General features: G+C 54.6%; 8 protein-coding genes and 1 long non-coding RNA gene across 12 annotated transcripts; 5 read left to right on the forward strand and 4 right to left on the reverse strand.

Annotated features, from left to right (window-relative positions):
* Positions 1 to 9,839: 9,839 nt before the first annotated feature.
* Positions 9,840 to 29,762, reverse strand: FKBP6 (FKBP prolyl isomerase family member 6 (inactive)). Its single transcript, XM_039562883.1, is given in 9 exon segments — positions 9,840 to 10,264; positions 21,324 to 21,409; positions 24,646 to 24,755; positions 25,044 to 25,238; positions 26,071 to 26,190; positions 27,345 to 27,547; positions 28,082 to 28,171; positions 29,489 to 29,531; positions 29,533 to 29,762. Coding segments are annotated over 8 exon segments (1,032 nt in total). The 5' UTR covers positions 29,752 to 29,762; the 3' UTR covers positions 9,840 to 10,264; positions 21,324 to 21,357.
* A 6,416-nt stretch (positions 29,763 to 36,178) lies between these two features.
* On the forward strand, positions 36,179 to 39,539 carry NSUN5 (NOP2/Sun RNA methyltransferase 5). The gene is made up of 10 exons (XM_039562882.1): positions 36,179 to 36,306; positions 36,425 to 36,547; positions 36,658 to 36,832; positions 36,911 to 37,019; positions 37,287 to 37,425; positions 37,800 to 37,915; positions 38,250 to 38,428; positions 38,509 to 38,713; positions 38,786 to 38,938; positions 39,089 to 39,539. Exons 1-10 carry the CDS (start codon positions 36,214 to 36,216, stop codon positions 39,192 to 39,194), a joined length of 1,398 nt encoding a protein of 465 aa, XP_039418816.1. The 5' UTR covers positions 36,179 to 36,213; the 3' UTR covers positions 39,195 to 39,539.
* A 220-nt stretch (positions 39,540 to 39,759) lies between these two features.
* POM121 (POM121 transmembrane nucleoporin) lies at positions 39,760 to 52,406 on the reverse strand. The gene is made up of 12 exons (XM_039562876.1): positions 52,135 to 52,406; positions 51,706 to 51,870; positions 49,493 to 49,573; positions 49,021 to 49,192; positions 47,984 to 48,075; positions 47,146 to 47,216; positions 46,312 to 46,436; positions 45,809 to 45,911; positions 45,366 to 45,536; positions 43,290 to 45,050; positions 42,329 to 42,457; positions 39,760 to 42,116 (listed from the first exon to the last, which is right to left on the reverse strand). Exons 1-12 carry the CDS (start codon positions 52,404 to 52,406, stop codon positions 42,022 to 42,024), a joined length of 3,237 nt encoding a protein of 1,078 aa, XP_039418810.1. The 3' UTR covers positions 39,760 to 42,021.
* A 1,935-nt stretch (positions 52,407 to 54,341) lies between these two features.
* Positions 54,342 to 98,467, reverse strand: HIP1 (huntingtin interacting protein 1). 4 transcript variants are annotated; one of them, XM_039562878.1, is made up of 31 exons: positions 98,323 to 98,467; positions 69,700 to 69,763; positions 68,990 to 69,132; positions 68,354 to 68,410; positions 67,828 to 67,908; positions 67,073 to 67,149; positions 66,759 to 66,820; positions 65,386 to 65,526; positions 64,944 to 65,001; positions 64,068 to 64,143; positions 63,477 to 63,608; positions 62,750 to 62,847; positions 62,530 to 62,602; positions 61,991 to 62,174; positions 61,808 to 61,896; positions 61,601 to 61,717; positions 61,412 to 61,513; positions 60,512 to 60,706; positions 60,243 to 60,390; positions 60,065 to 60,151; positions 59,851 to 59,958; positions 59,250 to 59,386; positions 59,033 to 59,143; positions 58,856 to 58,914; positions 58,653 to 58,746; positions 58,192 to 58,292; positions 57,974 to 58,079; positions 57,722 to 57,845; positions 57,175 to 57,236; positions 56,555 to 56,666; positions 54,342 to 56,255 (listed from the first exon to the last, which is right to left on the reverse strand). In XM_039562878.1, exons 1-31 carry the CDS (start codon positions 98,437 to 98,439, stop codon positions 56,245 to 56,247), a joined length of 3,126 nt encoding a protein of 1,041 aa, XP_039418812.1. In that variant the 5' UTR covers positions 98,440 to 98,467; the 3' UTR covers positions 54,342 to 56,244. The 4 variants fall into 4 exon arrangements, with proteins under 4 accessions (XP_039418812.1, XP_039418813.1, XP_039418811.1 ...); XM_039562879.1 differs by lacking the exon at positions 98,323 to 98,467 and adding an exon at positions 89,064 to 89,750 and having other exon boundaries at positions 60,243 to 60,330; XM_039562877.1 differs by lacking the exon at positions 98,323 to 98,467 and adding an exon at positions 89,064 to 89,747.
* Positions 75,661 to 82,172, forward strand: LOC109146010. Its single transcript, XR_002047764.2, has 2 exons — positions 75,661 to 76,349; positions 80,966 to 82,172. It is a non-coding gene; the product is annotated as an uncharacterized LOC109146010 (long non-coding RNA).
* Positions 98,468 to 107,634: 9,167 nt separating the features above from the next.
* On the forward strand, positions 107,635 to 110,043 carry LOC104695786 (C-C motif chemokine 5-like). The gene is made up of 3 exons (XM_010409796.4): positions 107,635 to 108,836; positions 109,107 to 109,221; positions 109,696 to 110,043. The coding sequence occupies exons 1-3, from the start codon at positions 108,764 to 108,766 to the stop codon at positions 109,793 to 109,795; spliced, it is 288 nt and encodes a 95-aa protein (XP_010408098.3). The 5' UTR covers positions 107,635 to 108,763; the 3' UTR covers positions 109,796 to 110,043.
* Positions 110,044 to 110,522: 479 nt separating this feature from the next.
* Positions 110,523 to 116,185, forward strand: LOC104695808 (E3 ubiquitin-protein ligase TRIM39). The gene is made up of 6 exons (XM_039562881.1): positions 110,523 to 111,195; positions 111,822 to 111,917; positions 113,727 to 113,957; positions 114,061 to 114,083; positions 114,621 to 114,733; positions 115,234 to 116,185. Exons 1-6 carry the CDS (start codon positions 110,758 to 110,760, stop codon positions 115,803 to 115,805), a joined length of 1,473 nt encoding a protein of 490 aa, XP_039418815.1. The 5' UTR covers positions 110,523 to 110,757; the 3' UTR covers positions 115,806 to 116,185.
* Positions 116,186 to 122,037: 5,852 nt separating this feature from the next.
* On the reverse strand, positions 122,038 to 123,813 carry LOC104695785 (C-C motif chemokine 4 homolog). The gene is made up of 3 exons (XM_010409795.4): positions 123,503 to 123,813; positions 122,893 to 123,007; positions 122,038 to 122,447 (listed from the first exon to the last, which is right to left on the reverse strand). The coding sequence occupies exons 1-3, from the start codon at positions 123,570 to 123,572 to the stop codon at positions 122,360 to 122,362; spliced, it is 273 nt and encodes a 90-aa protein (XP_010408097.1). The 5' UTR covers positions 123,573 to 123,813; the 3' UTR covers positions 122,038 to 122,359.
* An 8,355-nt stretch (positions 123,814 to 132,168) lies between these two features.
* On the forward strand, positions 132,169 to 133,839 carry LOC104695784 (C-C motif chemokine 4 homolog). The gene is made up of 3 exons (XM_010409794.3): positions 132,169 to 132,476; positions 132,934 to 133,045; positions 133,356 to 133,839. Exons 1-3 carry the CDS (start codon positions 132,404 to 132,406, stop codon positions 133,441 to 133,443), a joined length of 273 nt encoding a protein of 90 aa, XP_010408096.1. The 5' UTR covers positions 132,169 to 132,403; the 3' UTR covers positions 133,444 to 133,839.
* Positions 133,840 to 136,496: the final 2,657 nt, after the last annotated feature.

Below are 136,496 nucleotides of genomic sequence, written 5' to 3' on the forward strand. Positions count from 1 at the left end.
CTTGTTGGGAGAATGAGGAATGAGAAAGGACAATGTCCCCACCTCATCCCCAGTATTTCAGCTGGTGAGTGTGGTGGTAGCACAAGGGGCTGCTTTCAGCCTCTGGTGGCACTGAGACACTTGACACCAGCAGTGGGGACCTCTCCCATCAAAGGGGATCCGGGACTGAGCCACATCCCACCCTCAGCCACCTCGCTCACCCCTGCAGACCCCTTCTGGGGGACAAGAGCCAGGTGAGCCCTGGCAACAGCCATTCACTCTGAACCCTACTAATGGCAGCAGCTGCAGATTGGAGCAGCTGCCTGAGAGAGGCAGGTGAAGGGCTGGAGTTCCCTCCCAGCTGGCTCAGCCCTGGGAAGAGCTGCTCATACAGCCCCATGCCAGGTCATGGGGCCACTGTGTTCCCCCCCAGCTGATCTTCAGTGCCCACCTCTGTTTCCTGGCAGCCCAAGGATGGGCCGAGGAGGTTCTGTGTGCTGGAAGCAGGCTCCGAGGTGCTCCCAGACAACATCCCAAGCCAGCACAGGAGCCCTTTCACCCCCAGCCCCACTTGACCCCTGAAGTGAGGTTTCTTCCCCAGGATGCCCCATCCTGGGGTGGGTGCCGGCACCAGGTCCCGGTGCTCACACACACACTCAGCCCTTTCTTCAGCCTCAGCCACAGGCTTGGTGCTGGCAGGAGGCTCCATGCTGCACAATGCGCCTCCTTGTTCGCCCGGCCCAGGGCTGGCTTGTGGGGAATGGCAGGGAATCGCCTCCGTTTCCTGCTGGAGTTTTATTACATTCACCGTATAAATAAATAAATACGATCCAGAGGAGAAGGGAGAAGCACGGGGCAGGCTGGAGCCAGAAAGGACGTGGGCTGGGGCTCAGCCCCACAGCACCAGGACTGGGGGCACCCTAGGAGGGGGCAGGGGATGCCCCATAGCAGCTGTCTCCTGGGATGTCCATGCTCCCTGGTCCCTCATGCCTTTCCAAGGAGCAGCAAAATCCAGGAGGCAACCACCCGGTCAGGGACTGTGGCCACCAGCCCCGCTACTTGACTGGAGGAAAAACCTTCTCCCAAGCAATTTGGGAAGAGTGGGAGCCCCCTCAAGCCCTGCTGCCCCCTGATGAATTGCTGTGGCACACTGAATGGTGCCATAGGCCAAGAACCTCTGCAAAGGTTCAGGCTTTTGTGGGCTCACAGGCTGGACACAGTCAAAGCATCCCCTGGGAAGAAGGAACTTCCTTACAGAGCTGAGCCACAGCCCAGTGTACGCTGCAGGAGCAGGGAGGGCTCTTGGAACCTGCTGGAAATGGCTTTATCACACCATTGACTTGACCAAGCTTCCCACATGGTTGCCAAGACCAACCACATGGCTACAGTGCAACCCCAAGGCTCTGTCACCTGCCACCTCCCCTGGGTGTCCCACAGCCATGGAGGGCTTTCTCCAGACCTTGCCTGCTGGCAGTGCCACTGGTGCTGTAGTTCTCCAGCTGCATGGACCAGGAGGAAGAATCCTGGCTTTTCCAGGGCTCTTGGGTTGGGTTGGTGTCAGCTCCCCCACCACAGCTCAGCCCAAGTGCAGGGAGAAGGTGGGAGCAGCCCCAGCTCATGCTCTCCTGTCTTTGATACCTCCAGGTGAGTATTTCTCTTCTTGCCAGTTACTGGACAGAGTTATCAGTGATGGGAAGCCCCATATTGCATTTCTCCCTTTCTTTCCAGGCCCCAAACACCTTCTAGTGGGTGGCATCCCAGTCTATGGCAGGAAGTTGGAACAAGAGGATCTTTAAGGTCCCTTCCAATCCAAACTATTCTCTGATTCCATGGAAGCAGCCCATGTTCAAGCATCATCCTAATGGTTCCTACCCAAGGCTGGGCCACTCCTTGCTCTGGTGCCAGATGGACAAACCATCTGGCACCAGCATCCTCCTCCCTAAGCTGGTTCCTTCTTGCGTTACTACCTCTTCTCCTCCTCTCCATGTGGAGAACACTAGGAGATCCTCACCTCTCACCTGGCCAGAGGAGAAAGGAGGAAGTTCCTCAGACATGTCAAAGCTGTTCACCAGAGAGCTGCCACAGTGCAACAATTCCATCCCCACTTTCCCTGGGCCCTCTCTGGAGAGGAACTGCTGTGAATGAGCTGCGGCTCAAGGACCTGAATTTCCCAGAGCCTCATTTCTCAAAGAACAGAGCCTGATGTCCTGGCAGCGCCAGCTCAAGGGACACAGAATTTTGACAAGTTTAGGGCAAAGAATTTTCTGCTCTGCTGGAGATGGGCCCAAGAGCCCTTCTCTCCCTCTGCCTTCCATCACCCACATGGTTTGGGTTCATGTCCAAATGGGAGGTTCCTGATGGGTCACTTTGCTCTTCATTGTCACCAGCTGGTCAGATGGGCTCTGACACCCCTCAGGGATCAGAAAACCCCTCACCTGCCTGGCCCCCCCAAACACTCCACTGGGGAGTTCAGACCTGATCCCAGTCTCCCTGGGGGAGATGGGATTTAGGCACAGGGAATCCAAACCAGCAAAGAATTACACCCCAGATGACCCAAGTGCAACCCCAAGTGTGTTCCAGACAAGCAAGGTGACCTCTTGCCATTGCCCACTCAGACCAGTCAGGAGCATGTCAACTCTCCCACCTCCCCAGGGCACCCATCCCTTGGGGCAGCACTGGTGGATGCAGGCAGGGAGCTGGAGGGGTGCATCCCACCAGGGAAGGACTTTTTACTTGAGCGGCACCAGCGTGACCTACTTCTATCTCAAAAACATCCTTATACACCAAGATCTCTGAAAATATTCAAAAACCCAAAGTTTAACAAAGAAAGCAAGCAGCACCATGGTGGGTGAGTCAGCTGCTCCTTTTCTTTTCCAAAAAACAGCTTCACAAGATGGGGCAGTGCCTTGTCAGGTCCATCATCATCATCACGGCACCAGGAGCTCAAAACAGCAACTTGGAGTGGAAACCCTCAGGTATGTCAAACAAAAACACGATTCCCCGTTTGCTGGCTAATCCTGTTCTCCTCGAGGGGGAAAAAAACACAAAGCTCCCAGATTTATTCAGCCAAACTCAGCACTTTTGGGTTTTGCTGATGGTGTCTAAATATAGTTTGTGAGAAACAAATAATCTTTCAGGGATTTTTGCTACCTCCATCTCTCCAACCATCTTGTTTAAAGGTCAGCGGCTGCAGTGAGGGCTCTCTGGCATCATTGGGCAGGAGCCTGGAGGAAATGAGCTTTTTGATGTGTCACCAAGGCTGTGAGCTTGGTCACCCATCCCTGGTCTCCTCCAGCAGTGCTGGGGTGGGCTCTGGGGTGACTCCTCTCTGTCCCCATTCCCAAGTCCAGCCTGTCCCTCTCCGGGCCCTGCAAACAGCACCAATTTCCCCAGAATGTGCTGGTCACTGGAGGAGATGGGCAGGGAAAAAGCTATTATTGGGGAGGCCGACAGCTGGAGGTGACATCCCTGGAAATGTTCAAGGTCAGGTTGGATGGGGCTTGGAGCAACCTGATCTAGTGGAAGGTGTCCCTGCCAATGGCAGGAGGTTGGAACTGGATGGGCTTTAAAGTCCCTTCCAACTCAAACCATTCTGTGATTCCATGATCTCATCCCAGAGCAGATCCCAGCTCCCTGGGTGCCCTGCTGAGCATCTTCCTCTGATGTTCCTGCAAGTTCCTGGTTTTGCCCTGCCCCAGGGTACTCTGAGTTATCTTTCCCCTCTCACCATCCCTAATCCTGCCCTGTTCCATGGGAAAAGAGCCATGGGCAGGGAGTTGTTGCTGGCTGGAGAGCTGAAGGTCCCACCAGCTCTCCATACTCCCAGAATCCAGGGCTGGAAAACAAACATGCCTCCAGGTCTGCAGCAGAGCCTGGCCTGAGGAACACCACATCCCATGGCCTGAGGAAATGTCACATCCTATCATCCCGCTGTGGCTGCCTGAGGGTTGTGTTGGCAGCACTCTGGGCAGAATCCAGCTGCCCTCTTAGGTGAGTCCAAGTGTCTCTGCAGCCAGCTCATGGCTCCCAGTAATACAGGTTTGCTGCAAACACCCCAGGAGCAGCAGTGAGGTGTCTGAGTGGGATTTGGGATACCTGTGTGCCATGAGGGATGGCCTTGGGTGGGAGGGAGCTGCAGCACTGCAGCAAACCTATGTCCAGCTCTGTGCTCCATGTTCTGGTGGGTCCCCTGGCACCTCTGTAGCATTCCCATCACACGTCAGCCCCAGGGGTGCCAGCCCATCCCATGAGAGCTGAAGGCCAGCCTGTGATGTTGCTCTGCTTCCCACCAAACTCCTGTCCCCAGCCACCCTGAGTGGGGACACTTCTCAGATCCATCGGGTTTTGGTGTGTGCCCATGTCCACGTCCCTGCCATGGGCTCTGCCCGGGCAGGCAGGGCACATCCCAAAGCCCCCAGCGGCCCCACTCCCCTCCCCTCCCACCACATTTTCCACTCTCACAGCAAACCTCCAGTGCAGGAAAATGTGAGGCCATGGAAAACTAAGCCCGTCCCTGTCAGCCAGGCCACATTCTTCCTTCTCCTCCTCCTCCTCAGCCCCTTGACTCTCAAACCACAGGTTGTCCAGTTCTGGGATCTCCAGTGTCCCACCCCAGCTGGTTGCCCACTCCCCCTGTGCCGGACTCAGAGCACCCCGAGCTGAAGTGAGCCTGTTTTGGGGCTCACTGAGGGTTTTGTGGAGCAGCCAGAGCTCCAAGGGTGAAAGTGCTGCTGGTGAAGCCCCACTGGTTACCCCATCCACCTTTCCCTGTGTTGCTCCAAGCCCAGGCCCTGCATCAGTTCCAGCCTTCCTGACCCCACACTTGGGACTGGTCCCTATGGCATCTGGCACATGAGGCCAGGGAGACACCAGTCTCCCTTGCCTCTGGCCTCACCAAGGGGAGTAGAGCTGGGAATCAACGTGTCCCTGACTCTTCCACACTAGAATGACCACAATCTTTCCCTTCTCATTCCTGACCCAGGTCAATATTCCACCCTCAGCTTTCAGACCTATGTGCAAAATCTGAAGTCTCCCTTTGCCCACATAACTCCAGAACCTTCTCTACTACCTTCTCCAGGATCACCCCCCAGAGCCTGTCAGGCACAGTTCCTGACTGACTTTACACAAGAGGATGCTCCGTACTGTGGGAGGCAGGGGAGGCACGAGGATACACTGAACACAAGATGTGCATGGGAAGGGGTGGACGAACCAGCAAAACCCTGGAGAAAACAGCTCAAATCTGATTTATTTTTTCCCAAAACCTGGAAAAAGAAGTGCAGGAACATCAGAGAGCTCCCACTTCCCTGCCAATGTCAGGACCAGGTGAGAGGTTGAGGATGCATAAGCTGGACCCCTCCCAAAGAGCATCCTTACCTGGGAGCTGCATCATCCCCAGGGAGCTCCCTTGGGCCCTGCTTGGATGGGAATGCTTCTGTCAGCTCTGGAGCCACAGCTGTATCCTGAAACAAATGCTACTTGTTCCCAGTTAAGGACAGACCTTGGATACTCATCAGCACATGGTACCAGCCCTAATGAGTTTCGCAGGATGGCTGGGAATGGGGGCAGTGGAGCTGGGGAAGGCTCCTGCTGCTGGCGTCTGCCCCGAGAGGGGAGATTTGTGTCTATGCTGCTTTCAGGGAAAGGGAAAACGAGCTTTGGGCTCCCCTGGGCTTTCATAGCAGCTCCTTGAGGGATGGAGCAGGGATGTGGGGGTCCCCTGGGATCCCAGTGCCCCATAGCAGTAGTGCAACGGCCAGCCCAGGGGACCCTTTTGCCCTGGCCAGTGTCACCCCCACCTCCCCCTGCTGTGATTGGCTGTCTTAGAGCATCCCAAAAGTTCCTGGGGCCAGGGCTGGGATGGCACAACCCCACAGGCAGCCCCAGCCTGGGATATTCCCAGCTCGACTGGGCTAAGGACATTAAGTGATGGCATCAGGGGCTGCATGACCCTGCAAAACCACCCAAATATGGCAAACAACTGAACCTTGGCTGGGTTGTGGGTGCCCTTCAAGGAACTCAGGCAAGAGGGAAGCAGAGCTGTTTCCCCTGGATCCCAAAGGCTGAGCCAGGCTGGATGCTGTGCGTGTGATACCACCCTCACTGCTTCTGCAGCTTACAGGGATTTTCCCAAAGCTGGAGGAAAAAACTTTACAGAAGCTGCAAAGCCATGAAGAGCAGCAACACAAGATGGCAATATGGGGGTCCAGCTGCACCCGATGCCCTCAAACCCACCCAAGAGAGAACAAGCTTCCAAAACCTGGCAGATGCTGGAAACACTTTCAGCACTGAATGGGGACACATGGGAATCCCTGTGGCTGGGTCCCAACTTTGCTGGAGGGGTTTGCACCTGGAAACACCAGCCCAGGGCACTGGGAGCCCCTGGGAGCATCTGCTCTTCTTGGTGGGGATTCCCCTTGGTGACCACAGTGTGGGGGGGTGAGGTACCCCCAATCACCCTGTAAGCAACAGCCGCCTCCTCCATTACCCAGCCAGCACTGCCGGCACGCTGGGGAAGAAAGGAATTTCTGTGTAAATCCCATTTACTGTTGGGTTTCTCACTTCCCGTCCAGTAGACAATCCCAGCCCTCAGCGCAGCACTGCATGAAGGGGTGGTTTAATGTATTTTTGGAAGGAGAGGAAAAAAAGGCCCTCTCTGAAAAGAGCCTCTTTCAGCTAATAATGAAGTGAATATTATATTAAGAGTGAAAACATATTCAGGGGAACTTAGAGAGGGAGACAGAAAACCTTTTCATAACACTCTGGCCACAAACACAACTGCCAATTAAACTGGCTTCGCTCTCCGGCTGGTGCCAACACAAACGAGGGGCCAGGAGCAGAGCACGGAGCTGGCGTGTTCCGTGCCCGGTTGGGCTTGGCCATGGCTGGCAGCACAGAGGGGTTTCTGCTTCCATGACTTTCAGAGCCAGCCACTGGAATAAAAAGGTGTGAATCCCTTGTTCTGACCTGGGGAACAGACGCCCAGTGAGGTGAGGGACTCCAGTGCCATGGGAGCTCCTGGGTCCTGCCCCAGCCCAGAAGAACAGTGTGCCTAGTGACTCAAGGGGCTCCAGAACCCTAGGGAGTCCTCTGCCCCTATACCAATCCAGGGGATCCAGTGCCATGGGGACCCTTGGTCCCTGCCCACAGCCTCCCCACTGCCCTGTCAGCAGCACAGGGGTGGTGGCAGCTGCTTGAGCCCCCAAGCCCCTGGGATCAGCAGGATTGCTCCTGGCCATGGGGAGGGTGCTGAGTAGCCACCCAGGCTGAGCTGATGGGACCTGCATGCATGCCAGGAAGGTTTGGAGAGGTGCTGCATCTCCCACTGCAGCACCCTGTGTCTCGGAGGAACCCTGTGACCAGCCTGCATTGTAACAGAAGTGCCACAACCTGGAGCACCTTCCAGCATCCCTATTTCACATGCTCTGGATGTCTCAGCCCAGGTTTAGCACAGCCATCTCATGTTTTGGTTGCCTGCCAGTGGTCTCAGCCCACCCTTGTCCTTGGCAGAGCACAGCCCACAGCGTGGGGGGCACAAGGACACCCACCCACACGATCCAGGATTTCTGCACCAACTGCCAGTGGAGGGAACAGGCAGGGAGTGGGATCTCACTGCCCTTAGGTGTTCTTGGGGGGCAGTGGTACACAGGGGAGGAGAACATGATGGGAGACGCTCAGATGACATACAGGGGTTGTGATTCACACTTCACAGAGGCTTTACCTTTGCAGCCCACGGAGCTGCTGGATTGATGGGTTCAGGGTACATGACATTTCAGGTTTGGATAAACAACCATGCCAGGAAAACTTCACCTGAGATCAGATAATCTTGGAATTGAGCAAACCCAGCACAGCTGCAGCGTTGCAGGTTGATATTTGATAAACCCAAACTGGAAATACAAGACCACTGCAGAGCTGGGACCAACCCTCAGAACAGCTGCTTCGGGGAACACACTGAAGATGTTTGTCAAAACCTATTTTATGGAAGGGGGAAAGGGAGGCATTTTGGCCAAAATTAAAAATTCCAGTAGGAAACTTTTCTCCAAGTCGGTATTTTTTGACTACCAACCCAGAAGTGTGGTTCTCTGTAGAGATTTTTGTCTTTTGCTCAAGGACTAATATTTCTGCTTTAATGCCAAGTCAGGATCCAAACACACCTCTGATTTTGCCCAGAGGCTAAAAGATTGTATTTCATTCTTTAATAACACACACACACACACACACACACACACACACACACACACACAAAAAAAAAAAAGCAGCTCAGGAAAGTAGTTTTTGGCCCTAACTTGGTAAATAAAAATGGAAAAATGCACTTCAGCAAGGTCTACTTCACCATGGGAAGCCTCCAACAGCAACAAACTGCCTGTCAACCTGCAGAGGGACTCTGGGTAAAGTACAAGTAACTGGCGTGGCCTGGGTGACAGGGAAGGGTGTTCCTGCAGCGTGCACCACCAGCAGCAGGACTGGAGTGGACCTTCCAGAGGCTTGGAAAGCTCCTCACTGCACCACAGCAGCCACACCACTCCTACACTTCAGATTTAGCAGATGAAATGCCTTCCTCAATGGGCTTTGTCCCCACAGTTTGGGGTCCAGGAGAACCTGCCTTTCCATGGTCATTGGTGAACAGGGACGTGCCAAGTTTCTACTCATGGATCCACGGTTGCTTGACCCAAGGGCTGGCAGGAAAGTGCCAGCACAGCCCAGTTCAGAGAACTCCAGGGAGGCACAGCTGTCCCCTTCTGGAAAACTTGCCTTATGTCTTCAGAACTATCTTATCGCAGGAAGCACAAAATTCTCTGCTTCTTGTAGGGAAGAGGCATCAATTCCCAGAGTTACTACAAAATTTGTGTAGAAAAAGACCAATATCCAGATTTAAAGGCCATCAGAAAGGAGTCCCGAACAGCGCTGGGAAGGAGGCATTGCCATCTAGTGTCGGGCTAGGAAAGGGCTCAGAACACACTCGCCTCCAGCAGGAGCTGGACTGGATAATCCTAGTGGGTCCCTTCAGCTCAAGATATTCCATTCTTCTACAATTCTCCTCTTAGTGCCAGCCCAACCAGTACTGACTGGGGAGACAGTTTTAGGCCCTTCTGAGAAAGAGCAAGGCCAAGAAGATGGACAAACAAGGCCACCTGTGATGCATGGATGGCTGGGAAGCCCTGGCTGGTATGGCTGTGGAAGTCACAGAATCATGGAATGCTTTGGGTTGGGAGGGACCGTAAAGCTCATCTTATTCCACCCCCTGCCATGGGCAAGGACAGCTTCCACTATCCCAGGCTGCTCCAAGCCCTGTCCAACCTGGCCTTGAACACTTCCAGGGATGGGGCAGCCACAGCTGCTCTGGGCACCCTGTGCCAGGGCCTCACCACCCTCACAGCCAAGAATTTCTTCCCAATGTCCCATCTAACCCTGCCCTCTGGCACTGGGAAGCCATTCCCCCTTGTCCTGTCACTCCAGTCCCTTGTCCCCAGTCCCTCCCCAGCTCTCTTGGAGCCCCTTTAGGCACTGGAAGGGGCTCTAAGGTCTTCTTGGAGCCTTCTCCAGGTGAACACCCCCAGCTCTCCCAGTCTGTCTCCAGAGCAGAGGAGCTCCAGTCCTCAGAGCATCTTTGACTCTGCATTTATTCAGTCCCAGCCACAGCCACATGTTCTGAGCACACAGAGTTCTGGAGTTTGCTCCAAAGCTGGTATTATTCAGTAATTTTAAATCTAGCATCAACATTCACAGGAACACTCAGACAAAACAAAGAGCACAACAACCTGTTGCCCACGAAGGGAGCCAGCTCAACAGACCCCATTCTAAATTCCAGCTCCTTTAAGGCATTAATCACTCTTGCACAATGAATTGGCACAAGTCCTGCCAGCTTTAGCGCTCAGGTTGGTTTATTTTCTCAGAACAAAATCATCAAACATAATTTTTTAAAGAACAACCTGTATAAATAGAAAACTTCATGGCATCCTCCTCCCAACTTGCAAATTCTCTGAAAGCAGCCCGGAATCTATCTGCAAGAGGCAGGATGCCAGGAAAGAGTTTTCTTCAAACTGTGTGCATGGGAGAAGAGAAGGAATTTACACAGACCCTTTTCCTCTCTCCAACAGCAGGACTTAATTATTCTGAAAACTGCCTCAAAACATGGCAAACAAACCCAACTTCAGGAAAATCAGGTTGTGTATAAACCCAGAACCTTCACTTCAGTCTCTCAAAGTAAGACAGTGCTCCTGCCCCTTTTCCCAAAACTTGTATGATGCTGAGATCTCTATGTGCCAAGAGCTGGACAGCTGGAACAGTCCTAGGATGACAAAGTGTCACAGTCAGTGTCTCCCCAGCATCACCTGTACAGTTTATTTAATTTCAGCACTAAATGATCCATGGTTACCAGCACACACCTCCAGCGGTCCTGAAAGAAACACCTAGAATTGCATGGATTAGCACAAGTGGAACAAACACAGTGAAATCCCCTTAAAAGCCATTCAACTTCCTCATGAAAGACTTGCAGAAACCTGAGTATTAAGTGACAAGAGCTAAAAATGAGCCAGGGCCCCCCAGGGAAATCCCCAGAGCACTCCTTGGGCCGCCTCCCTTCCTACACAAGGTCATCCATGCTTCCCCATCACTTATGCTTTTCCACCCTGGTTCTGGGAAACTGAAGCCTGGATACTTACTCTTTGCGTTTGGGAGAAAGGTGAATCTTGTATGAGACACAGGAATTTCTCATCAATCCAGATTTCTATTGTTTCTCCCCGTATTTTCCTGCTCCCAGCTCCTTCCTGTTGCAGGACAGGAGCACTGGAAGGACTGCCCACCCAGCTGCACCCCAGCAATGGATCACAGAGCACTCCCAACACTCTGGGTGTTGTTACCTCACCCCACTTGCAGTTGGGTCCTTGACAGTCTTGGAGCCCATATACAGCAAAACCTCCTTCTTTCATCTTGGCCTCCGCCCATCCCTCCCCTTCTTTAGAGTAACCAGAAGGAAACCAGTACCTTGGTGCAGCATCAGCTTGGTCTGGATAAGAATCAGGACTGTTTTTAAGTGGTGATTCCTCCCTCCTCAGCTCTAAATTTCAAAGGGGAACCTCTTGGGTCACCTCTCAGGACTTGGCTCACCTACCTCACCTTCTAATGGCTTCACTGACCTTGTTGCTAAAAGTTCACCTGCTCCTTCAGTGCCTCTCCCAGGTGGGCTTTCCCTCTGCTCCTGCAGAAGCAGCACCTTCCCCTCTCTGGTCCTCAGACAGACTTAGCACCTTCCCCTGTGCCTGGTGCCACAGGTCACATCCTGCTGCTCTTGATGTTGCTGCAAGCGGCTCCTCTCAAATACCAACACAGAAAAACTGATACTGGAAGTATTTCCCCAATTTGTCAGCACAAAATGCACCAAAACACTGTTGGAACATAAGCCTTGTCCCCTCTGTCATCCATAGGATGACCAGCAGAAGGAAAAATAGAATAAATGAAAAACCAAGAAAATCCTTGGAAACCTTTCCCCAAAACAACCCAGTATCTGTCTCCTACAGGAACTCTGAGGATCAAAGGATCCCATCCAAAAGGTGCCTGACCTGCTCTCAGCTCAGGAATACCAGGAGCCCATATTTTTATACCCTTCCAGCATCTGCAGGCCACCACAGCTGGCCCAGCCAGCTCAGCTACAGTGGCCATTCCAGCACACATAAATCAAATTAGTGGTAGCAAAATAGAGAAGCCTGTTCCTTAGAGGATATCAAGTTACAGGCTGCTAAGCAGGAGGCAAAAAAAAAAAAAAAAAATTGCAGGAATTGTGAGGGAAATAGCCTCTTTACGGACTAAAAGAGGAGAAGATGAAGCATCACATGATGCTCAAAATCCACACCTCATTCATTAAACATCCTTGAAAGGCACCACATGATCACGGGATAATTGGGGCTTCGAGGAACATCAGGACTCTCCAGCCCACCCCCAAAGACTCATCCTTCTGCTGACCCCGAAGCAGTGTGAGCTCAGAGCCACACAGAACCCGTGATCAAGGGCCACCCTGCCAGAAAACCGGGTCTGATTCAACACCATGTGCCTCTTACAAGGTCTATCCCCAATTTAAAGTTCGGGATAATAAAAGCATAAAAGAATTGAGGAACTTTCGAGACTGCCAGAAACACAGGAGCGAGACTTCCAGCCTACCACAAACTGGGATTTAGCGCAGTCACTGTCCTGGTTCATCCACACTCACCAAATCCCATGTTACAGCCTGATTTAATAGGCCCCCTTGTACTGCCAAACCTTCCAAAACTGGGGGTACACGAGGTTTCTGACACACAAGATATCCATAGTCAGTCCAGGCTGGCAGCACTTTCCAGGAGAAGGGGGAAAGGAAGTCCATAAAGAAGGAAAATTATGGGAGGACACTTCAGCTGACCTCCTCTTTGAAAATGAATCAGAGAGAGAAACACTTAAATCATTTCTCCAGTTCACAGAAGAAAGTTCTATCAACCAGGAGAAGGAAAAAAGGGCTTCAAATGGGAAAAAGAAATCCTTATCCTTGATGTGCTACAGTGTTCTGTGCATTGTTAGACGAAAGCATCCTTGCTTCTCCTAAAATACAACTGACTTCCACTCTGCTCCTTGTCAGTCTAATGCCATCCCCACGCAGCACTTCCTTCACATGTTCCCAAACAGGAATACTTCAAAGCTGATCACTGGATGTTCCCACCAGCTGTTAGCTGTGGTTTGGGGTGTCTTAACTGGGAACAAGCCTACAGCTGAGGCTTCTTGTGCACCAAGAAAATAAAGGATCAGACCAAGAGGTTTCTGGTTTTGTGGCTGCTATTTGAAGCAATAAAATCTTTACGTGGAGCTAATTAAAAAAATATTCAAACTGAAATCCTAAAGCCATCTCAGGGAGTGTTTGATCAGTTTACTTCTTTCATTTCCACCTACCGGCTACACAATCAGAAGAGGAGGGGAACCACAGGGCCCTGCAGACACAAGAGCTGGATGGGATTCAACACCAGTGGTGCTCCTGCACGGAGGAGAACGACACACTCCAAGCAGAACCCTGCTCCAAGATTTGTTTCCTTCACTACAGCAGGTTGGCAGCAACTCAGCCACGAAGCCCAGCAAGGCACACTCGGGCTTTGAAGGTCACACACAAGCCTGTTGTGTCCCAGCTATTTTAACTCATCCTTTGGAACTACAAAGCTGATCATCAATTCACAGGAAGCAACAGGCCCAGTCATGGGTTATTTATAGTCCCAGTCACCTTTACTCTGCATTAAAGCCACAATTAACAGTTAATGCTTAACTAAAGCTTTACAATTTGTCTAAGCTGCTTTTTTGCATAAAAACTGCAGGTGCATCTTCTCCCTTTTCTGCCTCCATCTCTAGAAGGGCTTGAAGAGAAGCACCAAACACGGAAGGTAAAGTTTCTGTCAAAACACGAGGGAACTGGAAAACTCAGAATTGTGCACTTAAACATTGCTCCTGCCAGTTCAGCCCTCACTACCCCCGTGACTTGAGGCAGCAGCTCCCAGCAGTCCTGCACTGGGATAACCCTCAGTGAGAAGAGTGCTCCTCAAGGCAAGTATCCAAGAAATCAGGTTGGTGGTGGCAGCCTGGAAAGCTTTTACATCTCAGAAGAGTGACCTCAAGGGATATTCAGAGAAATGCAGCCTCCTCTGTTAGGGAAAAGAGAGCACCTTCTCTTCAATGTTTCTGTTCAGATCTAAATGGGATTCACACTGAGTATGGAGAAGAAAGGAAGGGAAGTTGTGACTCAGTAGCCAGAAGGATAAAGCACATCCTACACCACAGCTCCACACAAGCCTGGCTGGGAAAGCAGATGTTATGTGCACACATCAGCAAAGAGCCAAAACCTTGAACAGCAATTGCCTGAGAAGCACTCTTCACTCAAAGCCTGACCAGCCCCACAGGCACTGCCTCTCTGGAATGACACTCTGGAGAAAAACCACCACGACCAGGAAGGAACAATCTCGTGGACCTCACGAGAGGTTCCTGACAGGCTGCAGTGCTCTGGAGTGCCGAGAAGAAATTCCAGCAGCACCAGGGTGCTCTCAGCAGCTGATAACACGACATGCTGGGCAATCCACCCTGACACCAGGAGAGGAAGAGCCATTTACAATGCCAGCCTGTCCTGATTTATTTGGGCATCCCAGGGAGCCTTCTCTGAGCATGTGACATGCCTTAGGGAGAAAATTCCCTAATTAGGGACCATTTATATGCTCTCTGTGGAAGTGACTCTGCAGTCAGCCATGCCCTCTTCTTTTCTCTGTAAGTGCTGTTCAGGGATGTCCCAGCTGTGAGGGCTTCAAGCGGCCACTCCAATGGTTGAGGTGGCTGTGGATATATTTTCAGAGCATGGCAGCACACAAGCACACAGACACTCACCCTTCCGACATCCAAAGTCGGAGCCTGCCCCATCACAGATGCCCAAATCCACAGAGGAAGGTGGAAGGAACAGATATGTTGAGGTGGAAGGAACAGATATGTTGCTCCTCTTTTCTAGAGCCAAGCTACATGAACTTCAACTGCTATCCGAAGATCTGCACTTACACATTGTTTTCCTCAGGACTGTTTCTTCCAAGTCAATTTGTCAAGATCCTCAGCTCTGCAAAGGATCCACAGTGAGTTCCAAGAGCTGCCTGTATGCCAGACAGACAGCTCTGTGGCAGGAGGAATGCTCCAGAGATCTGTAACAAGTCTTGACTCCAAAGGCCCTGAATGCTGATAACATGTACTAACCATCCTGAACCTGAAGTGATGGAAGCAAGAGCTGTCAAGTTTGCTTAGGTCTGGGGTAAGACAAGGATACATAAAGCAAAAATGAAGAACAGAAAGCAGAGTTCTTTCCCAAGCACACCTTTAAAAAAAACCCCAAACCCTTAAAACAGCGCCCAGCCAAAACAGCAAAACTTGTTCAGAGAGCAAGAGGTCTCACAAGAGGAATGATTATGGGAAGGTGAAAGAAGGGATGAACCCTTCAACACACACTTCTGACTCAGGAAGGACTTTACCCAGCAAGCTGAGGCTGAAACTGATCCTTGGAGCAGCTCCCAGTCCTTCAAGAGCTCAGATAACTTCTATGACAGTAATGTTCAGCATTCTATGGAACCAACAGCCCCTGATAAAGCAGGGTGGGCTGCGCAAGAGGCACATTAAGTTCATGTCTATCCTTACTGGAAGTAACTCTTGAGCTCTGAAAACCAACTCCCAGCAGTACCAAGACACTCCCTGCATCTGAAGCAAAAAGCCCTTCCAAAAGCTCATTCCCTAAATATGGAGTCCTTGTTGGGATCTCCTGGTGCCGACAGCCAAAAATATCATCTGTTTGCCAAGTGCTGCTGACACTGTCAGACACAGCCACCAGTGCCCAGGTGCTGTTCCAGCAGGGATGCAGCCCCCAATTCCATCAGGTGCTTTGTGCTGCTGACAATGGAAAAGACACTCCAATATGGAGCAGCTGAGGGAGCTGGAGGGGCTCAACTTGGAGAAAAGGAGGCTCAGGAGGGACCTTCTGTCTCTCCACAGCTCCCTGACAGGAGGGTGCAGCCAGGTGGGGGTTGGGCTCTGCCCCCAAGGAATGAGGGACAGGACAAGAGGGAACAGCCTCAAGCTGTGCCAGGGGAGGTTTAGTTGGGATATTCTGAAATTTTTTTCACTGGGTGGTTAGTCAGGCACTGACACAGATGGCCCAGGGCAGTCAGAGTCCCCATCCCTGGAGGGGTTTAAGAGGTGTGTGGATGTGGCACTTGTGGACATGGGTTAGTGGTGGCCTTAGCAGTGCTGGGGGAATAGTTGGACTCTGTGATCTTAGAGGGCTTTTCCAACCTTAATGATTCAGTGATTCAGTGATTCTATGCACAAGTGAACAAAGGTGAACAAGGGTTGGGAGCTCACAAACAGAGGAGTGTTTCCCAAAACCACAGTGAACACTTTTGAGGGCCCTCAGCACTTATTTCATTAACCTCAGCTGTCTCTGTGTCATCACAGCTACTGCAATGCCCAATTAGAGCATTTAAAACTCTGCCCAAGTTTGTCAGTGTTTCAGTGCTCACTGGACCAGAGAGCTGGCAGGTCTCAGGACTCTGACCAGCACCCTCTCATAATCAGGAGAGCACTTCCCCTGCAAGGTATCAGGACAGTAATAAGCATCCATGATCATTTAAAATCCCTGGATTAAAGACTAAGAAAAACAGATAGGACAAAGACATCTCTTCTGTTGGTTCAAAGGGAAAGTCAGGAGCCTCCAAAGCAGCAGGACTGATGGTCAGACAGAGCACAACCCGAGGCGTAGAGAAAGGAGGCCTTAAAAATTATAACTCAGAGAAAAACTTAGGATAATCATGTGCCTCCTTGCTGCTGGAAGTGAGGGCTAGCGACTCTGAGTGCTCTGCAAAGCTAAAACTTCATAAAAAATTCCCATCTTACACATAGCCAATTCTCTTTAAACTCCACCTGCATGATAAACCAGGTGTTATCATGGGAATGAAAAGAGCCCAGCACCTTCTTCATGTTCTACTGATTTGTAACACGAGAATATTTTATATTAGAGCTGCTGGCAAAGGCTCTGAGAAGTAAAGCCTTACACAGGGATATCCCTTGGGGTCTCAGCCTAGCCTTCACCAGTCACCAGTGCCAGGTGACCTTTAGCAGGCAGGAGCTGGAAGAGAACAGAATCACAGAAGGTTGGAAAAACCCTCTAGGATCAAGTCCAACCATCAATCCAGCACCACCACGTTCACCACTAAACCACGTCCTGAAGTCCCACATCCACACTTTTTTTGAACACTTACAGGGAGGGTGACTCCACTACTGCTCTGGGCAGTCTATTCCAATGCTTTACAATGAAAATCCTTTCCATGAAAAGAATTTCCCCAAGATCCAATCTAAACCTCCCCTGGTACAACTTGAGGCTGTTTCCCCTTGTCACCTGAGAGCAGAGCCCAACCCCACCTGGCTCCAACCTCCTCTCAGCAAAGTTTCCTTTCAGCACTGCAGGCAGGTATCTGCTCCTACCTCACCTGGGAGCACAAAGGGGAATCACGGGCTTTAGGCACTTCCTAAATCAGAGAGAAAAGCCCAGGGCCCATCCTTGGTTGAGGCTGGAGAATCAATACTTCACCAAAGCCTTGAAGGACAGGCACAGAGGGACACTGGGCTATTGCACAAGTCTCTGTCCTTTCCATTTCACATCATCTTGTGGCTCCTAAGCCCTGGCCGGGCCTCCCAGTCTGGGCAAAGCCAGCCCTAGTGCATCCAGACCCATGTCCAGTACGCCCACTGGGAAAGCATATCAGGGATCCCTAAAACCAGGTGTTGCGGTCATTTCCTCAGTTTCCAGAAGTGATCAGAGCCCAGGATCCTTCCAGAGAGGTATTACAGGTACTACTGCAGGCCAGAACTGCAGAAATTCTCGGAAAAAAGCACGAGATGCTAGAAGAGGAGAGAGCTGGAGGGAAAACAAAACCCCCAACCCAACAACCTCATTAAAGCTTCTCTCCTTCCTCTGCTTAACAAGAAGAATGCTTAATTAAGTCCTCCTTCAAGCCTTCCCCCTCACCCAGCAAGGCTCAGCAGAAAGCAGAGATTTAACAATTTCCTCTGCAGCACAGGACACTTCAGTGGGACAGGAATTTGCTTATTCTAAAGGCGCAGTGAATTGCTGGTTCTCTGTTGTTCAGCCGCAGTGGGGAGGGACAAGATCAGCAGGAGGTACACTTCAGATCTGCTCAGGAATATGAGAGAGCAGGAGGGGAAGGAAGCAAGTTGCTGTTTATTCCAAGTCTGGAGCTTTCCCAAGGCAGAAGTTTCACTGTGTTATGCAGAGACTTCTCAGTTTATTTGCAAGTCTCTTGCAGCTTACTAAATCAGTTCAACTGGCAACTGCTGCTGCTGATTTTAAGCCAAATTATACTCACTCCTACCTGGTGACACAGCCTCAGTTCTGCAGCCAGTTCTCACCCATTAATGCCTCCGGAACTGGTAGAACTTGCTATTTAAGGCAATCACCAGTTTGACCTCAAAGTTACTGTTTCCTGTCATAATTTCAGCCTTGTTTGTTTTCACTGGAACACCTCCCTGTGTGTTCCCACCTCCTGGGACCACTTCTCCTGTGTACTGAGCTGAGATACATTATTAGAGACAAGCTTTCAACTCTGGCTCACTTAAAATCAAATATAAGAGCTCAGAGACTCATCCTCCTGGGACAGAACTATCACCAAGGAGCCTCTACTAGAATCCAGACATTCCTAGGGAATTTGTCCCCACTCCTCATGATTTAGTTCTCTTATGAAGGACCACAGCAACACAACAATGGGAAATTTCTTTTTTTTCTGATGGGTCTTTCAATCAAAACAGAACACAAAGCTCCAAAAAGCCAGAGGCCTTGGCCCACCATTTGGCAGTTTAGGGGACACCAAGGAGGACTTCCAGTTTTGGACATCCCAGGAAACTAGGCTCGATATACCTGCACCACACAAAGTGAACAGAGGCAGGTAAATAAACCAAACCCTGAGAGCGGCCAGCGTGAGACTCAAGGGGTTTACAAGGACCTGCAGCAGGATGGATTCAAAAAGGAGTTTGTGCTTCTATTTCTCCCTCTGAGTACTTCTGAATTCCCCTCAGAAAGCAACACAAGCAACCTTGCATTTCACCAAAGGGAAAATCTGTTCTGACCTGAAATTCCATTGAAAAGGTAGGAAGTGTGTTCTGAGCAAGATGTTTGTGGCAATTAGAAAAACTGGGCTCTACAGTTGGCAGGGGATACAGAAATCATGAGATGATTTGGGTTGTAAAGGACCTTAAAACCCACCCAGTTCCACACCCTGCCACAGATAGGGACACCTTCCACTAGACCACTGTGCTCAGAGCCACATCCAGCCTGGTTTTGAACACTTCCAGGGATGAGGCAGCCACAGCTTCTCTGGGCACTGTGTGCCAAGGCTTCACCACCCTCACAGGGAAGAATTTCTTCCCTATATCCAATCTGAATCTCCCCTCTTTCAGCTTAAAGCCATTCCCCCTCGTCCTACCACTGCAAAATCCTTTGCAAAAATACCAGGCAGAAGGAAGATGCTCAGGTGTACCCAGGTCTGAATGTAATTATACAAAACAGCCCTGGATTATTCAGGGCAGAGAAATGAACTCTGTCCCTGGAACACAGCAAGGCTCACCAAAGGCACAGCAGTCCCACCTGGGAAAGAGCTCTGAAGCAAGGGATGGATGCAGCAATGTTCAGGAGGGAAGAGATGCCACAACTACAGCTCTGAGTCATTCAGGAGCTGGACCACAGATCAGCTCAGTGCTCAACAGCAGCTGCTATTTGGGGAGGTTTTCTGTAACTTTTGTGATTCCACTGGACCATTAACCATGGACTGCAGGCAGCATTCCCAGCCCACCTCCTCACTCAGTGTCTAACTCAGAATGGATGAAGCAGGCCTGCCAAACTGCCCCAGTACAGCCTGTGCCCTAAACTTAACTGGTACAAAGCTGTTAGGAAACACTAAAGAATGTTCTGCCTCAATTCTGACCAATTCCCAGTGCCTTTGACAGGGAGCAGGAGCTCCTGCTGGAACTGCTTTGCTCCTCTCTGAATGTGTAATGAAGTTTTAAAGCAGCAGCCCAACCTCCAGCTCCCACAGGGCCCTGCAGGAACCTCCTCCAGCAAAAGACTCCTTTTGCCATAAATGAACAGTAGATTTTTATTTGGGTCTCAGTGATTTATGTTCATCTGGAAGACTTAGCTTCCTTTTAATACTGCAACAAAACTCAACTTCAAGGAAGCCTGGAAATATTTTTGACTGACAGCTGTCTATCATCTGTGTAAGGTGGGAGAACTCCACACATAGGAGTCAGTGGATAAATTGGCTGATAAGCAGTTCAGCCCAGCCCTTAAGCTGGCCTCCCTTTCCCTTTGTACTTCTCAGTCTCCTCTAACCAAAATCACTGGTTTACTTACACCAGATGTGTGAAAATCAGCATCTTCACAAGATGCTTTTTGGGAAACAAGAAGCCCCACAACCTTCCCAGGGGAGGACCCGTCTGGTGCCCCAGCAGATCACCACAATCACCCCAACTCGCACCACAAACCAGGCTCAGCTGATCCCAGAGCCCCACAAGAAGCTTCCTAGGTCAGGCACCACCAGGAACGAGACCCGAGGTCCTACAGGCTTCCAAATGGCAACTTCCTGAAACACAGCAAGTGGAAAACCAGAGCCTCTTGCCAAGTCCAGAGCCACAGACTTCCTGCACAAGACCTTATCAGACCTTACATCCCCTTTCAGAGCTCCTTTCCTGGGGGCAGGCACCTGCTAGCACATCTAGTAAGTCCCATCCCAAACCCAGGGCAGCATGACTTGTGCTCTGAGGCCACATGTCCAGCTCAGACCAGAACATGGGGGCAGCAGGAAGGGTAAAGGCTCCACAAGGAGGCACGTCCAGCCAAAAGAAGGTTGTGCTCCTTTAGGAAGCAGCGTTCAATCCAACCTCTTCCTCAAACACTGCCTTAGCTTCCTCACAAGCACAAAGAGACAACCTTAAAACACCAGAGCTGATGGAAAGGCTGCCAATACTCATTTTCTACTAGCGAAGAGACAACAGTAGCAAACTGATGGCCCTGTGCTGGGGATGGTTCATGACAGGATGCTGTCATTTTCCAGAACTCTTTCCCTAGGGTTTCCCCCAAAGCAAGAGACCGGCAAAGATTTCCACTCCTGCCTGCGCTCCCCTGAAGATTTTGAGAAGAAAAAAAGAATGATCAAAGAGCCTTTGTGCATTTATAAACCCATCAATTTTGCTAGAAGATTTAAGGCTTTAAAGAGTCCAAAACATCTATTTGAAATTTTCTATCCAAACAGACTTTTTAAATACTTTAAAAAACCCCAGAAATAAAGTATTTAGATTTTTCTGAAGTGAGGCATTCCAACAGCTCCAGACAGAAGCGCTGGAGGGGAGGAGGAAATCCAATTCTTAAGTTTGACAGGAACTTACTTTTTTTTTTTTTTTTTTCTCCTTCCTTTTAGTTGGCAGGGAAACAAGACTACAGAGCTATTTCACCCCCGGCTCTCATCAGGAATAGCTGCATTAAGCAGCACAGGAAACAACAAACCAAACATACTCAACTGCTGGCAGATCCAGGTCCCTGTCCCGCACAAGCTTTGCCTCACAGGAAAGATTGTCCTAGCTGATGATGCAGCAGTACTCCACCCCACCTTCCACGCCGTTCCTCTCCACACGCTCCCACCACTTCCCATTTTGCCTCCAAAACCCTCCCATGCAGAAAAGAAGCAGGTTCCCCACGTGAGAACAGTACAGGCATGACAGGTTTTGGGAGAGCTCAGGTTTTTTCAAAACCTGGTTACCTTGATTTCTTCTCAGGCATAAGAATTGAGAGGGTCAAATACTTGGCAGCACTTCTTTCTCCATTTCCATGTACTCCCTGTAGTATCTGCAAAGTAGAGCACAGGATGGCATCAGGGGCTGGAGACTGTCTGTGCCACCCTCAGTGTCACAACCTGAAAATGATGTTATTTTTCAGATATAAATAAATTAACATAATGGAAGAGTGTGCTGGCAGCAGAGACACAGCTCCTCCAAGCCCTTCTTTCTGCAGTGTCAGGGAAGGAGAGCAGGAAATGTCACATCTCATCCCCAGACCTTGGGTCTCTGCTCTGGTGGGGACTAATTCGACCATTTGCCTTCTGTGAGACAGGTGCTTTCTCCACTAGTTTTGGAAGCATGGGACAGTGCAGAGGAACCCCATCCATGTGCTGTGGGATACTTTTGTGTCTCCTTATGCAAGTTCTTTTAGCACCCAGGAGACACGCAGGCGTCCAAGGGCCATACACCAGGATATCCACCACGGATATAGGATCTGGGCACAGGGTGGGCAGGAGACAGCAGGGATTTGTGTCTGGACTAAGTGGATGACAAGGCAGATGTTTCCTCCTTTGCTCTCTCTTCCTTGCCAGTGTCACAGGATGGCAAAAGCTTCCCAGTCTGCTCCATTTGAACTTCTCCAAGCACAGCATCCTCTGCTCCCTGTGCTCTCACCTCACTGGTAAGAAATCCCTGAGCTGGAGGGTGACTCAGTTTGGGAACACCATCCCAGGGATCAGTGGCTGCCCACAAGTTCGGCTCTCCTGCATCTGCTGCCATATAAGGCCAAAAGCAAAGAGTTTTGTGCAACACACCAGAACTAGCCCCAGTGAGAGGCTGGCTCAGGCTCTCTCAGCCCCAGCCCTCAGCACCCTTGAGGCCCAGAACCTCAGAGGGTGTGAAATCCCGGCACAGCAAATCTCTCCTGGTAAGTCTCAGACAGATGCTGCTGATCAAGGATGCCCACCTGAGGGTGGCACATTTCCACAGCTATGCCAGCAGGAAATCCAAGAGCCCCTTGTTTGGAGGAACAGATTCATGCCAGATATCGGAAGAACCCCATTTCATTCTATTTCTTATGCAAGCCTTCCAATAGAATTCCCAGATCCAGCAGCAGACTTTGCACCAAAAACCACCACAGCTCATACCAGACACAGTCTACGTACCCCTCACCCTGGATTCTGCCTGTTGTTCTCCAGGGAATTTTGCCAAGAACCTGTTTCAGCTGGTAAAGAGATGCATTCCAAAGCTTTGTTTTAGACAGCAAAAGAGAGCTTGCTGATTACCACACAACATTGCTTTTAACGAAGTATAAATGTACTCAGTAAGGAAGTGAAAAGCCACTAAGAACAAGATTTTGATTCATATTCCATTTCTGAAGCATTTGTCAGATCACCCCACAAGTTCTCAGGCAAAGGCAGGCTGGCAACATTACATATCTAGCCTGAGGTAAAGCCTCATTAACAACACCCAGTAACATTTGCTTCATCCGTTTCACACTAATTCCACTCTTTGTCATAGGCAAAAGACCCCACCTGCAGTGCTGCCTCCAGCTCTGTGATCCAACATCAGAAAGACATGGAGCTGCTGGAGCCCATCTGCTCTGGAGCCAGGCTGGCAGAGCTGGGGCGTTCACCTGGAGAAGGCTCCAGATAGACCTCAGAGCCTCTTCCAGAGCCTAAAGGAGCTCCAGGAGAGCTGGAGATGGGCTTTGGACAAGGGATGGAGTGACAGAACAAGAGGGAATGTCTTCCCACTGCCAGAGGGCAGGGATAGATGGGCTATTGGGAAGAAATTCTTCCCTGTGAGGGTGGGGAGGCCCTGGCACAGGTTGCCCCATCCCTGGAAGTGTTTCAAGGCCAGGTTGGACAGGGCTTAGAGCACCCTGGTCTAGTGGAAAGAGTCTTTGCCCATGGCAGTGGGATGAGCTTTAATGTCCCTTCCAACCCAAACCATTCCATGGTTAAAAGCAAAAAATACACCAGTTTTAAGAGGCAGCAGAGCAGGAACTCCAGGACAAGTGGTTTAACGTGCACTCAATTCTGACACACGCACACTCACTTAACATGCTGCTCTCTCCAGAGCTGGAGCTGACAAAGACAGAAATGCCTTGTTGCTTCCTGGCCACACCACCTCAACACCATTAGCAACTTACCTACCAACGTATTTCAAAAAAATCTAAGTGAATACATGAGGCTTCTAGAATCAGGCCTTCTAGCACTGTACATGTACTAGCCTCCAAGAGCAGCCAGACAGATCTAGTCTAGAACTCCCCACCCTCACTGGACAATTTGGTAGCTCCAAACCCAGTGGGAGATCAGGATGAATACAAGAGATTCATTTCAAATTTCCAGACCAGCAGCTAATACTGCCTTCAAGCTCTTTGTACTTCAGAAGTAACAGAACAAATCTGAAGACTTGATGTTATGACAGACTATTAAAGACAACATGGATACAACACAGGACAGAACAGCCCTCCACCAACATATCTCCTGGTGGAAGGCTGGCTTTTCCAGCAGCACCAATCACTCTTTTTAGATGTTACTGGTGCCCTTCTGCAAGTGCCGGGCAGTGACATAGAGAAGAGGGTTCGTATTCAAAGGCTGCTTTGTGAGCTCCAGAGATGAGGACAGCATTGCTCCTGCCTCAGTGAACACTGCCAGGAGGACAGCACACACTTTTGGGAAAAAGCTAATGCTTCTGGTAGTTTCAAAGGAAGAGCATCATGAGGGCACAGACAAGCATTAGTCATGTTTTGCTGGGGCTGGGGCATGACTAAAGTTGGCAGCATAGTCCTATACTCAGCCTGCGGGCAAAGGGAGAGTTTGTCTTCAGGGCTGTTCACTTATTATCTCCAAGATGGCAAGAAATTCACTTTTAATGAACATTAGTATTGTGCATTGAAGCACGTGCAGTGCAGAAAAGCTGCTGAAATTAACCAACACATCTTAAAGGGAATGAAAATCATACTTATTGAGAACATTAACAGCTGGAGCACCAGCCACTGTGTATCACTGTGTTTGAGGCACTTTAGTAGCCCCCACATCCCTGTCCTAACAAGTCAGGTGACATACATTGCACCAAAGAAATATATGGAAAGGGTGGGCATTCCCAGCTCCTCACTTGCAGCTTTCTGTGCCTGAAAAATGTCTCAAGCTGTTTTCTCCACATGCGTTTTCCCAAGCGCTTATTAACCCAGTAGTTTGGGGTTCTGGGTTTTTTTGAACATTTTAAATATTTTGGAATGGGTATTACAGCCTGTCCAAACACTCTCTCTTCCCCAGGGATGGAAACAAGGGCTCTCACCTTGCCAACTTCTTCAGCTCATTGTTGATATCACGGTTGAAGGGCTGGATGCACTGAGCTCTGGTCAGGAAATCATGGGATTTTCTGTATTCCCTCAGGTAGAGACAAGCCTGTCATGGAAAGAAGATAGATGCATCACAAAATAAATACAGACCCACTGCCCTTCTTCAGGACTCATGCAACAACAAACATTCCTGAGAGAGAGCCAGCTAATTCAGGAATATCCCAGGAAAAGCTCCATGTGATGCATTTCCAGAGAGCCAGACTTTCCAAAAGGGCAGATGCAGACAAACCACCTTGACTGTTGCAACAGCCCAGAATTCAGGGACTCTCCTCAGTTCATTCTGGGCTCCCTCTACAGCCAGGCTGGGATGTTCCATGATGATTTATTTGCCCACCTGGCCACACCTGAACAGCGCTTTGGCATTTCCTTGGTCCATCTCCAAGGCTAACTCCCCATATTTCAAAGCTCGGTCAGCACGTTCCATTTTCAGGTAAGTGAGTGAGAGATTCAGGAACAGCAGCAGTTTTGAAGCGTTGATCTGACTCTGCTCTGCCTTACTGGAAGAGCTGCGACCCAGGATGGAGAGGGCCTGAGAAGAGAGGGAAAAAACAGCCAGTGCACAACAAATCCATCATGGAAAGTGAGAAATCCATCTCATCCAACAGCTACACCCATGCTTCTGTTCACCTAGGTCACTTACAAGTAATAACATTCAAAACTCTAAATACAGGGCATGGCATTCTCAGCATGACTAGTCACCTCAGCCATATGACTACAGGCTTAGGAACTTACCAAGGAAAGCAGAAGAATTTTAAAAAAACAAACTACACCCAGGACTCAGATTTTAAGGACAAATATGGAAATCTTACAGGGAAGAAGACAAGTCAAATTACTTTTGTTTCAAAAATACCAAGGAAAAGCAACTTTGAATCACCTCCACCTCTGAAAAAGTAGCAGATGCATTCCAGTTTGAGAATAACTGAGCATTTATCCTGCCTGGAGAGGGAGCTGAAGAGGCTCAGCCTGGGGAAAAGGAGGCTCAGGGAGTACCTTCTTGCTCTCTACAATTCCCTGACAGGAGGGTGCAGCCAGATGGGGGTCATTCTCTGCTCCCAGGTAGCCCTCTGGATGTGGCACTTGTGGGCATGGGTCAGTGGTGGCCTTGGCACTTCTGGGGAACACCTGGACTCTGTGGTCTCAGAGAGCTTTTGCAACCAAAATGATTCTGTGACTATTCCTTCATTTACCACTGCCGCTCACACAAAACCAGGTGTGGAAGCCCTGTTCTTAAGTAACAAACTATGCCTGGAAAATACCACAAAGTTACTTGATCTCTAACCTGTACCTGTTGTGGTGAGCTAAAATAATCCCTTCTTTCACAGCTTTCCCAAAGCACACCCCACATTTTCCTGGTGCCATACCCTCTTATATCTGCTCTTGGCAATCTTGAAGCGCTGCTTATAGAAGAAGTAGTTGCCAAACTCTCTCTCTGTGGCTGCCACTTTCAACACCTTTTCTAGAGGATGTCTATCCTGCTGCTCCTGGGTGAAGAAATATCTGAATTTCAGTTCAAACACAAGAAAACAGGCAGAGAACTCAGACAGGACAGTCCTGCACAGCCCCCCCATTCACAGAGCAGCAGCCAGGTCCTTGCCAAGGCCAGGCCATCACCATGTGGTATCTCTCCAGCCAGGCTGAAATGTGACAGTGTTCTTCTGCTGGTTATTCCTAGTAAAGAGGTCAGGAAGCTCCCCAGGCCCAAAGAGGGACTGAAAAAAGCAGGAATGCGTCCTTAAAACTTGCCCAAGTCTTTCAGCACACAGCTGAGTTAACACAAATGCAGCCACTAGCACAAAGCTGCTTGAAAGGTTCCGTTGCTCTAATTGCTCTCAGGCCAGCTCTGGGACAGCCTGACACTCCCAAAGACACCAACCAGCAAAACAAAAAACCCCAACAATAATTTTAAAAAAAGATGAAAATGGAGAGACAGGATTTCTTCTGGATCTCTCTCTCAGAGAGAGATCAGTCAGCCAAAAAGGGTGGGCAAGGAGGGAGTGCAACAAGTGTGGCTTGCTCACAGGGCTCTGGGGGAAAATTTGCCTGTGCAGAGGCTGGAGGGACTCCCCCATTAGCTTCTGCCTCCCCTCACTGACCCACAACCATAGCCCAAAGCCCCCGACATGAAAAGGTGAATTAACACTAGTACAGTAACTCACCAGGGAGAAAAAGAACAGGAAAAGAACACTTGGGAGAGGAGCCAAGAGGCAGAGACAAAGGGTGGGGGCTGGTGGGGCGCTGGAACACTGCAGACTGAAGAGGATTGTTACATACAGCTCCTTATTGTTCCTTAAAGAAATTCTTGGAAGTTGGTGCCCTCTAGTGCAACCATGAGGGGTTTCTGATAAAACTAAAAATAAATGAGAACCATTCCACTGCCTCCATCCAGTACACAGGAGCAAACAAAGGCAGCACCCGCCTTCTCCCTCTGCATGGGAGGGCAAACAGAGCGAGGCATGGAGAGACACAAAGGGCAGGTAGGTATGTGGATCAGAGCAGAGCTGGGAGCCCAGGGACTGGATACTTGCACCTGCATTCACCTGAACACATGCAACACACAAGCCACAGCAGCTGGGAGACAGGACAACAATGGTTCACCCTCCAGATTTCGGTCTCAAGTGATATTAAGGGAACTCACATAAGTCAACTCAAAGAACGCGTCGCATTCCTCTGAGTCTATGAAGTCCAGCAACTCCACCTTGAAGAGGACCGTGGTGTTTGGGGGGATGGAGGGGGGACAGCCCCGCTGGCCGTAGGCGTATTCTGGTCTGAGGACGAACAGCGCAGTCTCTCCCTTGGTCATAGACAGCAGCCCGATCTCCAGCCCCCACAGTGTGATGTCTGTCACAACAAGGGGTGGCACAGGTGAGGTTCACAAACACCAACCGCCCTCACACACCAAACACTGATTCCTCCTTAAGCAGAAAAGGAGAAGGAAAAAAATCCTTGGGAGCTCCTGTCTCAGTAACTGCAACAGCCAGCTGCTCCAGTAGGGATTATTGGGGCAGCCTGCTGTGGGACTGAGCACATGGTATCACAAATCCAGAGTGGGATGAGTTGGAAGGGGCTTTAGACATCATCCAGTCCAAGCCCTGCCAAGGGCAGGGACACCTTCCACTAGACAAGCATGCTCCAAGACCTGTCCAGCCTGGAAAACACCTCCCTACCACCCTCAGGCAGAGGGTGAGCAGGTCCAGATTCCATCTCCTGTGTGAATCAGGAGGATTTTGGGCTCCATGAACAAGCGTTAAAGGTTTCAAACGACCTAAAGACACCAAACAGCATTTAAACTGAAATGACTTAATAGAACCCCAGGTCCCAAAATGTCTTAATACAATCCTAAGCCCCAGGACAAAGTTTGTGGCTCAAACCTACCTTTTCCAAGTTTCATCAGCCTTGGATACTTGCTGCTTTCATTTGAACAGAAGAGGTTATTCCAGTTTCCCAGGTACCCGGAGTACTTCACTGTGCAGCCCAAAGCAAGGAGTGGGGAGAAGGGAAAAAGCAAGAGTTTGATTTCATATCCCATAATGGCAACATCAGGAGCACACCAGGAGTTGTAACCACCCAGTTATCCTGTTTCTCTTTTTCTGTTCTGCTATAGAACAGCAGAGGCAGCACAAACCCTTGTGTTTTACACCAAAAACCTGGTCACATCCAAGCAGCCAAGTGCTGTGTGTTTTAGCATCACTCCCAGACAAAGCAGCTGCTCCACGGTCCTGAGCTAATTAAGAGATGTGATTTTGCGCTTTTAAGAATTGGAAACTTCAGCTGAGCAAATTAAAATTCCCCAGTTATATGCAGAAACACTTCAAAAGTATTCCCTAACCAAAGCTGGAGCTCTGGAAAGACGAACAAGGGGGAAAATGTACCACCAGCCCAAGCTCTGCATCTGTAACTCCAGTTCTGCCTCAGAAAATACTGTAATGGGCCTCTCTTGACACAGCACCAGGGCCCTGCACTTCAGGAACCACTTCCAGCTTCAAACTTCTGTGAGCACAGGTGGGCCCTAGAAATCCTTCTTTCCTCAAGGTCAAAATGCCTTTTCATTTAATGTGTCAGCCACAAGAAGTTAAACAGGGTATCAAACTGTTAAAATACTGGTAAGGAGAAGAGACAGTCTCTGAAACAGACACACACCACGGTATAATACCAGCACTTCTAAGTCCTTGTTGTGGTCTTTGTCAGCCACCGGCACCTCAGCATTAGAGGCTTGGGGGATCTTTCCCAACAGGCTCTGCCCTGTTTCCCTCAGCACCTGCTTCAGGTCCAGCCACACAGAACAAACCTCACACAGGCGACAACAGACGAGCACCAGACCCTCACTCCAGCCCACACTTCCAAGGATTTTCGCTGTTGTAGTCCTGCTGAACACAGATTAAACTAGATAATTGCTATTTAAAAGCTGCTTAGGAGATGGTTATCGGTGCCTGAACCACCTGTGCATTCAGGAACAGCATTACTGCCCCCCGGGGCAGCCAGGCGAAGCTCAGGCAGCCTCGCTCCAGGACACCAGCCCTGGTGAGACTGAGAGAATTGTTTGGGTTGGAAGGGACCTGGAAGATCATCCAGTCTAACCCCCTGCCCATGGGCAGGGACACCTTCCACTGGAGCAGGTTGCTCCAATCTGGTCTTGAACGTTTCCAGGAATGGGGTAACCACAGCCTTCCCTGGGCAACCTGTGCCAGAGAACTGGGACATCCTTAACAGGGGTGCCCGGCCACGGCCAGGGGACCTCCCACAGCCCACAGGAGGCTCTGTAGCCCCCAGACTCGGCTGTACCTGCCACAGAGGCGGATGGGGGCACGGGCTGCCCGGTGCCTGGGGCGCAGCTGCTCCTTGCGCACCCCTCCATCGCTGGTCAGGTCCTGCAGGGGCTGGAGAGACGCCGAGGCCACAGACAAAGAGGGTGTCGAGGCCGGGGTCAGGGCCCATATCGGTGCTGGGGCGGGGATCAGTGCTAGAGCCCACGTCGGAGTCAAGCCGGGTCCAGGTCCGGGTCCGGGGTCCCACCACCCGGCCACGATGTCCTCCACACCCCCCATTACGGCCACGCCGGCGTCTCCTCGCACCTCACCGTTTGCCAGGCAGCGCGCACGCACGGCCGCCCAATCAGCGCCCGCCAATCAGCGCCCGCCCAATCAGCGCACCGCAACCACCCGTCCGCCAACCACCGCCCGCCATCAGCGCCCGCCAATCACCGCCCGCCAGCCACCGCCCGCCAATCAGCGCCCGCAGCCACCGCCCGCAGCCCACCGCCCGCCAACCACCGCCCGCCAACAGTGGGCCTTCAGCCAATTCACGCTCCCGACAGCAACCCCGTCCCAACGCGCGGCTTTAGAGCCACGCGGGAATGGACACGCCCCTGAGCGGCACTGGACCAATAGGAGGTGGAACGTCACGGAGCGCAGCAGTGCATGCTGGGGGATGTAGTCCACGGCGTGCACTGCCTTCCGTACGAACCAAAAAACCCAAACCAACCCAACACTCAAAAACCAAAAACAAAACCTCACAAAAGCAACGTCAAAAAACCCAACCAAACTACAAAACACCCCCCACAATACTACAAAAAAAAGCCCCCCAAACCAAAACCCAATCAAACAAAACCCCAAACCAAACAAAAGCAAAAGCAAAACCACCCCCACCACCAGCCAAACAAACAGAAAACCCCAAAGCAAGCAACCAAACCAACAAAAAATCACCACAGGCAAAAAAATCCAAACTGATTTGGAACAAGTTTGAAAGTTCAGCTTTCTTCAGGCAACTGAAATGATATAAATGCAAAACAAATAAGAATGCAAAATAAAAGCAGGAAGAAACCCACATTCTTGAGATTTTTTGAGATCACCACAAAAGAACATATACCCAAGTTTAGGAAGGAAGGAAGGAATTCGGAAGGAATTCGGAAGGAAGGAATTCGGAAGGAAGGAAGGAATTCGGAAGGAATTCGGAAGGAATTCGGAAGGAAGGAATTCGGAATTCGGAAGGAAGGAATTCAGAAGGAAGGAAGGAATTCGGAAGGAAGGAAGGCAGGCATTCGGAAGGAAGGAATTCGGAAGGAAGGAAGGAAGGAATTTGGAAGGAAGGAAGGAAGGATTCGGAAGGAAGGAAGGAAGGAAGGAAAGGAAAGGAAGGAAGGAAGGAAGGAAGGAAGGCAGGCAATTGGAAGGAAGGAATTCGGAAGGAATTCGGAAGGAATTCGGAAGGAAGGAATTCGGAATTCGGAAGGAAGGAATTCGGAAGGAATTCAGAAGGAATTCGGAAGGAAGGAATTCGGAAGGAAGGAAGGAAGGAATTCGGAAGGAAGGAATTCGGAAGGAAGGAATTCGGAAGGAAGGAAGGAAGGAAGGAAGGAAGGAAGGCAGGCATTTGGAAGGAAGGAATTCGGAAGGAATTCAGAAGGAATTCGGAAGGAAGGAATTCGGAAGGAAGGAAGGAATTCGGAAGGAATTCGGAAGGAATTCGGAAGGAAGGAATTCGGAAGGAAGGAAGGAATTCGGAAGGAAGGAAGGAAGGAATTCGGAAGGAAGGAATTCGGAAGGAAGGAAGGAAGGAAGGAAGGAATTCGGAAGGAAGGAATTCGGAAGGAAGGAATTCGGAAGGAAGGAATGAATTCGGAAGGAAGGAAGGAAGGAAGGAAGGAAGGAAGGAAGGAAGGAAGGAAGGAAGGAAGGAAGGAAGGAATTTGGAAGGAAGGAATTCAGAAGGAAGGAAGGAAGGAAGGAAGGGAATTCGGAAGGAAGGAAGGAAGGAAGGAAGGAAGGAAGGAAGGAAGGAAGGAAGGAAGGAAGGAAGGAAGGAAGGAAGGAAGGAAGGAAGGCATTCGGAAGGAAGGAATTTGGAAGGAAGGAAGGAAGGAATTCGGAAGGAAGGAAGGAATTCAGAAGGAATTCGGAAGGAATTAGGAAGGAAGGAAGGAAGGAAGGAAGGAAGGAAGGAAGGAAGGAAGGAAGGAAGGAAGGAAGGAAGGAAGGAAGGAAGGAAGGAAGGAAGGAAGGAAGGAAGGAAGGAAGGAAGGATCCCCACAGCCTGTCCCCAGCCCCCCTTTGGAGAGAAGGTGCTGCATTCTCTGCTTTGCTGTGTCTCAGAGACCTTCATTGTGAGGCTGGGTGTGAGCCCCAGGCTAATCCTCCTCTCACTGCATTCCCTAAATTGGACACTCCTCAGGGATAAGCCAGGACCATCCCCAGCTCCCCGGGAGATGCTGAGAGGGAAGCCAGAGGATGGGCTCATGATGGGATTCATATGAGGGATGCTCATAAGCCAAACACATCCATGAACCAGGAGTTATTATATGAGAAACTATATTTTTTCACAATCAGACAAAATAATTCCTTGTGCCTTGCCCCACACAGTAAGAGCAATGCTTGGTTTCCTTCTGGTTTTTTTCCAAAAGCATAAAAGGTTTTCACCAGACAACAGAAAAACACTGGTTTGACAAAAAAAAAATTACATAGTTAATAGCAAAGTTAGCTTAGTTGATAACAATGTCTTAAGGTCAAGTTATCTTAAACTTAGCTGATAACAAAGTGCTTTGGTGAGAACATTCCCTCTGTTGCAGTGGGGATAAGGGAAGTCCCACGGGGATTTGGGGACTCTGGCTGCTGCGGGAGGCAAACACGGCCGGCTCTTCTCTCGGTCCTGCCCAGTCATGTGCTGTGTGTGCCCACACGTGGGTCCACGCAGCCCTTCCTGGCCATGCAGGGACAGGAGAGGGGGACAAGAGCCTGCCTGGGTCTCCCTGGGAGTGGGAACATCCTGGCAGGGCTGAGGCTGCAGGAGGAGAGCTGCTGGGGTCCCCATCCTGAGGATGAGCTACCTTGTCTGACCGGGTCACATCAGCTGGCCAGGAGAAGCCGAGGAAAGCCCGTCGGATCCATGCACTGGGAGAAGCAGAGCCAGAGAAATCCGTGCAGGCCACCTGAGTGGTCGGGTATTATTTGGGTGTCTGGGAGGTGTTTCCTGTGAGCACAGGGAGCCCCTGAGGCTGGTCCCTCTCCTTGGGGTCCTGGGATATCTGGTGGACACTTGAGCTTCCCTTGGTTCACCCCACAGCAATGCGCCACACCAGCCCAGCTCTGGTCACAGCCTCCCCTTTCCCTGGGGAAATAACCAAGTCCCTGGCTTCAGGTTTGTTTTCTTCAACTCCAGGCCATGTGTGTGACTTGCCCAGGAATCTGGCAGTTCTGTCCCACTGCGAACAGCAGGGAAGGCAGTGCTGCCTGAGCCTTACAGCTTGGAACACGCTGCCCTGTGCTCCCTGGGGCTGATGGGAGAGGCTGGGATTTCAGCTCACATCTTTGGAGGGTGCTGGCCCAAAGCATGGAATATGGAAACAAGTTTCAAGGGGGTGAGCTGTGCCTCAGCTTCCCAAATCCAGCATCGCCCTCCACCTCCAAGATAAATGTGCTTTTTGTGTTTTCCTTCTGCTTTTTGCTTAGATGCATCACTTGGGTGATGCCAGTCCTTCTGAGGATGTCCATGGGCTGAGATAACCCCAAAGAGATCGGTGGGAATTCATACAGGGTCAAGACTGGGATTTTTCAGCAGAAAATCCCTCCTGGCTGCGTCTGAGCCCTGGCACACAGGCAAGACTCCACTGCAGTCTGACATCCCTGCCTGGGCCCAGGTGGGAACAGCTTGGGGGTGACTGCTGACACCTTGGGCAGATCCAGGACACATGACCAGGTGTGGGCCAGGTGTAGCCACAAACCCATTATGGGTTAAAATCATCATCTCAGACTTTGTTTGGAGTTTTAACGATGGGTTTGCAGCTGTCTGCGCTGCCAATCTTGATCTTGGAACAGGACTGATCTCCCACCAGTGTTTCCCAGCCCAGATCCATGTGGGAAGGTGGCAGGATGGCTCAGAAGACAAACATCAACAAGCTGGAGGAGCAGCTGGTCTGTCCCGTCTGCCTGGACGTGTTCAAGAAGCAACTGATGCTGCAGTGTGGGCACTCGTCCTGCCAGCACTGCAGGCTGTCCCTCCCCAGGGTGCTGGAGGGGCAGATCCTGTGCTCTGTGTGCTGCCAAGCCAGGGCCTGCAGCCCCCTGGCACCCAGCATTGTGCTGGCCTGTGTCATTGAGGTGCTGTGGAGCCAGGGCAAGGGCAGAGCTCACCTCAGAGTCCTGCCCAATGCATCCCACAGATGCACAGGCATAGAATCATGGAATGGTTTGGCTTGGAAGGGACCTTAAAGATCATTTCATTCCAACCCCCTGCCATTGGCAGGGACACCTTCCACTAGACCAGGTTGCTTCAAGCTCCATCCAACCTGGCCTTGGAAACTTCTAGGGATGGCAGCCACAGCTTCTCTGGGCAACCTGTGACAAGGCCTTTTCACCCTCACAGGGAAAAATCTCTTCCATATATCTAACTAAAATTTTCCCTTTTTCAGTTTGAACCCATTTCCCCTTGATCTATCCAGTTCCTGATGAAAAGTCCTTCTCCAGCTTCCTTGTAGCCCCTTTCAGATACTGGAACTTTCTCTTCTCCAGACTGAACAGCCTCAGTTCTCTCAGCTTGTCTCAGTTAAGGTTGTGGCAGAGTTGTCCTCCCATGGAAGCTGTGGTGCTGCACAACAAGCTCCATCAGTACAGGAGAGTCCTTTCCCTCTCCTCTAAGAGCATAAAATGTCAGCCTTGACCTCAGCATCCCCATCCCCAGTCTGAAACACAGCTTACCTGCCTGGATGTCCCCCTGGAAAGGTCTGTATGCCTGAACAGAGTGAGCCATGAGTGTTCAGGCTCTTTGTGGCACATCCTTCCAAACAGAGCTTGAGGTGGATGGGCTGGTTGCTGGCTGAGACAGGGACCCTCTCTGAGACTACGAGCACAGCCGGAGCTGAGTGGGCAACCATGGTGCTCTGCAGGATGAGGGGCTGCTGAAGGGGGAAATGGGAGCACAAAAAGCAGCTGAAGAGCTGTGTGCAGGCAGCAGGTCAGTCCTGGTCTTTCCAGCTGCCCAGGGCTGTGAGCCAGCATGGGGGACTGTGTGCCCAGCCTGCTAGGGGGGGACACTGCCCAGGGCCATGGGCTGAGGGGAGCAGGGCACCTGAGGGGCTCAGCCACTCTGCACACAGCCCAGCAGTGCCTCTCCAGTGGCTCCTGCAAACTGCAAAGGGTCACCAGGGACCTGCTCCTTGGTCCTGTCACCAAAATGCACAACCAGCCTGTGCCGACCAGAGGCCAGGGCATAAAATACGGCACCACCAAGGTAAATGTTTGTTCCTGCATCCCCGCCAAGCTGGGGCTCCTGATCATGCCTTTCCATGGATTCAAGTATTGTAGAATCAATGTAATATCCTGAGCTGGAAGGGACCTACACGGATCATCGAGTCCAACTCCTGGCCCTGCACAGACACCCCAACAATCCCACCTTGTGCCTGAGAGTGTTGTACAAACACTCTTGGAGCTCTGGCAGCCTTGGGGCTGTGACCATTCCCTGGGGAGCCTGGGCAGTGCCCCACCACCCTCTGTGGGAAGAACCTTTTACTGATACCAACCTAAACCTTCTCTGACAGTGACAGAGCTCCAGCCATTCCCTCAGATCCTGTCACTAGGATGAGATTCTTACACCCTTTGATTGTTCAGGTACAAGATGACTGATCCTCAGCACCCACTGCTAACCCTTCAGACACTGCAAAGCAGCTCTTGTCTGTCCCTGGATCCAGGTGTCCCTGGAGCTGGTCGTGCTGGAGTGACTGATCCTTCACACCAGACAGTGCTGGGACAGTTTCAAAGCCATGTCCAGGTGGCTGGGATACTGCCTTAGGGTGGCTGTCCTGGGGTATCCTTTGCCCTCCATGGACAGCTCTGAGCTTCCCAGAGCAGATCCCTCTTTCCCAGAGCAGATCCCTTTCCTGGAGCAGACCCCTCTTTCCAGGGCTGGGCATCCTTTGCTTTGTTTGAGTTCAGCATAAACACCACCAAAGTCCACAGTAAATCCCCACCAACCCATCACCCACAGGGTATCACAAGGTCTAGCAACCAGTAGTAACGTCAGCGTGCTTCCACATGCAGGGACCGGATGGGGTGTCCAGGGTGGTGACCGGAGTCGGTGACCAGGGTCACTGGGGTGATGGAGGTGGCTGGGATGGCCAGGGTGACTGGCTGGTCAGGGTGGCTGGGATCACCAGGATGAACAGGGTGATGGGGGTAGCTGGTGTCACTGGGCTGGACAAGGTCACTGATCATGGGGGTGCCCAGGATGATGGGGGTGACCGGGGTCACTGGCTGGCCGGGGTGACCAGAGTGGGCGAGGTCATTGTGATGATGGGGTGGCCAGAGTGACCAAGGTGGCTGGGATCACCGGGGTGACCGGGGTGACTGGGTTGGCCGGGGTCACTGCGATGATGGTGTAGCCAGGGTGACGCGGGTCCTTCCGCCGGCGCTGCCCGCCCCGCTTCGTGCCCTCGGCCCGCTCCCCGGGCAGCGACCCCGGAGCGGGGCCGCGCTCGCCCCCTGTGGCCCCGGAGGCCCCGGCGGAAGCGGCGCGGGGCGCACATGGCGCTGTACAGCGCGGCGGCCGCGGTGCTGGCGGGGCTGGAGCGCGGCGAGGGCGGCCTCAAGAGCCTCGTGTACAACAGCGGCTTCCCGGTGCGCCCGGAGGGGACGGGGGTGCGGGGCGGCCGGGGGGAATCCCATTCGGGAGGGTGCGGGGGAGCCCTGGAGCCCGGCGCAGGCCCGGAGGCGCTCACCGCTGCCTGCTCCGCAGCACGTCCGGCAGCTGTACGCGCTGGTGTCCGAGACCCTCCGCTACGCCTCGGTGCTGGAGAAGCTGCTGGATGGAGCCGCGCTGCTGCAGGCCGAGAAGAAGCTGCCGCCGCAGCTGGCGAAGGTACGGGGAGTCGCGTAATCCCTGGGCCGCGGTGTCCGGGATTCGCGGTACCCTGAAGCCGCGGTGTCCTGGAGCGGCGGGGCCGGGCTCACGTCGTCCCCTCCCCTCAGGTCCTGGTGTATGACCTGCTCTTCGGCAAGGGGCTCAAGTGCGGGGGCCGGTGGAAGGCGCTGGCCCGGCGGCACCGGGCGCGGCTGGAGGCCGAGCTGGCCCGCATGAAGGTGCGGCACAAGGTGAGCCGCAACGAGGACCTGCTGGCCCCGGAGCAGGCGGTAAGCCCCGCAGGTGAGTGGGCTCGGGCTGGGTGGGCACCCTGTGCTGGGAGCAGTGGAGGGCCGCGTCTGACCTGTCCAGCCCCTGTAGCCTCCCAGGTCCCACGCTACGTCCGGGTCAACACCCTGAAGACTTGTGTGGACGATGTGATCGACTTCTTCAAGCGCCAGGGATACACCTACCTGGGCAAGGCAGCCAGGTGAGTATTTCTTTCTGCTATGCTGCCTTTCCTGGGATGTCAGCAAGTGGCATGGGATGAGGTCTGGTGGGTTGAAGGATTGCTGAACTTGGTGCTCAGGGTGGTTGGGCTGGGGTCTCAGTCACCCCCCATTCTTAGATGCTGCCTCTCTGGGTGCTGCCTGGAGCTGGAGAGGAGCTGTGGGATGAAGGGGGTTCTCAGCCTGGGCTCTGCTGTAGGCACTGGGATTAAGACTTTGTATTCATGCTCCCTATGTCTCATGGGCAGTGTGGAAGAGCTGAAGGCCCTCTCCGGAAAAAAATTCTTGTTGGATCTTCATCTCCCGGAGCTGTTGGTTTTCCCTGCGCAGACAGACCTCCATGACAACTTGCTGTATACTTCAGGACACATAATTCTGCAGGACAAGGTGAGGGAACTGGGGAGCAGGAAGTTGCAAGGGCAGGAAAACTACCGACAGGTGGAAGGGTGAGCTCCTTCCACGATGGCTCAACTTGCTGCAGCATTTAAGTCTAAGCAGAAACTGTGGGACTCCCCTGAGGCTTTGCTTCCATAGTTTGAAGGTTCAGGATGAAATCCTGGGGTATAAAACACCCTGTGGGAGCTGGGGACCAGCAGCTGGGAGGAGCAGGGGACTGTGGGTTGGGCAAGGCTGTTGGTGGAGGGTGGTGGTGGCCTTGGCCCTGTGTCATGGTGGTCCCTGTGACCCCACAGCATCAGCCATGTCCGAGGAGGGGCCAGGTGTTTCTGCCCACCCCTTTGATGGTCTTTGCTCTCTTGCAGGCCAGCTGCCTCCCTGCCTTCCTCCTTGGCCCTGCTGCCGGTTCCCACGTCATCGATGCCTGTGCTGCCCCTGGAAACAAGACAAGCCACCTGGCTGCCATCCTGAAGAACAAGGGGTGAGGGCAGGGCTGTGTGCAGGGGTGGAGGGAAGGGGGGAGGTGGCCCTGGTCCCCCCGAGCCCACAGAGAGCACAAGAAGGTGGCAGGAAGAGCTGCAGCCTGTCACCAACTCAGGTGAGCTGGTGGCTCTGACAGTGCTGGGCCACTGGAAGGACCTGAGGGGACATGAAGTCATGTAGGGGTTCACTCCCAGCCTCCCGGCCCTGGCCCTATTCCATACCCCTGCCAGAGGGGAGGCAGCTCTCAAGGTCTGCCTGCCCAGTATTTGAGTGTTCCTGGGGGCCAGGTGGTCTGTTCACAGTCTCTCTTGGGCACTGGGCTCTGCCTTCAGACAGATCTTTGCCTTTGATGTGGACCCCAAGCGCGTGGCCACCATGAACACGCTGCTGACACGGGCAGGGGTCACTGGCTGCCAGCTGGCCCAGCAGGACTTCCTGACTGTGGACCCCAGAGACCCCAAATACAGCAGGGTGACCCACATCCTTCTCGACCCATCCTGCAGTGGCTCAGGTAATGTGTTAGGCTCCAGCTGCTCACCTGAAGCTGGGCTGTGGGTGTGCAGACCCCAGGTGACAGCTCCTGTCCTGCAGGGATGGTGACCCGGGGGCTGGGGCAGGAAGCGGCCCCGAGTGCTGAACGCTTGCAGGCACTGGCTGGCTTCCAGCGCCGGGCCCTGAACCATGCCCTGAGCTTTCCAGCTCTCCAGCGCCTGGTCTACTCCACCTGCTCCCTACACCAGGAGGAGAACGAGGATGTGGTGCAGGCTGTGCTGCAGGAGTGGGGCTCGGCCTTCAGGTGGGTCTGGCTCAGGGAACTTGGGGGGCTGTAGGGGCAGGGTTTGGTGCTGACCCCTTTTCCATGCTGCAGGCTGGTGACTGCCTTCCCATCCTGGCCCTGCCGAGGACTTGCTGCCTTCTCTGGAGCAGAGAGCTGCCTCCGTGCTTCCCCTGCAGAGACCTTCACCCATGGCTTCTTCGTGGCTGTGCTGGAGCGGTGCAGGGAAGGGGCTGCTGCTCCCAGGTGAGAGGGGGCTGTGGGGGACTCCAGCTACTTCTGGGGGGCCCCATTGCCAAGGTCAGGGCTCCAGGCACCCAGGGGAGGGTGTGAGGGGACGTGGCTGTGGGAACAGAGGGCACTGGTGAGTGTGGCTCTGTTTGCTCTTGTCCACAGCTCCCTGCCTGCAGTAGCCAAGGAGAACCCACAGCCAGGAGAGGGAATGGAGCCAGGAGCAGCTCCCAAGAAGAGGAAAAAGAAAAAGCAGCGGGTGAAAGAGTGAAACATTTTCTGGACAGACCCCTTCACAGCTGGGGCTGTGGGGAACACACACTGGCCTGAACACAAGTCAAGCTATGTGCCAGCTGTAGTCATAGAATTCTGTAACACCGGGGACTGAGTGCCAAGACTGGGACCAGCCTGGAAGGGGCAACTGCTCAGCCATGGCTGCCCCTTGCAGCCAGCCCCTGCTCCACACCCTGCAGGGCTGGGGTCCTCCAGCTGGATTAAGGGTGGAGTATCATGTTTCCCCCCCAAAAAATTCCATCCCCGAGCCTGATGTGGAGCTTTGAAAAAACATTTCACTGTAGGGATGAAGCAGATTAAAAGTTTATTTCTCTTCACTGTCTTTTCCAGGGTGTTTGTGCAGTCCTGCCCTGAAATTGCTACTGCTCATAGTAGAGGCAAAGTGGGGGCAAAAAAGTGAAATACTACTACTACTAATCCTGTCCGTGCATCTGTCTTTGAATTGGGGGAGCAAGGACACACGAGCCAGAGGGTGCTGGACCTGAACCCCACTAGCACCCTGGGAATCCCAGCCCCAGGAATCGCACACGGGCACAGCCATGTGAACACAGTAATTTTATTTTAAACCAGGGACATAAGAAGCAAGGAAACAAAAATTGCACATTCACACTAAAATCCTCATCAGCCACACCAGGAATGATCCAAGTCTTCAAGTCAGTTAAAACGCAGCCTCCCCCCAAGCACAAGGGGCTCTCCCAGCAGGGCCTGTGTGGCAGGGAAGGGACAGCCTGGCTCCTCACGGGTATGGAGGACTACCTGGGGCAGCATCCAGAGCCAGGGTGCCCTCAGCCTTGTCCCAGCTCATCCCCATCTCATCAGAGCTGACCTGGCCAAACCCTGGCACCTCAAGGATGGGGAGTGGGTGCTCTCCTGGCCCAGGGTCAGTTTGGCAGGCACTAGCCCCTTCCCATCTGCTTCTTCCAACACCAAAGACACATTTTCCCAGCCTGGCTGCTCTCGGCCCACTGCACCCTCAGCCATGCTGGTGGGTGATGGAACATCCTCACCAGCACCTGCAGGTCCTTAATGTCCCCCTACTATGGGGCTGTGTCCCCTCTGTGCCACACAGAGCCCATCCTGCTGGGAGAGATGCCTTGATCCTGGCACTCAGCACCGTAATGTGAGAGCTCCTGCTCCTCACCCTCAGAGAAATAATTAAAAAATAAAAACAAACAAAAAAGGTTTAGTCACATCCACATACGTCACATTTAAGAGGAAGGGGATGATGTACAGCAGGGGGGAGCATGGCAGAGCCTGCAGGATGCAGCTGCGTTTCCCAGCACAGTGCATTCCCGCAGGCACAGCCAGGGTGGGAACAGCTAAACACTAACAGCTGCGGGACTGGCAACTTCACTGAACCAAGCTTGAAGGAATTTGAAGGCAATTTAGCTTAAATATAAAAATAAATTTTTATTTCATTAAAAAATGTTTAAATATTTGTGATTTTTTTTGGTTTTTTTTTTTCTTGCTTTTTTTTTTTTTTAATTTAGACCTCAGCAGACACACACACTCACACGGCTCGGAGAGTAAAAACCCGGCAGCAAAGCACTCCTGGGAACGGAGTGCCCATCCCTCACCTGGGGCAGGGCAGGGGGTGGCTCTTTGGTGACCCCCAGCTCTGGCAGTCTCTTTCCACAGAAGTTCCAAGGCAGGGAAGGGTGAGATTCCCACTCCTGGCTGGATGGGGACGGGGGAGGCAGCACCACAGTTCCTAGGAGCTAGTAAAACCCACAGGGATAGAGATGAGCTAAGAAATGAAAAACAACTTGGATTTGGGATAGGGGGGAGAATGCATCTGCTCTGGACTCCTTGTGTGAGCAATTCCAGATCCCCCTGAAGTGGGGAAGAGGTCCTAGGAGAGAGGGAAAGGGAGTGGAGAGACTGCCAAGGTTGGAACCCCCTGTCCTAGCTGCCTTCCAGTAACGACACGGAAGGGACAACTCCCCAGCACGAGCAGCCACGCAGTGATGCTACTGTCAACACCCAATTAGCCGGGGCACATCTCCCCCCAAGGACTGGTGCCCCCCAAAAAAGAAACTCCAAACAGCAAATCCGGCATAACCAACATGCCGCCACACACACGGTTCAGCTCTTCCTCCAAACTCGATTCAGTGAGTGCAGGAACAGGAGCACAGATAAAGCAGAACGGGGGAGCAGGGTGGGGGCAGCCCACAGCCCCATGGAGCAGCGGGAATGGGACAGGGGTGGGGGGACCCCCATCCTCACCCCGTGCCTCCAGCCCAGGTCCCGGGCTATGGCATGTCCTCAGCTGGAGGTAACAGGACATTAGGCCCCAGCGAGGAGTGTCACCTATAGCTGCACCCATGTCAGTCACCTGTGGCACCGAAACAGCGCCAGGCTGGAACCAGCCCTGGTTGTGGGGATGGAACTGTGTTCACCAGGCCATGGGATGAACAATGGGAAAGATTTTGGGACCTGGTGAAGATGGTGTCTGACAGCAGCTCAGAACCCCAGCACGTCACCAGTCAGGCTCTGAGTGGGACACAGCCATGGGGCTGGCTGAGGGCTGGGGAGGGGCACGGGAACAGCTAGAAGAAGCAAATGGGGAGAAATTTACACATTATTAAACATGGCAAAATAAATTGAGGAAAAGAACATTGCGGATATGTACAGAGATTTGTCCAGCCTTGGCTCTGGAACTGTTCAAGTAACAAGAGTTTGGTTTATCCCGTCCCAGCACGGTCTCCGGTGGGTGTCAGGGGATGAGGCCTGGTCCCACCACGGGGGCAGCTCCAGCCCAGAACCCCCCACACGTGGGCCAGCGGAGCCCAGCAGCACCAGGGTTACTTTTTGCGGGTGTGCTGCCTCCGTGCCTGAAGCCGTTGGCGAGTGCCCATCTTGGATCCTGCCCCAATGGAGAAGGTGGGGGTGGATGAACCTGGAAGCAGAAAGGTTGCTCAGGTCTCTGTAGCTTTGGGATCAGCGTGATCCTCACCCTGGGAGGAACGGAAGGCTTGGCATCCCCCAGAGTCCAGCAGGTACCACCTGAGCCGTCTCCCAGAGCACACCTGGCCCTACCTCTGTCCCCAGCCCGCGGGGACACCAGGACCCATGAGCTCCCCAAGGCTGGAGCACCAACTCCCTCCTTACCAAAGGAAGTGCCGACTCCTCCGAAGCTCGAGGCAGGAGTGCTGGGTGTCCTGAAGGAAATGGTGCTGCTTCCACTGCCCACGGCTCCTGGGACAGGTGTGCTCTGCCCAAAGGTGGGCACAGGAGCTCCTGGAAAGCAACAGGTCACTGTGAGCCAGGGTTGGCAAAGGAGAAAGAGCCTTTGGGAGTCAGTGGCACCCAGAAGAGGCACAGCATGCCATCTGGGGGCTGAAGCCATCCCCCAGGACCAGCCTCTGCTCCTGAAAAGCCCTTTTAATGCATAAGTTACACTTTGGATAATCCCTGGGCTCTCCCAACAGCAGGGCTGCACAGAAGGATTTGCCATGGAGGAACAAAGACCTTGGCCTTTCTAGATCAAGGAGTTGCTCACTGTGTGGGTTTCAGTTCTGTGGGAGCTGGGAATATCCAGTGAGGATCTGAAGTGTTAGGGAAACCCTGAGAGCAAGCACGAAGTGATGGCAGCCATTGGCTGGCAGCATTCCAGCTCACCAAGGCATTCCAGGCGGCTGTTAAGGACTGGAATGATTTTGGCTCCTGCAGGACACTTGGATGGGCAGAGCTGGGATGCTGGTGCCTTTGCAGGGGCCAATGAACAGAGTTTAGGGATTCCCCTCCCCAGACAGCCAGGATCCTGACAGGCAGTGATGGGAGTGTCTTCCCTTTGTATGGCAAGGCTCAGCTCTGCATAACAGGGGCACTGGCCTCACCAGGACTGTGGACCCCAGGAGCTTGGCAAGGTCCATCAGGACTACTACTGCCCAACTCGAGACGCCTAAGATGGCTTGTTTGCCCCCACCCCCATCCTGGAAATGTTCAAGGCCAGGCTGGACAGGGCCCTGAGCAACCTGGCATAGTGAAAGGTGTCTGTGCCCATGGCAGGGGGATGGAACAACATGATCTTTAAGGTCCCTTCCAACATGACCCATCCATGACGACTCACCTCCAAATGCAGGCTTGCTGTTGGGAGTGCTGGTCATGGTGAAGGCGAAGGGCGTGCTCTGGCCCTGCGCTCCCAGCGCGCTCTGCGGCAGAGATGAGCCGAACGGCGCTGCTGCTGGGGCTGCCCCGCTCTGCCCAGCCCCAAAGCTGAAGGCCACGGCCGGGGACCCACTGCTGAGGCCCGGCGTACCCATCCCAAAGGCGCTGGTGGAGGGGCCCGACTGGGTGGTGGCCCCAAAGGTGAATGGAGATGGGGTGGTGCCAAAGACGGCGGCACCAGTGCTGCTGCTTGTGGTCTGGGTGGTGGAACCAAAGCTGGATGTGGTGGAGGTGGCTGTTCCAAAAGAGAACACCGAGGTGGTGGTCCCAAACGCTGCCTGGGTGCTGCTGGTGCCGAAGGAGCCCTGGGCACTGGTGGTGCCGAAGGCTGGCTGGGCACCACTGCCAAATGCTGGCTGAGCCACTGACTGTGCCGGGGGGGCTCCAAAACTGAACTGGGGGGTGAAGCTGATGGGGCCAGCAGCAGGCTTGCTGGCGGGCACCTGGCTGTCAGCAGCCCCAGTACTGAAGGTGAGCTGGCCCCCAGTGCTGGGGTACGGTGGCGGTGGCTTTGCACTGGCACTGAAAGAGCTGCCAAAAGCTGAAACGGAGGAGCCGAATGTCAGTGGCGCTTGAGCTGTGGTGGCTGGGGCCGAGGAGGTCAGTGTAGTGCTCCCAAATATGCTAAAGCCCACAGTGGTGGCAGCAACTGTTGAGTTTGAAGGTACCTGGCCAAAGGCAGGGCCTCCTGGGACACTGGTGGTGGCAGTGACTGTGGCTGGAGGCGCCTTCCCGAACTGGAACACAGGCCCTGGGGTGGCAAAGCTGGTTTCCGTGCTGGGAGCAGAGCTGGCCAGGCCCCCGAACAGGAAAGGCTGTGTTGTGCTGGTGGAGGTGGCAGTGGTGAGAGTCACACTGGCAGCAGGGCCAGTGGAGGCAGGCGGGTTCAGTCCGAAGCTGAAGACAGGTTTAATGGTGGCATCCGTGGAGGAACTCTGGGTGGTGGCTGTTGTAGCTGCAGTGGTGAAGATGACGTTGGGAAGACCCGTGAATCCTGCCAGAGTAGCTGTGGAGGCAGTTGGTGGCTCTGAGGCTGGCTGTGCCACGGGTTTGAAGGCGAAAGGAGAAACTTTCGCTGGAGATGAAGCGGCAGTGATGCTACCAAAGATCGGCTTGAATATGGAGGATGTGGAGGACGTCGAGGCAGGGCCCGAGCTTGCAGACACGGTGGCTGTAGTGGAGGTGACAGCCGTGCAGGCTGCTGTGCTCTCACTCTTCGGCACAGCACCAAAGATGGGTTTGAAGATGGGGGTTGTGGTGGGCATGGCAGTGGGGGGGGTGGGCACAGCAGTGGCTGCGGTGGGCACAGCAGTGGATGCAGTGAGTGTGGCAGTGGCTGTGGTGGGCGTGGCAGCGGCCACGGTCACTGCTGGCTGGCTGGCTGGAGGGGTGTTCAGCATCCCAAACAGGATGCTTGGCTTTGGGAAGGAGGGAGGCTTGCTGGGGGTCTGGCCCAGGTCGGTGAACACAGGAGGGGCCAGGCTGCTGGGGGGTTGCACCGCCAGGGCAGGGGGGGCACTGGGGGCAGGTGTGCTCAACACAGGCATGGGCTTGGTGTCAGCAGAGATGGCAGGCAGAGAGCTCGACTCCAATGACACAGCAGGAGCAGGTGGCTGTGCAGCTGATGGAGGTGGTTGGGATGCTGCCACAGCTCCAGTGGAGTCTGGAAAGGGGAGAGAGCTTATTTACGGACAAGGGGGCACCTTCAGCAGCTCACCCTTCTGCCAGGTACCCACCCACTGCTGCAAAGGCTCCCGGAGCAGCACCCACCACACCCAAACCTCCATGCTTACCATAAGCCTCCAGCAGGACCAGGGGCTCAGCATTCCCAAAGGTGTCCCCTCAAGCCCTGCCTGCCAGCTCTGCTGCCAGCAGAGGGTTTTGTCAGCTGCCTCAAGCAGAGGTAACGAGGAGTTCCCACTGCACCTGCCCAACTCTGCTGGCGTTACACTGTGCCAATTCTCCCCCTCCTCCTCACCTGATGCTGTGGATACAGCCTGGCTGCTCTGCATCTTCTTCAGGCTGTCCAGGAGTGAGGAGCTGGCTGGGGCAGGAGCTGTGGAGGCAGGCATGGGCCCAGGGGAGGTCACAGCAAACGCCAGCGGCTTGGACACAGGCACTGTCTCTGCAGTGGTGCTGGGAACTGCATCTACAGGGAAACAGCAAGATATAAGGACTCACGAGTGGCTGTGATGAACAAACCCTTAGCAGAGCTTCCCAGCAGGCAGGGAAACTGCACCTACACCCTACAGCCCTGGGGAACCTCACCCAGCACCACATGGCATGAGATCTCCTCAGCTGGAAGGCATCAAGAGCACCCCCAGACCCGAGGCACCACTGGCCCAGGAGCTTCCTTGGCCCATGCTGGCCTGCCAGACCTGGGCTTGTTCCTACCCCTCCACAATCCCAGCCCATCCTTACCAGCCTTATCCTCCAAGAGACTGTTGAACCACTGCAGCACTGCCTTCTTCTCTGCATCCAGGTCCTCTGAGGTGATGGAGTAGCCCAGCTGAGGCGGCGGGGGCTGCCAAGAGAGAGCAGCAGCAGCTTAGCTCCTTCCCAGGGAAGCAGGCAGAGCCTCTCTGAAGGTGTGCTGGCGACTGGCCGTGGCGAGCCCTGTGAAGCAGGTGGTCCTGCCGCAGCTACCGCGGAGCTCCGGTCCCCAACTCTGGTGGGCCCCCGGCGTGGCACTGAGGGCATGGCAAGCCTTCCCCAGGCCATTACCTGGTCCGGCAGCAGGCAGCACAACCACGCACAGCCCACCAGACACTGGGGCTGGGGAGAGCGTCACTTCCCACTCGGCCAAGGACGGGGCCTCCTTCCTGAGGGCAGGCAGGTCAGTGTGCCCCCAGCCCTGCAGAAATTGCAGTGAGCACATTCTATTGCCAGAGCGGGGCCAGAGGGGCTGTGAGACAGCGACGTACCAGCACCAGCTGGTCCCCACGGAGAGACGATAGCAATGGGATCTTCCGCTTGCGCTTCCCACTGCTCCCCGATGCGGATGGTGGGCTCAGGGAATTCTGCTTCTTCCACACTGGTGACTCCACCACTATAGAAGGAGACAAGTTAGGCCAAGCTCTGGGCAGAGAGGTGTTTGGTTGTAGTGACAGGGTTGTCCCTTCTGGCCCCGCTCTGGGTGGCCCCGCTCAGAGGGCAGAGCCAGGGGCACAGCTTGAAGCTGAGGACAAGGTTGTGATGCCCTGAAGAGCAGTTCCACATCCAGGAGGTCTGTGACAAGAGGCTGGCGGGGCTCTGTGGGGCAGTGGCCCCCTCCCAGCTCCATGGATGGTGCCAACACACTGCCTACCCAAATCACATGCCACAGCTGGCACCCTATCATGGGGGCCCACCTGCCACGGGCACAGAGGATTTCCTCTCCATTTTAGCTGAGGAAGCATTGGAATAAGCTCAGACTGGAATTTGGTCAGGGTGCTATTCATGCCACAGCAGGTTGTGGACTAAGGCTGACACCTGACCCGTGCTGGGCTGGGAGCTGGAGTTCCCCCTTGCAAGCCACCTCCCAAGCATCTGCTAGCACCCCAACACTGTCAGCATCCCCTTATCACTTGGAAATCCCACTAGAGCAGTCACTGAGGCCAGCAGAAGTGCCACTGCCTTGGGAGCAGCACATGCCAAGTTTCCAGGTGATCTCTCAAACCATTCCCACTGCAGACCTCAGCTACCTCCTGTCCTGCTCTCTTGCTTGCACTGGTAACCCATCCAACCTGGGTGCAGTGTCGGGGCACACCTACACTTACCTTTCTCTGTCTGCAGCTCCTTGTCTGACTTCACTGGGGTGGAAGCATTGGAACGAAGTGACTCTTCTTCCCTGTGTAAGCAGGAGAGACAGTTAGGGCCAACCCTGGGCTCAGCCCTGTCCCCAGGGAGCAGGATGAGACTGAACACGCTGAAGACTCGCACGAGGATCCCTGGTGTGTTTATTTGCCTCCTGTGAACAGATCTCAGGACAAAAGCTTTGCCCAGCTCCAGGAAGAGGAGTTGCTTCCTGCTCCAGACTCAGCTTGGCTGAGCCTGTGCACCCTCCGCAAGACGAGTCAGCCTCAGGAGAGTTAGCTGGGGTCCTCAGGTGGGAGTCACTGCCCCTCACAGGTTGGGCCCACCAAGGTGGTTGTGTCAGTTTTAGTTCTGACATAAGCTCAGGCCTCTCTGACTTGGCAAAGAGGAGAACACAGGCTGTGCTCCAAGGCAGGCATTAAAATACAAATACTGTGATTTGACTTTGAGATGGCAAAAATCAGGGCCTGTCTCTTCCCAATGATCCAGCAACCAGCAACTCAGGCCATGCCAATGCCACGAGGCACCATCGCCACTGCTGCAACCTGTGCCCGTAAGTCTCTGACCCGGCTTGGGAGCGGGCCAGGGGTGGCACAGCTTGGACGTGCCACAGCATGACAAGGTGGCCGGGAGACCAATCGACACAAGTGGGTCTCCTGATCGTTATGTCTGGGAGAGGGGCCTGGACTGTCCCAGCTCCAGTGGAAAGTGGGACTTGCATGCTAGGATGGCTGGGAAGGACTGCTCTCTTGCCGGCTGGCCATCAGTGAGCAGGCACTCACCAGGTGACTGGCTGGTTACCTGGCTTTCTTGAGAGGCCACTCCGGTGTCTGGGGGCGGGAGGACGCTGGGCTGGACAGTGGGGAGACGCTCACACCACTTCTCTTCCACAGCTGGAACGCAGAGAGATACCAGCAGTAACTTGGCGTGGGGCTGGCAGAGAGCACAGCCCCTCTCCTCCCTGCTCACTCACACTAAGCCCCATTGCCTAGGGCCATAGCTATTGAGCCCAATGAGCTGAGAGCCTCTCCTGCTTCACCACCACTTATCTCCCCTCCACATTTTAGGGAGCACAAAGTCTGGCCACCCCACGCTGAATCCACATGGGGAACAAGCAGCCTCCAGGGCCTTTACAGCCCTGGCTGAGCACAGGGAGGGAGGACACTGCTGGGCCAGCCTTCATGTGACACAGGCAGAGGCCACCCAGCTGCTTTGGACACCCTTGTGTGTAGGGCTGCTCTGGCGGGAGCCAGCACCTCCTTGCCAGGAATTCAAAGCACGTGGATCCCAATGCAAGGGTCAGACTCTCTGCAGCCCCAGCAAACCCCTCCCTCTCACCGCCTGGAGCAAACCTTTCCCCACACAGACAGAGCTCCACTGGCCATGTCTATGTGTCCCTTGCATGTCTGCAAGCCCAGCCAGGCCACAAGCAGTGCCCCATCATAGCCAGCAGCTGGCATCTGGGTCAGAGTGGGAACACACGGCTCCCACACTGCTGACTCCAGCTGAAAGGATGTCAGCACAGCAAAACCATTTTTTTTTTCCTTTACCTGGATCTATCCAGTCTAGCAGACTGGGCAAGGAGGAGGAGGGAGGGGAAACAGTCGTGTTCTTGGTTTGGTGTAAAAGCAGCAGTACAGCTCAGCCTGAGATTCCGCCAAAAACCACATAATTGCTGCTTGGCCCATGGCCCACAGCCCACCTGATCCCCAGGGTGGTGAGACTGCCAGCCTGAGCCACACTGGGTCTAGGCCTCCAGCCACACCAGTCTCCTCACGAGCCCAGAGCTGGGATTACATGGGTGATCCCAAAAGAATGTCAAGCTACTGTGTCCCTACCTGTGCGAGGCCCCGGCTGGAGCTGTAGGAGCTGGCAATGGCGTTGCGGATGGAGCTGGGGATCCCACCAGCATAGGTGTTGTTGAGGGAACTCATGGAGGAGGTGCGAGACCTCTTGTTGGAGCAGTCATCGGGGCAGTGCGAGATGAGGCCCCTCTTCAGAGAGCCCGGCCTGGAGGGGGATGAAGGTCTGATTTGCCCCTCACCGCTCCTGCCCACCAGTCCCTTCCATGCAGGGCAGGTGGAGGAAGGCAATCTTGCTCCTTCTTACAGCACAGGGCTTAGAAACAACCCTCAGCAGCAGCACAGCCCTGCTGTCACAGGGTGACAAACTGAAGGGCACAACCACAGCCTCTCTTGCTCTGCCCCAAAGCCAGGCTCTGCAAGCAAAATCCAAACCCCCTTTTCCAGATCCCACAGACATTTTCTCCCTCCCGTCCCAGGAGCTGCTTTTGGCCCATTGGGCACTTACTTGGGTATGAGAGAGGCAGGGGCACCATTGGCTACCAGTGGCTCAAACGCTGACTGCCCACTTCCACTGCTGTCGTGGCGCCTGTGGAAAGAGAGGGTGAAAGCCTATGACAGCGTGGAAGGCTCTTCCAGCCTGGGGAAAGGCAGGCTGAGCACCCAGAGAGAGATCAAATCTTGGTTTTTTTCCTAGCACAAAATGCCTAGGACAGAGCTTTCCCCCATCTACACCCTGCTGCAGATTTTCTCTGTGGGCCTGTCCTTACTGACTCTCACCCCAAACACCAGGAACTCCCCCAGCTGCCTCCTGGGCACAGTAGTTCGGTGTAAGAAAAAAAATACAAATCTTTGCTTAAATCCATTACTATAGGCCAAAATACTTCCAGAAATGAGCTGCTGAGTCCTTCTGAACAGACCTGAGCTCTGAAACTCCCACCTCCGAGCTCTTCCTAACCAGCATCCTGGACGGTTCAAGTCAAAAACTGAACTCCCCTTCCCACTATGATTTCATGAGGATCTGAAGTGTCAAAATCACAGAAGACATGTTGTGTTCCCTGCTGTGAAATGGAGCTGGAGGTGTAGGACAGCCCTGTCACCTGGCCAGGAGCTCCCCTCAAGCCCAGAGCATGCTGACCCCAAGGCACAGGCGATTCCACACTCTCCAGCTGACACAGCTCCTTTCTGTCCACCAAGTACACGGAATTTTCTACCTACAAGCATTCCTCGCACTTGCCAGACATCAATGACTTCAAAACTGGCTTTTGTGGCAGAGCTGTGTATTGCCACATTAAAAAAAGTTTAAAGAATAATACCCTGAGCTGATCCTGTCTGTGTACCCATTCTGTTGTCACCCTGATTGGCTCTTGTGGGGCTCAGATCCAGTGAGCCCAAGTGTTCAGAGACAGGAACTCAGTGCTGGAGGAGGATGGTGTGCTCTGCTTTACCCTGCTCTGCTCCCTGGGTCACCTCCAGCAGCAGCCCTGGTGCAGGACAATGCCCCAGGCACTGCCCAAGCATTGTCTCAGCTCCCCAGCCCAGCCCAGATGGAACAGCCTCCATGGCCACAACTAGGAAGGATGAAGCAACTGCTGGAGCAAGTCCAGAAGAGAGCTACAAATTTGGTAAGGGGACTGGAGCACCTTCCCTATGGAAACAGGCTGAGACATCAGGGGCTGTTCAGCCTGAAGAAGGTTGTGTGGAGATCTCAGCAGCCTTTCAGGATCTGGAGGAGCCTGCAAGAAAGCTGGAGAGGCACTGCATCAAGAAGTGCAGTGATAGGACAAGGGGGAAAGGCTGCAAAGTGAAAGCACGGTAATTTAGATTGGATATACAGAATAAATTCTTCCCTCAGAGTGGTGAGGACCTGGCACAGGTTGCCCAGAAAACCTGTGGCTACCTCATCCCTGGAAGTGTTCAAGGCCAGGCTGGACAGGGCTTGGTGCAACCTGGTGTAGTGAAGAGTGTCCCTTTCCACGATAAGGGGTAGCTCATTGGATGAGCTTTAAGGTCCCTTCCAACCCAAATCATCCTATGATTCTATGAAAAACAGGAGGATGGGATGGCAAGGCATTGCTGTGCCTGGGTAGTTGGAAAGGCTTTGGCAGACCATGGCTCTCAGGATTTACTCCTTGTCCTTCCTAGAACACTGGTGAAAACACAGCACTCTCCCTCCTCTGAAAGCAGGGATGGAAGTTGCTGGCCTTGAGTAACAAAAGCAGCAGTGCCTCGTTTACTCTCTTGTTTCACCTCCTTCTGCTAGATCAGCTCCCAAGGGAAGCGCACGGAGCTCTCCAAATGCAATGCTTCCACCCGGTAATCCCGTCTCTCCTGGGAGCCCAGGGCTGACGGAAGGATGGAGCCCACGGCAGATACCAACACTTCCCACCATGCTTTCCCAGTCTACAAGCCTCAGTGAGAAGCCACTTCCCACAACACATCCCAGCCAGGCAGGGGAACACACTGGACCCACACCTAAACCACATTCCTTTGACCTCAAAACCTTGGAGGACTTTTGGATGCAGCACCAAGGGCCGGGTGATGGATGGGGTGTGCTTCCTCTCCGCAGTTCACTTCTCACAGTACTTTTCCAGCCCTGACTCCAAGTCTCATGGGGCCTGGCACGCTCTGGGACACATCCCATTCATCACCTTTGAAGCAAGAATCCCATTTGTGACCTTCCCAACGCACTGGCTGCAACTTAAGTTGCTGCCTTTTTACCTTCTCTTGCTCTCCTGATCATTCCCAAAAGTCTGGTCCTCTTCCTCCTCTTCCTCCACAGCCCTTTTCCTGCTCTCCCTGATGGCATTCAGCACAGTCTCCTTCGCACACGGGTCAGGGCTGCTGGTGGCCGGGAAAGCCGGAGGCGAGACCAGCTGCTCCAGACTGCGGAACAGAGCAGAGTGAGGTGTGAAGCAGGCTGGGCTCCCCGGTCTGATCCCCCCACAGAAGCGCGGACACGGCTCTCCCACGCGGCCCTTCCCGGAGGTTTGGACAGCACCATCCTCCCAGCCACATGGTAGCACTCGGGATGGGATGTTGATCCCGGACACAGCACACCGGCTGAGGGCTACCGCCGGTGTGTCCTGGTCCCCACCGTGGCTGATAACCGGGCTCCCCCAGGTGTGTCCCGGTCTCCGCCATACTCACGCCGGGGAGCGGGCGATGCCGACGGCCGGCGGGGCGATTCTCACGGTGACGGGGCTGCGGAGCGGGCAGGCGCGGCGGGCCCAAGGCGCGCTGCGGGGCGAGCCGCCCTCCCACCGGGCGGCGGACAAGCACAGCGGCACGGCCGGCCGGGTCTGAGGCAGCGGGTACCGGCGGCGCGGGGCCTGCGGCCGGCAGCGCGGAGCCCTGCGGGGACAGAGCGCGGTCAACACCTCCGACGCGATCTGGAGCTTCCCCGCGCGCCCTACCCCCATCTTCCCCTCGCTTACCCGGGCTGGGGCCGACGCGGCGCGGCCCTCGCGGCCGGGCCCCCGTTGGCGGCGGCTTTGCCGGGCAGGCGCGGCGCGGGCGGGCCGGGCCGCATGGCGCACCAGGCGCCCGCCGCGCCCAGCGCCGCCGCGCCCAGCAGCGTGCCCCGCAGCAGCAGCCAGGCCAGGGCGAGCGCCAGCGCGGCGGCCACGGCCAGCGCGGCCCTCACAGCCCCATCGCGCCGCCCGCCCGGCCCCGCGCCCGCCATCGCCGCGCGCCCGCCGCTCCCGGCGTGCTCTGCGGGGCGGGGCGGGGGCAGGGGCGGGGCTTAACAACCGGGCAGGAGCTGCGCGGGGGGCGGGGCTTGGGGGAACGGGGCCGGCCCGCTCGGTACGCACTGCGGGGGCGGGGCTCGGGACACGCCGGGCAGGCGGGGCTTCCCGCCTCAGCGCCGCCGGTCCTGCCGCCGTGCACCGAGGGGGCGGGGCCCCGCGGGTAGGCGGGGCTTAGTGCGCGCGAGAGGAACCGGCTCGCTCGGCGTCAACGCGGGGGGGCGCGGCTTCCTGGGGCGGAGCTTCCGGTGCCTCCCGCGTGGATGGGCGGGGCTCCCCGGGATGGGCGGGGCTCCCCGGTGAGCACGGCCGGTTCTGCCCCCGCGGGCTCCCGGCATGCTCTGCGCGGGGCGGGCGCGGCTCCTCCCGGCCCCGCCCCGTGTCCCCATCCCGCCCCCGTGACCGCTCCTGACGCCCCTGTCCTCCCTTCTCGTCCCCCGGCCAGGGTCTCGCTCGTCATCCATCACCCCTGCCCCAGGCCATGTGCCCCTGTCCCCACCCGGACCCTCGGGCCTGCTCCACCCCCACCCCTTCCCCACCACGTCTTCCTCACCCAGATTCCAATTTCTCCATCTACTACTCCAATGCACCGTCCTGTTTACCACCCCAATCCCCATGTCCTCCTTCTCCCGGTTCCTGTGTTCCCATCTTGTCTCTTACACCCCCCCCTGCATCATTCCAGCCTCTGTGTCCCCCTCTCTGCCCCTCCCTATGTCCCCCTCCCCATCCTGTCCCCTACAGCCCCCCCTGCGCCATTCCAGCCTCTGTGTCCCCCTATCCCCGTCCCTGCATGTCCTCGCATGTCCCCAGTCCCAACCCCGTATCTGACCATGCGGCCCACGTGCAGAACACGTAGGCACAGTCCTGCCTGTCGCCAGTCACCACCGTGTCCAACCTGTCCCCTTGTCCCAACTGAAGGGTGCCACTGCCACCACCCTGCTCTGAGGACAGAGCAGTGGGAAATTCACTCTGGCTGGCTGTGCCCTTAGGGTCCTCAGGAGACATGGCTATCCCTGGGGATATCCCCGCTGCTGCAAGCCAGCTCTGTCCTGCAGAGCAGGGACCATGGCAGGCAGCGACAACAGCAAGGAAAATGACAGGAGCCTTGGCAGGGATGGTGGCTGTCACGGGGCTTTCCGCACCTCAAGGGTCTGGGTGGCCCTGGCAGGGCTGGAGGACACTAGGTGCTACCCAGGATGGGTTAACCATGCTTAGGAGGTGACATTCCCCTTAGATCCCTGTCTGGACTCCATGGGCCACCCAGCAGCAGGACCGCCTTGCCATGACTCTGCCAGGGTGAGCCTACAGCCCGGGATGATCTGCATGGCCTCCCCACTGCAGCATCACCCCCCCAGGAAGGGACTGGAGGTCAGGAGGCCAAAGCCACCCGTGCTCCTTGGGGCTGGGCAGGGACCAGGTCCTGGTGCCCTCTCAGCGAAAAGATGTGACATGCAGAGTGGCCATGGGGACACACAGGTGTGGGACAGGGGGGGCAAAGGCTGGAGGTCATCACCAGGACAACACCTGGGTCACCTCGACACCAAGTGATTTTGGGGGCCACTGAGCACACTGAAGGGGTCAGAGCCCAGGACCCTCTTGTGACACAGGTCCCCTGCATCCCCCCCCAAGCTGCGGGGCTGGGCTGAAGGCTTTATTGAAAAATCCAAAACAAACAACATGGTCGTTATTATCATACAATGAAAACTCAAATCAACCTGCCCTGCAGTGGGGGGGCACCCCCACCATCCCTGTCACCAGCTGCCAGCACCAGGGACACCGCAGGGACCCTCCTCCCACACCTGGCTGAGATACAAAAGGGACAAGTGGATTTGGGCGAGAACAGTGCCACTGTCCCCCAAGCCCCCGCTGCCACTGTCACCCCCATGCTGCTCCCCGGCCCCAAGGCCTGAGGTAGTTGGTCGTGCAGGCGAGACTCCCCTCCAAAAAAGTGGGGAGGGTTTTGGGGCTCCCTGTGTCCTGCAGGAACGGGATGGTTGGTATTGCATCCTAGGGGAGCCAGCACGGGTTGAGGGTGAGGAGGCAGCAGGACCCCCGGGGGCAGGTCCAGGTCCCTCTGGCGGGCTGGCGCACAGAGCGGGTGGGCTGGCAGCAGGGCTGGTGGAGGACATGGGAACAGCGGGTCCCTGCACGCTGGATGGCTGTGTGGAGGGGTGGCAGCTCCGAGGCCACGGTGGTGGCAGGTCCCACTGCTCCAGGTGCCAGCTGGGTGCTGATGGGTGGGCGCCGTTGGAAAGCACGTAGTGACAGCCCAGCCCCTTCCCAAAGGGAGAAAGGCCAAATCCTGTGCTCAGCACCCCGAGTGGAGGGACACTGGCCCCAGCAGGGGCACCAGCAGGACCATGGGGGATGGGGACATCGCTGCCTGGTCTGACGTCACTGTCTCCACTGCAGCGAGATGAGCTGGGGGGCCTGGAGGTGGCTGATTCCCCCCTGCCCTCTGAGCCCCCTGCTCAAGGCACAAAGGTTCCCTTGCTGGTGCCAGCCCCATGGCCACCCCTGCCCACAGCCACACTGGCCCTGGTCCCCCTGCACCCAGGAGGGTGGCGGTGGCACCAGGGTGGCACCAAAGTCAGCAGGGTCAGGGAGTTGTTTGCTCTGGCTTTGGGATGCTCTGGTTTTGGGGCACCCTGGCTGCCCCCCAAACCCTCTGTGCTGCTGCCCTAGAGTCACCCCCCATCCCCAGGAGCTGGTGGCTTGTGCAGTGGCACTGCGGTGGCCCAAACCCACACCCAGCACCTTGCGGAGGGCTTATTGCTGGCATGAACACAGTGATCTGTCAGGGCAGAGCAGCCCAGCTCAGGTGGGGCTTGGAAGGTGTTTTGGGGACCTGGAATGAGGCGCAGGAGCTCATGGCAGCACCGCTCCTGCTGCCACCCCTTTCCCAGCTGTTCCTGGCACCCCGTGTCACTGGCCAGGGTATCCCATGGGAACACCACCTCCCAGCCTGCAGTGGCCAAAGGCACTTGGTGCCCCTGCCGAGTGGGAGCACACTTAGCACCAAGCCCAGCAGCACCCCGAAAGCTGTCCCCCACCCAGTGGTACCCCTGTGGCCTTCAGCATGCTCATTCCTGGGGCGGGGGGACGTTCATGTCGAGCCAGGGGCTGGATTAAGGCTGGAAAAGCAACGAGAGGCAAGAGAAGCCCGACCGCTCTCGCTCAACCAGAGACGGCTCTAAGAGTTCCCATAATCTGTGCAAAAACAAAACTAAAGGGTTAAAGACCCCCGCGCAGACACCTCCCCCCACCCCCAGCAGCTCTAATAAATACAGGCGCGGTTTGCGCGAGCCCTCGCCCCGGGCCCGGGCTCTCGCTGGCGGCTCGGCTCTGGTGCTGGAGGCAGCTCCTGGGGGGACACAGGGGATGTGTGCTTCAGGGGGGCTTCTGCACCACTTCCTTGGGGATCTTCTCAAAAGACTGCACCAAGTGGGGTCCCAGGGGTGTCCCCCGCAGGGTCCCAGCTGTCCCCCGTGGGCTGCTTCTACCACTGGTGCTAATCTGCAGCTATAGGCGGGAAGACAGGGTCAGGGGGTGCAGTGTCCACCGGCATCCCTCTGCCCCAAACCGCTGGGACCACAGGGCTGCTCTAGCAGCACCTGGTGGCCTTGCCTGGAGGTGATGCAGATCCCACAAGCTCGGGTTTCTCCACATAGGATTTTGCCCATGTGTGCCAACTATCCCCAGGCTTGTGCCAGCTGCAGCAAAACCTGCTCACTGCCATGGATGGCAGGCAGGGCCTCTCCATCCTGCCCCACCTTTTCTGGGAGCAGCTGCCCAGCTGGAGCAGGGCTGGCACCACTCACCGTCCTCCTCCCAGCCTTCCGCCACTCCAGCCAGCTCGTAGTGCTTCTTGCGCAGCTCCCCCAGCTTCTGCCGCTCCTTCTGCAGCTGGTTCTCCAGCTCCAGCACCCGCACCTGGGGACATGGCCCAGGACATGCCCAGCCAGCACCCTGGTACGGCGCTGGGCCAAGCACTCCCCTTTCACACCCATTATGCCCCCAATGTCAAGCCCAAAGACCACAGAGGTGCATCCCACGAGTGCACCAATGACAAGCAGACCTGGGGAGGGGATGGAGCTCAGGTAGGCACTGCTTGTGCAGGCAGGTGAAGGCGCAATGATCTGTGTGGGCACTCCAGGCAGGGGAATTCCCCAGAGCTGCCCCATACCAGGTAGAGGTGGGTGCTGTGGGTAGCACACAGGGGACCAGGGTGGCCATGGGCTGCTATGCCATGATGGGAGCAGCACAGGGGAGGGATCAAGGACCAAGTGCATATGACTCCTGGGCAAACACCTTGGGCCTCCCCTGTGCTTGTGCTACCTGGGGGCAGCTGGGCATGGTGACCCCAAATTTGATGCCCCACCCCGGGCAGCCCAAGAGAGACATGACCAGGTGTTTCCCAAACCATGTGGGAATTTCCTACCTGTGAGTCCATCTCCTGACGCTTGATCTGGGTGAGTGTCATGCCGGAGAAGTCCATGCTATCTGTGGAGAAAGACACCACCAGCCCGCCTCAAGCTCTGCTCCCCACTCGGACCCCCTGGCAGCTCCCATACCACTGGCAGGATCTGGCATCATGGGATATGCAGGGAGGGAGTGAGGGGCAGCCATGGGCAGAGACCAGAGGGGCACAACCAACCAAGGGTGGTGAGTGCCAAGAGCACTCAAGGTTTTGGGGTCAGGTGTGTGCTCCAAGCATTAGGACCAGAGGAAATGACCTCAAGTTGTGCCAGAGGAGGTTTAGGTTGGATAAAAGGAACAATTTCTTCACAGAAAGGGTTATTCAGCACTGGCAGAGGCTGCCCAGGGCATGGTGGAGTCACAGCTCCTGGAGGGATTTAAAAGCCATGTAGATGTGGCACTTGGGGACATGGTTAGTAGTGGGGGAACAATTAAACTCAATTGTCTTAGAGAGCTTCTCCAACTTAAGTGATTACATGATTCTAAGATCCCTGCAGCCCAGCACTTACCTTTCTCCTCCACCTGAGACTTCCCAGCCTTGGTGGAGGCCACCACACTGGCTGTGGCCTGGTTGACGCCCCGGGACGCTTGTTGGAGCTTGCAGAGGTTGGCGCTATCTTTGTCTGCCTTCACCTGCCGGGACAGTGAGGAGGGGTCACACCCCGCCTGGCAAGCAGAAGACCAGCCCCACGATTTGGGGTGACCACATGGTGCCCCAGCATCACCCTGAACCATGGGCAGGGGAGCAGCCTTGCTCCTACCTTGGAGGCTGCCACCAGCTGAGCGGTGCTGGCCGCGATCTCCCGGGAACAGACCATCAGCTCCTCGAATGTCCCCTTGCCTTGCACCACCAGGTCGGCAGCGTCACTGCAGGAGAGCAGAGAGGGGCTGGAGCATCGTCCCACCATCCATGTCCCCTCCCTGTGGTGACGGCAGGACTCTGCCATCCTCTCCCCGCTCTGGTGACAGTGGCACTTACACCATGACAGTGGCACCCCAGCCCACTGCCTTGGAGGCGGAGATGAGACCCTCGGTCCAGCGTGAATTCTTGGCATAGAACTCCTTGGGGGATGCTGCACCCTGCCGTTGGTAAAGGCACAATTAGTTACTGGGCACCCCCCGACCCCTGCTCTGGGGGGAAAGGAGGAGGTCAAGGTGTCATTCAGGATGTGTGTGGGAGCTGGAGACACACTGAACTTGGGGGTTGTGGGGTCCCCTGTGTGGGAAGGGAGATCAGGGATCACCATGACACCCCAGGAACCATAACCAGGGTGAGACTCTAGGGTTGGAGAAGAGCTCCTGGCAGCTGGGGGGGGAAGTCCCAGTGGGCCAAGGGTTGGAGCAGCACATCCCAGCAAGTGCGCAATGAACCCCAGCTGGACAAGCACCCCTGTCTTCATCCCTGCCTGCCCCCTTGCCTGCATCCCTGTCCCAGCTCACCCGTCCACTCTCCACGATCTCTCTCTGGAGGTCCTTGGAGGCCAGGACCAGGACATGGATGGCCTGCATGAGGCCTGTGCAGGAGCCCAGGATCCTGCAAGACAAACACCACTGAGCCCCACCTGTGGAGCAGCTGCCCTGCCTGCAGCACCTGTCCCCATCCTGCCTGCCTGGCTCTGTCCAGTGCCCCGACCACCACTCACCTCTCGTTCACTTCCAGTTTGACCCCAGTGTCACCAGCCCGTGCCTTGCTCAGCATCTCCTGGTTGAGGGGAGAGAGGCTGTGCTCAGCCCAATGCGCCTCTCTGGCCTCTCCAGCGGTCCCAGCAGGCCCCCAGCACGGTGCCTGTGGGCACCTCTCTGCTCATGGTGACCCTCACCTCAATACGGGCAGATGCCGTTTCGATGGCTGCGGCTGTTGCTGCCATCTCCTTGTCCACCAGGTCACCCAGCTCCTCCTGCCTGACGTCCAGACCTCTGGGACGCAGCTCCTGGGGATAGGATGGGATGAAAGGGACTGTCCAGGAGCAGTACAGTCCCTGTGGTGGTGCCTGCCATGGCCTGATCCCATCCCACTAGCCCTCCTGGGGCACCCACCTCCCCAATGGCGCTGATCTGGCCCAGGCAGGCTGTCACCAGGCTGCAGTCAGCACTTGCCACCGTCCCTGGGTCTTGCAGGGCGCTGAGGTAGCTCACAGCCGCACTGCCACACTGCTTGCACAGCTCCAGCAGACCTGCATGGGCAGCATGGGGGGCTGAGGGGGCCACATGTGGGGAGGAGATGTCTGGTTCCTACCCACCACAGCATCCTACCTGCGCTGGCCTCTGCCTGCCCTGGTTTCTGCCCACTTCAGCACCCTACTTGCCCCAGCATCCCGCCCACCTTATCCCAGCATGCTGCCATGACCCCTGCCCACCCTAGCCTCTGCTCACTCCAGCATCCTCCTTGCCCTGGCCTGTCCTGGCACCTGCCCACCCTGACATCTGCCCACCCCAGCCCCTGCCCACCCTGACATCTGCTCTCCCCAGCCCCTGCGCACCCTGATCCCCTGCCCACTTTGGCCCCTGCCCACTGAATTCCCTGCCTACCCCAGCCCCTGCCCACCCTGACCCCTACCCACTCCCACCCATGCTCACCCTGATCCCGGGCCCATTCTGACCCCTGCCCACCCAGCCCCTGGCCTGGGGCAGCACTCACGGTCAGCAGGCTCCACAGGGGCCACATGGGAGGTTGCACTGCCCTGCAGGAGCGTGTCACTGACCAGGTGGGCAAAGAGGGCCAGGCAGGGCAGCAGGGAACCCACAGCTGTGGCAGGACAGCGAGCACAAGCCTCAGTGCCCACCGTGCTGCTCACCCGCCCCGCATGCCAGGGCTGCCCCTGTGCCCCCTGCCCGGGGCTGCCACCTCTCACCTGCGCCATCCAAAAGGTACTTGCTGTGGGCGTCCCGCAGCCGCTCTGCGCACTCGGAGGCTGCCAACGTCCGGGACAGGAGGCAATCTGCAGGCAGACAGCAGGCAGGGCTCAGCCGGGAGCACAGGGAGCAGGCAGGCTGGGGTAACACCAGCTTTGGGAGCAGCAGGGGCGTCACCTGCTGAGCCGGTGCAGCTGATGTGAGCAGGATCCTCCATGCGAGTCAGGGCGTCCTGCACCATACGCTCGGCCTCGCGCGCGGTGCCCTGCAGCAGGGACAGCTGCTCCTGGGCCAGGCGCTGCTGCAGCGCCCGCTCTGTGCTCTCCTGCTGGGCCAGAGCTGGGCTCAGGGCCCCTGCTGGGCCACTGGGCATTCCCTGCACTTGGCCCCACTGAACCCCTCTGGTCTGGCCAGAATGGGGATGGCCATGAGGACCCTCACGGTACCTTGTCTCTCAGCTGGGTCTGCAGCGTCTCCAGCTCTGTCCTGCTGTTCTCCTGCTCGCTGCTGAGCGTGTCCTGAAGCTGCTGCAGCTCAGCCTGCAGAGCTGCCATCTCGTCCCTGTGCTGCTCTGCTGCTCGGCTCAGCCTGTCCCTCTCCTGCTCAAGGCTGGCAATCCGAGTGTTCTGCTCTGCTCCTGCCTGGGGGGGCATGAAACAGCAGTCGGGGCTGTGCCGAGGGTGAACTTTCCAGTCTGGGGACTCATTCCAGGCTCGGGTCACCCTGACTGTCCCTGCTGGGTGCACCATGGCCTGTGCAGGCACAGCTCCCCGCTCCCCCAGCAGCACTGATGACCTTACCTGGTGACAACTGAGGCTTCTGGGGAGCCCTTTCACTTTTGTCAGTGAAAATGCATTTTTATCAAGACTGTCACCATCCTGATGGAGGACTGGATGCAGGGTGGTGCCTCTGCCCCATCCCCATCCTGCTGCTGAGTCTGCCCACTTCATAGATGGGTGACTGCATTTTCCTGCCAGCTTCTACCCCCTGCAACGAGTCCAGGCACCCCTGCTGTCTTCCACAGCTCTGCAGGCATGGGATACCCTCTGGCACATCTTGCAGTGTGATGCCACACTGCTACCTGGGCTTAGAGCAGGCAAAGCTGCTGACTGACCCTCTTCTTCCAGGCATTTTATTCCATGATCCCTGCTGCTGGAGCCCATTGGTCCACATACCACCACACCCAGGAGTGTGAAACCCCCTTGTGTGACATCAAACCCACTCAGATGTGGGAAAGAAGATGACAGGGAGCTGGTTTTGAGGTCAGTGGCGGGTATCACCTCTCGAATGGGTATGGCCTGGCTACCCAGCCCAGAGGGGTGCTGGGGGCCCCCATGTGCTCTCACCTGTGTGCTGGACTCCAGTGTGCCCTGGACCACTTGCAGCTCCTGTTTGCTGGCTGCCAGCTCCCGCTTCAGTGTCTCCAGCACCTCTGCCTGCTCCTGAGACTGCAGCAAGGGGAGAGGTTGGCAGAACTGGTGCCCCATGGGAAGCCCGTGCTTATCCCTGGTGTGTCCCCCCCCATCCCTACTCACCTTCCTCTGTGCCTGCTCACTCAGCCGCTGGAAGGAGTCCTCCAGCTCCTTTTTCTCCCGCTCCACATCCCCCTGGGCCTGCCTGGCCACTGTAATCTGCTTGGTCACCTCTGCGTTCTGGCGATGGCAGAGAATGAGATGAGCAGCCCATGGTGTCAGGGGTCATGGCTGGCAGAGGACATGCTGGGGGGGGTTTGGGGAGCCCACCTTGCGCAGCAGGTCGGCGTGGTTCTGCACCAGCTCGCTGTACTTCTCCTTCAGTTTGCTGTAGCGCTGCTCATTGGCCTGTGCCCGTCCTGCCACACGCACAGTGACACAGAGCTGAGCACTTGGGACCCCCCAACTGGGGCTCACCCCGACCCCACGCCAGTGCTGGCACTTCCTGCTCACTCTCGATTTCCGTCAGGCTCCGCTGAGCCTTCTCCGTGTCCTCCCGCTGCTTCTTCAGCTCCTCCAGCTCTGTGCGCAGGAACTCGCTCTCATCCTGTGCCTGCTGCTTCAGGTGCTGCTGCTCGGCCAGCTCAGCCTCCAGCTCACTGGCACGGCCACGCAGCTGCACTGCACCCCGTGTGCTCTGTGGGGACGGGTGGGGGCTGACGGTGCTGTTCAGTGCCCACCAGGACCATCCAATGCCCACTGGTACCATCCAATGCCCACCAGTACTGTCCAGCAGCCCCCCCATGGGTACCACCCTGCAGGCCCCCAAGTGCATCTTGACAAAGCACAAGGATGCTGGGCAGTGGGGCTGAGCCCACCCCCCGGCAGGGATGCAGCTCCCTGGCATACCTGCGGATCCCCTGTATGAGGGAGGCCACCGGGAACAGGGCAGGACAGAGATGGGGTCACTGTCTTGCCCACCCAGGGACACAGCCACCAGCCTACCCCACACTCCCAGTGGGTGTCATCCTGCCCACCTGGCTGTCACCCACCTCAGCCTTGAAGTTCTCCAGCTCCTCTTTCAGGCCTGCGATCTCCCCGTAAAGCTGCTCAATTAGCCGGTCTCTGGGAAGGAGAGACATGGGGTACACCCTCAGTGCCATAGGGACACAGCCTGGGAGGGGAGGTGTCCCCTGTGCCACCATGGCTGCTCCAGGCAGGGAGCTCCCGGTACAATCCTGGCCACTTCGCAGCATCGCCAGCATTGCTTACTTGTCATCCTTGCTCATCCCATTCTGGCTGTTGAAGTTGAAGGGGTCGCAGCTGAAGGAGCTGCCAAAGATGTCATCAAACTTGTTGTCAAACAGGCTCTGGGGGAAGAGCAGGACAGACCTGGAGTGACCCCACTACCACTTGGGAGCCCTTGTCCCTCCATGTCCCCAGTGTCACTGCCAAGCCAGCCTATGAGCTGCCTGGACACTGGGGCCCCACTGCTCCCAGGGCACTGAATGCTATGAACTTGATGAACATGGAGCATCTGTAGTCCATCCCCACCTAACTCCTGGAGGGAGAAGATCCCCAAAGCCACATCACTGCATGCTCCCTCCCCTCCGCACTCAATGCCTGGGGACAACCCTTGGTAGACAGGAGGGTAAAGACCTAAAGGTCTCCATGGCAATGCTCGAAACCAAACCTCTCCTTGCCCATCACTGGAGGGCACCACACCATTGAGCAGCCACCATGAGAATTCAGGCTGGCTCAGCCCTAGGAGCATCCAGATGGGACACCCAGCATGCAGATGGGATATGCAGCACCCAGATAGGACATCCAGCACCCAGACGGTCACCCAGCACCAGATGGGGCACTCAGCACCGATCCATCTCTTTGCAGTGACACTCCCCAGTTCCCAAGGCCATCCCCACTGTCTCAGCCCTCACCACAGTGTGGGTTTGGAGAAATAACCCCAGGCTCAGCGCCAGAGAGCCCCCACCATCCTTACCTGCGAGGCTGTGTCCATTTCCACCAGGTCTGTGATGGGCTCACTGTCGGGTGAGGAGGCCTCAGCAGGGATCACCACCACGGGGCTGATGTGCTCTGACAGCGCAGAGGCACGCAGGAAATTGGGAGGGTTCTGGGGAGGGAGGGGAGCAGGGCTGAGAGGGAAACACTGGCACTGCTGCTGGGCTGAAGGCACAGTTGTTTGAAATCCTGCCCTGGAGCTCAGCTGGCCCATGCCTTGACCCATGAGAACAGAACCAGGACCCACAGAGATGGAGTCAGGATGCAGAGGAATAGAGTCAGAACCCACAAGGATGGAACCAGGACCCGCAGGGGTGGATCTCAGCAAGGGCTATGGATCAGTGAGAGAGGGGATCCCAGCTGCCAGTCAGAGGGCAGCTCCATCCAGCCGGATGCCACCCAGCGAGGGATACAAGAATGATTCTCAAGGTCCAGGAACCCCATGTTGCCACCAGACCTAAGAAGGTGGGCAAGGCAGCAAGAGGCTTTTTTTGGCCATCTGCCAGTGCCAGTGGCCCCACTGCTGCCCCTGGGCACAGGGACAGGAAACACGGGGACTGCAGGGTCTCACCTCTGGCAGCTGCGGGATCTGAATCAGCCGCTTGAAGTACTGCAGGTTGCTGGAGCGGTAGAAAAGGTCCTTGAGCCTGCAAGGGGCAGGGAATGGTTAAGGATGGCTCTTGTCCAACCTGGACAACCCCTTGCCTGGCTCCAGGAGGTGTCACCTGGCCACTGTATTGCCTTGGAGGGGAAGGCGTTTTGTGCTGCCACCAAACTCAGGGCAGGTGTTGGGAGCCAGCCTCCCACCGCTGGAGGGTTTATCCCATAAATCCCCAGCCTGATAGGCAGGGAGAAGGACCTGGAACTTGAGCAACCTGGTCTAGTGGAAGGTGTCCCTGTCCACAGCAGGGGGTTGTACCTCATGACCTTCAAAGGTCTCTTCCAACCTAAACCACTTCCTGCCTACCCAAAGTTTCCAGAAGCAGGGGGCTTCCTGCCCGGAGCCAACATCTCCACCCTCACCTTCAGTTTCTACAGGAGCATCTTCCCCAGAAGCAGGGTACCTCCCTCCAGGACTCCCAGTTTTGGGGAGGAGGGACAGTGCCCAGCTGCACCACTCGTAGCTCTCACCTCTCCCAGTCACCTGAGCAACCTAGTCAGGATCTTGGCGCTCTTGACCCCTGTCCCAAGGTTAGTCCCTGGGTGGTCAGAGCACAGCCAGCCCTGCTATCTGCTCTTTGCAGTTTGTGACCTTGAATCAAGCTGTTGCTCAGTACCATGATATCCTCCCCTGGCACCATGACATCCCCTCCCTGCTCTCGGTTGCCAGCTGTTGTTTTGGTTACTCATGTACCAGAGACCACAGCATGTCCCTGCTCACTCATTTTAAATCTCAGTGCCTTGGGAGCACTCCCAGGGCACCGATGCTCTGGGTGTGGGCACTTACTTTCGGAACTGCTCCAGGAAGCGATCCCGGTGGCCCTGCAGCGTATCCGCCGGCAGACCTGGAAGAAGCAGCAAGTAGAAATGCCAGCGGGTGTCTTCATGGATCAGGGAACAACCCATCAGCACAGCCACATGGAGATGGCTCTTTCCCAGAGATGGCCACCCTCCTCTGGGGGTCCAAATAATCCAGGCAGTGTCCTGCTGCAGGAGGGGATCACACCCCATACCCCCCAGGGCAGAGAAAAGCGTGGGCTGGCAGCTGCCACAATTCCAGATCCTGAAGGATATGGGTTTTGCACCTCCTTGCCATGGTGACTCCCTTCACCCCCCAAAAGAGGCTGGGGAAGAGGTGGTGGTGAACAGCCCAGGCTGAGCAGGGTGGTGGCCCCAGTGCCTCCCTCTGTGTCCCCCCTGTCAAAGGCAGTGGTGCTGGGGGCACTCACAGGAGTGAAGCTTGAAGAGCAGCTTGACGGTGTAGTCGTAGAGGTGGCTGCAGTCCAGGATCACCTGGATGAGCGGGGCCAGACGGCACTGCCCCGCTGCCGTCACCGACACCGAGCGCGACATGTCCAGGGAGCTGAACACTGCAGGGAAGGAGTGCAGGATCAGATCCAGCAGCACCAGCAGCACCAGGAGGTGCCACACTGTGTCTGCCAAATCCACAGATGTCATCCTGAGCAAGAGCCGTTCGCCTGGAGCAAGATACCCACTGGCCCTTGGGGACACAGCCTGCTGTCCTGCAGCTGTTTGTGAGCTGAGTGGGAAGGGAAATTCCCACCCAGGTCTCCCACACAGGCCTGGGAACACTCCAGCCTGGCACCATGGGCCTCCAACTGGGACTGAGCCCCAGCCATGTACCTGGGCAGAGCTGACACGTGACTGCTGTGCTCTGCCTGTCACTGTTGTCCCACTGGCACTCGAGTGTGCTAGGTGTGCCAGAGGGAAGATGCTCCAAAACCAGCTGGGAGCAGCTGAAGCCCATCTCATTCCAACACCTTCCACTAGGACCAGAGTGCTCCAAGCTCTATCCAACCTGGCCTCGAAACACTTCCAGGGATGGGGCAGCCACAGCTGCTCTGGGCACCCTGTGCCAGGGCCTCACCACCCTCACAGCCAAGAATTTCTTCCCAATATCCCATCTAACCCTGCCGTCTGGCAGTGGGAAGCCATTCTCCCTTGTCCTGTCGCTCCATCCCTCGTCCCCAGTCCCTCTGGTCCTCTTGGAGCCCCTTTAAGCAGAGGAAGGGGCTCTGAGGTCTTCCTGTAGCCTTCTCCAGGTGAACACCCCCAGCTCTGCCAGCCTGGCTCCAGAGCAGAGGAGCTCCAGCCCTCGGAGCACCTCTGTGTCCTCCTCTGGACTTGCTCCAGCAGCCCCACATCCTTCCTGGGCTGACGACCCAGCGTGGGCAGCAGGTGAGGGGGGGATTCTGCCCCTCTGCCCTGCTTAGGGCAGAGCTGCCTCCAGCCCTGGTGTCATCAGCCCAGGGCATAGGGGGTTTTGGAGCACACACGGCTGGGGCACGTTGAACTTCTCATCCTCCAGCACCCCTAAGTCCTTCCTGGCAGGGCTGCTCTCCATCCCTTCATCCTCCAGCCTGGACTGATACCAGGGGTTGCACTGACCCAGGTGCAGCACCTTCCACTTTGCCTTGTTGAACCTTAATTCAGGTGAAGTGCCCATAGAAGAGCTGAGCTGTGGTGCCCTCAGCCAACATCCCCTGTCAGAGCCTCCTCCAACTCGGATCAGCCCCACGAAGGGGCTGGACTCCTGCAGATCTCTCACTCCACCCTGTCTCAGAGTAATGCAGGGCTTTACCTGTCTGGAAGAGGTTCAGCTCACACTCCAGGTAGTCAAACATCTCCACCGTCAGCTGAAAACTAGGAAACAGGGTTGAGGATGGTTGAGGACTGTCCCCAAGGCCACCCACGAGCCTCAATCTTTGATGAGGGTGCTCTAGTGTGGATGCACCAGCCTTGCCTGAGGCTCTGCCCGTTCTCAGGACCTGCCACAGGGCAGGGGGCAGGAGGAAGGTCCTGTCCCTGCTTGGTTATGCTGCCGGTGGGGTTGGGGAGATCGTGTCCCCCACCTGCACCCACTCCCTCCCTGACCTTCCCCTGCCCCACACTCACAAATTATTGACATCATTCTCCCCAGCCTCATCAAGCTGCCGGTCAGACATCTGGAGATTTCCAGGGAATCTGGGATTCTGTGGGAGAAACAGGAGGTGGGAAAGGGTTCCAGAGGCTCTCCTGGTCTGGCCACAGCTCTGGGAGCACCAGAGCTGTGATCCTGCAGCCTCAAAGTCAGCTCCTGGATGAGCCAGGGGAGTGATGTGGGGGAAAAGGGAGGTAACACAGGGTCTCTGAATCCTGGGTGACCACAGCATCCCTAATCCACAGCATCTGTGCTCTTCCCAGGAAGAAAAGCTGATTCTCCCTAGGTTGAGAAATCTGTCAAGCAGGGAGGAGATGAGGCTGCCAGCAGAGAGCTGGACGGGATGGAATGATATCTGCCCCAGGGGGTGGTACCCGCTCTGGCATTTTGGGGAAGGTCATATCACACTTCCAAAGCAGGGTGATGGGCACAGAAAACACCTCTTTCCAGCACTTTTCCCCCTTTTCCCATCTAGGATAGCTGGGGGGGGAAAGGGAGTGTGTGTCTCCTACTGCTGCAGCCCACCAACTCCCAGCCCAGACCGAGGAGCCCTGGGCCACGAGGAATCCTGCCACCCCCAAAGCATTGGTCCTTGGGCCATTTTTGACGGCCACTGGCAGCTTCGGGAATATTTCATGGATGCAGCAGGATGGCCATACCGGTCCACTGCTGTCACCCCAGTGCCCACCCCTTGCTACAGCCCTGGGGACAGGGATGGGGTGGGGCTTACCTTGGTGTGAAATTCCATCTTGGTTCTCAGCAGTTTGAGGTAGATGCTGCAGAGCTGCCCATAGCCCTCGCTCAGGTGGCCCTGTGGGGACCCCAAAAAGCTGTTGAGATCCAGGACAGGCTGTCGAAAAGCCTTTTTCTGCTGCAGAATGACTGGCCCCTCCCTTATCTCCCCAAAACCACAGCCAAACCCTCCTTGCTGGCACCTGGATGCAGGCTGGCTGTACTGAAGGGATTTGGTTAGACCTTCTCATCACCTTCTCTGCATGTTTCTATGCTTCATTTGACTGTCAGAGCCGAGTTTTTAGTGGGTTTTTGCCACGAAACAGGAAGGAGGCATTTGATTTTGGTGGAAGGGAACACCGAATGCAATTGAAACCCAGCCCAGGTAGGTGATGACAGCCACAAGTCAGCCATGGCTGCGCTCCACTTCCTGAGAGAGGGAACCCCCCAAGCCTACACCCCCCCAGCCTGGCCAAGGGACCCCTGGGATCTCCCCATCATGGCTGGCAGGGTTGGTCACTTACCCACATCCTGCTCATGTCGCTCAGCTCATTCTTGTATCGCACGGAGTCTTTCAGGACCTGGAGGAATGATGGTGACAATCAGTAGGCAGAGCACCAGGACACGATGCTCCATACTTGAAACCAGGAACTGGGTGAGAAATGGGAGGTCTTGATGCATTCCCAACCCTTTATCGCCACTGCCAGTCCTGGGTGCCTCAGCTTCCCCAAGGAGGAGCCTTGCTGACGGCTCCTGCACCAATGCCATTGCCAGGCGCTGAGCCATTTCCTCTGGCACTGGCACTGCCGTTGGCACTGGGGTTTGAGGCACACAGGATTTTGGGCAGGGCAGCACCAGGAGGGCTCTGGCACCCAGGACTGACCTGCAGGAAGGCACTGACCCTTTGGAAGAGCTCTAGCACTGGTGTCCACATAGGACTGACCCCCGGGAGGGCACCAACCCTCCAGGAGGGCTCGAGATCCAGTCCCTTCTCAGGACTGACCCCTAGGAGGCCAGTGACCCTCTGGGAGGGCTCCAGCTCCAGTCCCCACCCCGGGACTGACCCCCCAGAAGGATACTGACCCTTCAGCATCTCCCATCACCCAGTGCAGCCCTGCAGGGGAAAGGATTTGGCCCCAAGCTGAGCTTTGGGCACTCACATTGGAATGTCCATCCCGGAGGAGCTTGTGGAACACATGGCAGAACTTCCAGCAGAGCACAGCATTGCCAGACAGCGGCAGCCGGTTCACCACTGACCAGAAGGTCTGTGCTCCCTTCTCATGGTGTGTGCCCAGGATGCACGGTGCTGGTGGTCAAGGAAACACTCCTCTGCCCTTTGGTGATGGAGAATGGCCACCCAAAGATGGCTGCACCCGCAGAGCCCAGGGGGGCCAGGCCACCACAGGGAGCTAATACTGCCCACCCCAAGCATGTGCTGTCCCCAAAGTGGCACAAGCTACCCTCTCTCCCACAGACTTGCTCTAGGAGCACCATGGCACATGCAAGGCTGGGGCTGTGCCTCCGCTGAGCCTTCCCAGGTGCCTGGCTGGGATGCTGGTGATCCACTTTTGGTGGCAGTGTCCTAACCTGCTGTGGGCACCTTCCCCTCTTGCCCTCTCATGGGATGGCAGTGCTGGGAGCACCAGCCAGGGCACCTACCAACATTCAGTGGCTGTGACAGCAGGAGCAGGGACCCTGTGCCATGCTGGAAAAATATCCAATGTCGTTAACAGCACTCCAAGGTCCCATCCAGCCTCCCCAGCACCCTGGGCACCTCTCCTCACACACCCTCTTGATGCTGCCCCTTTTCTGGGCAGCCCCAGCCCCGCTCCCACACTCCTTGTCCCACGGCCAGCTTTGAGAAGGATATTCCTGGCGTGTTTCTCCTTGACAGCCACTTCCTGTGCATTAATGGCCTTATTGATGCTGACGGTCTGCAAGAGAGAAGTGATGGAGGGGGGTGAGATGGGGAGGGTTGAAGCTCCCTTATGGACCCCCCCTTGCTCACTGAGACCCTTCGGCTCTGACAGCACCTGCCAGTGGCTGGGTCCCATCCAGGTCCCCAGTCCCTGCTTGTGCCAGCTGGATGCTGACCCTTCCCGGATGCCTTTCTGGGATGCAGTTGGCATCCGCCAGGTTCAGCTGCTGCCAGGACTCATTTACTCAGGATAATAGTGATGCAATTAAAGCAGCGCCCACAAAGAACCCTCTGCTGCCCTCACAGTGGTGGGACAGGCAGAGGGAAGGCAAGTTCCTCTCCTGCCCTTGGATTGTGGGCAGCAGCTGGTGGCTCCTACCCCACTTTTGGCAGGGCTGAATGGGGAGGACAATTTGGGGGGGCATCAAGAATCAGGTAGTGGGATGGCAAGACCACTGTCAGGGCTGCCTGGCAAGGTCCTGGCTGCTCCATGGATTAGAGGGGCAGGAGGGGAATCCCCAGGCAGAACTGGCCATGTGGGTGTTGAGGACCCTGGGGAGTCCACGCTGAGGAGCCTGGGCACAGCCAGCCACCATTTATCCTATGGAAGGCAGTGGCAGCTACTGGAAAGGTTTTCCAGGCAGGATTTTTAAGTCTACCCCATTTCTGATCCTACACAGGGACACAATGATGCCAGCTCAGGGTCACCCTCTCCCCAAGCTCCCACATCACCAAGTGCTTCCCTGGCACCTGCTCCGTGAACATCCCGCTGCCAAGGGAAGGAACCGTCTGGCTCAGCACTGCCAGAAGTAGCTCATTACTGATATAAACCAATTAAAGCTGTGAGATTAATTCCAATGCCTTCCTCACTGCAATCCTTGCTGCAACTCTGCTTCCTGGCCCTCTCTGAGGTGGCCCCATATGGCTTCATCTCTATGGACCCTGGTGACTCTGTGCTGAGCGGGACTGGAGGAGCCCACAGGAGCCCCAAATGTGGGAGGGGGTACAGCCCAAACCCCCAGGAAGTCCCTCTGCCACCAAAACATGTGCCAGCTGGAGTGGGAATGATGACGGCCTGAGACAGATGAGACCCCACTTACAACTGCACCCCCAGCCCAGAGCCAAGCACCCTCTTAGCTGAAACCGTGTCTGGATGTCCCAGTATGAACCAGTTCTGCTGCAGGGATGGTGCTGCTCTGTGGTGTTTGCAGCCCCATCCCTATTGGCTCTGGGTGGAGAGCATGGAGGTGACCAGTAAGGACCATGGATGTGACATGGGAGGTCATCAGCAAGATGAAGAAGGCTCATTTTGAGGTGTCAGGGGACCCAGATTGCCAGTTGCAAGACACCCCTCCCAGGCACCCAGAGCAGAACCTGGATCTCAGCTTGGTTTTTTAAGGAGAGCTGAAAGGAACATCAGCAGTGGAGAGACCCATCCATCCCTTCCTGAGGAGCTGGATGGAGGCAACAGGTTCCCAGCACATGAGGACAAGAGTGGGAGTCACCTCTGCAGCTCTGTCTGTCCCAGCAGCCACAGCCCCTTGTCAGGAAAACCACAAAATTAAAGTCAGCATTAAAAAATGCTTGGGAAGGTGCCTCTGCCAGTCTGGAGAGGGATGCCCATGTCCCAGAGGCTTGGAGCAGGATGCCTGCATCCCAACAGCCATCTGTGACACGTGCCTCAGATCCAGCTCCAGGGGCAGCTTGTCCTCATCCAAAATCCCAGTCCGCAGCCCCAAAGACGCAGTCAGGACAGCTGTGATTAACCAGCCAGCACAGCGAGGAGTGCCAGGATTGGCATTTAAACGCACATTACACCTCAGAACGGAATCCTGGACCACAAGGAACAAGCCAAATGCAAAGCCAGAGCTGGGGAGTGGAAGCTCATGGCCAGAGGTGGGATGTAGACACCTCTCTCCTGAAGCCAGCACGTGTCCGCTCCTGCCGCCCTTGAACGACGGGATCAGGGGTGGTCTCTGGAGGGAAGCAGTGCTGCATCCCTGGGAAAGCTAGAAATGGAGCTCCCAGTTTAACTGCTCTTTCGTGCCAGCTTTTCCTAGCAAAGCAAGGACACTTTTTTCCAACCAAGGAAGCCCCAGTGACCTCCCAGCGTGAGGAGACACAGTGGGAGGGTGACAGGGGCCGGCAGCTCCTGGATCCGGGCAGGGACCTCCCGGAGCTTCCATCCCCAAGTTCCTCAACTCCATTTGAAGCACATACAGACTTCCTTTCTGGAAGGCAGAAAGGTTTTCTGAGGAAAAGCTGGATCTCACTTTCCTGTCCTTGTGGACACCCCACTTTCCCACTGCATCCCCAGGAGTGCAGGGCAGGGGTCTCATCCTGGGAGCCAACTGGGACATGCCCAAATCTCCATACCAGTGTCTCTGGCAGCGCCCACATCAGCAAACTGGGAGAGCACGGAGCAGCAGCAGGAAACCAAAGCTGGGATTGTCAGCTCCAGGGGACAAGTGGGGTCAGGGAGGGTGATTTGGCTGCAAAATCGGGTCAGAATGGAGGGAAATTTGGGGCTGCCTGGACAGCAAGCCCAGACCCCTTCCCCACAGAGGGTCTTTCACCCTGACTCAGAGATCCCACTTCCCACCGCCATCCCACACCTGTAGTTGACAGAATTCTAATTTAATTATGAGCTTCCAACCTATGAGGGCAACTTCTGACCCACCAGGACACATCTGGGCAGCACTGCTGGCCCAGCTCCAGTTTTCTGAACAGGGCAGGGGACATGGGGGACATGGGGCAGCCCCACGCCCCACCCTACTGCTGGGACAGGAAACCCTGGAGTTTCCTCTTGTGCAACAGGCCAGGCGGGAAGCGGGACGAGAGTCCAGAGGGGCCCATTGCACAAGGAGAGGTGTGAGGGTGACACTGCCATCCGGCCACCCTGGCAGAGCCACAGGGCCAGGATGTGGGACTGAGCTCAGTGGGGCAGGACCTGGGGCAGGCCTGGGCATGGGGCTCTGCCAGGCTGGACAGTGATCCATGGATCAGGTCTCATGTCACCTCTCTGGGCGTGTCTCTGCAGGTTCCAGACAGGGACAGAGGAGCCCAAAACTGCATGGAGGGAGAGGGTCAGGATGACAGAGGCTTTCTGAGCCCTAACACACACTTCCCTCTGTCACACACACCCTCACTCCCCACCAGTTCACCCCAGATTACGCTCTCACTCCCTGAATCCAAAATTTCCCATTTGGAGGCACAGAGCCAAGCTTGGCTCAGGAGCAGCACAACGCCTTCCCGCTTCTTTCATTTCCAAAAGGAAATGAGTGTTGATTAAAGAATCCAGAGCTACTGCAAATTATTTGGAGAAACTGAGTAAGTCGCAGTGCAAATCCTCTCAGTAATGCTCCCTCATTTCTCCTTAATTCCTTTCTATAAATGGAGAGACGGGATGGAGCATACCTCCGGAAAACCGCTCACAAGCCCTGCAGACGCAGGAGCTTTGGAGAAGGGAGTGAGCAGGGAGACTTGACTACAACAAGCCTGGAAAAAAATCCATGGGCTTAATTAAAATGCAAACCCCAGTAAAGCAAAGCTCAGGTCAGGCCCTGGAGGTGTGCAGGACATGGGACGCAGGCAAGCTCTTCCAAGGGCACATCTCTCTTTAAACATCACCCACCACCGGCAGCTAGTGGCAAATCCCAGCCTCGATGGGGCTCAGGGAATGGTTTTGTCCAGCAAAATCCTGGAGCAAAGCCAGCTGGGTAATACCTGGGGTGTACAGTGCTCTGCTGAGGACTGGTGAGAGCTCCTGGGGACAACTGGGGTGGCTGCAGTCCCCCCATGCTGGGCACCTGTGGCCTGACAGCAGCAGCAGGAGCAGGGAACAAGCCTGGCTTTGTGGCTGCCAGCAGCCGGAGGGAAAGGGAGCCAGGAAGGCAGGAAAGCAATGCCGGCAGGGCTGGCCAGCCCCACAGGATGTAAAATCCAGGGATATATTTCTATGTATTAGATAGGAGGATGCTCAACCTGTCTTCCCACTCAGTCCCATGGGCTTCCTGTGAGCAGAAAGTCAGAAGACGTGAAAAATACCTTCCCACCACTTAATCCAGGTTATTTGGCTGCATCTGCTGCTGAATCCATGAGTCTGGAAAGCAAGTGCTCCTCTCTTGGCTAGCTACATCCTGGAGCTGCTCTGGGGATGAAGGTCCTTGTCCAGGCTGTGTGAATATCTCCCGGAAGATGCTGCTGCTCTTCTCACCTCCTGCTCCCTCCAGATGAGAGTAATTCCCAAAATGACACAAGTCTCAGATTTCCCACTGCTTGGCCCATAAAAACAACCATTTTTCCCAAACCAACTACATACTCCAGTGATAGAGACCCCAAAACCTTGCTGCATCCACCGGGGTCACTCCCAGTGGTAGTGGCTTCAGATGTCCCTCTCCAGGAGGACATGCCGATGCCAGCAGCCCAGATGCAGGCAGGAGCAGGACCAAGGTGTCCAGAGACAGCCCTGAATCCCAAGTGATACCAGTGTAGGTGTTTGGGGTCACCTTGTCCCACAGCCTGCACACGGAACACCTCAAAAGAGAGTCAGAAGATGGCAACAGGCTCTGTGAGCCACGCTGGAATCCAGTGGCATCACCATGATGCTCTTCTTAGCAGAGACCCTGCCCTGGCATTGCTGCCGCCAGGTCTGCTCTCCTGAGGCCAGGAGGATGATGACTTCAGATTGATGACACCACCAGCCCCTCTGGCACTCAGCAATGCCCGATGGAGTGTTACAGAGCTCTTCCAGCACAGGTGGGGTTTCCAGGGAAAAAAACACCTGAGCCAGGAAATGGAATGGCGATATGAGGTTCAGAGGTCTCCAACCACGAGGAGACATGCGAGGCTGGAAGCTGATGCCTGACTACTTGCACGCCTTTGCCTTGAGAGCTGTAGTGCTGTTATCCCACTAGGAAAATCAAAATAAAGTTGTAGGATGTCCATTTGGAGTGTGCCTGGACAGCCCATTCCACCAGCTCCCAGCTCCTCCTGAGGGTAGCAGAGGTTGGGATCCACAGGGGGATGCACCCATGAGCTGCGTGTGCAAGGACTTGACCCACTGTTGGCTCTTCCAGAGCCTCCAGCGAAAATCCCGAGTTCCGCACCATCAGGAGAGACAGGGTAGGATGAGACAGTGTGATCCAACTGCTCCTCCACCTTCGAGGCAAAGGAAAAGAACACAACCACCCAACCAATCTGTGGGGGGTCCCAAGGGCTCCAGTGAGATACTTGATGCCAGCAGGGGAGAGCTGGAATGACCCCAGGGAGGGTTTGGCTCCACCAACACCAGGGACGAGAGCTCACCACAGTGAACGCATCACTGCCCACCACAGGGAACCAGCAACTGGAGTGCTGGGCAACTGGATTTCTCCAGCCATAAACAACTTACACAGTTTAATTACTTGGACATGGAATTTTTAAATCCAGTTTAAGGAATGTGGACTTTTCCAATACACAGATAAACCTTAGGGGAAAAAAAGGATAGTAAGGAGCAATTTTGGGGAGAACAGCTGGCAAAAAGCAAGGCTACAGAATCCAGACCTCACAGGGACCACTAGGGAAGCTGACACTGTAAAGCTCAGAGCCCAGGCTGCTGCTGGCCAGCACTTCCAACCCCACAGCACAACCAAAGCCCATCACAGGGGGCTGGATCTGAGGAGAGGCAGAAATGCAGAGGGACCCCAGGACCCCCATCCCTCCATTAAAACATGCACATCTGCTCATTACTCTCCTCACTTAATTACTGCTCAAGGCACTCTGTCAATCCTGCCCCATGTGCCCAGCTGGCTTGGCCGCAGCCAGAGCCTTTCTCATGAGCTGCCCCAATATCCAGGCTTTTAATTCTAAATGGGGATTTTATGCAAGGATAATCTCTTCCAGCAGTGGTGACTTCTGTCTGGGGAGGGAGTGTGGCTGTGTCTGACAGTGTCAGTGGTCCAGCAAGGTCTTCCACCACCTACAAACATTCCTGAAACATTCCCAGTCATGCTGACCAGAGTCTTCTGCTTCCCAGCAGATGCAAAGATTTGGGCATTTTTTGTAACAGGAGGAGATAAAGGAGCGAGGATGGAGAATTTGGGGAGCAGATGCAAGGAGCTCACATCCAGATGTGCATTTCTATGATCAGCTGCCATTCAGGACCCATCTTTCTTGGGAAGCGTCACCCCGGCAGGAACACGGCGGTGCTCATTGCACTAGCAGGATATTCCCAAATTAAGCTGGGATCTAGTGTTGGTGGAAATCGTTCCTTGCAATGCTTCTGGGTGAGCAGCAACTCCCGGGAGGAGGATGGGGCAATCCCTCCCCTGTTATCCCCCCAGGACGTCTGGATCCTGCAATGGTGCCAATAGCAGCCACGACCATGTGGGCTCAATGCTGCATCTGAGGGACCCGCCGGAGCACCGGGAAAAGCCAAATCCCTCTTCCCAGGAGAGCAGCGCAGGGGTGACCATGCTCCCTGTAGAAACGGACCCTAAAAACCCACTTCTTGCCCCAAACTTGTTTCCATTCCTTCTACCTGGGTGAGGGGCAGTCCCCATGGGCCGGAGGAGCTGTGACAGCAGCACTGGACATGGCGACACAAGCGCGTGGAGATACAGGTATGTGGGGACACAGGTGCTCCTGAGGACATGGGAACATGGATGCATGGCGACACGAGTGAGTGCTCGTGGGGACACGGGTGCTCGTGGCACGGCCTGAAGCCGGCCGAGCCGAAGACTGGGGGAACACGATTCACACGGGTGTGTGGGAGCGAACCCGCCCCGGCCGCAGCACCACGGAGACGAGCCCCCCACAGATGCTGGCGGGTCCCCCCGCCACACGAACCATCCCCGCTCCCCGCGATGTTCCTCCGGGAACCGCCGCTATCGGGGGGGAACGAACTTCCCCGGGAAGGAGTTTCCCTGGATGCGAACCTCGATTTCAGGAATGAGCCCGGGAGGGGCGCGAGGGTCCCCGGGGGGTGGCCGTGGCCGCGCACTTACCACCTTGCCCAGCTCCATGGCGGGGGCGGCGGGGGCTCGGCCGGCTGCGGGCTCAGCGCGGCGCGGCGGCGGCGCCCATGGCGGCGGCCCCGCGGGGCGGCGGCGCTGGAAGGTTCTGCCGGGCAAAGGCGGCGGAGCGGGGCGGGGGAGCGGGGGGGCGCGGGAGGGAGGGGAGCGGGGCGGGGGCGCGGGGGGCGGGCGCGGGGCGCGCTCCCGCGAGGGGCGGCACGACCGGGGCGGGGGCGCGGCCGCGGCGCTCGGCCGGAATCACAAAGGAGCCCGCGGGGGGCGGGCGCGGGGGGCGCGTCCCCGTCCCGCAGAACCGCCCGCCCGCCCCCGCCGCGCCCCCGCGCCCGCCCCGGGGCGGTGGCAGAGGGTACCCGGGGGGAGGGTGGCTGCACGGTGGGTGCGTGGGGAGCTCCGCACCTCTCGGCGCCGCCGTCCCGCTCCATCTCCTGCCCCACTGCCGAGCTCCATCCAGATCCCTGCTTCATCCCCTACACGACTCCCACCCGAACCTCTGCCCCGCTGCCGGATCTGCTGCCCCATCCCTGGCCTCCTGCCCCATCCCCTGCCTCATCCCTCGTAGCACCTGCACCGTCCTGCTCCATCCCCTGCCCCACCGCCTGACCCTCTACTCCACTGCCAGACCCCTCTCTTACTGCCTGTCAGACTCCCTACCCCTGTGTGTGTCCCCATGTCCATTCCCTGTCAGCCCCCCCTACTCTATCCCCTGCCCCACCTCTGTGCCTGGGGGTGAAGCTACACCGGTGGATCTGTCTGGGACCTGCCCAGGGCTCCCTTATTCCAGAGCCCACTCGGCTGCTGGTGTCTTGGTTCCAACAACAAAAGCAATTAAACCAGTGTGGTAACAAGCCCCTGGCCCGAGCCCACCCCACAGGCAGGCACAGCTTGCTGACTGCCACAACCACCCTGCTGAGGGACAAGAGAACATCCAGGCCAGGAGGATTTTGGTTTTTCCCAGCTCCTCCTTGTGCTCAAGGAACATTTTCTGATTGGAGGCACAAAAGAAACACAAACAATTCTTCTATTACTCAGTGAATCTCCTAAAAGCAATCCCAAAGCACTGGCGGGGCCCTTGGCTTGCCGGTGGAGGAGACGCTTCAGAGCCCGAAGAACTAAGTGCTGCTGCAGGGCCAGCCCAGCCAACACACTAATCCCTTGGGATTACTGCAGTCTAGTCACAGCTCAGCCACTTACTCCGGGATGGTGACTTGGCCTCTCTTAATGAGATAACAGGATCCCACATCCCAGAGGGGACAGAGCACTGCCACCCCTGCACTCTCCCAACACCCAGCTCCGCAACCACCCAGTTCATCCCAGCCTTGGGGGAGCTTTTAGGGCCAAGACCAGGCTGTATTTTCCTCAGGTAGCTGTTAAAGCCCCTATGAGATCCCTGGGATGGACAGACAGATGAACGGAGCACTGCTTGGCAGCACTGCTTGTCTCAGAGCACACAGCTCACAGGTTTTTTGCTGGACTAAATATGTTTTGCTGGACCAGATGGTTTTAAGCAGCAGCCAAATTCCTTCGGGAGCAGAGTCTGGATCCTGTTCTGAGCCTGGGAATGAGCACAGGTCAATGCTCTGCAATCAGGGCAGGCACCTGCCCCTGTTGCAGGTACCTGCTCCTGTCACAGGTGCCATCATGGGGCCAGGTTTTGTGCCCTCCCCCCAGTGAAACCCCTCAGCGTGAGACTCCCAGCCATGTTCTCAACATGAAAAGTAAGAGCTTGGATCCTTGCTGTGCAGCCCACCCACCAGCCTAGTGTTCCCCCCAGCTTAAAGGGATCCTGGAATTAATTAATTCCCCCTTAGCTGGGTTTAGCATCGCTCTGAACTCAATGCCACGACTGCTGCTGCCTGCTGCCCCAGGATATCCTGGAGGTGCAGTCCAGAATTTCCAGGGCACCATCTCTGGAGTCACCAAGAGAAGCCAAGCCACAGCTTCCAGAGGCCACAGTGCTGCAATTAGCACTTGGTCATCAAGTATTAATGGCTCATTTGCATGAAGAGACCTTAAGGCAGGTATGCAAAGAGCACAGCCAAAGCCAAAGAGCATCTGGACTAAACCCAGTTCCTCCCACACGCACAGGATGGATGGGACTTTCTCTACAATGGCCCCCGCATGGAAAATAGCCTCTAAAAGAATAAGCAGGATACATCCATTTTTTCATAGTTAGTGGTGACATGCTGTAGTGCCACTGGAACCCGCATGCAGTCATGCCAGACTGCCCACCCCCCACTCACAGGCTTTGTGCTCCCAGCATCCCTCCTCAATCCCCCAAATTAAAATCAGCTCATCATCATTAACCTTATTTTTCCAAACCAAGCTTTCAGACCAGCTCCCCCCTGAACAAAATGCTCAGCTCAGGGGGAAGGTGGTTATAGCTGCTATCCAGGGTCTCTTGCAGAGCTGGGACATCTGAGTATCCGAGGCCACTGTTGTGTATTCCTTATGGCTGAGCTGCTCCAGCAAGCCCAGAGTTTGGACACCACCAGGAAGCACTTGGGGCAAAGGCAGAGAGCTCCAAATCCACCTGGCTTCACAGCATGGGGGGAGCTTCAGCCAGGGGGCAAAACTAAGAGCCAAGGCAGCTCGAGGAGAAAATCTGGAAATTAACTTAAAAGCAATTTTGGGAGGATCCTCAGAGCAAAGGGAAACACCAGTTCCAGAGCGGCCAGGGAAGCTGGAAGCACTGAGCAGGAATGACAGCACCCAACCATTCCAGGGCTCAAGAAAGGCCAGTGCAGCCTATGGGGACAAATCCCACCACTTCAGGGATCCACTGAGGTGGAAGGAATTTCATGCTCTTCCCAGGAGAGTTCCTTGCTGTGGTTCACTGCATCACTGTGAGGACACAAGGGTGAAGAGGCATTCCTTGGCCCCACTCTGCTCTTGGATTATTCCCAGGGGTTCCCCCGAAGAGCAGGGGATATACAGAGTATCCCAGTCAGATGTGCAAAACCACACGCTTCATCTCAGGCTCCAGCAACCCTCTCCAGGGCTGCATCCTATCTCCACAATTCGGGATGTGCTTGCAGAGGCCCTAGCAAGCCTCTCCAGGTGGGATGGAGGGAATTAGGAGGGATGCACTGATGGGGCTGCTGAACAACTGCAGGGCATCACAGGCACTGCCTCCACTGGGGTAGGAAGGAGCCATTCCCACAGGGAGTAGTGAGGGCTGCTTCCCCAGAGAACCAACCAGGGGGGAGGCAGCTCCTTGCTTCACCCTGTCCCCTAAGGGCCTTCATTCATCATCCTCTGGTCTGATCTGGAGAAGTGGAGATCCCTCCTCTCCCCCTGGCTGTACTGAATCTCGTTGGGTGCTTCACTCCAAGTCCCTTTTCTCCACCCTGGAAGCACCCTCCATCCTCCTGCAGCTCTGTGACTTTCCTGCCAGCTTCCAGAATGGTATGTGTGGTCCGGATCACGACGGATGAAAAAAGAAGAGACAATCAGCATCTTCCCCCACCCGCCAGAGGCTCTGCAAGCAGCTTTTAAACTCTACTTCAGCAATCGCCTCCCATTAAAATGATGGGAATTAGGGTAAAATGTCTCAGCAAGTGTGGGCTTTTGTCATTGCAGCCCAGAGAGGCTCCTCGGAAATGCTCTCTAAGGCTTTGGCTTTTATTGCTTTTACATCTCTGATTTCTGTTGGAGCAAATCTCTGCCTGAGCTGATGCTTAGGGCAGGAGTGGGAAGCCTGGGCCAAGCTGCTCCAGAGAGCATTTATGTGCCTCTCAAAGGTCTCCTTCCCTCTTTTTTCCTCTCCTTCTGTTCATTTTACCAGGTCTAAAAATACTCTACTAAAAACCCTCTTCCCCTGCAGCCGCCTCCCTCCTGGATGACTAATAATATCTGTTGCTCCCTCTTGATCTCTCTGTTATTTCCCAAGTCTTCCCCAAGGAGAGAAACCAAGTCGGAGCTGTGCTCTCAACCAACCCCTTAGATTCAGACTCCTAAATTCATTTTCCTCAGAGAATGGTATTTTTTCCCAGCTCCTCCAGTGTAGGAGCAGTTTAAACCCAGCTCCCCAGCTCACCATAAACTAATTCTGCTCCACAGCTTACACCTGCCCAATGCTGCTGAAGCACTGTTCTGATAGGGGAGCTCCAGGATCCTGGGATTTTCAGAGCTCTAGATAGAACAGCAGGTTCACTGGGAAAACCACCAAGCACTTACAAAACAATTTATTGTCTGTTTTTCAGGTTTCAGCTCTTTCCAGCAGCTTTCCAGCCCTGGAGCACTCCCTTGGGGGATGTGCTGAGGAGGCTGGGTTAGGCTGAGTTTGGTGTCTGGATCATCCTTGGAGCTGCATGAGCAGCACTGGCTGTGTGAGGAGCTTGCACTTTAGGAGCAGGGAGTGAATGCTGGGCACCAGCAGTGTTTGGGATAGTGGGACTTAGAGGAAAAACCTGCCTTGCTGTCACCACATTGGTGGCAATGGCTTTTTTCCCCACTGAATGGGATGTTAGAACATTCTAACAGGGATCAGCTTTCCTGCACTGCTCCATGTCTTTCCAAAACAGAGCCAAGACCTGCACCAGGCACCTTCCCCACTGCCAGCACCCTATCATGGATTAGTCAGGATATAGGGATGGAACAGCACTGGCAGGAGCTGGAGGTGTGATGAGTTTCTCTGGACTCGGACACTGCAGTACAGCCAAATCCCTCAGGCCTGATCCCAACCCACTGTGATTTTCCAAAGAGATCCATCAATGAACAAGCTCTGGAAAACCCTCATGCTGACACTGGTGATGTAAAAAATGTCTCCAAATGGTCACTGTCCTCATGAACCAGCCACTTCCAGCCTCAACCCTGCACTGCATGGAGGCAGATTTAAAGGGTGTTTGGCTGCTCCAACACTTCTGGAAATCCCCCTGGCTGGCTAATGCCCAAATCTTGCAAATCTTGATTTAGGAAAAATATCCGCTTGGGAGCAGTGCTTAAAAAGCTCAAGGCCATTTTCAAATCCTTGTAATGCTGCAGTTTCCTGGACATGTGAAAGCGAGAGGAAAAAGCAGATCAGGCTGAAGCAGGCACGGGGCCAGGGCTGGCGGCTGTGCCCAGGGCTGTGCCGGCACAGAGCGTGCAGGAGCAGGCAGGAGTGGGCAGACCGGGGGCTATTTCAGCACCAAGCTCTCCCAGCTGCTCACCATGACTGGACCAGCATGGAAAGCAGGGAGGAGAGCAGCCCTTCCACATCACCCCGGGCAGGAGATCCATGAAGGGCTCCCAGGGCAGACCACAGGATCCTCGTGGACAGAGGGCTGCGGGTCGCTGCCAGCCCCGTGTGCGGGCAGGGAGCCGAGCTCCATTATCCCTCCTGCCTTTACAGGAAGCCACTTGGTTGTGTTGTCAATATAGAGATTTTCTTTAAAAAAATAAAAAGCAAAATCTGGGTTCATGGTGCCATTATCGATCATTTGGTATTTTTAGCTCCTTGTTCAATCCATCCCTGTTGGTGTTACAACAACCACACGGCCCTGTGAAACACGACTCAGTGGGGCTGCTCCAAGGTGAGCAGGAGCTCAGAGAGCAGCAATACAATGCCAGTGGGATTAAAAATGCAAGAGGGAAAGAGAGAGGTGGGATAAGCAGCATCCTCCCCCCTCGCTGCTTCCAACTCCTGCCAATGTTTCAAGGAGACAGGTAGATCCTCCCATCCAAACCAGGGGCAGATGAAACTCCTGTTTCCTACCTGGTGTGGAGGGTTGGGAACCCATAGAAAGGGTGAGACTGAGCTGAGTGGTGCCATTGATGGGCTGGAGGGAAGGGAGGACATCTACAAGGTGCTAGACAGGCTGGAGCAGTGGGTCCACGTGAGCCTCATGAGGTTCAGTCAGGCTAAGGGCAAGATCATGGACCTGGGCCATGGCAATCCCTAGTGCCAGCAGAGACTAGGGAGGTCTGCGGTGACCCCAGAGGTCTGTGAGGATAAACACTCTCAGCATCTCTCTTCATCATGGGGCCATTTACCCACCAATGGCTCCCAACTTTGTCCTCTCTTTTCCACTTGCAGCCCCTCCATATCCTGGATCCACTGACTCCATAGTGATTCAGTGTATTCCACCATCACTGATTTCATAGATGGTGGATGGAGGGATGGATGGATGGATGGCGGGATGGATGGATGGATCGATGGAGGGAGGGATGGATGGAGGGATGGACAGATGGATGGACAGATGGATGGAGGGATGGATGGATGGATGGATGGATGGATGGATGGATGGATGGATGGATGGATGATGGAGATGACCCTGTGGAGGAGGACTGGGGGATTCTGGTGGGTGACAAATGGGACATGATCCAGCCATATATGCTGACAGCCCAAAAAGCCAAGTGTCTTCTGAGACCCCCCTGGGGCTGCCTCCACCTCTAGGGCCCCAACACAGGACAATGATGTTAAACTGAACAAGGGTGGGGTCAGGTTAGACATGGGAAAGAAATGCTGGACCATGAGGGAGGTGAGGGGCTGGCACAGATGAATCATGGCAGTGGGATGTAAACCTGCACACTTAACCTCTATGTGACAACTTGCTCATCATTGCAGATGTCTCCTGGGTCCCCTGTGGCCCCATCCTTACATGCAGGTTATCTGGGAACCCTCCTGGGAACCCCAGGCTGGCTCTTCCTTTGCACACACACAATACTCTGTTGTGGCGTCGCTTCCTTCTTGCCTCACATTGACACCACCGAGATGAGACAACGCCCAGAAGAAGGAAACAGGGTCAGCAAAGGAGACAACTGTACTGGGAACTGGTTCATCTTGCCATGTCTGACCCTTGCTGCTCCCTGGGCTCACAGGAAGCAGAGCTCCAATGTCACCCAAGTGCAAGCCCCAAAGTTTACAGGGGTCAGTGCCCCCAGCAGCTGTCCCCATCCATGGGGACGTTTACCCCCAGCCATGAGTCCACTGACCCCCCCATCAACAGCCCCCAACTTTGTCCTCCCTTCTCTACTTGCAGCCCCTTCCATATCTGGATCAGTGTCACCAGTGACTCAGAAGATGGTTGATACATCATAGAATCCCAGAGGGAATTGGGTTGGAAGGGACCTTAAAGCTCATCTGAGTCCACCCCCTGCCATGGGCAGGGACACCTTTCACTATCCCAGGTTGCTCCAAGCCCTGTCCAACCTGGCCTTGGACACTTCCAGGGATGGGGCAGCCACAGCTGCTCTGGACAACCACCCTTGCAGGGTAGAATTCCTCCCTAACACCCAATCCAAACCTACTCTCTTTCAGTTTGAAACCATAAAACACGTCTCCCACTCATTTCCTTTTAAAGTTGCCAAGTTCTGCCCTGGAGACTTCATGAATGGGGAGTTGAAGCTTCATATGAAGCACAGTGCCAAAACACATTCAGCGTATGCTCTCAGGTGCCTTCCTCCCTCTCCCAAAGCATCGTGAGGCCCTTGTGAATCTCCAAACATTTGCCTTAGGTGATCCTTCAGTTGCACCCTCAGAGGAATCACTTTAATTATCTGCTTTTGTTTGTCCCTTGAATTGAGACAGCAGAGCCTGGCAACACCACTGCCACATGTGATGCTCAACTCAGTGTCCAGCCCATAACCACCTCCCAGGACCTTCCCAAGCCTTCTCCTGAGCTTTATATCCATGTAAACCCGGACAGGGGAGCAGGGGTACAGTACAGGCACACACACCTCAGCACAAGTCTTAAATGTGAACGGTTTTGTTGCAACCAGATAGCAAAGGGGGAACAAACTCGGCTGAAGTGAAACCACTGGATGCAATAGGTTGGGAAATGCCACAGCACGTGTTTTCCCTGCACCAGACCACATCCCATGAGGCCAGCCCCTGCCTGCAGCCCCCTCAGCAGTGCTGGGGCTGTAGGGGGATGTGGATGCTGCGCCTGCCTCTGGCTAACAGGCAGCAGCTGAAGTATTTATAGGAAATATGCAACATACTTCCAGCATGGGGACAGTTTCCAGCCCTGAGCTTGTTCGTATTTAAGTGCCGTGTGGTTGCAGGGAGAGGTCGGAGCAGAGTGGGCGATGCCGGCTCGCAGCAAAGCTGCCTCCTCCCAGGGCTCCCACAGGTTTGGCTGCTTGCTTTGGCCCCAGAGGCCACTTCCCAACTCTCTTCCCCCCACCCCAGCTACCGAGACCCCGTCCACCTCCCTGTGTCCCAAACAGCTGCTTCCCAGAAGGGCTATGGAGCCATGGGCTTTAGAGAGCTGCAGGTTTGCAGAGGGGCCAAGGGCTGGTCTCTCTCCCAGCAGACCCAGCAGGATGGAGGTGCCCAGTTCAGTCCAAGGGAAAAATGCTGGAGCAAATAGGTGTCCAAATGACAGCTAAAAATGACATGGTAAATTCCCCGCCTGGCATCCCCTCATATGCACCAGTGCCAGGATGAAACCCCGTAGGTGAACCCCAAGGGCTGGAGCCCCTCTGCTCTGGAGCCAGGCTGGGACACCTTGGGGTGTTCACCTGGAGAAGGCTCTGGGGAGACCTTAGAGCCCCTCCAATGCCTAAAGGGGCTCCAAGAGAACTAGAGAACGACTTTGGACAAGGGCCTGGAGTGACAGGACAAGGCGGAATGGCTTCCCACTGCCAGACGGCAGGGTTAGATGGGATATTGGGAACAAATTCTTGGCTGTGAGGGTGGTGAGGCCCTGGCACAGGGTGCCCAGGGAAGCTGTGGCTGCCCCATCCCTGGAAGTGGCCAATGCCAGGTGAGGTAGAGCCTAAAGCAACCTGGGATAGTGGAAGGTGTCTCTGCCCGTGGCAAGGGGTGGAGTCTTTAAGGTTCCTTTCAATCCAAACCATTCCAGGATTCTCTGCCATGCGAGTTCAAGCTTTCCTTGTGCTCTTTTAACAGTCCCTGCTCCTGCATCTAATGCCTGTGGCTGCTCCTGCCACAGGTGATGGGTCTTGCAACAGCCTGGTCTCTCAGCCTGGCTGAGAGCACCTAGCACGCTGCCTGCTCCTTGGGTGTGGGAAGGGCCTGGGCAGGCGGCAGGGCTGGAGCAGGGATCTCCGCTGCGACCAGGGTGGAGCCCGAGGTGGAAAAAAACCCAGCACATAAAGGAAACTGTGTTTCATGTGTTATTGCCGCCTGTCTGAGCTGACAGAGGAGGGAATAGCAGCCACGATTCCATGAAAAAGGCTGCAAAATCCCTTCCTGAGATATAAATATTTGGTTTTCCTCATTTTCCTTGTGTGGAAATAAACACCACTGGCTGCAGTGTTGCCAGCATACTTTTGGGCTCATGCAGCCCAAGGAGAAAGGTTGCACTGTCCTGCCCCAGCACCGAGGATGGAGGGGCACTAAGGGCATGAAACCCAGCTCTGGGTGTGGAAGACACGCCCATGCCTCCCGGAAGCATTGGGAAAACGGATGGGAAGCACTTGGAATAAGCACAGACTATAAGATGCAGCTCCATCGAGAGCCTCTCTCGCAGCAGGGGATGCCCCTGGTGTTGGGAGCCACTGGTTGCCCATGGCATGGAGGGCATCCCCCACGTGTAATTCCACAGTGGACTGGGTTGGGCGTGGAGGGCTGTGCCTGCCACTCTGTTCCCTGCTTCCTCTGGCCCTACGAGCAGGATGATACATCTTCCACAGCAGAATGAAGGCACGAAGAGGGGCGCCTGAAGGGCTCTGCACCCCAGGGATGCCCCTGCTAGAGTTCATCAGAACAGAGGGAAGGGCAGCCCCGGGATTTCCATGTAGTTCCAGGAAAACAGGGGGTTTAATGTGGGAGGGAAATCTCTGCTCTCAAATGCAAATCACAACGCGTGGAGCACACACAATACCATCGACGCTGGCAGAGGGCACACGGGACAGCTCTGAGAGACACTAAATGGACCCAATTTCCTTCTTTTCCAGCAATTCAGCAGCCGTCAGCCACTGCCAGGGGGCCCAGCCCAGCACAGGGCACCCTGGTCTTCACACCCCCCACGCCACTGCCCCGCCCCCAGCACATCCTCCTGCTGGGGACATGTTGTGCTGGGAGGTGACAGGGTTGGGTGGAGTGACACAAGGCTCCTGGGACACAAAAGCCACGGGAATCAGAGTGGCTTCGGACAGGATGATGGATGGCTAAGCCAGGCACCAGCCCAGGGACCGTGGGAGCTGCACCCAGCACTTCTGCAGAGAAAATCCTCAGTGTTCTGATGATGTTCAGGGAGTCAGGACTTTTTTCTTTTTTTTTTTTTAATAAATAAATAAAAATGTGCTAGAAATCTGCTGTATGATATTATCAGAAACAACCCAGAGAGCCCTGACACAGCCCAACCACCATGGCCAAGCCCTCTGCTGTACCCTGGTGAGGCAGAGAAACAAATCCATGTGGGGACAATCGGTGGGAATTTCCAAATGCTGCTTCCTTCTGGAAGAGCATATTGAACCCAAACACAGGACCAGGAACACCTGCAGAGAAGAAGCAAAACTCCAGGTCCTGAAACACCCAGGCTGTGGGACCAGCCGGGGATTGCTGTGTAAGGAGCTGAGCACCATCCTTACCCTCCAGGGCTGGGAAAGGTGGAAATACCCATGGGAAGAAGAAGCAGAAGACCTCACCATGGCTACACCCCCTGTTCATGAGATGCTTGCTGTTTCCCCAGGCAGAAATCACAGCACTTCCTGCTGCAGCTGGAAAGAAAGAATCCCTTGGAGGTGCTGGGACTGGGTTCTCAAAATTTGCTTATTATCCAAAGAAAGGGCCTGACAGACTTCACCCCTCTGACAGGAATCCATAGTTCTTAGCATTCCCACAATATGAAAAATCTCTTTTCCCTGCTGATGGGGAGGGGAAGAGAAGTTGGATTGCAACTGCTCACAGAGTTAGTGAATGCAGCAGAAAGGGAGGAAAAAGGGTTAAAATTATTAACGATCTAACAGGAACACTGTCTAATTGTCATTTCCATGTGACAGCTGATTAGAAGAAAGATTGGTTCAGATTTGATCCCAGATTTATTTTTCCCTGGCATGTCCCTTTCCCAGCTCACAGAGATGCTGGTGCACACACACGGCACCCTGGAGGCTGACAGACAAAGGACAGCAGGGACCCAAAGTGGTTCTGTGCTAAAAGAACTCTCAGAGGGGAGATTGCAGCTAGGGTATGCCCCTACATAGCTACTACATAGCTAGTACCCTAGCTGCATACTACAATAGTATCCAAATATTAAGGGATTAATGGAAAAGTCTTGAGGTGACACAGTTAATTATGCCCTGCTCCTATGGGAGAGAGGAGCTGACCCCAGGATGCTGTGGATGCTCTGCAGCTCTGTCCACATGCCCCTGCCCTAGCATAGCACCATAGCCAAAATCCCATATAATAACAGGCTGGAAACCACAGGTTTTGTCCAACAATTTCTCCTCTTTCCTTTGCTCTGGTTTATTCTTGTCCGTGCTGCTGCCAAAGCTTTTCTTCCCTCCCCGTAGGCAGAAATTCCTGGATATTTAGTCTGAGCTTTTTGCCCACCACTCAGAAGCTTTGGCAAGTACCTGATTGCTCCTCCACCCCCCCCAGACATTACTAATTCCTCAGGGAGTTCTCCTGGCAAACCAGCCATGTTGAGGGGTGAAATCTGGGGGTTACAGAAAACACACGAAGGGCTGACAGACCCCATTCCCTGGGGAAATCATCTCGAGGAGGCTCAGAGGTTGGTGTGAGGGCACTGGAAATAAGGCAAAGGAGAAAGAAGACCCAATGTGAATGGAAAAAATGTGGATGGTTCCCAGCTCTGTGCCTGCAGCAATGGGACTCTTCAAATTTGGACATTTCAGCTAAAAAAATAAAAAATCTGGAATGCAGGAGCAGAGAGCAGCCCTATTTCTAGCTGTGACTCCTCCCTGTGTGCTTGGCCTCCCAGACGACTCAGAAACTCAAGGCACTTCTTCCCGAGCTATAAAAAGAGCTGGAGTGGGACTGCAAGAGCCAGGAAGACAAACAAGGGAGTAGTTTACCCTCCTGTTGAGGACATGGGTGAAGTCAGGAGAGGGTCTTGCTCAACCCACCTTTTGAGGTGCCCCCAAGGAAGGAGAGTTGTGGGGCACAACAAAAATTCCAGGCTGGATCCCACCCACCAAAATGTTGTCTGTGCCGTATCCCAAGGCACCCCACCACCTCCCATCCCTCCTGTGTGAGGAGAAGGTCCAGGACTGGCCCCATCCATCACCCCAACACAACTCTGGGTTCCCTGTGCTTGGGGAGGGTCACAGGTACCATGGTGATCAGGGACAGGGCATGGAGTGTCCCCTGGGACCACAGGGTGGAAGAAGCTCCACCAAACTGCAGCTCCCCTTTCCCCAGGCTGCTGAAAGGGTTTACAGCCTCACCTGACACCTGTTCCATGAATCCCAGCAGGACAGGATGGACTGTGCAAGTTCCAGGTGACCATAAACTTCAGCAAATTCAGGAATACCCACCTTTGCCCTCTCCAGACAAGTATTTACCTCTGCAGAAGCAGCCAAACCTTGCAGACTGTCGGAACATTTCATTCCCGTTTGTGAAGTGCACAAAACATTCCTGGCTGGAAAAACACCACCAGGTCACTGACTGGGAACGGAGCCACCAGGAGAGATGAGTTCTTCAATGGCTTCGCTGACTTAGTGTAGAAGCAGCATCTCTTCTGGGGAGCCATTCCCAGCCTACACTGACTTCTTCAACACCCCGAAAGTTGAAGTCTTCCTCTGCCACCACTTCAGCATTCCCTTAAGACCTCAGAAGATATCCTCACACCACTAACTGGTGCTGTGTGACTTTTCTCCTGAGCAGTTCCAAGGGTTGTAGAGCTGGACTGGGTGGTCCATATGGAGCAACCTGAAGTTGGCACACTTGGTAACCACGGTTCAGGAGAAGGACAACAGATGGGACAAGAGGGCATTGACTCAAGCTGAACCAGGTGAGGTTCAGGTTGGACACCAGAAAGAATTCCTTCATGGAAAGCATTGTTCAGCATTGGAAGGGGCTTCCCAGAGAGGTGGTGGAGTCCCCATCCCCGGAGGTGTCCAAGGAATGACTGGACATAGCACTCAGAGCTCTGGGCTGGGTGACAAGGTGGGAATCAGTCACAGGCTGGACTCGATGACCTTGGAGGTGTCTCCCAATCCAAATGATCCTGTGATGCCCATGGATCAACAAGGTGAGGGCACCAGCGTGACCTGCTGCCAAGCCCATGGAGATGCCAGACTGCTGATCCATGCTTTATTCAGTGGGATCCAGAGGTTGCATTTATTTCATTTAGAGATGGGATGCAGAGGTTGCATTTAGACCTGGATGAACTGTGACTTCACCACGGTCAGGTTGGGGATCTGAGGGTCACATCTGGCTTGTGCAAAAGATGCCAGTTGCTCTTTTCAACAGTTCAACAGAGCCCTCCTGTGCTCAGGTGCCTGACCCTGGAGAAAGATGTCCCTGCCCATGGCAGGGGATTGGGACTAGATGATCTTTAAAGGTCCTCCAGCCTAACCCCAATGTTTTAAGAGTCTCTCAGCACATGGAGCTGCCTTTTGTAACTGAGGAATCTCAGTCCCTTCTTTGGTGGGACACTTCTCCAGCTTACCAAGCCTCACACCAATGGAAAGCATGTCCTGAGGGTTGGTTGTGGTTGTGGCTGGTGCTGTGCGATGAGGATGGGCTCAGCTCTGTAGCTGCTGCAGAATCAGACCCTGGTCACGGCTTCCAACAACATCTTCAGGCCAACACAGGGTGTCAGTCCCCACCATGGGCTGGGCTGGGTATATCTATCAGGTTTGTCCTGGACTCTGTGTGCTCCACAGTGCTCAGCACTCACTCACTGATCCCTTCCTGTCCCTTGGTTGTGCCAGTTCGGTGCTCCAACAAGAAGGTGCCTTTTTTCCCACCAATGCAGAAAGTACCAGTCCAGTGGCTGGCAACAGTGTGGACTGAGGAATTGGGCAGCTCCAGAGTTGGCTCTAGCTTTACTCAGCTCATAGGGAGGTTGTCAGGCTGGTTTGATGGTTTGGCCATGAAACTCAGGTTCAAGGGGAACTGGGGTTGCCCAAATGTGCCATACGTGAAGAAAACCCTTTGTTGCCTGGCAGTGAAGCAAACTAATAAAACCCTGCTGAGCTGTGGCTACTTTATTCCAAGACTTCCATAATTTTAGATGCTATTTTTGTCTAGTCTGACTGGTAGCTTTATGTGATGACAATAAATCCCAGTTTAACATCATCAGCCTGTGCCCTTCCCCAGTGGGTGTTTGGTCCTGTTGTGCCAAGTGCTCACCATGCAGGAAAGAGGAAATTTCCATCAGAGGAGGGATCCTTTGGGAGAAGTGGCTTCTCTCGCCAGGGCCAGGTTGGAGACTTGCTGCTTATTGTTCCCATTTGTCTCTTTTATTGGAATAAAAGATGGATGTGAGCAGCTCAGCGTTCTCGAGAGAGCCTGTGGCATCGCGTTTTATTTGAATTAGCAGATACTAGTTGGAAAATAGTTTTTTCCAGTCTTTGTGTTCACATGGAAGTGAACAAGAATTCAGGGTTTTGTAAGTGCAAATTGTGTTGCAAGGTGCTTGTGCCAGAACCTCAGGGACACCCAGGAATTGTCCCTTCTCCTTCTGAGAGCCCAGAAGACAGGGGATGCATCAGTGGGGAGACCTCAGCAGTCATGGCCCACTGGGACTCCTAAAGAGCACAAGGAAAGCTTGAACTCACATAGCACAAATACCGGACTGCTTTGGGTTGGAAGGGACCTTAAAGATCACCCAGTTCTACCCCCTGCCATGGGCAGGGACACCTTCCACTAGAGGAAGACCGGGCTGCTCCAAGCCCCATGCAACCTGGCCTTGGCCACTTCCAGGGATGGGGCAGCCACAGCTTCTCTGGGCGACCTATGCCAGGGCCTCCCCACCCTTACAGCCAAGAATTCTTCCCAGCATCTCATTATCTATCCACTCTCTGTTGATCTGAAGCCATTCCCCCTTGTCCTGTCACTCCAGCCCCTTGTTCCAAGTCCCTCTCCAGCTCTCCTGGAGACCCTTTAGGCACTGGAGGAGCTCTAAGGTCTCCCCAGAGCCTTCTCTTCTCCACATGAACACCCTCAGGTATCTCAGCCTGTCTCCAGAGCAGAGGGGCTCCAGGCCCCAGCACATCTTTGCGGCCTCCTCTGGACTCGCTCCAACAGCTCCACTTCTATTCCTGGAAGTGTCCGAGGCCAGGCTGGACAGGACTTGGAGCAGCCTGGTCTAGTGAAGGTGTCCCTGCCCATGGCAGGAGGTGGAACAAGGTGAGCTTTAAAGGTGCCTTCTGACCCAACCCCCTCGGTGAGTCCATAATAAACTATTCAATGTCTGTGTATGCATTTGATAAAATAATTCACTTTTCTCCTGTGGACTGGGATCATTTACCCTGCCCTGTGATTAGCCCAGAACAGCACACAATGTATAATTAGTCCAGCCGTGGGCTGGACTCACACATCCGGGCTAAAACACCGGCTGTACTGCCTGTTGCTGCTGTCACCCGGGGAACAGGCTGTCCCCAGGAAGTTTTATTTGGTGACTGTGCAAAATAAATCAGCCAAGCTGGTGGCAGGGATGAGGGCCAGGATCCAGCCCTTCCTCCAGCCCTCATGCTGCTGCATGACCCCCAGCTGCTGACGCTCTGTCCCAGGTTCAGAGGGTGCAGAGCCAGCAGCAGGCGATGGGATGAGGGTGGGGACAGAATCCAGGTGCTGGGGTTTGTGCTGCAGTGTCATGTGCTGGACGGTGCTGGAGCAGGCGATGCTTATCCTGGCCCCATGTCACATATATGGGATGATGCAATGGGCTGCAATGGGCACCTTCTCCCCATCCTTGGATTCTCAGTCTTCCAGCCAAAATTGGCCCTTCTGCAGCTCCAGCCCCTGTCCAGAAGTTTTTTCTTCTGGGAGAGCAAGGCTGGGATGAGTCACCCCCTCCTCATGACAGGTGCCCACATCCTATATGCCCTTCCCCACTGTTTTCCCTGGACTCGGGTCATAGCCAGTGGCAGCAGAGGGGACCACACTCAGTCCAGAGTCCTCTGATAGGAAATTGAGTAAAAACCCTGCCTTCCTGGCTGTTTCTCCTCAGCTCTGCAGATGGATGGAGTTAACTGGATAAGAGCCCCCCTGCACCCCTCAGGACATCCTTGGTGGGAAAGTACATGCTGAGCGAGAGGCAAAGGGGTTTTTGGGGCAGCAACATCCCCCAGCATCCCTGTCTTCCCACTTGGCCTCTGGTGTAATTCAGGGCAAGGTTCCCCCCTTGTCACTTGGTGGTCCAAAACCATCATGTTTTCCCAGCTGCAGAAGCTCCTGGACTTGGTGGCAGTACTTTCAGCACTAAATCCATTCATCCTCCTGAGGCTCAGCTGCTTCTGGAGTCCATCCCCACATTAAAAAACTCAGATATTTCTGCATCTAAAATAGATACTTCTATATCTAAAAAAACCTCCTAAACCCCTCCATCCCTGCGTGCACTGATGAGAAAAGCAGCCCCATATCTGGTACAAGACAAACTATTTTCTTTCCCTGGGGATGGAAATAAGTTTCTAAGAGGGACTCGCTGAAAAGAGAGGAGATGACTCATTACTTCACTGCTAAAGCTGTATTCAATCCCCAGCACCTCTAGTTCCCAGTAAAAGCCAGGAGACCGAAAGCATGGGGGTTTCACACAGCACAAAACCCAGGAGTTCCTTTTCCTGGAGATGAAAGGGCCATGAATTAATCCCCTCTATCACCTACTCCCCCAGGATGGGCTCAGCTGCCTTGAGCCCTCGCTCCCCACAGCCAGGAGCTATTTTTTCCTGTTCTTGATAGTGTCAATATGTTTCTTTAAATATCTTTTTGGAGAGGCTGTATATATATAGCCCCACTCTGGTGCTTTGAAAGGAGCCTCATTTCCTGTGTAAGAACTGAAGTTCTTGGCAAAGCTGCTGGTGGCTGCAGCATCTGAACCACAAAAATTGTTTTTTTCAGTAGTAAAATGGTATTTCCTCTGCAACTGTGAGTCGGACCAAGCTGGGTCTGGTCTGAAACCAGCTGGGCTGCTGTGTCTGGGAGATACAGATTCACAATTATAAAAATGATGGGAGAAAAGGATTATTTGCATTAATGGGGCTGTGATGGTGCCCAGAGGTGGCATAGCCCATGGCAGGGACTGGATGGGCACAAAGCTGCTTTTAACCTGCATTTGACTGTGAAAAAGTTTGGTTCACACATCAAAAGGATTTATTAACTGATACTGGGGGAGAAAAAAAAAATCCATTTAATTTGCACCTGATACTTTTTCTCCTTCTTTTGCACCATCTCTCTGCACCTGGTTTTGGAGAAGGCTCCTCCAGCAGCAAGGCAGGAAGCAAAACAGCTTTGCAGCCCCTGAGGGATGGCTCGTGGATACTCAGGACCTTAAAACCTTCCTGAAGAGATGTGGCATCAGCTGCATTCAGAGTTCTGCATCTCCTGACATGAAAATGCCACACTTTCTCACTGGGAAACCCTTAGCAGGAGGGTCTGACATCCCCAACACTACCCTGGGGACTCTGATGGCAGTAGTGGAGATGCAGCCAGGTCAGCAATCACCTTCTGCTGCAAACACGTCTTTCCAGGGTCATTTCTGAGTCATAAATTGCTTTTATTGCTGCACACAGTGCTAAGGACCCAACGTGTAAATGCGCCAGAGGTAGTGGCAGCTGTGGGCAGGCCAAGTGGTCCCTGTTTCCCTTTGCTACTCCATGACTTTCCCAGAAAAAAACTGCCGCCAAAGAACCTAAAATGCAAGTTTTTTAGGTTTTCTGCAGGAATTTCAAAGAAGTGTCTCCTCTCAACCCTCACCCTTGTCAGGATGGATCACCCTTGGAATTGTCCCTATGCCACAGGGACCATGCTGGGCATGCAGCCACATCTGCTGGCATAAAGCCCCAGCAGCCATGAGCTCTGGGGAACAAACATGGAATTTCTGTAGCTCCTCCACAGCCCCAGACACTGTCTCCAGCTCATGTCCTCATCCCTGGGACACAGCACCAGCTCAGGACAAGGCAGCCTGCAGTGGTGTGGGACATGATGGCTCATGGTGGAGCACAGCCGGGCACTGGAGCAGTGCTCAGGATGGGAGACACAAGAGAGTTACTTGGTGACTGTGCAGCCCAGGAGATGACATGCCACCACAACATGCCGCTTCCCTTCCACCAAAACCCACAGGGCAGGGACAAGGACTGAAGCTCAGGGCACATCCTGCTGCAACTTCAAGGGCACTTCCCTCAATTTTGATGTCCGAGCATTTTTGCCCCTCTCCAGTGATGGGTTTACAAAAAGAAGGAAAGGGTTGGTGCAGGAAGAGCTGAGCTGTGTCAGGAAGGAGATCTCCTCCAGCCTTCCAGGAGTCAGATGCTGCTTTGCTTGGGAATGTCACGCACCACCTCTGGGAGTCTGCAGCTGCACCCGCACTGATGCCCTGCTGGCCATATCCCTGCTGGGAATGAAGGGAAATATCCCACAGCAGTCCAAAACATGAGTGAAGGAGCAGGAGAGCCTGGGACATCACCCTTGGAGCATCATCCCTGCCCCGCCGAAGTCCTGTGTCCTTCCAACTCTGTTTTCACCCTCAGTGCTTTGGCTCATCCAGTTGATGAATATCCAGTCTTTGCCAACCAGCCAAGCACAGAAGAAATTTACCTCCTTGGCTCCATCATGGCACAAGGATGTCTGCTGTGGACAACTACAGTGTGGAAGGAGGAAGAAGGAGGGAAGATCCCAAGCACCAACCTAAACAAAGAAGACCTTCCCTGCAGAGCTCCAGCACCAGGACATGCCCCTCAATCCAACCAGGAGAACTTGGAGGGGATGCAAACATCAGACACCATATGAAATACAAACATTTGTCTTAAAATACGGCAGAATTTTCACTTTTTTTCTCCTCGCTTGGTGACCTTTGCTGTGCCCAAAGATTTGTGCTGAGGTTGAGGTGATGAGTGGTGGTGAATCACCGTGTGAAACACCAGCAAAGGGGGCACATTTGCAACACTCATACTCCCACAGCAGGGCTGCACCCAGCTCATCCCAACGGCAGCAGAACTGCAGGATTTGGTGTCCCTGTTGCTCAACTTCCCATGAAAACGATCAGCATTTTCAGGAAAGGAAAAGAGGAGCCCTTGGCTGTGTCTTGTTCTCCCTGAGCTGCTTGTGCCCAGCAGGCAGCAAGGACAGCATGAAAGGAACACCGTGCCTGGGCATGTCCTCAGGTTTCCCATATTTGCATTCCCAGGAAAATTGAGATACTTGAACAACTGTAGGAGCAGAAGAGAGGCTACCAGGAAATTTATTCCTGTTTGTCTCCAAGCCAATAGATGGATGTTGTCAGGGCAGAGTCATTGTGCAATGTAATGACCACCGTGGAAGCGTCCCACCGCCATGGAACCATTCCATCACCAGTTTACCACCACCATGGAAGTATCCCACCACCACAGGAGCATCCCACCACCATGAGAACATCCCACCACCAGACCTCCCCACTACTAGGGTGTCCCACCACCACCACAGCTTTGTAGGGTGCTCTTGTTCTTCCAAACTAAGCTCAGACCACAGAAATTGGGTGGTGTCAACCCAAGCAGGTGTTCCTCAGGCTCCCCAAAGGCCCATTTGGACACACTTTCTGCCTGTTTGGGCTCTTTTAGCCCAAAATAGGCTTTGCGGTGTATGTTCTGCTGCCCTGAGACAAGGAGATTTGGAGGGGAGGAGGGAAGGAGTCTGTACATGCTGAAACACAGGTAGACTTTTCATTTTAAAGCCATTTAACAGATGAAACTTCTCTTAAAAGAAGTCACTTTCAAAAAGAAAAAACCGCAAACACACAAAGTTTCTCTAAAAAAAACCTCAGAAAGAAGAAGTTGGACAAAAACTGGATAACCAAGACCCAAGGGGTGCCTGGCAAGTTCTCTAAACTAAGAGAGAGAATTATGCAAAAAAAAAAAAGGAGGGGGGAAATAAAAAAATGAGTGAAAAAGGGAATTGCATGGAGCTGAAGCACAGAAGAAGGAAAAGCCAGGCAGAGCCATGCTGTGTCATTAGTCTGGAAATCAGATGAGGAAGATGAAATCCAGCTTGCAGGGATGGAGGGAGTGTGTGCTGCTCCACTGCCCTCTCCACTCAGCCCCTCCCGGAAAAGCACGAGTGTCAGGGGGAGCCCGTGAGAGCTCCAGGCATCCCATGGGGCTGTTGCTGACACAAGGAGATGGCAGGTTCCAGGAGCAAACCGGTCCCAGTCCTACCTCTAGCACTATGAATAAATAATTGATGTCTGAGGTAACCTGAGCGGGAAGGTGAGCAGAGCCCTGCACATGATCCTGCATCCAACCTCACATCCTGGTGGGTTTTCTTCCTGCAAAATCTCCTCAGACCTGATCCTTGGTGTTAATTTCCATCCTTAAGCCATCTCCCATGTGTTTTTCCTACTCTGGTCTCATCCAAGTCTGCTCCCACTGGACCAACTTCTACCCTGCTTCTGCCTCAGTTTCCCTTCCTCTCTCGCAGAAGGTCTGGACAGCTCTGCCTCACTGGTACTTTCCATCCCTGGACATGGAGCAGGGGCCAAGCTGTCCCCAGCTCTCCCTGCTGCCATCCCTCCCTCTTCACCCTCCCCATGCCTTGTCCAGGCATATCTCCAGCTGCTCCAAGCACATCCTTTCCTCAAATGACCAGCTTTTTCCACCAAAGCACCCCTGCTGCTCCTCCAGCTTGGTTGCCACCTTCTCTCTGTGCAGGACATCAATCCATCACCTAATAACACCTGAGTGAAGGGCTCCATCCGGATATTCTGGATGCTGCTGAGGAGCAAATTCTGTCTGCTTTTCAACATGTCGGTGCCTCTTTCCAGGAGCCATCCACAGAGACAGACCCTGTCCCCTGCCCTGTCCACACCTGGTGTCCCTGAGGGACAGAGGAGCAGAACCCAGTGGGGTGACTGACTCCACTGGCCAAAGAGTCCCTCCATGTACCCTCCAGCCAGCGGAGACACAGGCAATGTGTGCCCAGGGTGGTTCCAAGGACAGGGTGGCACTGTCCTGGGCAAGATGCCCGGTTGTGGCTGGGCTTGGAGACCCGGCAGCCCAGGCCAACGGGTGAGTGTGCCCTGGCCCCACTGGTGGGGAGGCCAGGCTGAGCAGCTGGGCTGGGGCACCCCGGGTGCCGCTGCACCCTGATGTCCCCGGGCTTTCCTCCAGGGCCGCGCTCAGCCCCAGCCAGGGGGCCCGGGGGTCCCCATCCCTGTCCCCGCTGGCGACCCGCTGGCTGGGTGGGGCCAGCGCCGTCAATCCCCACCTCCCTGGGGCAGCCCCGCCCGCTGGCGCCAGCCCAGCTCGCCCAGGCCGGCCCAGCCAACTCCGCCCCTCGTGCCAACCCCAACCTGCAGGGCAACCGAGCTGTGCCCGCCCCCGGCACAGCCCCGCCCCGGCTCACCTGGCTGAGCCCGCCCGCTCGGCACAGCCCCGCCCCGCCGTGCCCACTCCAGGTACCTGTCGGGCCGCTCCCATCGCACCCCGCCCCAGCCCGGCCCCGCCCCGGCAGCTGGCACCTTCCCTTCCTCGCCCTTCGCATCCCCGCCCCGCCCTGTTCCGCCCGCACCTGGGCGCGCTCGAAGCTTTCCCGCTCCGCTTCCAGGCCGCCGCCGCCCGCTCGCCGGCTCAGCACCTTGGGCAGCGGGTTGGACACCTGCTTCATAGTGCTGCTCACGCGGTCCATGGCCGCCCCGGGCCCGCCGCCGCCCCGGCCCCGCCGCCCCGGCCCCGCCGCCCCGCTCAGCGGCGCCGCCGCACGGGCCCCGCGCCATTGGCCTGCCCACCTGCCACTCACACCCCGCGGGCACCGCCTTTACCCCGCAGCTCCGCCCACCGCCCCGGCTTCTCGCTCTCATTGGCTCCCGGCAATGCCACTGGGGAGGAGCGGCCGGGAGGCCCAGCCCCTGTGCGGCAGCTGCCAAGCGCATTGGTTCGGCTGAACGTCACTCAACATTGGCTCCCGCCCCCCAAGAGTCCCCAAGCGCTGTGGCCGCGCCTTCGCGCCGTTCCCTGCTGTAATTGGCCCACGGCCCTGCCGCTCACACTGCGGTGCCCCGCCCTGCCCCTCACGGGCGCGGGGCGCGGCGCCCCCTGCCGGTACCGGGGACTCCGCCGATGCCGGGCCCGCGCGGGGATCGGGCCGCGCTCGGGCCTCCCCGGGAAGGGCTCGGCCGTGTACGGGGCGCCGCCGGGGCGTCCACCGGGCCCGGGGGCTCGGGGAGCCGCTGTCGAACGGCTCCGAGCCGCGGCTGAACCATCCGTGCCCGCACGCCTCGGGGGTCCTTAACAGGCCGTGCGTGTTGCCTGCGAGGCTGCGGCCCCTTAGCCGGGCCCAGGGTGTGACCAAGGGGGTGACACGGCACCAATGCCCCCTCTCTGGCTACCCGTGTCAGGCCCAGCCCGGCCCCTCTCGGCGCTGACCGCCCTTGTCAGCCTGTGCTTGGCGCACCGGGTGGTGCAGGGCTCCCCAGCCCTGCCTGGGGCCGGGGATGGGGAAGCGGCTCCGCCGTCCGTCAGCGGGAGCAGGGCCCCCGGCAGCCTGCGGGACTTGAGTGGGGCTTTTCCTTTGTGGGATCCAGGCTGTGGGTGGGAGCTCTGGAGGGGGTGCTGCAGGCACAGCTGGCAGAGCCCAACAAGAAGGGTGTAGCATTGGCAGAGGGGCAAAGTGTGGTTACAGGTGTCTGAAAAAGAAGAGAGGTGAGAGAAGGATTTTGCTTCCCCTGAGCAGCTGGACTGTACTTTGGCATAATCTGATCCAAGCCTATGTCTTGGTGGTCTCATCACTCATCAGAGGTTTGTGTAGGGTTAGACTGGATACTGGGAAGGAGTTTTTTGGCAGTAAAGGTGGTCGAAGCCATGGCACAGGTTGCCCAGAGGAGCTGTGGCTGCTCCATCCCTGGAAGTTATCCAGGCCAGATTGGATGGAGCTTGGAGCAACCTGTTCTAGTGGAAGGTGTCCCTGCCCATGGCAGGGGGTGGAACAGGATTGTTGGAAATGATACAACTTCTAAAATTTTTAACTAACTTTAGTCAGAGGCTTTGTTCGTCTTTGCCCAGGGGGAAGGGAATGGAAGTTTCTTTTCGAGAGACTGTTCCCTGGGCAAGGCCCGATGAACTTAACATCTCAATGGACTGGGAGCTGCCAGAGGATGCACAAGAGATAAGCGACCATTAACGAACACCAATGCCCGAACATCCTTCCTGGTGTGTGTGTCGGAGACACCTGGTCTAGGAAAAGATCATAAGAGAATGAATAAAGAGGACCTGATTAGCATTGAAGTCAAAGGGATCAATAACAAATAGGAAACCAAATGCTAAGAACCACTTGAGACCAAAAAACATTGAACTAATGAATTTCTCTGGGTTTTGACTGTGTAAGTATGTGAAAAATCTAGGAGAGAGACACCTGTGATGGAATGATTTTCCTTGCACAATCCAGCCAATGTGTGGATAAAATGATTTCTGTTGCACATCCTGGCCAGAACAACATCCTGGCCAGAATAAAGTAATGCTTGAATTCTCTAACACTAAAAAATGTTGGAAAGGTGTTGTTTTTCCCAGTTTTGGTGATAGGATGAACTTTAAGGTCTCTTCCAACCCAAACCATTCTGGGATTCCTCAACATGGTGAATTGCTGACTCCTTTAATTTTGACCAGGAATATCATCCCATTCCAGAGGCAAATTTCTCACTTGGAACATTTCTGCAAAACTGGGAGAAATTACTTTTTTTGTGAAGGGACTGAAAACTGAATCCCCAGAGATGGCAAATGGGCTGTGCTAGGGTCATACCAGCTGGGTTCCTGCATCCTTAAAAGCAGATCATAGCAAATCAGTGACTTTGCTCCAGGTGGGGAGGAACTGTGCGAAACACTGCTGTGGTGATGGGGCAATCTGGGAACAGCTGTGTAGGATGTGAGCTGTCAGGAGCTCTTGTGTAAGCAATTCTTCCAGCATATCTCTCTTTTGTGGCTTATTTTTCAGCTGAAATAATTGCCACACCAGGACCCTCCTGGAGCTGCCCAGCAGGGTATGTGGCAGGCTGCTTGCATCATAGGCCTTCCCAGTCCCCGTGCATTGGGTATCAAATCCCAGCTGATGGGAAATGGCCTGCACGGAGCAGCGAGGCCATTCCTCCCACTGGGGCTTGTCTCAACTGCCTGTCTGCATTCTCCTTAATGTACTTTCTGGAAACCTGCCTCCTTCCTTGGGGCTGCTCCCAGGGGAGGTTTAATGGGTTTGATTCATCCACTATTGCAACAAGGTGATTAATAATTGAAGAAATTATGTCATTGCTGAGTAGAGATGGAGGAAAGGAAGAGCAAAGGAGGGCACTGGACAAAGGACAGTGGTATCCTTGTGATCTGGACCTGTCCCACTCTCCACCTGGCTCAGAACATTCTGCTTCCAGAGAGCATGGCAAGGGACCACAAGGCTGAGGTCTGGTGTAGCTGCTCCCTCCTGCTGAACAGCAGGGTCACAGCCTTTTCTTCCCTGGCCAGGGCTCAGTGCCCACTCTGGGACCTGGGCAGGAGCAGAGGAAGGTGCTTGGATGTGGGACAAACCAGGCTGTTTCTACTGGCTGCTCCTGCCTCCTCCAGGAAGGGACTGTAACAGGATGGAACTGGGATCCAACCCATAGGCTGCTGGTCAGACCACCCTGGGCTGGCTCAGTCCACACAGCATCCCTGCTGAAATGTGCTGTGGTGCTCTGCAGGGATTTGAGGGGCTCCTTTCCAGTGGGAAAGTGTGCCTTGTTTTCAGGTAGCTGAGAGGGAAAGGCACAGAGCTGTTCCTGTGGAGTGTCTGTTCCTCTGCCTCCAGTTCCATGGGGAGATGATAGGGAAGGGCTGGAAGTGAGCAGGGTGGAGGTAGAGCAGATTGGGCATTGCTCTTCCTCCCCAGCAGGTCCTTTTTGGGATCCGTGGCTGGGGTTCGCCTGCTCCAGTGCTCTGTCCTGACTCCTGTCCAAGACGCTGGACTGAAGGGTGATGGCAGAACCCCTCATGAGGGTGTCTGGCCTGTGTAGGGACAGACATTGTCTGGGCATGTAGAGGACAATGTGTGCCCTCTCTTTTTTCCTGCTCAGCAGAGTGTGGTACCCATCAAGCACTGCTCAGGTCAGGCAGGTGGGACTGGAGCTCCTTCCCCTCTTGCAGGGCTCCATACGGCAGTTCCCTCTTCCTGCACCATGCCCAGAGGCTCCTATCCACAGGACCCTTAAAGGGCATCTGCTCCCATTCTGTCAGGACAGCCTTAACCCAAAGGGGAAGGACAAGTGGCAGGAGAGGGGCCAGAAGGGACTGCAGGGGCTGTGGGCCCTGCCTGGGGCTCAGGGATGCTCTTTTCCCAGGGGCTGGGAGCTAGAGTCTCCTTTTCCAATCCCCTCCCCAGCCAGAGCTGCAGAGTCCCAGGGTGCTGTTGTAGCACTCATGATCCTCCCATGGCCTGGCCTGGGCTCAGGGAGAGCACAGATCGCCCTTGTTTCAGCAGAAAACAGAATCACAGAGCTCCAACAGTCCTTCCTCTGTTATCCTGCTGGCTGTGCTGGAGTGGGCAGGCACAGGGCTCTCTGCTAAGATCCTGCTCTTTCCCCCTTGGAGGTGAGAAAAATCCCCTTGGAGGTGAGAAAAATCCCCTTCAGTAGTGCCTTCACACATTCCAAGGCACGCCATCCTGATACCACCTGAGCAGATGAGCCATCCCTGGGGGGCATATCTGGAAAGGGCAGTGGCCATTTCAAGCCTTCCATAAACCCAATCCTGCAGCCCCAGATGCAGCCCTGCCCTGGTGATGGGGTTATTTGCTCAGACTGTGGGATAAAAACAACTTCTGAGCCAAAGTGGCCACCTGGAGAGGGCAGGGTAGTGGTCCAAACCCAGCAGAAGGGTCCCTGGGGAGCAAAGATTGTGCCAGGAGGAGCAGGCATGGGGGCATGGGGAGGTTGTTCATTTTTTGATCCCATGTTTTGAATGCTTTGGGCAAACCAGATGCTGCTGCTGAGTCTTTGCTTATGCTCCCAAAGAGACCCTGGGCTGCTATATGGGGCAGGGACAGTCCTGGTGCAGGACCTGGGAGAGCATTGGAGGCAGAGCAGCCTGGGATTGGGAGAAGGTCTTGGAGAGGACTGCTTGGCTAAGGCACTTGAGGTCCATGGGGCCCTCACCTCTGTGCTATCTAGGAGGAGGTCTCCTACTTGCCCAGGTGTTACAAGGAGGGCTGTAACCCCAAAACATCATCTGCTGTGTTTTCTGCATGGAAGCCTCAGCAACTGCCTCTGCTTGCCCAAGAATTCAAAAGCAAAGCTGAACAGGTTTCCAGAGCAAAGACCTGAACAGGAGAAGACCTGAACTCCACAGGGATGCTGGGCTGCAGGGGCAGCTGCCTAGGTGAGAAACCGGCTCATGAGAGGACCTGGAGGTGGGAAGTGTTTTTGCCACTTGCTGGAGAGCTTCCCTTTGGCATGGCCAGCAGGTCCAGCTGGAGCACCCACCGAGCCCAGGTCTCTTCCAAGGCAAGGCATGGCAAACTTGGTTTCACAGAATCAATTGGTTGGAAAAGACCTCTGAGATCATCAAGTCCAACCTGTGACTGATCACCACCCTGTCAATTAGACCACGGCACTAAGTGTCACATCCAGTCTCTCCTTAAACACCTTCAGGGATGGTGACTCCACCACCTCCCTGGGCAGCCCATTCCAATGTCTGATCACCCTTTCTGTGAAGAAATTCTTCCTAGTTCTTCCTTTATTTCTGTGTTGTGAGCTTTGGCTGCCAGAGCGGGATCACGGAGGAAAGGATTTCTGTGTGGGACTTGGGTGTCCTACTGTGTAGCTGGGTGTAGGAGCCCTGTGCTGGCTGCAGAGCCGTGTTGGGAGAGCACAAGGCAGGCGCTGCAGCAGGGCATGGGCATGGATCTGGAGAGCCAGTATATCCCTGTCTTCCCTTTGTGATATGGGAAACGTTCTGGCTCTCTACAACTCCCTGGCAGGAGGGTGGAGCCAGGTGGGGGTCGGGCTCTGCTCCTAGGGAACAAGTGATAGGACAAGGGGAAACGGCCTCAAGTTGAATCAAGGGAGGTTCAGGTTGGATATTAGGGAAAATTTCTTCACTGAAAGAGTGGTCAAGCATTGGAACAGGCTGCCCAGGGCAGTGGTGGAGTCACCATCCCTGGAGGGCTTTAACAGAAATAGAGATGTGATGCTTAGGGCCATGGTTAGTGGTGGCCTTGGCCGTGCTGTACTCAATGATGTTGGAGGTCTTTTCCAACCCGAATGACTCCATGATTTCTATGATTTCCATGATCCAACATGCACCAGTGCTCTTGTCGAACGTTGCTTTCAGGATTCCTGCAACTCCATGGCCTGACTTGCAGAGGTCCCCTGTACCTCCAGCTGACAACAACAGGCGGCAGAGTGTGCAAGGACAACGCAGCCGTCACGCTGGTGCTTGGCAGGCTCAGGTCCTGCCCATCTCAAACCCAACACTAAATGGTTTTATTTTCCTGTCTCTGAACCGTGGCTAAACCTGTCACGCTGTGCTGCAGCTGCTGGACAAGCCCTGCTCAGCTCCAGGCCAGTGGCTGCTCAGTACTGAGTGCAACACTGGGGAAACAAAGTTGTCATGTGGCAGAGGCATCATTTGGCTGTCCTGGGAAGTACCATCACGTTTCTGTGAGGGCCACATCCCAACATGGCATCCAGCCACCTCCTGCTCCTTAGACTCTTGGTCCCGAAGTGAAGTTTTTATAGGTGCCCCAAATTTGTCTTGGAAAATTGCGAGAACTGCAGCAATGTATTTCTGCCTTGCTGTTTGCTTAGAAACTGTTGGTGTCTTTCTGCTGACATTTACCAAAAATATTTATCTGGAGGCACATCCTGATGTATAGATTTCAGTGCAGGGATTTCAATGCAATTTCACAAGCTACTCTGTAGCCCTGATGGTCCTGTTGGACCAGTTGTCCTGGGGAATCAAAGATGAACAGTCCCGGAGGATGTAGACTAAGGATCCATCTAGACCAGCCTTGATACCTCCAGATGTGGCCACAGCAGACCCCTTGAAGAAACAGACCAATATTTGTACTGCCACCCTGGAGTGCACTTCCAGCCCCCAACCATTCTCATTTTCCAAATCTTCTCAAGCTTATCGGTCTGAAATCCAAGCTCGGACTCAAGGAAATTTCCTTGTGCTCACCATGTCCCTTGGCAAGGAGCTCCTCATGTGAAGAGCTGCCTCCCTCTGTTACTTTTGAACCTACCTCTTGCCTGCTCCATTGAATGATCTGTAGTTCCTGCTCTGGGACAGACAGTGACTATTCACTTTGTCCCTCTTTTTAGGCCACTTATCATCTTGCAGACTTCAATTCCCATGTGGAAAGTCTCAAGTCTTCTTGAAAATACTTCTTCTCATCTGAGATCTTGCTTGGAGTTGCACCACCCCAGGATCTCTGGCCCCAGTCATTTTCTTTCTGTTTCCAACTGATTTGCTCACAGTTAAACTCCGTTTCCCACATTAGTGATCCGGCAGCTCCCAGGAGGACTGCGGTAATGTGATCCCCCAGACATGACTCCAGCCCAGGAGGTGGTGTGGTGGAGGCTGCCCTCAGGGCTGAGCAGAGGCTTCCTCCCACATCCCCAAACTGTCCTGGTGATGGATCCAAAGACATCGTGTGTGGTCTCTATAGCTGAAACACACCATAAGGCAGAGGTTTTACAGACTCCATAAATAGCCACTATTTAGGATGTATAATATGGAGGAGGTTTTAGAAATCAAAATATTTAGAGATTTGCATTATTTGTCTTGGCAGGAAGGAGCAGCCAAGACTGAAATACAGAATCTTTAAGGAAGGAACAGAGTTGAGGAAAACAGTGAATAGGGGAAATAACAGAGGTGTTGAAACCTCCAAGAATTCCTTTGGGATGAATAAAAGCAGGAAACACAGCACGGTGTATCTGAAAGGAGGGAGAATTCATTGACAATGTTGAGGTACATTTATATTCCTGCTATAAAATACTGATTTTTCAAAACAAATCTTGACATTTTGATCAAACCTGCAATTGAATGTTGTGGAACATCCAGAACACTCAACTAAAGCTGCTCTGAGCTGGGCTGTGTTGGTGTGAGCCATCAGTGAGCAGGCTCCAGCTCATTCCCCAGTCTGTTCTCCTCCTCTCAGTTTTATTCTGGTCCTTGTGCGGAGATGTGTCAGAGCAGTGTAGGGTTGGTCCGAATGAAAATTTGGGCAAGTTTGTTTCTGCATATGCTGGTAGAAATGGAAGGAGTAGGGGATGGAAGGAGTAGATGTTTGTGGCACCTGATCTTGGAGGGCTTTTCCAACCTTAATTATTCAGTGGTTCTGTGATTCTGTGACTCACACTTGAGCAGTTTATTAACATTGCTCAGAGAAGACTGTGACAGGTTCAGAGATTGCCACTGATAATAACCGACTGCAAAAATATTGGAGTCTCCTGACCTCCCTCCCCACTTCAGCTATATTTATATTATTTTCTTGGGAAACAGTAAAGTTACAGTTGATATCATTTACAGTTTAGGTGGAGTTTGAGTGACTTTAGCTATTAGCATATGAAGAAGTGTGAAAAGTAATATGTATTTCTGAGTTGAGCAAAGTTCAGCTTTCGATTTCCATCTAGATCATTCCTTTGGCTCAGTTCCCATTAGCTGCATTGTTTGCCTGTCCACGACACTGCTGTGTCACTCCATCCTTTGTTTTATATTTGCTTTGATTTCAACAGAGAATGACTGCAGTGCCTCCGTGCTGCTCCATCCTTTGTTCCATGTTTCCCTTGGAATGGCACGCCAAGCTCCATCAGCATTCCTGCTCCTAAGGTGTGCAGGCGGTTTGTCCCTGTCCTTGCACTCCTTCTTGCTGAGCTTTGGGTTTCGGTCCCCTCACACCTTCCTTGTCCCACTGTGTGCAGTGTTGGGGGGGAGTGGATCCAGGGTGGTGGTAGGACCTCATGCCCTTGGAGGTGCCAGGTTTCATCCCAGTATCTAAATGGGCTCTGGAACACAGGACAAGGCAGATCATGGAGCAGGAAGGATCCTACAGGAATCCTGAGCTCCTCAGCTATTTGGAGCAGGGTATTCCGAGTCCTCTTCACAAGTAAAACCTCAGCCTTGATTCTGGCTGTCTCAACTGACTCTCTGGGAGTTTAACCTTTTAGCAGGAGCTGGGATAGAAGCGAGCCAATACATGGGGAAAGAGCTTCAGAGAGGGCATGGATGTGCCAAGGCTAAGCTGGGGACTGGGCTGTGATGGCAACAGAGAATCCATGGGCTGTATGGAGCCTGCCTGACTGCTGTGGGAAGGGGCAGGTATGTCTCTGCTAAGGAAATGTCTTTTCAGAAACCCAGCAACATGCCCTGTGCTCCCAGGGCTCTGTGGGCAGACCCTCCTCCGCTGCCCACTCCCCAGGTTTGTACCTCCCTGGCACCAAGGCACCACGTGTGGTCTCACCCAGGCTCAGTTTTGCTCATGCTTAGTAACAGAGTGTTGTAGTGAGAGAAAAAGCTCTGTGTAAAACAAACCCCACCACGGCACCAGCCTGCACCCTCTAATGAGTCTGGCTCATTTTTCCATGGAGTTCAGTCTCCTAAGATGTGCTGATTATTGATCACATGCCCTGGAGCACTTGGGAGCCCCAGGCCTGGAATCCACCCTTCTTAATTTCCCTATCTTAATTTCACCTATCTTAATTTCCCTTTGAGTTCCTCCTCTGGGTTCCTCCAAGAAGCCCCACTTTGGTTGGGGAATTCTATTTTGTGATCATCCTCCTCCAGAGAGGAGCAAGACCCCTTTTGTTACTGGACCATCAGGAAAGGCAGCCTGCTCCTCTGGCTTTCCCACTGTGGCTGTGTTTGTCCTGCACCCAGACACATTTCCTAGCACCACGGAGACCTCGCTCTTCCTCCACTCTCCTGAGGCTCTGTCCACAGACCTTTGCCTGGAAAACAGCAGAGCCCTTCTGGAGGGATGTAACATTTCCCACAGTTTTTCTGACAGTGCAGACACCATTCTTGTCCTAAGCAATATGAGCTAAATCAGCCAATCTTTTCTCTGTGTGTGTTTGGCAGCTGGGACAATGACAGAGCAGTGTCAAGAGGGTGCTAGTGCTACACTGCTGGAACCAGATAATCATCTGAGTCAGCTTTGCTGTGCCAACATGGTCATGAGCTCCTAAAGTTCTCTGTAGGCATCAATGGCTGATTCCCATGTCCATGAAGAACTGAGTCCTATTTTAGCTGTCACTGGTATTTGGGAAGCTGTGATGTAACAGAACCAATTCCCTAAAGACTTGCTGGAAGGGATGCTCAAGCACAGAAGAGGAGCCCAGGTCTGGAATGGCACCATGCTCCGCCCTCTGCTCTGTACATTTATGCACCGATGGCCTTTGGCGTCCCACGGAGGAAGCCCCCACTGCAAGTGGGACCCAGCACGGCTGGGTGGGCACATGGGTGGCCAGCCCGACTCACAGATTTTCCCTGCTCCAGTTGCTGTGGCAGAGGTGAGATCTCCTGTTTGTCCATGATGCAGATGTTCTGGGAAACACAAGTGTGTGACAACCATGGTCGTCCTCCATCCATTGCTGTGACTTCTAGGCAAGTGGTCAACCTAATGATCTTCTGAATCGCTCATTCTGGGTTTTCTGCAGAGTCCTTAGGTCAGGGGAAAGAAAATGACAAGCCACGTCCTGTTCTCTGTCCTCTCATGGTATCATATCATTCATGGTATTGAACCCGGTGCCATATCAGGACACTGCTCTCATCGGGGCTCTGGACGGTTTCCTCTGCAGGGCTGTGTGGTATCCTTGACACTGCACTTTTTCCATTGTGTCACAGCTTTCAGCAATGTTTCCATCATGTCTCCATCCTTGGTTGCTCTCTCCCTCTATAAAGAGGGCTGAACCCAGGGATCCCACACTAGGCACCGCAAGGGACACTCTGCAACAGTCCTGCCTGACTCCTACAATTCATCTCCACCCACCAGGACCATGAAGACCTTCACAACAGCCCTTGCTGTACTTTTTGTGGCTGTCTTCTGCTACCAGGCTGCCTCTTCTCCAAGTGAGTCCAATCTCTCCTCTCCGAGGAGCTCTCTCCTCTTTCTATCTGTTGCATAAGGTCTAGTAATGCTTGGCAGCTCTCTCTCCCCAGCATCTGCTGCGGGAAAGGAGAGGCCTGTCTTACCTTGGCTCCCTGAGGGGAAGGTGGCTGTGGTGGGAGGCCACTCTGGAAGCAGCACTTCCTCCAATGGGGATCTTCTCATCTTCTGACCCTATTTCTCCCCACTGGCACTTTTCCTGATCTGGTGTAATCAGAAAACTTCTCTTCCAGTTTCTCTCAACTTTTATGGTCCCTGCTGTGTTGAGTACATCACCAGACCATTGCCCTTGAGCCTTGTGGTGAAGTATGAGCACACAGGCAGACACTGCTCCCCACCAGCTGTGATGTGAGTAGATCTCCTGCCCTGTTTCTGGGGACCCTGCTTGTCCTGACAGTGTCAGGGAACCCCACATCACACCTCATCCGGACAAGGAAAAGCACTGGACAGGGCTGTCCCGTGTGAGGAGAACAGCCTGGGAACATATCACAGGACAAGCCCACATCCCAGGCAGCCAGTTTGTGGACCTCCCTATTAGATTTGAGCCAAAAGAGCTTTTGCTGGTCACGCCCCTCACCCCAGATAGTGGGACCCAGGCAGCACGGTGTCCCAGCTGTAGAGATGCTGGGGACAAAGTGGCTTAAGTGACAGAGAGCAGGATAGCTCTAATGACATAGACCCACCCCCACTCCATTTTCCTAGGGCTGTTTTGCAGCCTGTAGAGCTGTCTGGCAGGGTTCACTGGTGGTGTGGAGCAGGTGGTCCCACTCTCCTCTCTGTCTTCCTTTCCCTCTCCTTTCCTCACTGGATTTCCTTTTCCAGATTTACCACTGTCAAGAACAAGCTGGTCTGTGCCAACCTGAATGACAAGTGGGTCCAGGACATCATGAATCAATTAAAGGACAATGAGCACAGTGGATGAGCAATACCCTGCTCTCTCCAAGCATCACTTCTGCAAGGACCTGCTCTCATGGACACCTCTGAGACATATTCCATTTTCTCATTGCCTGGGAATTTGGCAGGGTATTCAACTCAGTGTTTAGCTCTTTTATTTAGGATTATGCAAAGGTAGTCTTAATTTATTTGGCATTTTCAGTGAAGCCCTTCATTCTCCTTTGTACTGAATGTGTTAAAGTTATTGTTGTATAATAAAAAGGAGCAAACCCTGCAGCTTCTCCCAGTGGTTCTTGGGATGCTCCGCAGAGACTGGGGTGCGTACCAGCGGCTGGGAGGGGATCAGGGCTGACACTCGAGTGTCTGTGAGTGATGGGGCGACTCCTGGCTGTCCCCCAGCCCCTGTGTGCATGCATAGGAGAGCATTTCTCATCCTGCCTGTCCCTCCTGCCTCCTGCCCCGGCACATTCCCAAGTTCTCAGCTCTCTGCAGTGAGTGGGTGTCCCGGGGGATGTTTTGGCACAACTGTTGGTGTGGTGAGGGGTCCCCGACCTCGACCAGCACCTTTGGGCAGCAGGCAGGTGCCACAGGGGCTCCACGGGCTGCTGGCTCAGCCAACGCCAGACCCGACCCCATCTCCACCACCGTCCTGGCCCGGGGTTACCTCTGGGCGCGGGTTATTTCTGGTGCTTCCTAATCTGTCCCGCTCGACCCGCGGGCTTTTTTCTGGCTTTGCCCCGCCGGGCTGGAGGCAGTCCCAGCCCTTGGAGCTGGCTGCAGCTGTCCCGGCCGGTGCCAGCTCCTCCCCCGCCAGCACGGAAGCTCCGTGGCCGGTGCTACCCGGCAGCAAGGCCGGCTCGTCCTCCAGGCTTTCATGGCACTGCCGCCCCTTCCTCGCCGTGGGGCTGTGCCAGCCGTGCCTGCCTGCGAGTCCGCCTTTGCTGGTTGACGAGGGGCGAGGGCAGTGCCCGTCGAGAGCACCGGGCCCCCATGGCGCTGGCAGGTGCCCTGGAGCGGCTGCAGGAGGAGGCCATCTGCCCCATCTGCCTGGAGTACATGAGCGAGCCGGTCAGCATCGACTGCGGGCACAACTTCTGCCGGGGCTGCATCGCCAAACACTGCCAGGACAAGGGGCTCTGGGCCGACGGGCCCTTCTCCTGCCCGCAGTGCCGGGCCTCCTGCCACCGCAGCGGCTTCCGACCCAACAGGCAGCTGGCCAACATCGTGGAGAGCATCCGCCAGCTGGGGCTGCGGGGCGGCCTGGGGCCCGAGCTGGAGCCGGGCACCCCCCTGTGCCCCCAGCACGACGAGCGCCTGAAGCTGTTCTGCGAGGAGGACGAGGAGCCCATCTGCGTGGTGTGCCGGGAGTCCCTGCAGCACCGCCCGCACACCGTCTACCCCATCGAGGAGGCGGCGCACGTGTACAAGGTAGGGCACGGTGGCGCACCGGGGGTCCCCGTCCTGCCCCGAGGCACTCTGGCACGGGGGCGTGCGGCCACCGGGACCCCAGCATGCCCAGTGGCACCGCTGGCAGAGCAGAGAAGGGGTGGCACAGACGGTGACGCCCCCCCAGCCGCCCTCGCTGCAGGGATAAGGCTGAACCCGCCTTGTCTCCCAAATTGTCGATGGACCCAGGCTCACCCTGTCCATCCAGTTCAGGGAGGCAGCCTGGCTCCCTGCCCATTCACAACCCCTGGAGAAGCTGAGCCGCTGGGTCCCTGAGGACGTTTTGCCTCGGTGGAGGGATGCTGGCACCCAAACCCCACATCCCAGCAGTGATCCTGGAAGTACCACCATCCACCCTTCATCCCAGCGTTGAAGGAGGGCTGTCACTTTGCACTCCAGAACCTTAATAGTGAGGAAAAACATAGGGTAGACCTGAGGAGCACGGGGAGGGTTAATGCTGCGAGCAGAATGAAGAGCGCAGCTGCTTGGTTCGGGTGCCAGTGCTGGCACCGCCTGGCACCGGGTCACTGTCTCCCCCCAGGCAGAGGGGACCCAGCCAACCTGCAGTGCTGGGTGGGGTGAGCTGAGCCCATTTTTCCTCTTCCCAGGTCAAACTCCAGAAATCCCTGGAGAATCTTTCAAAGGAAGTGGAGGAGGTGAAGAAGCGTGAGTCAGCAGAAAGGATGAAAACCCAGGAGTGCAAGGCAGGTGCCTGTCTTAATTCTTAAAGAATGAGCTTCAGAGATATCAGGATTTTTAAAAAAACACCCTGAATGGTCTTGTCTGGGAACACAGATTTGTCATAGTCTCCAGGCTTGGACATGTCCCCGTGTCCTGCTGTCACATGTAGGAGCAATGCTGGAAGCCAGGCTCAGTAACTATGTGTGGCTCCATAAAAAGGTTTGCAAGGAGCAGCATGCCAGATTCCCTGGAATCATGAGGACTTTGTGCTGGTTAAACAAGGAGACATGGGCTATTTTTTATTGCCCTTTGTTTTACAACATGTGCTTGAGTTCCAAGTCAGGCATGAGCTGTGTGGTGAGCTCTGCTCCACAACAACAGGAACCAGAAGTGTTTTCATAAGAAAAAAAAAAAGCTGAATTACTGCACCTCTGCCCGACTCCAGACAGTTCTGGGAAGAGCAGATGCCAGCAAACAGCTGCGTTTCAAGTCCCTTGGGGTGAAAGCTGGAAAGTGAAAGTTACTGTAGAAAAGGAAATTAAACTGCTGGATGAGTTATCCAGCCCTGAATGTGAGCTGATGGTTAATCAGCTCTGGCAGGGAAAACAGGCTTCTCTGAACTCCCCTAGTTTTTGCTCAGCTCTCTTGCCTGTGGCAGTCCAGGCAAGTGGTGTTGGGTTTTGAGGAAGTCCCTGTGAGCCCTCTGTCCCCCCTGGGGCTGGGATGGGGCTGGGGATAGAGACTGTGAGAGCTGTGTCACTGTCCCCCCATCTGCCTGAGTCAAGGCTCAGGGCCGTGGCTCAGCTGCCTCCAGCTTCCTCTGGTTGTGCTTTTAGAGCAAAAAGAGCAAGAAGTCCCTTGTGGATAGTGGGGGGAAGAGGCTATTCTGGCTTATCAAGTCTTCATGACTCAGATCCAAGGAGTGATGTACTTGGATGGAAAAAAAATGAAGTTCAATTTCCTGTCCTTCATCTTCTTTGTTCTGAGGTTTCCTGGCCCAAGCTCACCGCAGCGTGTCTTTCTGCAGCTCCAGGTTTCCAGCTAGTTTTTAGGGCTGAGGTGAAAAGCCCTAAAGCACTGGCAGAGCCTGCCTATTGCTGGCTCTTCACCTTATAGTGAGACCCAGGGAGCCCTCCACAGCCCTTGGCCTTCTTTACATGGCAGAGAGAGGAGAAGAGGGAACTGTTTTAAACTAAAAGAGGAGAGATTTGGATTAGAGATAAGGAAGAATTTCCTCCCTGTGAGGGTGGTGAGGCCCTGGCACAGGTTGTCCAGAGAAGCTGTGGCTGCCCCATCCCTACAAGTGTCCAGGGCCAGGTTGGATGAGGCTTGGAGCAGCCTGATCTAGTGGAAGGTGTCCCTGCCCATGGCAGGGGTGGAAGCAGATGGTCTTTAAGGTCCCTTCCAACTGAAACCACTCCATGATTTTATGGTTTTTCCACCTCTTGCCCTTTACTGGGGTTTTTCCCAGCATTTTCCATCTGCACAAGCAGTGAATTAGCCTGGATTTGGCTGGAGGTATGAGTTGTAATAAAAACCTACCCCGACACCTGAGGTCACTTCCTTGCAGCCCAACACACCCCAGACATCTGGGGTCCAGCTGAGCAGAAATGCCCTAGGCAAAGTCCTGCTGCTGGTAAACTGAGGATGTGAAGCAGGAACTCCAGTGAGGTGGAAGCACAAGTTTGCCTCCAGCTGGTTTTTAAATTCATGCACTTATCACAAAAATGCAGTGTTTTCCCAGGGCCTGATGCTGGGCATGGATGCTGGAGCATCCGGCTCTGTCTCGGCTGCCTGGGTAATGTTCACCCCACAAATCTTCTTATCCCAAGGAGACAGTGAAGAAAAAGCGGGAGAGGATTGTAAGTGAGTTTGGGAAGCTGCATCGGCTGCTGGCTGATGAGGAGAAGCTCCTGCTCCAGAAGCTGGAGGAGGAAGAGAAGCAGATTCTGCTGCTGATCAATGAAAACCTGGCCAGGCTGGTGGAGGAGAAGTGCTTGCTGGAGGAGCTGATCCTGGAGATAAAGGAGAAGAGCCAGCAGCCAGCTGATGGGCTGCTCAAGGTCAGGCTTTGCCACCAGCACCACTAACTCAGCCCCAGTGCCTTTGTCACCTGGGTGGGTGCTTGGCCCAGACAAACCTAGAATCATTTTTGTTATCTTCTAGGACATGAAAAGCATCCTGAGCAGGTGGGTGATTTTTGCTGGTAGGTGCCTTGATTACTCCTGGCAGGTACCCATGGTTATTTCTGGCAGGCACCATGGCTGTTCCTCCTACTGTCCTCCAGGCTGCCTCCAGGCTCTGAGGCAGATGTTTGTTCCATCCCGTCCTCCCTGCCCAGCATCTGCTTTGGTCCTCCTGGGATAGACACAGGAGGGACAGAGACAATCCCTCAGAGGATCCATCCTCTTTCACAAGGGACTCAGAGCCAAGGTCTTGCCTGGCTTGTGACATGAGAGATGTGTCCCCTCCTAAGGGATGTGCTGCCCAGTGGCTTTGCTCCTTCCTTCCCCAGGCCTGGTACTCCTGCTCCCTGTATTGTTTAACTCTGATCTCACTTGGGTTGCCAATATGCGAGTAATTATCCCTAGTGCTCTTCCCAGCCAGAGCTCCAGGGAGGCGATGGATCTATGGAGCCAACAAAAGGGCATTAACTCCACTCCCCAGAAGAGAGGGGCCATGGTGCAGGCTCTGGATACAGCCCATGGACATCCCTCTCTTCTCAGGTGTGAAGGGGTAAAGTTCCAATCCCCCCAGGCTGTGTCTGTGACCCTGAAGGAAAACTACAGCATTCCTGAGCGCTGCCTGGGTATGAGGGACATGCTGAAGAAGTTCAAAGGTAAGGGGGCTGCTTTTGTGCCAGCTCCTGGCACATTTGGGCTCTGGTTTCCCCCAGTACCCTGGGGCACAGGGAGGTTTTTCCAACAAGCTTTGTCCAGCTGCTCCCAGTTTGTGCACAGGCTGGTTTCATGGTGGGAAGACCTTTGTTGTGGTCTTGGATGGATTGTGAGGGGACCCTGAAGCCCAGGATGTCCCTCAGGGGTTTCAAGCACCGTGTTGTCCATGACCTTTTGCTTTCAGTGTTGGCTCTTTCTGAAGCTGCCCTCATTCTGCCCTGGCTCTGCAGCTGGACACCAAATATTTTGATGTGGCTGATTTTCTATATTGCACTTCCCCACTGCCAGGCAGCACTGGGAGCTGTGAAGAACCACGAGCAAATAATGGTGGGAGGCAGGATGGTTTGGGAGAGCCCAGCATCCAGGTCACAGGCACCTGCTTGTGTCCGTGCCTGCAGATGCCTGAAGCCTTGTCCATCCTTCCACCCTTCTCTCTCTCCAGTGGACGTGATTCTGGACCCAGAGACGGCGCACCCAGACCTCACTGTGTCCGAGGACCTCAAGAGTGTCCGGCGCGGGAGCAAGAAGCTGCTTCTGTCCCTCTTTGACAACCCCAAGAGATTTGGCACCACCCCGGTGGTGCTGGGCCGCCCGGGCTTCTCCTCGGGCCGCCACTACTGGGAGGTGCAGGTGGGAGACAAGCCCGAGTGGGGCCTGGGGCTGTGCCGGGAGGCTGCTGGCCGCAAAGGCACTGTCCTCTTCTCCCCCAACAATGGCTACTGGGTGCTGCGGCTGCAAAACGGGGGTACCTACGAGGCTCTGACCGTCCCTGTGTCCCCCCTGACCCTGAGTGTGAGACCCCGGCGCGTCGGGATCTTCCTGGACTACGAGGCGGGAGAAGTCTCCTTCTACAGCGTAAGCGACCGCTCCCACATTTACACCTTCACTGACAAGTTCTCGGGCAATCTCCGGCCTCTCTTTTTCCTGGGTGCCTTTTTGGGGGGCAGAAATGCAGAACCCTTGGTGATCTCCTGGGTCAGGGACCCCCAGGGGACTGGATGCATCATCCTGTGACAGTGGCTGCCCTGGTTTGTCACTGGTGGGCAGAGACCTGGGAGCCCAACCAGCTTCTCCCTGTGAGTGGGGCAGCACTAGGGAAACACCTCAGTGCCTTGGTGAGTGTCCTGGCAGGATTCTCACATGGTCCTGGCTGCTGGGGTGACCTGCCACGTGTGATAACCACCACGTGCCACATGTTGGGAAGGCACTTTGCAGCAGGGATGTGCCATAACCCTCTGTGCCACTGACGGGGACAGGGGAGTCCCCTGGTCACTGATGCCCTGATGCTCATCTCACAGGCTGCTGGGGAAGGGTATGTGCTCAACCTGCCGTGTAGTGCTGACTTTGGTGTGAATTGTGCTGGAATAAGGCAATAAAGGCTTGATTTGGGGAGCCTTGTGTTGTTAATGGTGTGCATTTGTGGTGCTGCTACTCCAAAACATCTCAGAAGGCAAAGGGTGCTGCTGGACCTGGTCCTCTCCAGCCCAGAGAGGGTCCTTGAGAGATCCCACTGTGCTGTCCATGGGACACAGCAGCACCCTCCAGGCAGGGATTTGGGAGTGGCAGCTGCCTGTATGGTGGCTTCACTCCAGCCTTGTGGTGCTGGGGCCTGGGGTGAAGAGAGAGGACGTCTCTGTGGGAGTGGGTGTTCCCTGGACTGCTCTCTCTGGTGCCCTGGTCAGAAGATCAGGTCTGGCAGCTCCAGCCCCTCCACCCCCCTTCAAAACCCCGTGGGTGGGAAACCTCCAAGAGTGGGGAACTGCCCTCCACAGGGCATGGGTACTTCAGGGCTGCAAGGGAAACCAGGGAAAGAAAAATAGCCCAGACTCTGTCTCCAAAGTTCACCTTTGGTCTCTCCATCCCCTGAGACATCCCTTCTCCTCCAGGCTGTCTTGCTGCCCCAAGGCTCTTGCCTTGAGCGGGCTGCCAGTGTGTCACTGGAGGAAAAACTCATCTGAACCTCAGTGGGGCCATGGTCCCTTTGCACAGGATCAGGAGGCAGGAGACACTGCCCTGGGGGGCCACCAGCCCTGGAATACCAGCTGGAGTGGCTGTGCATCATGTCTTTCAGACAGAAATCAAGAAGCTGCTCAATTTGAAGTCTGATTCAATTCAAATAAAATGAGATTTGGTAAAACACAGTCTGAAATGCTCAGCACAGTTTATCGGAGTCCTGGACTGGTTTGGGTTGGAAGGGACCTCAGAGCTCATCTCATTCCACCCCTGCCATGGGCAGGGACACCTTCCACTGTCCCAGGCTGCTCCAAGCCCCAATGTCCAACCTGGCCTTGGACACTTCCAGGGATCCAGAGGCAGCCACAGCTGCTCTGGGCACCCTGTGCCAGGGCCTCCGCACCCTCACAGGAAAGAATTTCTTCTCATATCCCATCTAACCCTGCCCTCTGGCCGTGGGAAGCCATTCCCCCTTGTCCTGTCACTTCAGGCCCTTATAAATTGTCTCTTGCCGATTCTCTGGGGATATCCTGGATGGTGCTTTAGGAGTCTTCTAGTGAAAAATTAGCTGGACTGGGAGAGCAGTTCCTCTTGGCTGAGTTTTGCTGTGTTTTGGGGAGTCCCACACTCCTTCAGGATCTTTCTTTTGGAGGCTGCACAACAGAGAGAACAGACCAGTGAGACAAGCTCAGTCACAGCTTTGCCATGTCCCAGGAAGGAGAAGGGTGATGGGTCTCAGTGGGTCCTGCAGTGCACTGACACCCTGGAGGTATCACATGGAGATTGTGACCCTACATCCGCTCCATGGGGAGGGGGTTTATGGAGCCTGAGGAGATAAGGAAGAACATGACCTTTGATGCCTTGACAAAGGGCTGAAAACAGAGGCAGTTGGTGGGGGGAGTGGTGAGGACAGCCACGGAAACCTTTTGTGCAGGGAAGGAACCAGGGTAAATGTCACTGAACCAGGGGTGGTAGGAGGTGATGGAATAGAAACTGTCCAGAGCAACCTGACCCTAGCAGGTGACAGACAAGTGGCACTTGTTGCAGTGCTGGGGGGATAAAGGGTTTCCAGAAGAAGCAGAAGGAAGTGCAACAATTCAGAGACCTTGCAAATGGGGGAAGAAATGAATGAGCAGAAAGGATGTGAACTCACCCCAGTGCAGGATCTGAAGTGTTTCTAGAAGTCATGAATCTGCCTTTCCTGGGAAGGACAGTGGAGGTCAAAAGTATGAGATAGCTCTGAGTAGGCTCCCAGATTTTCCATCTGGTGGACTCTGCATCACCTGCTACTAAGGAACTGCTTGGGGCAAATACCAGTCTGCCCTCTGATGCCCAGACTGGTTGGCAGTGGGGAGCTAGAGAGCAGCTGGGAGCACTGGGACCTGGCTTTGGGAGCTCCCTGCTACCTTGAAACTGATCCTGCGGTGTTTTGCATCAGGATTTCTGTCTAAGTCACGGCAAGTGGAGTTTGTCCCTGTCCTCAGTGGCAATGCTCTGGCCTCCACACAGACCCTGTCCTGCAAGGACCAGATCCTGCTCAGCCTCATCCAGAGGAATGGCTGCACAGCACAGCAGAAAATCATAGAATCATGGAATTGTTCAGGTTGGAAAACACCTCTAAGGTCATCGAATCCAACTATTACCCCAGCCAAAGACTGTTCTGTTCAAGGCGTGTGGTTTGGCTGAAGGAAGAAATCCCTTGGGATTCCACATCTGGCAGAGTGACCATGGATTGGGTGTTACTGTTTTTCTGAGCAATCAGTAGATTAAAGTAACATTTTTGGGCTCCTGAGGCAGTTTGGCCACTCCGAGGCACTGGCAGTGTCCCCTGTTAAGATTCAGCACAGTTAACAGAGCTGCAGATTTAGAAATGTGCTTTCTCAGAAATGTTGCATCTTTCCCTTCTAGAAGAAAATGCTTCGTCATCTCAGGGGGATATGAGTCACTGTCTGTGTCTTTCTAAGAACTCAGCAGAACTCCTTTGGGTCCTTGTGGCCACTTCTGCCTTTTGTTGGCTGTCAAAGGGAAGGTGACAGCCAGGCACAATTTCTTCTGTAATACTTCTGTGTCTTCCTTAGCCCTGGAAGTCTGGGATATCTCACCACTTTAGGAAAACACTACTTTTGTATGCAGCATACAAACCCATCCCCTTTTACATTATATTTTTGGGTTCTGGCCCCTCAGAAGTGACACACCCCCTGCTCGTGGTGTCTCTGGGAAGAGCCGTTCTGGATGCGGGACTGAGCCTCCCCTCCCTGTGGCAAACCAGGGCCCTGGGATGGGGAGGAAGGCATGGAATTGGCACTTCTGGGTGCACAAACATATCTAATTCCTCTCTGAAAAGTGGAGATGTAAAAGCTCAGACCATGAACCTTGACTGGCTTCAATCCACATCCTCATCAGCACAGTCCAGCTGCTCCTTCTGTGAGGTGCTGGACTCCAGCCTCCAACTCCTCTGACATTTGTTGTGCCTCAAAATGCCTACAGACACACTAGAGTGATGTAAACAGCGAATATAGAGAGATGTGCACATATATTATAATAATGATATTCTTATCATAGTAATGATTGAATTTTTGTTCACAGCTAAGCTTGCCCAGGACTTTTGTCAAAATAAATAAGAAACCAAAAAAACAAAAAAAAAAACAACGCCCAAAAACCAAAAAAAGAATTATTTTTATATACCTTGTACAAAACATTCAGTAAATATCACACTCTGGTTTCAGGATGACTAGTCTACAAATTCTGAAACCCTTGACAGCATTGTTCTTGTTTTGATCTGAATCCAGAGAAAACTCCCCAGAAAACCACCCTCCTCTTGGTCCCAGCCCCACTTTCCTCTTCATCTGCTGCCTTGGGCTTTAGGGTCCTTTCCAGCTCAGCATATTCTGTGATTCTGGTGTCCACCTGCTTGAGCACCCCATGAGGTTGTTTCTGGGAGGGATGAGCACCATGATTAGCCCTGAGCCCTGGGCATGAGCTTCCTAGGGAGAAAAAATTCTTTACTGTGAGAGTGGGGAGACCCTGGCACAGGGTGCCCAGAGCAGCTGTGGCTGCCCCTGGATCCCTGGCAGTGCCCAAGGCCAGGCTGGACACTGGGGCTTGGAGCAGCCTGGGACAGTGAGAGGTGTCCCTGCCCATGGCAGGGAGTGGAACAGGATGAGCTTTGAGGTCTCTTCCAACCCAAACCATTCCATGATTTTATGATTCCATGATTCTGTGGCCCAAGGGTTGCACAGTGTGAGGATTTCCTTGCATCACTCAGCCCTAGCAGCAAAATCAGCCTCAAACAGCTGCAGCAACAGCAAATACACCCAGCAGGGTGATGCCTGGGTGAGGATTTGAGCTGATGGCGCCATGGGTACTGCAGCCCCTGCCTGCCCTGGGCCACTCCTCATCCTCTGCAGAACGTGCTCAGTTCTCGCCTCTCTGCCGGGGGTGTGGAGTTACAGCTCCTCGCCTGCTCCTCGCTGGCTCCTCTGAGCTGTCGCACGTAGGTGGGTGCAAGATCAAGAAAGACATGAGCAATTCAGGGCTGCTGCAGGCTCCCGGAATAGCGGAGTTCGCTGAGGTACCCCGGGGCGGGGGCAGGCGCTGCTGGGGGAGGCGGGGGTGCGCCCCGGCTGCCCAAGGACGCTGCACAAGGGGGGGTTTGCCGCGGGCTGCAGCAGCGCCCGGGCTGGGTGATGCTCCCTGGATGAGCCCGTGCCCTTCCACAAGATACCCCAAGGCTGTGGGACTGCTCCGGGTACCACGGGGGGAGCTGGGGCTTGTACCCAAGAGGCACTGTGGGGGCTCAAGTGATTTTGGGATAGCTCCATCACAGGTCTTCCCCCTTCTGTCTCCTGTCTCCTGCTCCTGCTGTTCGCTGGAGTGAGGGCAGCTCTGGGCACTCGGCTTTGTGCCAGTCCCAGTCCTCAGGGTGAATCTATCCAGCAGCACCCAGGGTGGCTGGTACCCAGTGGCCAAGATGTTTTCCTGGCCCTGATGATTCCTCCTTCTGGAGGTGTGCAGGGGTGTGCAGGGTCTGGTGAGTGCAGGCTTTCACCAAGCCACCACATTCACATGCGGGTGGTGATGTCCATCTGAACCTCCCAGCCGTGGGCTCCTTCCCCTCCCAGCAGCATCTCAGGGAAGGGGGCTCCTGTCTCGCTCTCTACCTCACTCCCCTCCTCCCAGGGTGCTATTTTAAGCTGGATGCAGTCAGCACTGGGGTGGGATGACTGATGGGATCCACACGGCCCCGTGGGCTGAGGAGCCGGGGGCTGCAGTTCCCCAAGTGAGGAGCGATGCATTCCTTCCTCCCCCAGACACACCCACGGCCCCCTGATCCCTCCCAGCCCCACCCGAGCCTCCTCTACCTGCACATCTCCCACCCTCCCTCTGTGTCTGCCCAAGGTCACCTCTCCCCGGGGCCACCTCCTGCTCTGCTCCCCTGTGTCCCACTGATGTTCGTGTTTGAAACCCCAAATCCAGTATGGAAACGCAGTGGGGTGAGCTGAGTCTTTTTCCTTGGACTGCACCAGAGATCCAGGCAGGAGGAACCCAAATCCTCCATGCTGATCCAACAGAGCCTGTCCAGAGCTGATCAGAGCATCCCAAATACCATCGGTGGTGTGGGAAATGCCATCGGGGATGTGGGAAATACCTTCACTGAGGTGGGCTCCATCTCCTTCAGCTCCAGGGTGGACCAGTGGAGACGTTTCCTTGCAGGGACAGGTCCTGCCCTGGGCTGCGTCTGGCATGGTCATCTCTGGACAGGCATCTCCAGAGATGAGCAGGTTTTGGAGTCAAGGTATTACTGAGAGGGGAATATCTGCTAAGCTTCATGTCCCAGCTAAATGAAAGCTTTTTGAAATAATTCTAAAATTCTTGCAGTGAAACATATCTTTTCCACCCTCAGCTCTGGAAATAGATGATCCATTTTTCCTGCAGCTCTCAGAAAGCTTTCCCTAAAACAGCCAATGTGTTAAATTTCAGCCCCTAAAGGTAATATTTTGATTGACTATAATGGGGCCAGCAGTGGAATTTAATGAGCTTCCAGTTGTCATAATTAATGGAGATTAAATACCTTATAAAAAGCTTGAGACAAGTTACCTGAAGGTAATCCCTGCCCTTCTCACACCTCCTCCTTCATGGCTTTTCTCATTATTATTTTGCAAAACAGTATGTTCAGACACAGAAAGTTGTGGGAGTTTTGACAGTGTGAAAAAGGAAATAAAGAACTTGCTGTCACTATTATAATTTCAGCTATTGTCATCCCAAAGGATTGTAACAGAAGCAAACGCAGAAGGTTCTTACAAAAATATTCATTTATTGACATCTGAATTGAATTTTATGTCAAAAATACATGTACTTAAATACAGAAAATACGACCTGAGTCTACATTAAAAAAATACATATATTAAATAAAGTTATTTTTTATCTCAGAGTTATTGCACCTGATCCCTCCCCTATAAAAAATTAAATAGCACAACATTAAGTTGGATTTTGGAATGTTTTCAGTTTCTCAGCTAGCTCTAAATGACATTGAAGCATTTCCAATGAACCCCAGCTGGTCATGCTCGCCCATCCCGGCAGCTGGGGACATGGAGCAGCTGGATCTGTCCAGGACCTCAGTCCAGCTCCAGCTCGTTCACGTACTGCTGGACCCAGTCCTCCACGGGGTTGGCGCAGACTTCCCGGCCCTTCCTGGTGATAAACCTGTGGGGTGAGAGGAGGTCAGTTTTTGGTGGGAGAGCACTGAATGGAGAATCACAGAATCATGGAATTATGGAATGATTTGGGTCGGAAGGCACCTTAAGGCTCATCCAGTTCCACCCCCTGCCATGGGCAGGGACACCCTCCACCAGCCCAGGTTGCTCCAAGCCCCATCCAACCTGGCCTGGAGCACTTCCATAGCTGGGACAAGAGCCCTGCCCAAGCCCAGCCTCTCCCAAGGATGAGCAGCTCCATGCCTTGCCCATCCTATCCAGCAGCCACCAGTTTTATCTGCAAAGGCGTAGAGCAGGACCAGCATGAGGCTTCTGTGCTCCAAGCATCGCCTTGTACTTCTTGTCTACCCCAGCCTTCATTCCCTGTCTTTGGAAAAGGGGCCTTCTCCTCCCTGGCTTCTCATCCCAAACCCTGCCCCAGAGGAGGGACTTACACGACAGCAGGCTGGGAGCACTGGCTGTTGGTTTCATAGTAATCCGTCACGAAGCTGCGGGGCAGCTGCCGGGAGATGTAGGAGAAGCAGCAGGAGGTCGGTGGATCAGAGCCAACTGTGAAGGGTAAAGACAGTCATGAGCAAGGGATGGGGAACAGGGCCAGGAGCTGGGATCACCCATCCCTGGGTCTAGGGAGCAGGGAGGATGTGGAGGAGGAAGAGAAAAGATGGGGTCTTTTTTCTTCTTCTTCCTTCAGTTGTTTCCCTGTTGGGTTCACCCCGAGCTGGCATTGACACAGCCCATGTCACCAGACAACATCTCCCAGCCCAAACCTGGCCACCCCTAGCCCTCCTCAGGGTGCCCACATTTGACCTCTGTAGCAGGGGTGGGGAGCATGGTTGTGGTTTTACCCTAAAAAGGGTAAAAAATACTTTAGGTTTTGTGCTAATGGTCTTTGAGCTGTGCCTGTCCCACAGCCCCAGAGCACCTGCCAGAAGATGGTGGGACAGAGGGAGGGACCTGGAGTGGAAGTGCTGGCAGAAGGGACGGTTCCAGCAGCGACATCTCTCCTGTCCCCATTTAGGGAAGGTGGGGAGAGCCCGGACTTACGTGGAGCAGCAGAGGTCTGGTAGCAGAAGGCAGCAATGAGGATGGCCAGGGCAACCACAGACACCTTCATATCGGTGAAGAAGTGGTGGCTGGAGCTGGAGCAGGCAAGGGAAGCTTGGAAGGCTCTTTGCTGTCTGATGCTGAGACCATCAGCAGCCCCTCAATTTATGGGGCGAGAGGTCCATGTGGTGACTTGCGTAGGCATGGTGGAATTTCCACCAGAGTCCACTCATGGTGCAGTCTCGTGATGGAACAGAGCAGCCCCAGCCCCGGAAGAGTGAAGCTCCCTGCTCGATTCAGTGCCTCCCCAGTGACACAGGATATGAAACAGTCACTGTGGCTATTTCTGCTTCTCTCATGCCTGTCCCTTAGTAAGAAGTTCCTCTGTGGAGGTTCCTGCATTTGTCAAGTCCCCTGTTACCCCACCTTCCCAGGCAGCTCAGAGGGGAGAGAGTATCAGTGCAAGAGCTGCGCTGGAGGGCCCAGGAGCATTCGTGGGATGAGGCTGGTTAGGGAAAAAGAGACTGAAGACTCCTTTACTGTGGAATTCTCCCCTCCCATATCTGCAAAGCCCTTGCTGCCCAGGAGCAGGAGGTGGGAGCTGTCACCAGTGTCCTGCATGTGCTCCCCATGGTTGGAGGTGGCTCAGGGCAGGCACTGGCACAGGTAGTGTGCAATTTCTGAACTCAAGACATCTTTCATTACTTCCTGAGTAATGAAAGAGGAGTCTCAGAAGCTGAAACACTCAAGTTTCCCCATCAATTTAAGGGAAAGGAGAGCTGAGATGGGCTATTTGTTATCTCCTGGAACTGCCTGATGCACTCCAGGTCCTATAAGGAGACATTAAATTACAATTTAGATTATACAGTTAAAATTCAAGCACTACTGGTTGTCTGGGCATGGGGATGCAGAGAGCTGAAAGAAGTGTAGAGACTTGTAACTCTGAAGATGAGGCAGAGAGAATTTCTCTGAAGTTCAGGGTGAGGAAGGAAACAGTGCTTCTGAAAATGAGGAGCAGATGAACTGTGGGGTGAGAGCATGGGCAGAAACTGGGAGGTTGGGAAGAAAAGAGTATCCTGTCTCAGCTGATGAGAGCAAATGACCACAGACTGGAGAAGCAGTACAATATATGGGAGAGAGTAAGAGCACTGTGAAGGCTGGGCAAAGGGTGAGACAGAGATGGTTCCCTGGGAAGAAGCCACCACCCTCCACACAGAGTCATGAAGGTGTAACAGACTCCCTGAGGAGGAGAGGGAAGGCCAGGCAGGGAGGTGATGAGTGCTCTGGGAAGAGCTGAGGGCTGTCCAGCTGGACCAAGATGTTCCTAGAAGGATATCTGTTCTCTACAGGAACGCATACATTCCCAGGGAATGTCTCCATTTTGTTATTTTCAAGACATCATGGAGTGGTGATGTCTTGATAGACACTTCCTGAAAGCCAGTGGAAGGTTTATAATGTGAAGTGGAGCAACCCAACCTCACCCCAGCACCTCTGCACTCCCCCCAGCAGCACTGAGCATTGACTCATCCTGGTTCTATTAAAGGTTTCCAGCTACTGCCCCAGGAACCTTCTGTAAATAACCGGGTATTTTCCCAGTATTCTCCACCCTCCACCAGCCGTGCCAGGTTAGCTCCATGCAGGGGACCTGCCCTGCTCCAGGTGGACGGTGAGGGGTCCAGAGGACAAGGCGCAGGAGAAGCCACAGATTTGTCCCACCCTCAGGGAGGCTCCTGCTGGGAGATGTGGTGGTGGCTTTCACCCAGGCTGGGGAGGGCACATCTACCCCACGGAGCAAATATGGCTCTTGCCAAGCTGAGCATCCCCTTTCAGAGCTGATCTGGCCCGTTTCCATCTTTCCCTCTGCAGAGAGGCACCTTGCAGGCTCACTCATCAGTCCAGATCCCATTCCCTCACTCTGTTTGTCATCTTGCTTGTCCCCAAATATCCTGGGAAGATGAGGAGAGAGCCTGCCTCCACATGCAGGGCACTCAGCCAGGCAGGAGGTGGGAACCTGGCGTTCTGATGACGCCAGCTGGGGTGGGAGGGAGTGAGCGTCAGCTCCCTTGGATCCTGTCTGGCTGCTCAGGAAATATAACTTGTACATGGATGGAGGAGCATGGTTTGTCTCTGAGCTGCTCCTCTGATTGTGCCCTCAGGCATCCACGGGTTATGCCTGGAGATCCAGCCCCTGCAGCCGAGTGCTCCTGTCCTGCTCCCGAGGCTCACGGTGCCAAAATGTGGAGAGATGTTCTGCTAAATGATGAGTTTCATGAAAACAGAAGAATTAGTTTGGGATCTGCTTTGATTATTCAAATGTTTTCAATGAGGGATTTTCCCTTTCAGGCTGGACACCTCTGCGCCTTAATCCCTTTGTCAGCAAATTATTTTGACCTCTTGGGGACTATTTTGAAGTTAATAAAAGCAAAAATTTTCTTAGTTTAGCTGAATCAGTTTAGGATCAGTTTAGAATCAGTTTAGTTGAGGTAATGTGTGTTACAGGGGACTTGTAAGGGCTGAAACTTTTCCACTGCTGAGAGCCAAAAATAACCCCAAAGCCAAGTTGCTTGGTTTCTAGCAATCAAATTCTTCCTTAGAAATCTGACAAAGGCTCCTGCTGTGCCAGCTTGTGGCCAGCTGGATGGAGGTGGGAGGCTACAGTCATGCCGGTGATGCCCTGGGATGTTGCAACATGCTCCTAAAAAATGTTTCCTTACCCACTTCCCACATTCCAGTGATGATGAAAAGAGAAAGTCATCTCTTCCAGCTCTTCGCCCTTTTAGGAAGGATGGTTGAGTGTGTCTCAGATGAGGAACCATTTTCCCTGGGAGGTGCCTTGAGACATGAAAATGGCCATGGAAGAGTGGGAAAAGTGGGCTGGAACATCTCTGGGGGAATTAATTTAATTACACAGCAAAGTGGTGGTGTAAAAAAGAAGTTTTCCCATCAGGTGGCTTCAGAATTCCTGATCCAGCAGGCAGTGCTTGGAGTCAGTGGGATTTGCCATCTGAAGGATGTTGCCCTGTTTTACACAGAGGGATATGATTGAGGTTTTCTACAAGTCCCCCAAAAAATCCCAGAAGAAAGTGCTAAGTAAAGCAAATGCCTAAAATAAATTCAGTGACAGCAGAAATAGGGAAATTCTCTGTCTTAATTAATGGGGAACCTGGAAAAAACTGGTGACATAGGCTGATGTAAGCTGCTATTTATTGCAGGGTTTAATGCTGAGGAACTGGGATTCACTCAGAAAAGGAAGTAATGAAAGATGTCTTGAGTTCAGAAATTGCCCCTAAGCCAAGATCCACCGACCTCTCCAACTCCATCCTGCCCTGCTCCAGCTCCAGCTCCAGCACCAGTGACATTACATCAGTGTCCAGAAATTTCACCCCCACCATTCTTGACATTTCTGGAGAAATGTTGGAATTTTTTAGATGATGTCACATCCTGGAACTGACTCCAGTAAGAACCTGTGCCTGTGGGAGTGACTGGGGACCATCTGTCTCCAGTGTGGTGGGTCCAGGGGAGAGCATGGCCAACTTGGCCGGTCACCTCTGGCTGGTTCCACAGGAAACACTTTGTGTTTCCCCAAAGTCATGTCAGGACAGGAAGCTGGTCATAGCTGATAAGAAATGTGTATCTTGATAAAGGTCCCATCCTTCTCCAGCAAAGGCATTTTACAAAATAAAATATTCTGGGAAGTGCTCTTCTTTCTAATGGCTGATGCCTCAGATTTTTCCTGGCCTTTCTTTTGAAGCAGAGCAAACCAAAGAGGATGGAGGGTACAGTATTTCAAAGCAAATTAAAGTGAAATAAAAAAGCCTCTTTGCTCCACACCCCTCTCCATTCTTGGCATGCAAAGAAAGAAACAGGGGAAACCTGAGTTTTTGCAATTTTTGAGCCTTAGGGAGGTGACTGTGGGGCTGTGCCCCTGGTTCACCCTGACTGCTGGCTCCAGGGGCTGGGACATACCCAACCCAGCCCCTTCAGTATCCCTCAAACCCCAAAAGTCTGGGAGGACCAGACAAAGTGTCTCTCCTGGGACTGCATCCTCTGCCCACCTCCCGCAGATCGTTGGTGAGTGCCCCAGGAAGAGCAAGGAGGACCAGGCTGAAAATTCAGAGCTCTGCTGTGATGGAAACTAAAAGAGGGTAGAGTTAGAATAGATATGAGGAAGAAATCCTTCCCTGGGAGGGTGGGCAGGCCCTGGCACAGGGTGCCCAGAGCAGCTGTGGCTGCCCCTGGATCCCTGGAAGTGTCCAAGGCCAGGCTGGACATTGGGGCTTGGAGCAGCTGGGACAGTGGGAGGTGTCCCTGCCCATGGCAGGGGGTGAATAAAGTGGTCTTTAAGGTCCCTTCCAACTTTTTGATTCTATGATTCTATGAAAACCAAACCCACTTTTAGTGAATCCAGTGGGCCTTGCCTGCCCATTATAATCGAGGAAAAATAAAAATACATAAGATACAAATAGTTTTCATTTTCATTGGTGCTCCTGGTGTGCAGATTTCTAGGCTTTTTGGGATGGGGTGGGTGGAGGTCCCCCCAGGGAGCGTGGGATGTCTGGCTGATCCCCACAGGTTAGAACCACAACCTCCCCTGAGAGCAGGGATAACCTTTAAACTTGTGTCAGGGCCATTGCCACAGCTGGAGGACTTCCCCAATCATGGAATCATGGAATCATTTAGGCTGGAAAAGCCCTCTGAGATCATCGAGTCCAACCATCCTCCAGGCATTACCAGGGCCACCACTAACCCAGGTCCCCAAGTGCCACATCCACACATCTGTTAAACCCCTCCAGGGGTGGGGACTGATGGCCCCCAGACTCCCTTGCCCAGCGCTGGCCCCTCTCTGCAGAGTCCTGGCAGGGCTGTGTCACTGCGGGGAGCTCGGAGCCCCACGGGAGGTGCGAGCCCCGGTCCCACAGCGGGGTGTGAGCTCTGCAGCTGCCAGTGAACAGCCATGGTCATGCACTGGTGTTTACTGGCCTCATGATGTATTCAAAACTGTAAAACCACTTCCCATGTGTGCGGCTGGTTGGAGGTTGGGGTGTTCGGCAGCGTTTCTCTGAAGTGCAGGTCCTGTCCCACGTGATGTGGAGGGTTTTGCCACCCCAGATGGGTTTGTGCCCTTCAAAGGGGATATTGTCTGGCTGCCCCAGCTAGCACGGGCTGTGCCTGGCACCCGCATCCCCTGGGGGAGAGGGGAGGGCTCGGAGAGCTTTGGCACTGCTCACTGATATGCCACAGCTCCACAGCCTCTCCTCCATCACTTCATGGCCCTGCAGCCTCCCCCTGTGGGCTCTTGCACCCTTCCACTGCCCCACGGCCTCTCCTGCATCTCCCCACAGCCTCCACAGCCACAGCATCCCCTGCCCTCCCCAGCCCCAGGGTTCCTGCATCCCTTGGGGACCATGCAGGAATGCGCAGCCACATGCTGGGACTTGCTGGGCTCGGTTTGTGAGTGGGAGTAGAGGGAGCTGGGCTCGATCAGGGGTCACCTGAGGGACAGTGCTGTGCTGTGACCCCCAGAGCACCTCACCTCTGCCCCAGGTGAAGCCACCAGCATCTCCCAAATGGATCATCCAGCTCCCCAGAGCCTGCATCCACTTGTGGACTTACAGAAGGAGGAGAAAAGGCTACAGGAAGTAACGGGGATAATAATACTCCTTTCTGTGCTCCAAGGTCCTTCAGTGCCAGGGCTGGGATAGTGCAGCCCCCACGGGTGAGCTGTGCCCCTGGGGGGGGCTGACAAAGTCCCCCACAATCCTGGGGAGTACCCTCACCATCACCCATGGGCAAAGTACCCCCATGCCCCTGCCCTGGGTTCTTGGCTTTGTGACCTGTGGCTATAGGCGAGGGCACGATTTCAGGGGAGCTTGAAGGAGTTTGAAAGCTTCTGGGCTAATCTTTGTCACTGTTTATATCCCATGGGATGCAGGCTCAGCACCCCCATAACATCCTTCCCTACACTCTTCTCCTTTGAATAATTTTAGCTTTCTATTTCTATCCTGCCTGCACCAAAACAAACCTCATACCCCAGTCGGGTGAGGCTAAAGTGGTAAAGAATGGCTTGTTTCCAGGAATAATAAAGGAACCTTGAGAGGCGTCAGCTCATAAACACTTAAACTACAGGAACTGCAGTAGCAGAGGGCTCTGGGATTTGCCAGAGAAGCGAAAACCAGTGGCCAGAAGCAGAAAACCGAAACCAGAAAACCGCCCCGGAGGTCCGCAAGGGCGACTCACTCGGCATCATCCTGGCAGGAGCTCCAGGGCTGGCAGCCGGTGACTCAAAGCTGGAGCCCTGGGGGCGGGGGGGTGTCTGTGATGGGGAGGAGGTGCCCCCCCCTTTCCAGCAGGCTTCCCAGCATTCTGGGGGAAACAACAACCCCGCTGACAAAGCAGCTCTGTGGGCATCCACTGGTGACACAACCGAGGGGCTGCAGCTGCAGGAGCTCTTTGCAGCACCTCCTCCTCCTCCGCCTCCTCCTCCTTCTTCAGCTCCTCACATTCAGTTATACTTTCTTTCCTCACACTGACCATCTCAGAGTTTCCAGGTCAAAGACAGAGCTGCAGGTCCCATCACAGCCACCACGCCTCCCCACATCCCCCTGTGCCCCGTGCACATAATCAGCCTCATGGTTTGTGCCTTGCAGGCAGCAGCTGGTGAGCAGAAGGTGCGAAGTTCCCATGAGCAAAGCTGTCACTGGCTGGTGCCAGCCGCAGGGTGCCTTTCTGCAGCCTCTGTCACCGCTCCACGCAGCGCTGGCGTTTGTCACTTCCCCGAGCACGCACTCACATGTGAGTTGCAAGAACAGAGGAACATAAAACCCCCACTGTTGGTTTCTGAATGAATTATTTCCGTGGCAAAAAGCCACAATTTGGTTTTTTTCAGCAGCAATTCAGCCAAAAGCTGGAGCCACTTCTTGTTCTGTGCTGAGCTGATCAGACTTACCAAGGGAACAAAGAGCTGATCCTGCCAGAGCTTGCTTCTGGCAAAAACCACCACCTTCTCTGATATCCATTCAGGACTTACAGAGCCTTTGTCCCCTCTAAAAGCACACCCTTGGCCACTCCGGTGAGGTCGCTGCCCAGATGAGGATGAGTCACGGCCGGCAGCATCAGGAATGTAATGCAGGACAAGACCATGAGGGAAAGGAGGAATGCAAAACAAATCCTCCCCATGGGATAAGCATGGGAAGGAACAGACCATCACCAGTCTCAGGAACCTCCAACCTTCTTCTTTCAGTCCCGGCCAGGGACAAGCCAGCTGGTGAAGGACAGTACCTCCATCGCTCTCATGTGCAGATCCAGGGTAGCCAAGCAGGGGGTTTAGACTCCTGGGAGAGAAAATCCAGGCTCAGGAATACAACCAGAGGCCTGAGCATCCTCTCTGCAGTGGTGGGGTCTGAATGTGACAGGACATCAGGAAGCCTAGGTCATCCCTCTCCCTTCTCCCCAAGGAGCTGCCCTGAGTTGTTGGCCTGCTGAGACTTGCAAGTCTCTCCCATGTCAGGCAGGTTGTCCGCCACTTTCTTCTCACCTCTTTAGCCAGAAAATCCATCTTCTACCCAAGCCATCTTTTGGAGGGAGTGGCTGAGGCTGGAAAAATGTCTCAGGTGTGGCAAACCCCTTTTGCCAGTGAACTCCCTGCTCCCAGGTGGGATCCTGCCCTTTGGGAGGCCTGTGACTGCTAAGGGCAAACTGATGAAGGGTGGGTTAGTTAAACAGCAGTGAGAGAGGCAAGAATGGGCTGGATACTGTGCTTGGAGGGTTGTGATCTATGGCACAAAGTCCAGCTGGATGCCAAGGCAACAGCGGGGAAACCCAGGGATCGATACTTAATATCTTCATGTCCTGGCTGATGGGACAAAGGGCGCCCTTAGCGAGCTGGCAGGTGACACAAAGCTGGGAGGAGGGGTTGTCACACCTTTCCCCTCTACTCAGCACTTTTGAGGCTGTTCCTCGAGTGCTGGGTCCAGTTCCGGGCTCCCCAGGGTTAGAGACCTATGGACATGCTGGAGGGAGTCCAGCAAAGGGCCACAGAGATGATGAAGAGACAGGAGCATCTCTCCAGGGAGGAGATGCTGGTACAGTTCAGGCTGGAGAAGGCTCAGGGGATTCTTACCAACGTGTGTGGAGCAAAGCAGATGCAGCCCAACTCTCCTCAGTGGTAGCCACTGACAGGACAAGAGGCAATGAGAAATTCTATTTAAACACCAGATAAAACTTTACTGCACTCTGAAACAGGCTGTCCAGAGAGGCTGTGGGGTCTCACAGCCCACCTGGAGATGGTCCTGGGCAGCCTCCCCACAGACTGGGCTGGATGAATTCAAGCCTCAGCTCCTCACCAGCCCTGTGGGTGTGGGGAGGGCAGGCAGAGTGTTTGGGGTGGCACAGAGCCCTCAGTGCAGCCACCCCTGAGCTCTGGGGCAGCAGCTCAGTAGTCTCTGGCAAACACCCAGCACACACGGCACGAGAGCACTTCTGTGCTGCCTGGTGGGGTTTTTTCCAGAGCTGCATAATCTTACACAAACATTGTCTTTCCCTAAACAGCTTCACTGGGAAACTCCCCCTGGAGTCCAGAGGGACCGTTCTCCTCTTTGTGTCCAGGCCACTTGGCATATTTTAGTTTCCTTTTGTTTTGAATAAAGCAAAAATGAGTGCTGAGTCACTTGGCATTGTGAACCATATTCCATTCTGCCTTACTTTTTTCTGTTCCATCTAATTCCTTTCAGCTATTTTCACTTTCATGTCATCCTTTTTCATCATGTTGGAATTTCCATTTCGGCTTCTCCCAGCTGCCTCCAGGACTCCTTTTTAAAAGGGGGCTGAATCCAGCTCCTGCACACTGAGCTGCATCTTCCGGAGCTTCTGGTCCTGCTCCGACAGCCCTCGCCTGACGGAAAGATGAAGGTCTCTGCAGCTGGATTGGCTCTTCTCCTCATTTCAGCCTCCTTCTCCCAGACTTTCTCTGGTCCAGGTGAGTCCTGCTTTTTCATTTGTGAAGGGAGAACAGATCTGGGCCTTCAGTGTTATTTCTCCATTGAGCTCCCATGGAGATAACTGGGAATTTATCAGCATTTGTGCCACTCTCCACTCTGCCCAGAGATCAGCTGCATGTAGGAACCCTGGAATTAGAAAATCATCCATCCATCCATCCATCCACCCGTCCATCCATCCACCCTGGGCTCAGAGCACTTATTCCTGGTTAGAGTTGAAGGATTTCAGCCTCTGCCCTGGGGCTGGAGGAGTTGGGGAAGTGAAGCTCTGATCAATGGCAGGTTGAGAATCTCCCACAGTACCTTGATACTGCTCGTGGCATTGGACCAGATGATCCCCCCATGTCCATTTCAACCTTAATTATTCTCTAATTCCTCACTACCTTCCCTGACAGCACAGCTCCCACTGCTCACATTGTCTTCCTTTGCCTCTTCTAGCTGGATCTGACCTCCCAATCTGCTGTGTCAAATATACACAGCACAAGCTCCCATGGAAGCGCATCCAGCGTCATTATATCACCAGCAGCAGTTGTCCCCTGACGGCTGTCGTGTGAGTGCCAGCACGGGGGACAGGGTGGGGACAGCCGCTGGGGGGGATGGGGGGCTGACCAGCTCTGCACAGCAAGGGGGGCTGCAGGAACACAGCAGGGAGAGGGGAATACCAAGGAGAAAAGGCTCACACAGGGATTGCTGGGGATACCCAGGGGTGCTCTTGCAGGAGTGGAGGAGGCAGTGTGGGACAAGGGATGGGAGTGGGGAGCATAGGGGTAAACCTCTTGTGATGCTCAAAGCTGGGACCCAGGCTCTCCTGGGAAGCAGGTGTGAGCAGAGATCTAACATGTCCCATCCCTGTTCCACAGGTTTGTCACAAAGGAAGGCCGCCAGGTCTGTGCCAATCCCGAAAACACCTGGGTCCAAAGACACCTGCAAATCTTGGAGCAGAACTGAACCAAGCAGGAGGGCATGTGTGTAGCTGCTATCATGGACAAGTCATGTTATCCTGAGCTCCAGCCATGGAGCAGGACCCTGGGACAACAGGAGCTGCAGGAGCATCTGCAGGTGTCCCCAAGGGAGTGCTGGAAGGACACCTTGTGTTCGGAGCTGCTGCTTATCCTTGGCTTGCACGGACCAGGCCGCAGCCTCATCCCTCTGCCCCGACCCCAGGCCCATGGGACTGCGCCTCGGCTGCTGTATTATTTGAAGTTATTTAAGAAATTATCATATGGGGCAGTCAGTCCTTTTTTCCATGTGGATAATGATATTATTTATAGGGGGGTGACAGGGAGGGTTATTTATAGGAGGGTGACTCAGTGTTGGATGACAGGGGACCCTGGTTTATACACATGAACTCCTGATTCTGGAGAATAAAGAATTTGGAGAAAACCTTTGCTTTTTCCCTCTTATGTGCCTCCGTGTGGTGTTCACCAGCTCACACACAGAACATCCCTCTGAGCCATCTGAGCCTCTGTAGGACACATGAAGATGGAAAATGGTTTGAGGCAAACCCATAAAGTTTCCACTCTGCAGACTCAGGAACATCCTCCAAAACCTCATTCCCCCACTGCACACACCCCCACCCCCCACATCCTCTACAGAATTAGATGTGTTCTTATCCACATGTGGGACTTTTACACACATGAATCTGCTCTCCACACTCCCCAGGCACATCCCACACACTTGCTGCTCCCAGCCCCACACACCCCACCTCAGACTGGTCCATGGGTGTGCAGTAAGTCATGCTGAGACCAGCAGTGCTGCTTGGAGAGGAACAGGGGACCCATCTTTCATTCTGACCATCCCAATGGGGTTTGTTCCTCACTTTCCCACCTGTAAAACAAAGAGGAAGGTCCAGCTCTTGCTGCAGGGGTAAAACAAGCAGCAGAAAACCTGCTGCAGTTGTTCTCAGGATGCAGCTTTCCATGGGAACACGAATGGGAAGGAGCAGGTCCCAAGGGTAAAAGCACAGTGCTGGGCACAGCTTGTCCATGGAGGTCATGCTCAGGGCTCCTTGACATCTGCACTCTGGGAAGAAATCCCAGAAGGATTTTGGTTGTAAAGGACTTAAAGCCCATCTCATTCCATCCCTGCCATGGGCAGGGACACCTTCTGCTGGACCAGTGTGCTCTAAGTCCCATCCAACCTGGCCTGGAACACTTGCAGGGCTGGGGCAGCCACAGCTTCTCTGGGCACCCTGTGCCAGGGCCTCCCCACCCTCACAGAGAAGAATTTCTTCCCAATGTCCATTCTAAATTGACCTTCTTCAGTGTAATACCATTCCCCTTTGTCCTACAGCAACAGGCCCTGCTAAAAGTTTTGTCAGCATTTTTCTTACAGACCACCTTCAAGTACCCTCACAGCATAGTCCAGAGCTGTCCTGGCCTTGCCCACATCCCATTCTTCTTTCTAAAGCAAAAAAGCGCTTTCTCTTAGTGTTTATTTTTTTCCTGCTGCAGCTATAGGTCAGATTTGGCAACTCTTGAGGCTGGGAAAGCACCTCTGTGTTGTCTTGTGATTTCTCTCTAGTCTTGTGTTTTCCAGGCAGGAAAGCTGGCTGGAGGCAAGAGGGTCATGGACATCCAAGGAGCAGCATCCCAGCAAAGGGCAGCCCAGCCCAGCATCATTCTGTGTTCCAGGAAATGGTGCTGGTGCTGGGGAAATATGTGGAGAGATGAAAGTCTGCAGGGGGTGTATCCTGAGTGGGGCTACCTCACTGCACTGTGAAACCCTGGAGCACAGTGGCCAGTGGATGGACAGGAGTGGGTGAAGAGCCCGGGAACGGGGTGCTGGGTGTCTCCCATACCCGTGAGGACATCCCAACCCCACTTTTGGTGCTGCAGAGGAACTGCAGGAGCCCCAAATTGTCCCTGGTCTGGGACCCTGAGTGCTGAGAGGGCATGGAGGATGGATGTTTTGGAGAAAGGGAAGTTGAGGGGAGTACTGGGGTTTATCCCATGCCCGGGATTCAGGGACAGGCTGGAGAGGCTGGAGCATCCAGTGCTGCAGCTGCCTCCCCTCCAGGCAGTCCCTGGCTGTGTGCCCAGGCACTTGTGGGAATTTCCCTCTCAAGCCTTTCTGGTTTCGGTTTCCAGTTGCTGAACTTAGGGAATGTTTCCTTCACTGCCTGCAGTGGCAGAGAACATCAGGAGATCAGAAGACCTTCATGGTTCCATGGGCAAAACACTGGATAGCCTGCTTTTCTCTGGCCTTTTTGAGAGCATGAACCCTGTGGCTGTTCCCTCTGTCCCAGCTTCACTTGAAGAGGCCCTGGGAAGAGAGAGGAGCCATGGCTACCCTCAGTCCCAATGTCCACATTGTCTCCCTGCTGGTCCCTGCTCCAATCCCATCATGAACATCCTGGCACAGCCTCTCACTGCCACTCCTGGAGAACTGATGGTTTGAACTTGGCCTCACACCTCAGCCACTTCAATTTCTCTCTTTTCAATCTGCACTGGCCACTTCATCCAAGAATCCTTTCTCCTAAACCCACCCATTTACACGTCCCATCACTGGTGCTACCCCGTGGAAAGTGGGGGCTGGATGGATCAGTGCTAAGCACAAACATGGTCTGTGTGATGGGAACTTGAAGGTCTCTCTGCTTGAGCCTTGTTCCTCTCCTTGTTGCTGCTTTTCTTTCTCAATCCTGCTCTGCTCCAGGTGAGTCCACCCACCCAGAACCACAGAATCACTAAGGTTGGAAAAGACCTCTAGGATGGTTGCCCCAGCCACTACCCCAGCTCTGCCAGGGCCACCACTGACCGACATCCCTATGTGCCACTTAAACGCCTTCAGGGATGGGGAAGGTGATGCCCTGGGCAGAGGTGATGATGAGCAAGGGGAGGTCAGGAGACAACATGAACATCTGCAGACCACCATGGCACCAACGGGGCTTGGGGGTGTTTTACAGGATTTTATCTCACACTGGTTTTCTTGGCCCTGATTATTGGAGGTCATTTGTTGCTGGACATGAGGGGGGCCTGAAGAAATTGCTCCCGTGGTGATGG

Source organism: Corvus cornix, chromosome 19 (assembly GCF_000738735.6).
Source record: "Corvus cornix cornix isolate S_Up_H32 chromosome 19, ASM73873v5, whole genome shotgun sequence".
NCBI lineage: Eukaryota > Metazoa > Chordata > Aves > Passeriformes > Corvidae > Corvus > Corvus cornix.

Excerpts from the sequence above, each read along its gene's own strand:
- LOC104695785 (XM_010409795.4), bottom strand. The coding sequence starts at position 123,572 with ATGAAGGTGTCTGTGGTTGCCCTGGCCATCCTCATTGCTGCCTTCTGC. Across the intron at positions 123,008-123,502 it reads CCAGACCTCTGCTGCTCCAC|TTGGCTCTGATCCACCGACC; the intron begins GTAAGTCCGGGC and ends TACCCTTCACAG. Across the intron at positions 122,448-122,892 it reads TGCTCCCAGCCTGCTGTCGT|GTTTATCACCAGGAAGGGCC; the intron begins GTAAGTCCCTCC and ends CTCACCCCACAG.
- LOC104695786 (XM_010409796.4), top strand. The coding sequence starts at position 108,764 with ATGAAGACCTTCACAACAGCCCTTGCTGTACTTTTTGTGGCTGTCTTC. Across the intron at positions 108,837-109,106 it reads CCAGGCTGCCTCTTCTCCAA|TTTCTCTCAACTTTTATGGT; the intron begins GTGAGTCCAATC and ends CTTCTCTTCCAG. Across the intron at positions 109,222-109,695 it reads TGCTCCCCACCAGCTGTGAT|ATTTACCACTGTCAAGAACA; the intron begins GTGAGTAGATCT and ends TTCCTTTTCCAG.
- LOC104695808 (XM_039562881.1), top strand. The coding sequence starts at position 110,758 with ATGGCGCTGGCAGGTGCCCTGGAGCGGCTGCAGGAGGAGGCCATCTGC. Across the intron at positions 111,918-113,726 it reads TGAAAACCCAGGAGTGCAAG|GAGACAGTGAAGAAAAAGCG; the intron begins GCAGGTGCCTGT and ends TCTTATCCCAAG. Across the intron at positions 113,958-114,060 it reads CAGCTGATGGGCTGCTCAAG|GACATGAAAAGCATCCTGAG; the intron begins GTCAGGCTTTGC and ends GTTATCTTCTAG.
- LOC104695784 (XM_010409794.3), top strand. The coding sequence starts at position 132,404 with ATGAAGGTCTCTGCAGCTGGATTGGCTCTTCTCCTCATTTCAGCCTCC. Across the intron at positions 132,477-132,933 it reads CCAGACTTTCTCTGGTCCAG|CTGGATCTGACCTCCCAATC; the intron begins GTGAGTCCTGCT and ends TGCCTCTTCTAG. Across the intron at positions 133,046-133,355 it reads TGTCCCCTGACGGCTGTCGT|GTTTGTCACAAAGGAAGGCC; the intron begins GTGAGTGCCAGC and ends CCTGTTCCACAG.
- NSUN5 (XM_039562882.1), top strand. The coding sequence starts at position 36,214 with ATGGCGCTGTACAGCGCGGCGGCCGCGGTGCTGGCGGGGCTGGAGCGC. Across the intron at positions 36,548-36,657 it reads TGCCGCCGCAGCTGGCGAAG|GTCCTGGTGTATGACCTGCT; the intron begins GTACGGGGAGTC and ends CCCTCCCCTCAG. Across the intron at positions 38,429-38,508 it reads CCCATCCTGCAGTGGCTCAG|GGATGGTGACCCGGGGGCTG; the intron begins GTAATGTGTTAG and ends CCTGTCCTGCAG.
- POM121 (XM_039562876.1), bottom strand. The coding sequence starts at position 52,406 with ATGGGGGTAGGGCGCGCGGGGAAGCTCCAGATCGCGTCGGAGGTGTTG. Across the intron at positions 47,217-47,983 it reads TGGCCTCTCAAGAAAGCCAG|GGAAGAAGAGTCACTTCGTT; the intron begins GTAACCAGCCAG and ends CTGCTTACACAG. Across the intron at positions 42,117-42,328 it reads AGGAGTCGGCACTTCCTTTG|GTTCATCCACCCCCACCTTC; the intron begins GTAAGGAGGGAG and ends TTCTGCTTCCAG.
- HIP1 (XM_039562877.1), bottom strand. The coding sequence starts at position 89,225 with ATGAAATGTTCCGACAGTCTGCAAGGTTTGGCTGCTTCTGCAGAGGTA. Across the intron at positions 62,175-62,529 it reads TGGAGAACTTCAAGGCTGAG|AGCACACGGGGTGCAGTGCA; the intron begins GTGGGTGACAGC and ends CCGTCCCCACAG. Across the intron at positions 60,391-60,511 it reads AGACCCAGCTGAGAGACAAG|GAGAGCACAGAGCGGGCGCT; the intron begins GTACCGTGAGGG and ends CTGGCCCAGCAG.